Source organism: Rhinopithecus roxellana, chromosome 11, assembly GCF_007565055.1.
Source record: "Rhinopithecus roxellana isolate Shanxi Qingling chromosome 11, ASM756505v1, whole genome shotgun sequence".
NCBI lineage: Eukaryota > Metazoa > Chordata > Mammalia > Primates > Cercopithecidae > Rhinopithecus > Rhinopithecus roxellana.
In genome coordinates this window covers 72,832,560-72,975,326 of record NC_044559.1, presented here as the reverse complement: position 1 = coordinate 72,975,326, position 142,767 = coordinate 72,832,560, and the positions used below count along the sequence as shown (strand labels likewise).

Here is a 142,767-nt window from a genome sequence, read left to right as displayed (position 1 = left end):
CCCCATCTCTATTACAAAAAAATAGAAAGAGAGAGAGAAATGGTACAGCAGGAAATGTGGAATCAGGAGTAATGGGCAGGTGGTAGGCTGCAGTATTTAACAGAATGATCAGGCTGGGCACGGTGGCTCATGTCTGTAGTCCCAGCACTTTGGGGGGCCAAGGCAGGCAGATCATTTGTGGTCAGGAGTTCAAGACCAGCCTGGTCAACGTGGTGAAACCCATATCTACTAGTAATACAAAAATTAGCTGGGTATGGTGGCAGGTGCCTGTAATCCCAGCTGCTTGGGAGACTGAGACAGGAGAAGTGCTGGAACCTGGGAGGTGGAGGTTGCAGTGAGCTGAGATCATGCCACAGCACTCTAGCCTGGGCGACAGAGTGAAACTGTGTCTCAATAATAATGATGATAATAATAATAATAGTAATAGAATGATCAAATACTATTTTTGCATACTATGTATATAATACAAAAGACCCATATATCCTCCACCCAGTTTAACAGAACTGAGGCCCTTATGTAAACTTCTCTGATTACATCTCCTTCCCTATTGTCCTAAATTTGGTATTCATCTTGCCCAAGCATTTTTTTTTTTTTTTTTTTTTTTGAGATGGGATCTTACTCTGTCACCCAGGCTAGAGTGCAGTGGTGTGATCTCCACTCACTGCAACCTCCGCCTGCTGAGTTCAAGGAATTCTCCTGCCTCAGCCTCCCAAGTAGCTGGGATTACAGGTGACTGCCACCACACCTGGCTAATTTTTGTATTTTTAGTAGAGATGGGGTTTCACCATGTTGGCCAGACTGGTCTGGAACTCCTAACCTCAGGTGAGCTCCCTGCCTCAGTTTCCCAAAGTGCTGGGATTACAGGCGTGAGCCACTGTGCCTGGCCAGGCATTTCTTTATATACACATATATATCTTTTTTTTTTTCTGAGACACAGTCTCACTCTGTGGCCCAGTCTGAAGTGCGGTGGCACAATCTCAGCTCACTGCAACCTCTGCCTCCCAGGTTCAAGCGATTCTCGTGTCTCAGCCTCCCAAGTAGCTGGGACTACAGGTGTGTGCCACCGCACCTGGCTAATTTTTGTATTTTTTTGGTACAGACGGGGTTTCACCATGTTTGGCCAGGCTAGTCTCGAACTGTTGACCTCAAGTGATCCACCCGCCTCAGCCTCCCAAAGTGTTGAGATTACAGGTGTGAGCCAACGGGCCTGGCCTTTATATTTGTATCTTTATAAATACATACATATATAATATATATACACACATATATATATATTCCTAAATACTGTTAAACAATACATAGTACTGTTTAACAGTATTTTAACCTTTATACAAAGAGGCGCTGGGCATGGTGGCTCATGCCTGTAATCCCAGCACTTTGGAAGGCCAAAGTGGGTGGATCACCTGAAGTGAGGAGTTCCAGTCCAGCCTGGCTAACATGGTGAAAACCTGTTTCTACTAAAAATACAAAAATTATCCAGGTGTGGTGGTGGGCACCTGTAGTCCTAGCTACTCAGGAAGCTGAGGCAAGAGAATTGCTTGAACCTCGGAGGCAGAGGTTTCAGTGAGCCGAGATCGCACCATTGCCTAGGTAACAGAGCCAGACTCCGTCTCAAAAAAAAAAAAAAAAAAAAAAAGATAAGAGGAATTCTCCTGCAGTCTTGGGCTTTTTTTCCTCCACTCAATATTATACTTATATATTCACCCACATTGATATATGTAATCTCTAGTTAGTCATCCATTCTTCTGTTCATGGACATTGAATTTATTTCTAGCTTTTTGCTATAAATATTTTGTATCTCTCTTCTTTGTATACATGTGCAAGAGTCTCCCCAGAATTGAAATTTCTGGTTCACAGGATATGAGCATTAGACTTTATTAGATACTGATAAATAGTTCTCCAAAATGGTTGTGCCAACTTAACAGTCTTATCAGCAGTGTGTGAATTTCCACTCCTCCACTTCTTTACCGACACTTGATATTATCAGACCTACTTTCCAACCTACTTTTGTAGCTTTAATTCCCACTGCTTTTCTGCATGAATCTTTGATTCCAGCCATATTGTAGTACTTGCTCCCACTTGAACACATTCTATAATTGATTCCCCTTCTCCCTCAAGTATTGATTGAGTAGCCATACACGTCAGAAGCCCTGCTAAGTGCTAGGAAAACAAAGATGAAAGTACACAGTTCCTGCCCTTAAAGGAGTTTATAATTTATTGGAGTGACAGGCAAACAACAGTTATGATATATTAATAACCGTTACAATGAAGGTACTTACCAATTACAGAAAGCAAGAAGGCAGAAGGAGTCTATCTCCATTTGGAACAGCTAAGGAAAAAGGGGAGAGAGTCAGAAAAGACTTCGCAGAGGAGGAAGTTTGACCATGTTTTCCCCCATATGGTTACATCTGCCTGGATGATCCTTTCCTCTCCTCTTGCCCTATTTGTGCCAGCTCAAAGGCTAGCTCCCTACATACTGTCCCAATCACTCCAGGAAAGTACTTTGCACTTTTCTTATATCCTGTCTTATATAATATCCTGGGTATGTATACATGCATATCTTATTCCTCTATCAAATTATAACCTTAATGGAAGATGTTGCCCTCTTGTATGCCTGTATATCTCCCATAAAGGCCAGGCATAGTGGCTCACACCTATAATCCCAGCACTTTGGGAGACTGAGGTGGGAGGATCACTTGAGGCCAGGGTTCAGAGACCAGCCTGGGAAACATAATGAGATACCCATCTCGACAAAAGAATTTTAAAATTAGCTGGATGTGGTGGTGTGTGGCTGTAGTCCTAGCTATTCAGGAGGTTGAGGCAGGAGGATCGCTTGAGCCCAAGGTCTCAAGGGTGCAGTAACCTATGACCACAGTGCTGTACTCCAGCCTGGGCAACAGACCAAGACTCTGTCTCTAAAAATTAAATTAAATTAAATTAAATTAAATTAAATTAAATTAAATTAAAACAAAACAAAACAATAGGCCAGGTGCACTGGCTCATGCCTGTAATCCCAGCACTTGGAGTGCCACTGCACTCCAGCCTGGGCAACAGAGTGAGACTCCATCTCAAAAAACAAAAATAAAAACAATATCTCCCATACAGCTTAGAATACTGATGGCACACAGTGTGTATTCATTCAGTAATTGCTTGTAGAATGAAAGATGAAAACAAAGAAGGGAGGGTTACATCATTTGTTCCCATTCTCCCAGGTGCTTGACCCTTCAAACATTTTAAGCAATTGCTAATTTGGGCTGCTATTTACTATTGCCAATGTAACAGGAAGACTTTAAGAAAACAACTTTTTATAAAGTCGTCTGCCCTATTCATTTGGTACAAGAAAACATGTTATGTAACGTTTAGGAAGAAATAGACACCAGACCCCTCATAGTCCTGTTCTTGGTATAACCCTCAAGCGCTTGCCTTCAATTATCTTTGGCTTCAGAAATCTCTCTTTCTGGCTGGGTGTGGTGGCTCACAGCTATAATCCCAGCACTTTGGGAGGCTGAGGTGGGCAGATCACCTGAGGTCAGGAGTTTGAGACCAGTCCGGCCAACATGGTGAAACCATGTCTCTACTAAAAATACAAAACTTAGTCAGGCATGGTGGCGGGTGCCTGTAATTCCAGCTACTCGGGAGGCTGAGGCTGGAGAATCACTTGAACCTGGGAGGCGGAGCTTGCGGTGAGCTGAGATCACGCCATTGCACTCCAGCCTGGGCAACAAGAGTGAAACTCCGTCTCAAAAAAAAAAAAAAAAAAAAAAAAAAAAAAAAATATTTCTTTCTCCCCAGCCTGGTAATTAAATGAATAATTCAATAAAAGGAAAATATATTGGTCAGGCTTTTTGTGACGTCAGTAAAAGGCATACTTTCCAACCTTTTGTATTCATCCAAACAAAGCTAATGCATTTGTTAAAATCCTACAGGCGGTCGGATCACGAGGTCAGGAGATTGAGACCATCCTGGCTAACATGGTGAAACCCCATCTCTATTAAAAATACAAAAAAAAAAATTATTCGGGCGTGGTGGCAGGCGCCTGTAGTCCCTGCTACTCGCTACTTGGGAAGCTGAGGCAGGAGAATGGCGTGAGCCCGGGAGGCGGAGCTTGCAGTGAGCCGAGATCGCGCCCCTCCACTCCAGCCTGGGTGACAGTGAGCCTCCGTCTCAAAAAAAAAGAAAGAAAAATCCTATACTTATTTTTTTCAGACAGTCTCGCTCTGTCGCCCAGGCTGGAGTGCAGTGGTGCAGCCTCGGCTCACTGCAACCTCGGCCTCCCGGGTTCAAGTGACTCTCATGCCTCAGCCCCCTGAGTAGCTGGGATTAGAGGCGCCTGCCACCATGCCAGGTTTATGTTTGTATTTTTAGTAGAGATGGGATTTCACTATGTTGGCCAGGCTGGTCTCAAACTCCTGACCTCAAGTGATCTGCCTGCCTCAGCCTCTCAAAGTGTTGGGATTACAGACATGAGCCACCACGCCAGGTCTAAAAATTCTATATTTGTAATCTATGTGACCACAACTGATTTAAATCCAGATGAAGATAAGGTATCAAAATCAACCTCAGGCAGGCTGGGCTGTGCCACAATTTTAACACTAACTGATGAAGGTGGGACGCTTCTCCCGCTCAGCTGAGCATCCTTTCTCCCAAACTCAGAATACTAAAATCCTGGAATCTTAGAACTGGAAGTGACCCTTGTCTTTGTGACTGTCCCCCAGCTCTGCTACCCATGAATTTTGCCTCCAAAATTGTCCCTTTTATATGAGGTAGGACTCTGCACAGCCAGAATTTTTTGTGTTACCTCTTTGTAATCAGAGAGGGCACAACTGGCTGAGATTGTTGTCAGTATGAGGGCGTGGCTGGAAAAAAATGCCCTCTGTGACCAGTAGTTCTTTCTTCACTGTACGCAGCTTTCATACTGTTTCTCATGAATAAAACATATTCACATGACATTTAGTACTTTTCCTTCGTTATTCAGTTTATGCAGATAGCCATTTCCTTTGAATTGTAAGAGAAGTGTCAACTCTGTGTGGTAAATGATTGAGAAAAAAAGAGTCACGAAGAAGCTACAGAACTTGCTTAAGAGCACGTGGTGGGACCCTCTTAGAAATGGGAAGAAAAGACAGGGAAGAAAAGGCCTGAGGTCAGAAGTTCGAGACCAGCCTGGACAACATGCTGAAACCCTGTCTCTACTAAGAATACAAACAAAATTTTTTTGCTGGGTGTGGTGGCATGCGCCTGTAACCTCAGCTACTCGGGAGGCTGAGGTAGGAGAATCACTTGAACCCAGGAGGAGTTAGGAGAATCACTTGAACCCAGGAGGCAGAGGTTACTGTGAGATCGTGCCATTGCACCCCAGCTTGGGCGATGAGTAAACTCCATCTCAAAAAAACAAAACAAACAAAAAAGAAATGGGAAGAAAGCAAAAGTTCTGGCCGGGCATGGTGGGTCACACCTATAATACCAGCACTTTGAAGGACTGAGGCAGGAGGATCACCTGAACACAGGAATTCAAGACCAGCCTGGGCAACATAGAGAGACCCCATCTCTAAATACATACAACTTTTTTTTTTTTTTGAGACAGAGTCTTGCTTTTGTTGCCCAGGATGGAATGCAGTGGTGTGATCTCGGCTCACTGCAACCTCTGCCTCCCAGGTTCAAGCGATTCTCCTGTCTCAACCTCTTGAGTAGCTAGGACTACAGGCACACACCACCACGCCCAGCTATTTTTTGTATTTTTAGTAGAGATGGGGTTTCACCATGTTGGCCAGGATGGTCTCAATCTCTTGATCTCATGATCCTCCCACCTCGGCCTCCCAAACTGCTGGGATTACAGGTGTGAGCCACCACACTCAGCCCACAAAACAGTTTTTAAAAACAAAAGCAAGAAAGAAAAAAGCAAAAGTCCTGGACTCTGGGTCTATAAACTAATCTGCTTTCTTTCTAAAAAGTCTGTTTACTTTCCAAGACAGAAGAAAGTCCCAGTAGCTTTCTTTTTCTGGAGCAAATAAATGGAAGATGGAAGGAGGGAAGATAGGAGAAAAAGAAAGAAGGGAGGAAAGGAGAGACAGAATCAGATTATTTTCAATTCAGATTTTTCACAAAAATACAAATTTTGGCCAAATTTTGAAAATATCAAGCATCTGCCGAGAGTGGTGGCTCACGCCTGTAACCCTAGCCCTTTGGGAGGCTGAGGTGGTTTGATCACCTGAGGTCAGAAGTTCAAGACTAGCCTGGGCAAGATGGTGAAACCCCATCTCTACTAAAAATACAAAACTTAGCTGGGCTGTGGTGGCAGGCACCTGTAATCCCAGCTATTCAGGAGGCTGAGGTAGGCGAATTGCTTGACTCAGGAGGCAGAGGTTGCAGTGAGCCGAGATCATATGACTGCACTCCAGCCTGGGTGACAGAGGGAGATCCTGTCTCAAAAAAAAAATAAAAAAATAAAAAAAATAATTAAAAAAATGGCCGGGCGCGGTGGCTCAAGCCTGTAATCCCAGCACTTTGGGAGGCCGAGACAGGCGGATCACGAGGTCAGGAGATCGAGACCATCCTGGCTAACACGGTGAAACCCCGTCTCTACTAAAAAATACAAAAAAAAAAAAAAAAAAAAAAAAAAAAAAAAAAAAAAAAAACTAGCCGGGCGAGGTGGCGGGCGCTTGTAGTCCCAGCTACTTGGGAGGCTGAGGCAGGATAATGGCGTAAACCCGGAAGGCGGAGCTTGCAGTGAGCTGAGATCCGGCCACTGCACTCCAGCCTGGCCGACAGAGCGAGACTCTGTCTCAAAAAAAAAAAAAAAAAAGAAAAGAAAAAAGAAAATATGAAGCATCAGTAAATTAAACATGATCCCTTTGTTTTTGTAGACCAAAGTGAATCACTTGGTAAATCACGCAGCAGTTCTGTTCAATCTGGACAGAGCTGAGATAATGATATGCCCATCCTTAAATGTGAAAGAGAGTGACGTCTCATTTAACCAGGTGGTGCCATCTCCAATCATTGACCTCTAAATTGACTCTTTGGCACATACTGGTTGTTCCCATGGCCGAATTATTCTTGTGCCAGCTTGGCTTATGCAATGCTTATGAGAAGTATAAAAAATATTGTAAAGGTGGGGCACAGTGACTCACTCCTGTAATCCCAGCACTTTGGGAGACTGGGTGGATCACTTGAGGTCAGGAGTTCGAGACCAGCCTGACCAACATGGTGAAACCCCAGCTCTACTGAAACTACAAAAAATTAGCTGGGTGTGGTGGTGGGTGCCTGTAATCTCAGCTACTCGGGAGGCTGAGGCAGGAGAATTGCTTGAACCTGGGAGGTGGAGGTTGCAGTGAGGTGAGATCATGCCACCTCACTCCCGTCTGGGCAACAGAGCGAGACTGCATCTCAAAAAAAAAAAAAGAAAAAAGTAGTGAAAGGCACAGACAGGTCAAGTGGGCTTTTAAAATTACACTTTCCTAATGTTTCTTTTCATGATGATAAGGTAGAAAACAAAGGTCACCATGAGGATTTTCAAACTACTATGTGTAGGACCACAAAAGAACAAAGATGTGTTTAAATATTTAAAATTTTCAAATCGAGCTAACAAACAGTTAAATAAAATAAGAGAAAGATACATTCTTTCCCTTTCCCTTGACACATATGCCTTTGTAACCTAGAAGGCTAGATTCGGGTTTAGAATTCACAAGCTTCTGCCGGGCGCGGTGGCTCACGCCTGTAATCCCAGCCCTTTGGGAGGCCGAGACGGGCGGATCACGAGGTCAGGAGATCAAGACCATCCTGGCTAACACGGTGAAACCCCGTCTCTACTAAAATACAAAAGAAATTAGCCGGGCGTTGTGGCGGGCGCCTGTAGTCCCAGCTACTACTCGGAGGCTGAGGTAGAATGGCGTGAACCCGGGAGGTGGAGCTTGCAGTGAGCCGAGATTGCGCCACTGCACTCCAGCCTGGGAGACAGAGCGAAACTCTGCCTCAAAAAAAAAAAGAAAAAGAAAAAGAATTCTCAAGCTCCTGAGAGTCCCACACCAGAATGTGGTGGTGTGGGATGAGCTGGCCCCAACACCAGCCTCTAGACCCCCCTTCTCTCTCTACCCCAGCTCCGTCCACGCCAGGAGGGTTCTCATGCTCATTCATGTGAACTCTGCAGGTCCCATGTTTTAGTCTCAGTCACACAACAATCAAGCAGCCACCGCTTTGGTCTAGTGAGGTGTGCACAGGGGTGCAGTACATCCTTGGGAGGACAGACCCAGGGAAGAGGTCCACGCAGGCTGTGGAAGTGGGTCTGGGGACATCTAGGCAAGGTATTTTGGGGTTCCAAGTCCCTAGTCTTTTCTTTTTTTTTTCTTTATTTTTTGTGACGGAGTCTTGCTTTGTCACCCAGGCTGGATGGAGTGCAGTGGCGCAATTTCGTCTCACTGCAACCTCCACCTCCCAGGTTCAAGCAACTCTCCTGCCTCAGCCTCCCAAGTAGCTGAGATTACAGGCCTGTGCCACAACGCCCGGCTAATTTTTGTATTTTTAGTAGAGACAGGGGTTCAGCATGTTGGCCAGGCTGGTCTCGAACCGCTGACATCAGGTGATCCATCCACCTCGGCCTCCCAAAGGGCTGGGATTATAGATGTGAGCCACCACACCTGGCCTCTATTTGTTAATTTTTAATATCAATTGTAGATGTTATCTTCTTCATATAGACAAGCTCAAACTTTAGAAAAGTTGCGGCCAGGCGCGGTGACTCAAGCCTGTAATCCCAGCACTTTGGGAGGCCAAGACGGGCAGATCACGAGGTCAGGAGATCGAGACCATCCTGGCTAACACAGTGAAACCCCGTCTCTACTAAAAAATACAAAAAAAAACTAGCCGGGCGAGGTGGCAGGCGCCTGTAGTCCCAGTTACTCGGGAGGCTGAGGCAGGAGAATGGTGTAAACCCGGGAGGCGGAGCTTGCAGTGAGCAGAGATCCGGCCACTGCACTCCAGCCTGGGCGACAGAGTGAAACTCCGTCTCAAAAAAAAAAAAAAAAAAAGAAAGAAAAGTTGCAAGTACAGTTCAAATAACCTTTTCTTTTTCTGAACCATTTGAAAGCAAGTTGCCAGTTTAGCCCATCATGTTTGTATTCTTTCTTTCTTTATTATTAATATTTGTTTTTCTCAAAAAGAGAAACTCACACCTTTGCATTCTTTGCCTGGCTAGTTTCTGCCTTTTGTTTAAAAATTATGGGTAGGACAGATACCGTGACTCACACCTATAATCCCAGCACTTTGGGAGGCTGAGGTGGCCAGATCACTTGAGCCCATGAGTTCAAGACCAGCCTGGGCAACATGGCGAAACCCCATCTCTACAAAAAAATACAAAAATCAGCTGGACATGGTGGCACATTCCTGTAGTCCCAGCTACTTGGGAGGCTGAAGTGATAGGATGATTTGAGCCCAAGTGGCAGAGGTTGCAGGAAGCCAAGATCACGCCACTGCACTCCAGCCTGGGCAACACTCAAAAAAATGCAAGAAAAGAAGGAAAGAAGGAGAAAAAGAAAGAGAGAGAGAGAGAAAGGGAGAGAGAGAAAGAAAGAAAGAAGAAAGAGAAAGAAAGAAAGAAAGAAAGAAAGAAAGAAAGAAAGAAAGAAAGAAAGAAAGAAAGAAAGAAAGGAAGGAAGGAAGGAAGGAAGGAAGGAAGGAAGGAAGGAAGGAAGGAAGGAAGGAAGGGAAGGAAGAAGGAAGGAAGAGAAAGAAGGAAAGAAAAGTCCAGGCGCAGTGGCGCATGCCTGTAATCCTAGCATTCTGGGAGGCAGAAATGGGTAGATCACTTGAGCTCTGGAATTTGAGACCAGCCTTGGCAACATGGTGAAATTCCCATCTCCACACGCACACACACACAATTTAAAAAGAAAAATTACAGGTAGAGTTAGTGCCTATATAGCATGACTGAAGGCTACTTCGAGGTTCCAAATACCTGCTGGAAAAAAACAATTCCCCTACACAACTTGGGAAGTAAAACAAACCCAAAACCCCACAGTGGTATAGCTTTCAGTAAGTATTTAAGTACACACATGGAGCTGGGATGGAGGCATGAGCCCGTATTTCCAGATACTCGGGAGGCTGAGTGGGGAAGATATCTTGAGTCCAGGAGTTCAAGTCCAGCCTGGGCAACAAAGTGGGAGACCCCAGCTCTGGAAAAAAAAAAAAAAAAAAGCACATTTATTACCTGAAAGACAGTAGGCTTTTAAGATAGAATCCTTGGGTGGGCGTGGTGGCTCACGCCTGGAATCCCAGCACTTTGGGAGGCTGAGGCGGGTGGATCACCTGAGGTCAGGAGTTCGAAACTAACCTGACCAACATGAAGAAACCCTGTCTCTACTAAAAATACAAAAATGAGCTGGGTGTGGTAGCGCATGCCTGTAATCCCAGCTACTCAGGAGGCTGAGGCAGGAGAATCACTTGAACCCGGGAGGCGGAGGTTGCGGTGAGCTGAGATCACGCCATTGCACTCCAACCTGGGCAATAAGAGCGAAACTCTGTCTCAAAAAAAAAAAAAAAAAAGATAGAATCCTTTAAATATCTCCTGGCCAGGTGCGGTGGCTCATGCCTGTAATCCCAGCACTTTGGGAGACCAAGGTGGGCAGATCATCTGAGGAGTTCAAGATCAGCCTGGCCAACGTGAAGAAACCCTGTCTCTACTAAAAATACAAAAATTAGACGAGCATGATGGTGTGTGCCTGTAATTCCAGTTACTCAGGAGGCTGAGGCAGGAGAATTGCTTGAACCCTTTTGCAGTGAGCCAAGATCATGCCACTGCACTCCAGCCTGGGGCGACAGAGCAATACCGTACCTAAAAAAAAAAAAATCTATTGAGAAGGCTGAAGGCTGGAATCCTAGCACTTTGGGAGACTGAGGTGGGAAGAACGTTTGACCCCTGGAGTTCAAGACCAGCCTAGGTAATGTGGCCAGACCTCATCTCAATCAGCAAGGAAGGAAGGAAAGAAGAAAGGATGGGAGGGAGGGAGAGAGAGAGAGACAAAGAAAGAAAGAAGAAAGAAAGAAAGAAAGAAGAGAGAGAGAGAAAGAAAGAGAAAGAAAGAAAGAATCTATTGAGGCAGGACCTGGTGGCTCATGCCTGTAATCTCAGCACTTTGTGAAGCTGAAGCAGGAGGATTGCTTGAGGCCAGGTGTTCAAGACCAGCCAGGGCAACATAGCGAGACCTTGTCTCTATAAAACAAAAAATAAAAAAAATTAGCTATGTGTGCTGCTGCATGCCTGTAGCCCCAGCTACTTGGGAGGCAGGAGCATAACTTAAGCCCAGGAGTTCGAGGTTGCAGTGAGCTGTGAATATGCCATTGCACTCCAGCCTGGGTGATGGGGAGACTCTGTCTCAAAAGAAAAGAAAAGAAAAGAAAAGAAAAGAAAAGAAAAGAAAAGAAATATCTATTGAATGCCTGCCTTGGGCCAGGGACTGCTAGGGAGATGGCAGTGAACTACACAATCTTGGTACCTGTCCTCACAGAGCACCACAGTACCAATATGATGAATGTTACAAAAGCAGAAACCACAGGGGCTAGGAGAGGGTATAATATGGGAAGCTGACCTGGTAAACTTTTTGGAGACTTGAAGAAAATAGGAATTAGCTAAGTGAACAGTCAGTGAGAGAAGAGACAGGAGGCAGCAGAGTGCTCTAGGCAGAGGGAAAAGTATATAGTGAGGCCCTAAAACTAGAGAATCATAGAAATAGAACTAGGAGGTTGGCTAGAGGTAAGGCAAAGATAAAAGCAAGGAGGGGCCAGGACATAGAAGGCCTCGCAAGCCATGGTAAGATCTGTAGACTTGATCCCAAGGGCAACAGAAAACCAATGAAGTGTTTCAAGCAGGAAGGTGACATGCAGAATTGCATTTTTTTTTTTTTTTTTTTTTTTTTTTGAGACGGAGTCTTGCTCTGTCACCCGGGCTGGAGTGCAGTGGCCGGATCTCAGCTCACCGCAAGCTCCGCCTCCCGGATTTATGCCATTCTCCTGCCTCAGCCTCCCGAGTAGCTGGGAGTATAGGTGCCCGCCACATCGCCCGGCTAGTTTTTTGTATTTTTTAGTAGAGACGGGGTTTCACCGTGTTAGCCAGGATGGTCTCGATCTCCTGACCTCGTGATCCGCCCGTCTCGGCCTCCCAAAGTGCTGGGATTACAGGCTTGAGCCACCGCGCCCGGCCTAGGAGAATCACTTTAACCTGGGAGGCAGAGGTTGCAGTGAGCCAAGATCATGCCATTGCACTCCAGCCTGGGGCAATAAGAGTGAAACTCTGTCTCAAAAAATAAAATACAATAAAATAAAAACTCTGTGTTAAGGCTGGGCACATGGGTTCATGCCTATAATCCCAGCACACTGGGAGGCTGAGGTGGGCAGATCACTTGAGATCAGGAGTTTGAGACCAGCCTGGTCAACATGGTAAAACCCCCATCTCTACTAAAAAACAAACAACAACTAGCCAGGCTGTGGTGGTGGTTGCCTGTAATTCCAGCTACTCAGGAGGCTGAGGGAGGAGAATTTCTTGAACCTAGGAGGTGGAGGTTGCAGTGAGCCAAAACTATGCCACTGCACTCCAGCTTGGGCGACAGAGTGACACTCCATCTCAAAAAACAAAACAAAACAAAACTATGTGTTGGTTGGGCATGGTGGCTCACGCCTGTAATCCCAGCATTTTGGGAGGCCAGGGAGGGAGGATCGCTTGAGCCCAGGAGTTTGAGACCAGCCTGGGCAACATAGTGAGACCCCACGTGTACAGAAAAATAAAATAAAATTGGTTAAGCGTGGTGGTGCATGTCTGTAGTCCAAGCTACTAGGGAGGTTGAGGTGGGAGGATGGCTTGAGCCTGGGAGGTGGAGGCTGCACTGAGTCATGATCACACCAGACTCTGTCTCAAACAAAACAAAACTGTCGGTTACATTGTATTTTTGGTTCTTAGCAACTGAGTTTATGATGATATCACTCACTAAGTTTGGGACATGGAGAATGAAGAATAAGTTTGGGGGATGAGTTTAGTTTTGTTTAGTTTTGTTTTGACAGAGTTTTACTCTGTTGCCCAGGCTGGAGTGCAGTGGTGTCTTGGCTCACTGCAATCTCTGACTCCCAGGTTCAGCTGCTTGCCTCAGTCTTCCTAGTAGCTGGGATGATAGGTGTGCACCACCACACACGGCTAATTGTTTTTTTTTTTTTTTTTTTTTTGAGACCGAGTCTCGCTCTGTCACCCAGGCTGGAGTGCAGTGGCATGATCTTGGCTTACTGGAGCCTCTGCCTCTTAGGTTCAAGCTTTTTTTTTTTTTTTTTTTTTTTTTTAGACAGAGTTTTGCTCTTGTTGCCCAGGCTGGAGCACAATGGCGCCATCTCGGCTCACGGCAACCTCCGCCTCCTGGGTTCAAGCAATTCTCGTGCTTCAGCCTCCCGAGTAGCTGGGATTACAGGCGCCCACCACCATGCCTGGCTAAGTTTTTGTATTTTTAGTAGAGACGGGGTTTCACCATGGCCAGGCTGGTCTTGAACTTCTAACCTCAGGTGATCCGCCCACCTTGTCCTTCCAGAGTGCTGGGATTACAGGCATGAGCCACTGCGACCATCCGGGTTCAAGCTTTTTTCCAGCTCTTCTCCTGCCTTGGCCTCCCAAGTAGCTGGGATTATAGGCATGTACTACCACGCCCGGCTAATTTTTGTATTTTAGTAGAGGCGGGGTTTCACCATGTTGGCCACGCTGGTCTCGAACTCCTGACCTCAGCTGATCCGCCCACCTCAGCCTCCCAAAGTGCTGGGATTACAGGTGGAGGATTACAGGAGCCACCGCGCCCAGCCTGACTTTAGTTTTGACCATGCTGAACTGGCGGTGTCTGTGAGACATCCAAGTAGAAATGTCATGGAAGTAATTGGAAATATAAATCGAAGCCTCAGGAGAGATAAGCTGGGCAAGTACGAGAGTGGTGTGTACATAGAAGACAACCGAAGCCAGGGTGTATATGAGATAGCCTAATTAGAGACAGAATAAGAAGAGACCCTAGGAGGGCACGCTAGTATTTCCAACAAAGGAAATTTAAAAGGGGTGGCCAGAGTGTTCTGAGTTGCAGGAAAACCAGGAGAAAAAGGAATCATGAACTTTAGGGGAAGAATAAGAAGAAGAAAGAGTCAACAGTGTCCAATGCTTCTGAGATCCCAAACAATAGTGGTCGCTGATAACCAGTTTCAGTATAGCCATGGGCAAAAGGCAAAATTAAGGTGAAAGTGGAAAGGAAATAAATGGATTTAACAAATGTAATTAGCTCATTAATTAATTTAGCAGATTCACCAATTGTCAACTTTGCAGTCTTTATTCAGAGATGATAAAATGAAGAATATGGATTTTTTTTTTTTTTTTTTTGGAAGAGAGAGACTGGAGTGTGACGGTGGCCAAACCTTTGAGGAAAAGATAGCATGGAGGCTCAGGGCCAAGGAGGAGGTTTTGAGGGTGAATGCCGGAAGTGGGAGGTGATAGGGTAGGTAACTGATTACTTCATCATTTTGCCTTAGGCTACCTTTAATCCTCACCTTCAAAGAAGGTCAAAGGATTTACTGTCAGGGTTTAGTTAACCAAAGGAACTCCACTAGAACTCCATAGATATTGTCAGGACCTTACCCAAACAGGAAGATAAAGCTCTGTTAAGAAATTTTTTAACTTCTCTAAGCTTCTCAACTTCTTCTCTGCAAAGAAGCAATTCAATGGAGTGAGCAAAGAATGTTTAAAAAGCAATAAAACCTCTCTTAACTGCGAAATTGGGATTAATAGTTAACCTTTTTTAAAAAAAAAATTAGAGATGTGATTTGTTGTGTATCATAATTCTTTTTTTTTTTTTTTTTTTTGAGATGGAATCTGGCTTTGTTGCCCAGACTGGAGTGCAACGGTGTGATCTCAGCTCAGTGCAACATCCACCTCCCAGGTTCAAGTGATTCTCCTGCCTCAGCCTTCCGAGTAGCTGGGATTACAGGTGTGCGCCACCACGCTCGGCCAATTTTTGTATTTTTAGTAGAAATGGGATTTCACCATGTTGACCAGGCTAGTCTCGAACTCCTGACCTCAAGTGATCCGCCCACCTCAGCCTCCCAAAGTGCTGAGATTACAGGCATGAGCCACTGCGCCCGACTGTGTATCAAAATTCTTATCCCTTATCTGGTTATAGGGATATTGGAAGAACTAAAAATAAAAAAACCATTGGTGTGAAACGCTTTAAACTTTAAAATCAGTGATAAAAATACAAGGTGACACTTCCTTTCCTAGGAGTTAATAAGTTAAACATTAACCTAAAGTGTCATTTACCACTGGAGGTTTGTTTGTACATTTAGCCCATTGTTAACTACACTATCTTTGGAAAATGCAATGAAAGTACAGATTCTGTCCCTGCTTTCAACATTTTTAAAATTAAATGATCAGGAAAAGTTGGCATGAAAAATGCCTTTCCAAGGCTTTGGTGTAGAAAACCAGACCCTCACAACATCTCTGACTTTTGTGGTCTCAAATTGACCTTGAATCCTAAAAGTTCTGCAGTCAGGAGCCTGCACACACCATGTACTTTGCCTGCCTAGCCAGTGCTCAGATCCTTTGCTTCCCAAAGGCCTTAACTTCCTAGTCTAAGGAGTTGGGAAGCAGTTTCCTACCTTCACTCTCCATGTCCAAGCATGTTCACCACCTAGTGATCACTCCTATGACATACCTTCTGGTTCAGAAGAGGTTAAAGTTGATTTGAAAAGAAATCTGAGCTCAAGAGTAGAAAGCCGAATTTCTACCCAGAAAACAGTATCTCCAAGGTACATGTAAGACTCTTTTTTTGTTTTGTTTTGAGATGGAGTTTTGCTCTTGTTGCCCAGGCTGCAGTATAGTGGCGCAACCTTGGCTCACTGCAACCTCCGCTTCCCCGGTTCAAGCGATTCTCCTGCCTCAGTCTCCGGAGTAGCTGGGATTACAAGCACCCGCCACCAGGCCCAGCTAACTCTTTGTATTTTTAGTAGAGACAGGGTTTCACCATGTTGGCCAGGCTTGTCTCAAACTCCTGACCTCAGGTGATCCACCTGCCTCGGCCTCCCAAAATGCTGAGGTTACAGGCATGAGCTGCCGCACTCAGCCTAGACTCTTCTTAATAGGTGTGTTAGTTCAGAAATAAGGTAAGATTAAGAAATAAAGAGATTATACTGGGCGCGGTGGCTCACGCCTGTAATCTCAGCAATTTGGGAGGCCGAGGTGGGCAGATCACGAGGTCAGGAGTTCGAGACCATCCTGGCTAACACGGTGAAACCCCGTCTCTACTAAAAATACAAAAAATTAGCTGGGCATGGTGGCAGGTGCCTGTAGTCCCAACTGCTCTGGAGGCTGAGGCAGGAGAATGGCGTGAACCCTGGAGGCAGAGCTTGCAGTGAGCTGAGATCGCGCCACTGCACTCCAGCCTGGGACACAGTGAGACTCGGTCTCATAAAAAAAGGAAATAAAGAGATGATAGGAAAGTTGTCCTTTCAATAAACTTTGGGAAGTACAAACATGTGTGTGTGTGTTTCTTACAAAGCTCTGTTCCCAGTGGAAATTTGTGATAATGAAGATTAAAGGACTTAGAGGCAAACTCAAATATACCCAAGACTGGAGCTCCAAAAAGATGAGTCTTCATTTCCCTTAATCTTTGTTGTTGTTGTTGTTTTGTTTTGAGACGGAGTCTGGCTCTGTTGCCCAGGCTGGAATGCAATGGCATCATCTCAGCTCACTGCAACCTCCGCCTCCTAATTCTCCCACCTCAGCCTCCCAAGTAGCTGGGATTACAGGCACCCGCCATCACACCTGGCTAATTTTTGTAGAGATGGGGTTTTACCATGTTGGCCAGGCTGGTCTTGAACTCCTGACCTCAGGTGATCCACCCACCTCGGCCTCCCAAAGTGCTGGGATTACAGATGTGATCCACTGTGCCCAGACTCATTTCCCTTAGTCTTGTAAGGTATTTTTTTTTTTTTTTTTTTTTTTGAGATGGAGTCTGGGTCTGTCTCCCAGGCTGGAGTGCAGTGGCCGGATCTCAACTCACTGCAAGCTCCGCCTCCCGGGTTTGGGTTTCACCATGTTAGCCAGGATGGTCTTGATCTCCCAACCTCGTGATCTGCCCGTCTCGGCCTCCCAAAGTGCTGGGATTACAGGCTTGAGCCACCGCGCCCGGCCTCATTTCCCTTAGTCTTTACCCATCTTTTCTGTAGTTACTTTTTCTGGACACCATGAACTCATTTCCATCTATCATTGTAATCTAGAAGAGGGCGCTTAAGTCTGTCTCTAAAATTCATTCATTCAAGTACTTACTAAATTCCTTTTCTTTTCTCACACTGTGACAACAACTTTAATACAAATATAAATTAGACACTATCCTTGACTTCAAAGGACTTATGATTTTGTGGCAATTCAAGAAAAAAGGAAAAAGAAATTTCCAGCCATAAAAAAGAATGAAATCAGACTGGGCATGGTGGCTCATGCCTGTAATCCCAGCACTTTGAGAGGCCTAGGTGTGTGGATTGCTTGAGTTCAGGAGTTCGAGACCAGCCAGGGCAAAATGGCAAAATCCCGTCTCTACTAAAAATACAAAAAAAATTAACCGGGAATGGTGGCTTATGCCTGTGGTTCCAGCTACTCAGGAGACTGAGGTGGGAGTATCATGTGAGCCTGGGAGGTCAAGGCTGCAGTGAGCTGGGATCACATCATTGCACTCCAACCTGGGCAACCGAAGTGAGACCCTGTTTCAAAAAAAAGAAAAAGAAAGAATTAAAGAAAAAGGAGGGCCGGGCATGGCGGCTCACGCCTGTAATCCCAGATCTTTGGGAGGCTGAGGCAAGTGGATCACTTGAGGTCAGGAGTTTGAGCCCAGCCTGGCTAACATGGTGAAACTCCATTTCTACTAAAATTACAAAAATTAGCCAGGCACTAGTGGTGGATGCCTGTAATCCCAGCTACTCGAGAGCCTGAGGCAGGAGAATCACTTGAGCCTGGGAGGCAGAGGTTGTGGTGAGCCGAGATGGTGCCACTGTACTTCAATCTGGGTGACAGAGTGACACCCTGTCTCAGAAAAAAAAAAAAAGTAATAATGTTTTCTGCAGTAACATAGATGCAGTTGGAGGCCATTATTCTGTGGGGAAAAGAAAGAGATCAGACTGTAACTGTGTCTATATAGAAAGAAGTAGACATAAGAGATTCCATTTTGTTCTGTATTTGAGATACTGTTCATCTGTGACCCTACCCCCAACCCTGTCCTTGCAAGAGACAGGTGCTGTGGTGACTCAAGGTTTAACGGATTTTGGGCTGTGCAGGGTGTGCTTTGTTAAACAAGTGCCTGAAGGCAGCTTGCTGGTTAAGTCATCACCATTCTCTTAATCTCAAGTACCCAGGGACACATACCCTGCAGAAGGTCGCAGGGACCTCTGCCTAGGAAAGCTAGGTATTGTCCAAGGTTTCTCCCCATGTGACAGTCTGAAATATGGCCTGGTGGGAAGGGAAAGACCTAATCGTCCCCCAGCCTGACACCCGTGAAGGTTCTGTGCTGAGGAGGACTAGTATAAGAGGAAAGAAGGCCTCTTGCAGTTGAGATAGAGAAAAGCATCTGTCTCCTGCCTGTCCCTGGGCAATGGAACATCTCAGTGTAAAACCCGATTGTATGTTCTGTTTACTGAGAAAGGAGAAAACCGCCTTAGGGCTGACAGTGGGACGTGCTAGCAGCAATGCTGCTCTTTATGCACTAAAAAGGTTTACAGAGATGTTTGCATATGCATATCAAGGCACAGCACTTTTCCTTAAACTTATTCATGTCACAGAGATCTTTATTCGTATATCTTACTGCTGACCTTCTTCCTACATGATCCTATTGTCCTGCCACTTCCCTTTTTCTAAGATGGTAAAGATAATGATCAATAAATACTAAGGGAACTCAGAGACCGCTGCCAGCATGGGTCCTCTGTATGCTGAGCGCCGGTCCCCTGGGCCCACTTTTTCTTTCTCTATACTTTGTCTCTGTGTCTCATTTTCTTTTCTCAAGTCTCTCATTCCACCTAACGAGAAACCACAGGTGTGGAGGGGCAGGCCACCCCTTCATTGTTCTAAGCAAATTAATGCAGGAACAGAAAACCAGATACCACATATTCTCATTTAGAAACGGGAGCCAAATATTGGGTAACATATGAACATAAAGACGAGAACAGTAGACACTGGGGACTACTAGAGGAGGGAGGGAAAGAGGTGGGAAATGACTGAAAATTACCTATTGGGTACTATGCTCACTATCAGGGTGGCAAGATCATTCATGCCCCAAACCTCAGTGCCACACAATATATACAGGTACAAGCCACCATATGTACCTCTGGATTCAAAAATAAAAGTTGAGACTTCAGAAAAGTTTGAGGACACAAAATCAATGGACAAAAATCAACAGCATTTCTATACACCAATAAGGTTCAAGCTGAGAGCCAAATCAAGAATGCAATCCCATTTACAATAGCCACACACACATACAAAACCCCAAGAATACATCTAACCAAGGAGGTGAAAGATTTGTAAGATCTTTCAAGAAGATCTACAAAAGAAGAAGAACTACAAAACACTGCTAAAAGAAATCAAAGTTGATATAAACAAATGAAAAGACATTCTATGCTCATGAACTGGAAGAATCAATATTGTTAAAATGGCCATACTGTCCAAAGCAATCTATTGATTCAATACTATTCCTATCAAACTACCAATGTTATTTTTTCACAGAATTAGAAAAAGCTATTCTAAAATTCATATGGAACCAAAAAAGACCTCAAATAGCCAAAGCAATCCCATGCAAAAAGAACAAAGCTGGAAAATCATATTACCTGACTTCAAACTATACTATAATACTACAGTAACCAAAACAGCACGATACTGGTACAAAAATAGACACATAGACCAATGGAACTGAATAGAGAACCCAGAAATCAAGCCAGGCATCTACAGTGATTTGATCTTCAACAAAGTTGACAAAAATAAGCAATAAGGAAATGACTCCCTATTCAACAAATGGTGCTGGGATAGCTGGCTAGCCATATGCAGAAGAATGAAACTGGACCCCTACCTGTCTCCATAAACAAAAATTAACTCAAGATGGATTAGTTAGGATTCAATTAGGTCAAGTGGGACCTAACTAAACTAAAGAGCTTCTTTTCTGCACAGCAAAAGAACCTACCAACAGAGTAACAGATGATCTACAGAATGGGAGAAAATATTCACAAACTACGTATCCAACAAAGGTACAATATCCAGAATCTATAAGGAACTTACTTAAATGATTAAATAAGTGAAACCCAAATAACTCAATTAAAAAATGGGAAAAGACATGAACAGACATTTCTCAAGACATACAAGTGGCTAACAAACATGAAAAAAATGCTCCATATCACTAATTGTCAGAGAAATGCAAATGAACCACAATGAGATACCATCTCATGCCAACTATAATGGCTATTATTAAAGAGTCAAAAAATAACAGACGCTGGCGAGGTTTCAGGGAAAAGGGAACATTTATACACTGTTGGTGGGAATGTAAATTAGTTCAGCCACTGTGGAAAGCAATTTGGAGATTTCTCAAAGAACTGAAAACAGAACTACCAATCAACCCAGCAATCCATTACTGAGTATATATCCAAAAGAAAACAAGTCATCCCACCAAAAAGACACAGCACAATAGCAAAGACATGGAATCAATCTAGGTACCTATCAATGGTTGATTGGATAAAGAAAATGTGGTACATATACACCATGGAAAAAAGAACTAAATTATGTCCTTTGCAGCAACATGGATGCAGTTGTGATGGGTGGGCATTATCTTAAGTGAATTGACACAGGAACAGAACACCAAATACCATATGCTCACTTATAAGTGGGTACATATGGACATAAAAATGTCAATCATAGAAACTGGGGACTACTAAGCAGGGAGGGAGAGAAGCAAAGGTTGAAAAAGTAACTGTTGGGTATGATGTTCAGTACCTGGGTGATGGGATCATTTGTGCCCCAGACCTCAGCACCACAAAATATACTCAGGTAACAAATCTGTACATGTACTCTCCGAATCTAAAATATAAGTTGAAAAATAAAAATTGGAATTACATTAAAAAAATCAATATGCTAGATGTGGTGTCTCACACCTATAATTCCAGCACTTTGGGAGGCTGAGGCAGGAGGATTGCTTAAGCCCAGCAGTTCAAGACTAGCCTCAGCAAATTGCAAAACCCTCCCTCTACAAAAAATGCAGAAAATTAGCTGGATGTGGTGGCACATGCCTACAGTCCCAGCTACTTGGGAGGCTGAGGTGGGAGGATCATTTGAGTCCAGGAAGTGGAGGTTGCAGCAAGCCAAGACTGGGCCACTGCACTCCTGCCTGGGCAACAAGAGTGAGACTCTGTCTCAAAAGATAAATAAATAAATAAATAAATAAAGAGAAAAATAACAAATAAAACAATACACTTAAAAAAAAAAAAAAGAAAAAGAAAAAAGAAATTCAAGGAATTCTGGAGACCTAAAGCATTTTCTGGAATATAAAGGGAAAAACAGATGGGTCCATTTTAATAGATAAATACCACTTTTTTAAATTTAAAACTTTTTTTAATTTAAAAAAAATTTAAATAAAGACAGGGTCTTGCTATGTTGCCCAGGCTGGTCACAGACTCCAGGGCTCAAGTGATCCTCCTGCCTTGGCCTCCCAAGACACAATTTTTAAAAATTTATTTATTTATTTTCATGCATTGTAAGATAAATACCATCTTCTGATTTGCTATTATTTGAACCATGACTCTGAGTCCAAATACTCCTGTGTGGGCATATAACCTTACATTCATACACTGTTAAATTTTAAACTGGTTCATTTTTCTTTTCTTTTCTTTTCTTTTTTTTTTTTTTTGAGACAGTCTTGCTCTATTGCCTAGACTGCAGTGCAGTGGCGTGATCTCGGCTCACTACAACCTCTACCTCCCAGGTTCAAGTGATTCTCCTGTCTCAGCCTCCCCAGTACCTGAGATTTTAGGCACCTACCACCATGTCCGGCTAATTTTTTATTTATTTATTTTTTTTAGTAGAGACAGGATTTCACCATGTTGGCCAGGTTGGTCTCGAACTCCTGACCTCAAGTGATCCACCCGCCTCAGCCTCCCAAAGTGCTGGAATTACAGGCATGAGGCACCGTGCCCGACCCTAAAGTGGTTCTTAAGTAAAGGGCTTTTGCATTTCATTCATCCTTGGGTTTGTTTTTGAGGTATTTCTTCATACGGAAGGACTTAGCAGATGATTTGGCAGACTCGTCAATTTTGAGTCAAAGCACATATGTGATAAGAAGCATAGGGTGTAGGGTCCAAGACTATTTTGTTCTCCCTAGTTTTGATGGCCTTGTTTGCCTTATTTAAATAGACGTGCTTGATTATTATTTAGATTTTCTTTTTTTTTTTTTTTTAGACAGACTCTCACTCTGTTGCCAGGCTGGAGTGCAGTGGTGTGATCTCGGCTCACTGCAACCTCTGCCTCCTGGATTCAAGCAATTCTCCTGCCTCAGCCTCCTGAGTAGCTGGGATTACAGGTGCACACCACCACACCTGGCTAATTTTTGTATTTTTAGTAGAGATGGGGTTTCACCATGTTGGTCAGGCTGGTCTCAAACTCCTGATCTCATGATCTGCCCGCCTCATCCTCCCAAAGTGCTGAGATTACAGGTGTAAACCACCACACCCAGCCTAGAATTTATATGTTAAAATGGCTTTGCAAAGCTGAGTTTTGACATTTTCTATTTTGATGACTCATTTGACTATCCAAATAATATTTTATTTTATTTTATTTTATTTTATTTTTTTTTTTTTTGAGACGGAGTCTGGCTCTGTCACCCAGGCTGGAGTGCTGTGGCCGGATCTCAGCTCACTTCAAGCTCCGCCTCCCGGCTTCACGCCATTCTCCTGTCTCAGCCTCCCGAGTAGCTGGGACTACAGGCGCCGCCACGTCGCCCGGCTAGTTTTTTGTAGTTTTTAGTAGAGATGGGGTTTCACCGTGTTAGCCAGGATGGTCTCGATCTCCTGACCTCGTGATCCGCCCGTCTCGGCCTCCCAAAGTGCTGGGATTACAGGCTTGAGCCACCGCGCCCGGCCCCAAATAATATTTTAAAAGTTTAATAGTATCTGAGCTTCTAACTTTCAACGGTCGGTGTTTGAAACTGAGGAACACAGAGAACAGCCCAAGAAAACCAAAAACAAAAGCTCATAATGTTTTACCACAACAATTATTTAATATTTCTTCTTCATTTTCTCATTGTATACTCAAAGTTTTGACTATAATGATTCTAGCCTGTAATCTGTGTACTACAAATCCTAATGACTGTTAAGCAGATTAATATAAAGCTGTGTTCAACCTATGAACTCAAAATCAAGTTATCTTGTGTGTAATAGATATTCAATCTTAATTTCATTCTTTCATTCAACATACATTTATTGAGGACTTTCTTTTTTTTTTTTTTTTTGAGACGGAGTCTCGCTCTGTCGCCCAAACTGGAGTGCAGTGGCCGGTATTGAGGGCTTTCTAAGGGGCAGGCACTATTCTAGATGTTGAGACTACATCAGTGAACAAAACAGACAGAAATCCTTGCTTCAGCAGAGCTGATATTTTAGTGGAGCTTATGTTCATTTAACCAAAAATTTCAAATAATCAGTTTTGAAAATGAACTCCACTTGTCCAGGGAGAGAAATGACAAGAACTCCAAATCATTTGAAAGTTGCAGCACGGTGTAAAAGGCCACAGGATTTGTAATCAGGAGACATTGATTGTAGCCCCAGTTGTATTAATCCTTCTTGTTATTTTCTTATTCTTAGTTTTCTCATCTGTTAAACAACGACATTGAATTTCATAATCTCAAAAGTCCCTATGGATTAAATGATTGAACAGTTTATTATTCTATGATATGTAACAGGCATTTACTAAACTAACATAAATTTACATACATCAAAATGCACAGATTACAGGAATTTATTTTTTTAAAGTAAAGACCTGTCTAATGAGTCATCCTACACTCGTATACCTTCTGTGGCTATAGTACTTTATAGAATTATATATTATGTTCAGAGTAATGGTCCTGAGGCATTACAGGGTGCTGAATCAGTTAAGAGAAGATTTAATTATGTTCATTAGACTACTTATTAAAGCACGAAAATGGACTGAGGCAATTTAGAGAGATTTCAAACAAAAAGTGTCTTCTCATTAACCCATAGTTAATCAGAAGCTCAATTAACCAGTATGCTCTGTTCCAAGATTTTAGTTTTTAGACTTCTTTTTCTTTACAACGATGACAATATTGCTGATCTAAATCCCAGCCATTTCACATGTATACTGCTGTCATCAATGGATTATTATCCCTCAAACAATATGAAATGCTTCTACCAAAACAATCGCTTCAGAGATAGAAAAACAATCGTTTAAATACGAAACAGACTTGAGTGAGCTAATATTGTGATTTTTGCTTTAAAACACTCCAGATGTATTCTATTGAATATATGTGCAATTAAAAAGCAAATTAAAAATAAGAAATAGCCAGACATGGTTGCTCACATCTGTAATTCCAGTACTTCGGGAGGCCGAGGTAGGGGAATAGCTTGAGTCCAGGAGTTTGAGATCAGCCTGGGCAACATAGTGAGATATCATCTTTACAAAAAATAAACAAAATTAGTCGAGCGTAGTGGTGAGTGTCTGTAGTCCCAGCTACTTGGGAGGCTGAGATGGAAGGATCACTTGAATCCAGGACATGGAGGCTGCAGTGAGCAGAGATTGCACCACTGCACTCCTGCCTGGGTGACAGAGTGAGACTGTGTCTCAAAAAATAAAATAAAGTAAAATAAAATAAACAAAACATAGCAGAAAGTCCTCTTTTATTCACTGTACCTGATAATCTAAAGCTAAAGAAAATTCCTTGAGATTTTAGTGGATACATAAACTGCTTCAACTCTACAGAGCAATAAAGGAAGATTTAAGAGGGTTTGGTTGGCCGGGCGCGGTGGCTCAAGCCTGTAATCCCAGCACTTTCGGAGGCTGAGATGGGCGGATCACGAGGTCAGGAGATCGAGACCATCCTGGCTAACATGGTGAAACCCCGTCTCTCCGAAAAAATACAAAAAAAACTAGCCAGGTGAGGTGGCGGACACCTGTAGTCCCAGCTACTTGGGAGGCTGAGGCAGGAGAATGGCGTAAACCCGGGAGGTGGAGCTTGCAGTGAGCTGAGATCCAGCCACTGCACTCCAGTCTGGGTGACAGAGCGAGACTCTGTCTCAAAAAATAAATAAATAAATAAATAAATAAATAAATAAATAAATAAATAAATGGGTTTGGTTATGCAATATTTGATTGTCTCATTCAGGGAGAGTTTTAAGCTTGGCCTGTATACTAAATCTGTGTATTCATTCATTCATTTGAAACTTATTCCAGCATTACAATGTTCTTTCACAGAACACCTCACATTCCATTCATTTTCCTTAAATTGGTAAGGAAATATTATTTTATTTTATTTTAATTTTTTGAGACAGAGTCTCGCCCTGTCACCCAGGCTGGAGTGCAGTGGCGCGAGCTTGGCTCACTGACCTCTGCCTCCCGGGTTCAAGCAATTCTCCTGCCTCAGCCTCCCGAGTAGCTGGGACTACAGGTGCCCGCCACCATGCCCAGCTGATTTTGTATTTTTAGTAGAGACGGGGGTTTCACCATATTGGCCAGGCTGGTCTCGAACTTCCGACTTTGTGATCTGCCCGCCTTGGCCTCCCAAAGTGCTGGGATTACAGGAGTGAGCCACCACGCCCGGCCTATTTATCTATTTTTGAGACAGTCTGGCTTTGTCACCCAGGCTGGAGTGCAGTGGCACAATCTCAGCTCACCTCCTGGGCTCAAATGAATCTCCTGACTCAGCCTCCTGAGTAGCTGGGACTACAGATGTGAGCCACCACACCCGGATAATTCTTTTTTTTTTTTTTTTTTGGTATTATTAGTAGAGATGGGGTTTCACCATGTTGATCAGGCTGGTCTTGAACTCCTGACCTCAGGTGATCCACCTGTCTCAGTCTCCCAAGGTGGAAATCTTATTTCTTTGACCATGAACATCTCCTCAGAAGTTATCATTGTCCACAATAGCATTTCCATTTTGTGAAAAAGCTAGAACCCCAATATCCTCCTTTCATGGCACCTTGGATTAGAGTTTCTCTTTTATTTGTCTTTTACTGGTTACCTCCTTTCATTGGTCATTTAAGTCAATCTTTTAGAAACATTATGTTTTATTCCTTTCTCTCTGCTGGTTCTCCTTTACTCTCTCTCTCTCTCTCTCTTTCGTTTATTTATTAATTATTATTTTAAAGAGACAGGGGTCTCCCTATGTTGCCCAGGCTGGTCTGGAACTCCTAGACTCAAGCAGTCCCCCTACCTTGGCTTCCCAAAGTACTGGGATTATAGGTGTGAGCCACCGCACCGGGCCGCTTCTCATTCTTTTAAAACACCTTTCCTCATTATTCAAACTAACAACATAAACATTTGCATTGAGAACATAGCACACACCCAACAATGTGTGTGGTGAGTGTTCAAGGGACAGGAGTGATCTGGGCTTTGAGCTTGCAGTCAAAGAGCTCACAGTCTAGTTAGGGAGACAGCAAACATATCAGAAAAAACAAGACAAGGAGAACATTAACAGTAAACCACAGGATCCTGGCTGCCAGTGTAACTCTAGAGTTCAGAAAACCAAGCAGCTAGAAGAGTCAAAGTAGAGAAACAGGCAGGGCGCAGTGGCTCAAGCCTGTAATCCCAACAATTTGGGAGGCCGAAGGGGGCGGATTATTTAAGGTCAGGAGTTCGAGACCAGCCTGGCCAACATGCTGAAACCCCCGTCTCTACTAAAAGATACAAAAATTAGCCAGGTGTGGTGGCAGGCACCTGTAATCTCAGCTACTTGGAAGGCTGAGACAGGAGAATCACTTGAACCCGGGAGTCGGAGGTTGCTGTGAGCTAAGATCGCATCATTGCACTCCAGCCTGGGTGGCAAGAGTGAAGTTCTGTCTCAAAAAAATTAGATAAATAAATAAATAAATAAATAAATAAGAAAGAAAAGAAAGCCACACGATCATCTGCCAGGAAATCTTATGCAGATCTACCAAGGTGTACATTCTTATTTCATCTGGGGCCTGAGGGCAGCTATTAATATGAAGGGAGAGCAACCAGACGACCAGACAGATTGGTGAAATTATGTAAATATATCTTTTTTTTTCTAGCCATATTAATTTGGCTGGATCACCAAACATGCCATTGAAAAAGATGTGTCCAGGTACAAATATCAGAAAAGCCTGTGTGTGAATGCTTGTGTGTGTGTGTGTGTGTGTGTGTGTGTGTGTGTGTGTGTGACAGAGACAGAGAGAGACTTCACCAGGTGGGGACAAATCCAAAGGTGCATACTCAGAACACCACTACAGCGATCCAACATAAACCGATGTGTCATTGGGTATAAATATCCTTATTTAAGAGATCAGATCTGTTGATTAATGCTAGACTCATGGGTACCATATAAAACAGAACACTTTCCAAGAGGTATCTGACAGTGCCTTGTATCCCAGATAGATCTGTGCTTATCAAAAGTCACACAGTGATTTGGAGACCACCATAGTTTTACTCTGACCAAGACTGTCATACAGCTTGGCTTCTAAGCTCAGCAGGAGGCTTATTCATGTCCAGGCACTTAGTCGGTTTATTCTAGTTTCATGAAGTGGAGGTTTTTGATTTCTGATGTGGTACAGATGGTCCACCCCGTGCTTCTCCAGTGATGTTTTCTGAGATCATCCAGGTTTTACCAGGTTTTATGGGGCGAGGACCCTTCCTCACTTAAAAAGTAAGGAAGTCGTGCCTCCTGTAGGACAAATCGTTAACTGCAGGCTCGGTGATCTGCGAAAACAGTGTTCCGTGCCTTTTGGAGCACTACATTGTTTATGTCCACAATGTGGCGCTGCTGTTCTGTGTCATTTTAGGGCCAGTTTAGGGTAGGAAAGAAGGTGACAGGAAGAATTAGAAGGTATAGGGGAGGGCGCCATGGAAGTAGGGAAAGGAGATGTTAGGAAGAAAGCTAGTGGGCTACTTCTGCCAGATAGGGGTTCCCTAGCACCCCAAATCTGTCCACCACTGCAATTAGGAAAGTTATCTCCTAGTCCAAGGAATTAATCCAGTAGTTCCCAAATCTGGCTGACGGGCAGAATCGCCAGGAGAACATTTTTAAAGATACAGATTCCCAGATTTTATCCCAAGAAACTCATAAATTCATAAATTTTGAGAGGAGCCCAGGAGCCTAGTCATCTGTCTTTTTAAAGAGCTTTTTCAGAAGATTATTGGTGTGTTGTTTATCTAAGATTTAGAAGGGAAAAAATATTTTAAGGGGAACCAGTCCTAGTCCTCTCAGGACTCTGTGAATCCAACTTTTTTTTTTTTTTTTTTTTTTTTTTGAGACAGAGTCTCGTTCTGTCACCCAAGCTGGAGTGCAGTGGTGCGATCTCGGCTCACTGCAACCTCCGGCCTCATGGGTTCAAGCGATTCTCCTGCTTTAGCTTCCCGAGTAGCTGGGATTACAGGTGCCCACCACCACGCCCAGCTAATTTTTTTGTATTTTTAGTAGAGACGGGTTTCATCATGTTGGCCAGGCTGGTCTCAAACTCCTGACCTCAGGGGATCCACCCACCTTGGCCTCCCAAAGTGCTAGGATTACAAGCGTGAGCCACCACTTACAACTTCTATTTTTTGATTTAATAAAAACAAATTACTGAGAATCTATCGATTCAATTAGTTCTCTAGGAAATAAGAGCACTATTTAGGGAGGAGGCCCATCTATATCCATCAGGAAGGTACCTCCTAAATGAACCTCTGTTCAATGTTTTCTCCAGCCTATTTTGGGCAAAGACTTTGTGACCCAACAGATTCATAAGTCCCTAGTACTGGACCCCACTGTCTCCCTTCTATGCACCGAGGGTCTCAGTGGGGAAAAAGGGGGGCTGGCTATCTTTGGCATCATTCAGAACTCGGTTTGAATCCTAACTCAACAGCTCATTCACGACTGGACATTGTAAGTTACCTAACCTTTCTGAACCTTTATTTATAATAGGGGACAATCATAGCTCCCTCTGAAGGCCGATATAAGACTCAAATGAGATAATATAAAGTCCTTAGCACCCTGCCTGGTGTGCGGTGTTCAATAAATGTTAGGTATTAATAGTAGTGGTATTAGCCTTATCACTTTTTCTGCTGCATTGATCTCTAGGACTTCTCTCCCATGCCTTTTGAATCTGATGGCTCTCTTTTTTTTTTTTTTTTTTTTTTTTTTGAGACGGAGTCTCGCTCTGTCGCCCAGGCTGGAGTGCAGTGGCCGGATCTCAGCTCACTGCAAGCTCCGCCTCCCGGGTTTACGCCATTCTCCTGCCTCAGCCTCCTGAGTAGCTGGGACTACAGGCACCAGCCACCTCGCCCGGCTAGCTTTTTTGTATTTTTTAGTAGAGACGGGGTTTCACCGGGTTAGCCAGGATGGTCTCGAACTCCTGACCTCGTGATCCGCCCGTCTCGGCCTCCCAAAGTGCTGGGATTACAGGCTTGGATCTGATGGCTCTCTATGGACATGTTCTTTTTTTTTTTTTTGAGACGGAGTCTCGCTCTGTCGCCCGGGGCTGGAGTGCAAGCTCCGCCTCCCGGGTTCACGCCATTCTCCTGGCTCAGCCTCCGGAGTAGCTGGGACTACAGGCACCCACCACCTCGCCCAGCTAGTTTTTTTTATTTTTTAGTAGAGACGGGGTTTCACCGTGTTAGCCAGGATGGTCTCGATCTCCTGACCTCGTGATCTGCCCGTCTCGGCCTCCCAAAGTGCTGGGATTACAGACTTGAGCCACCGCTCCCGGCCTGGACATGTTCTTTTCACGTCCTAATGCCCTGCTTTGAGGAGAGTTGCTTGGCCTTGTCTGTAATAACCTATAAAGAAAGGAAAGTAAGGCCGGGCGCGGTGGCTCAAGCCTGTAATCCCAGCACTTTGGGAGGCCGAGACGGGCGGATCACGAGGTCAGGAGATCGAGACCATCCTGGCTAACACGGTGAAACCCCGTCTCTACTAAAAAAAAAATACAAAAAAACTAGCCGGGCGAGGTAGTGGGCGCCTGTAGTCTCAGCTACTTGGGAGGCTGAGGCAGGAGAATGGCGTGAACCCGGGAGGCGGAGCTTGCAGTGAGCTGAGATCCGGCCACTGCACTCCAGCCCGGGCGACAGAGTGAGACTCCGTCTCAAAAAAAAAAAAAAAAAAAAGAAAGGAAAGTAAAGAAAATGTCCTTGCCTCCCCAGAATCGTAGCAGGAAGATAAAATGAATATATTGATCAATCTTGCATTCCCTTTCCCCACTCCTCTCTCTATAATATTAGAATGATATTGTTGGGGCCGGACACGGTGGCTCACGCCTGTAAGCCCAGCACTTTGGGAGGCCGAGGAGGGTGGATCACCTGAGGCCAGGAGTTCAAGACCAGCCTGGCCAATGTGGTAAAACCCTGTCTCTATGAAAAATAGAAAAATTAGCCAGGCATGGTGGCAGGCTCCTGTAATCCCAGCTACTTGGGAGCCTGAGGCAGGAGAATCACTTAAACCTGGGAGGCAGAGGTTGTAGTGAGCCAAGATCATTCTACTGCACTCCAGTCTGGGTGACAGAGTGAGACTCTGTCTCAAAAAAAAAGGAAAAGAAAAAAGATAGGGATATGGATGCAGCCGGAAACCATCATTCTCAGCAAACTATCGCAAGAACAGAAAACCAAACACAGCATGTTCTCACGCATAGGTGGGAATTGAACAATGAGATTACTTGGACTCGGGAAGGGGAACATCACACACCGGGGCCTATTATGGGGAGGGGGGAGAGGGGAGGGATGGTATTGGGAGCTATACCTGATGTAAATGAGGAGTTGATGGGTGCTGAAGAGTTGATGGGTGCAGCACACCAACATGGCACAAGTATACATATGTAACAAACCTGCACGTTGTGCACATGTACCCTAGAACTTAAAGTATAAGAAAAAAAGAAAAAGAAAAAAGAAAAAAGATATCATCGGAGCTTAACCTTAGCAGTTTTCAAAATTCCATCATCAGGAGCACATATGAAAGTATAGTTTCCTGAGTGACTACAAAATTCTGATTCGGTAAACCTGTGTGGAGCCCAGGAGTCTGTACTTTAACCCGCTCCCCCGGCACCCTCACCCCGCTAGATTACACATTGAGAAACATGGCCTTAAAAATTCCCTAGTTCCAGCTGGGCGCAGAGCTCACACCTGTAATCCCAGCACCTTGGGAGGCTGAGGCAGGCGGATCAGTTGAACCCAGGAGTTAGACACCAGCCTGGACAACATGGTGAAACCAAATCTCTACAAAAGTACAAAAATAAAAATAAAGCGGCCGGGCGCGGTGGCTCAAGCCTGTAATCCCAGCACTTTGGGAGGCCGAGACGGGCGGATCACGAGGTCAGGAGATCGAGACCATCCTGGCTAACACGGTGAAACCCCGTCTCTACTAAAAAAATACAAAAAACTAGCCGGGCGAGGTGGCAGGCGCCTGTAGTCCCAGCTACTCGGGAGGCTGAGGCAGGAGAATGGCGTGAACCCGGGAGGCGGAGCTTGCAGTGAGCTGAGATCCGGCCACTGCACTCCAGCCTGGGCGACAGAGCGAGACTCCGTCTCAAAAAAAAAAAAAAAATAAAAAAAAAAAATAAAAAATTAGCTGGCCGTGGTGGTACATGCCTGTAACTCCAGTTACTTAGGTGGCTCAGGCAGGAGGATTGCTTGAGCCCAGGAGGTCGAGGCTGCAGTAAGCCGTGATTGCTCCGCTGCACTCCAACCTGGGCAACAGTGTGAGACTCTGTCTCACAAAAATTAAAAAATAAAAAATTGCCTAGTCCCAAGGTATCAAACTTAAAAGCTTTCAGAGGCCAAGCAGATAATGCACATATGTGAAGAGGCAGGGTATAAGGAAAAGAGGAGAAGAACTTACCAAATAGAATGGGAAAGTGCATCCCAAGAAATGATGATTCATAAATTTTGAGAGGAGCCCAGACATCTGTTCTTTTTAAAAAGTTCTCCGGGCCGAGCACGGTGGCTCACACCTATAATCCTAGCACTTTGAGAGGCTGAGGTGGGTGGATCACCTGAGGTCAGGGGTTCGAGGCCAGCCTGGCCAACATGATGAAACCCCGTCTGTACTAAAAATACAAAACTTAGTTGGGCATGGTGGCAGGCGCCTGTAGTCCCAGCTACTTGCTCAATGTTACTTAAGTAGCAATAGAGCTATGCTCAGAGCCTCACTCCAAGGAACCCCTGGCTCCCAGGCCATGTTACAGCCTCAGGAATAGAAGCTTTACCCCTTTGGGCTCAAGGATAAATTGTATTTGTTGAGAAAATTGTTTCAAAATGCATTTTAATTTAATTCCAAAAAGTAAAGAAGATAAACAGTAAAGAGAATTGTGCTCTTACTTCCTAGAGAACTCACTGAAATAGATTATCAGAAAGTTTGTTGTTACTGAATTGAGAAATAGAAACTGTGTTCATGGAGTCCTTGCACGGCTGAATCTCCTTAAAATAGTTTTCCCTTCTTAATCTTGAATAAACAAGGTACCAATAATCTTCTGGAGAGCTTTTTATTAATTTATTTTTATTTTACTTTTTGAGACGGAGTTTTGCTCTTATTGCCCAGGCTGGAGTGCAATGGCGCGATCTCGGCTCACCACAACCTCCACCTCCTGGGTTCAAGCGATTCTCCTGCCTCAGCCTCCTGAGTGGCTGGGATTACAGGCATGTGCCACTACGCCCAGCTAATTTTGTATTTTTAGTAGAGACAGGGTTTCGCCATGTTGGCCAGGCTGGTCTCGAACTCCTGACTTCAGGTGATCCGCCCACCTCGGCCTCCCAAAGTGCTGGGATTACAGGTGTGAGCCACTGCGCCCGGCCGGCCAGAATTTTCTTAAAGCAAAGCAGCCTAGAGTTCATTGAGGAGGTCTTCGCTTAGTGGTCCTGAGTTCCATGACCTTTCCAACTATAGACAAATACCATCAATTATTTTGTGATGGCTCTTTACACTATTCAAATGTTTATTTTTCAGCCAGGCATGGTGGCTCATGCCTGTAATCCCAGCATTTTGGGGGGCCAAAGTGGGAAGATCACTTGAGGCCAGGAGTTTAAGACCAATCTGATTAACATAGTGAGATCACCATCTCTAAAATTGTTTTTAAAAAATTAATAAATAAGCGTTTATTTAATTTATTTATTTATTTATTTTGAGACGGAGTTTCACTCCTGTTGAGCAGGCTGGAGTGCAATGGCACGATCTTGGCTCACTGCAACCTCCGCTTTTGAAGTTTAAGCAATTCTCCTGCCTCAGCCTCCCAAGTAGCTGGGATTACAGGCGTGCACCACCACGCCCTGCTAATTTTGCATTTTTCAGTAGAGACAGGGTTTCTCCGTGTTGGTCAGGCTGATCTCAAACTCCCGACCTCAGGTGATGTGCCTGCCTCTGCCCCACAAAGAGCTGGGATTATAGGCGTTGAGCCACTGCACCCAGTCATAAATGTTTGTTTTCAAAGCAACTAGAAGCAGTTTGTTTCCTTCCTGAGATAATTATCTACTTGGTAATTGTAATAAATAATAGCAACTATCAGACTATATTAGTCCTTAAAGATAGTGCCCAATATATTGTTGTATGTTGGAAAATATATACGTGGAAAAAGAAAACTGCAAGAAAATGCAGATAGCAAAGTGATAGAAAAGTACATAAACAGCAAAAGAATAGAAAAGTATTTGGAAGGAAATATAGTGTCAGGCCTCTGAGCCCAAGCTAAGCCGTCATATCCCCAGCGACCTGCGCGTACACATCCAGATGGCCTGAAGTAACTGAAGATCCACAGAAGTGAAAATAGCCAGTTCCTGCCTTAACTGAAGACATTCCACCATTGTGATTTGTTCCTGCCCCACCCTAACCGATTGATGTACTTTGTAATCTCTCCCACCCTTAAGAAGTTTCTTTGTAATTCTCCCCACCCTTGAGAATGTACTTGGTGAGCTCCACCCCCTGCCCCCAAAACATTGCTCTTAACTTCACCGCCTATCCCAAAACCTTTAAGAACCAATGATAATCCCACCACCCTTTGCTGACTCCTTTTTGGGACTCAGCCCACCTGCGCCCAGGTGAAATAAACAGCCATGTTGCTCACACAAAGCCTGTTTGGTGATCTCTTCATACAAACACGTGAAACAGATACTCAACTCTTTTTTTTTGAGACGGAGTCCCACTCTGTCACCAGGCTGGAGTACAGTGGCACCATCTTGGCTCACTGCAACCTTCACCTCCCGGGTTCAAGCAATTGTCTTGCCTCAGCCTCTCGAGTAGCTGGGACTACATGTGCGCGCCACCGCGCTCAGCTAATTGTATTTTTAGTAGAGACGGGGTTTTACCACGTTGGCTAGGTTGGTGTTGAACTCCTGACCTCAGGTGATCTGCCTGCCCCAGCCTTCTAAAGTGCTGGGATTACAGGCGTGAGCCACTGTGCTGGGCTGAAATATACTTAACTCTTAACAGTAAATACCTCTGGAGAATGGAACTGGGAGGAGGACAGCATTCCATTTTTATTTTACATGCCTCTGATTTCTTTTTTTAAAAACAACTAGAATATATTATTTTTTCTCTTCTCCCCACCAAATCAAATACAGATAATTAGACAGATGGCAATGATGAAGGCACAGTTATTTAATCTCTCCAAATTCCCACATCAAAAGTGGGAGAGCAACTAGATAACAAATCCAAAAATCCCTGGACCACATTTTGCAAAACTAGGTGACAAGGTATCCCTAGGAATCCCATATACAAGCAGGTGAGGGAAACTCAATACCCACAAGTTCTGTACCATTTCAGCATCTGCATGGGAAAAGCAAAGGAAGCAACAGGACAGCTGACAGACACCCAACTGGAGAACTCCAAAAGAGCCAACAGGGAAGTGAGGTGGGTCAATCTGAAAACAAGAGGTAGAACTGGAGGAGTTTGACCTAATCCTATTAGTGGGTGAGTGCGTGTGCGGCCCATGAGTCTGGCTAGAGCAATCCAGCTCCTAGAAACCCATGAAACTGACCAACCAGGGCCCCATTTCAGGACATGGCCACACACTGAAGAAAAACGTCTAGATGTAGAGTCAAAATTAAGCAGGACTGGGATAAAGAAAAGGCCAATAAACTAAGTGTTCAGATAAGGTGGAGGAGGAAAGGAACAATGTCAGAAAGTCACAGAAAGCAAGCCATTATATTTTTATTTTTATTTTTATTTTATTTTTATTTTTATTTTTTTTTTTGAGACGGAGTCTCGCTCTGTCACCCAGACTGGAGTGCAGTGGCCAGATCTCAGCTCACTGCAACCTCCGCCTCCCGGGTTCACGCCATTCTCCTGCCTCAGCCTCCCGAGTAGCTGGGACTACAGGCGCCGCCACCTCGCCCGGCTAGTTTTTTGTATTTTTTTAGTAGAGATGGGGTTTCACCGTGTTAGCCAGGATGGTCTCGATCTCCTGACCTCGTGATCCACCCATCTCGGCCTCCCAAAGTGCTGGGATTACAGGCTTGAGCCACCGCGCCCGGCCATGATTGAGATTTTATGGGTCCTGAAGCTTATACAATTTGAGGAACCCTCTTTAAGAAAAAGAATACAGCCGGGCGCGGTGGCTCAAGCCTGTAATCCCAGCACTTTGGGAGGCCGAGACGGGCGGATCACAAGGTCAGGAGATCGAGGCCATCCTGGCTAACACGGTGAAACCCCGTCTCTACTAAAAAAATACAAAAAAACTAGCCGGGTGATGTGGCGGGTGCCTGTAGTCCCAGTTACTCGGGAGGCTGAGGCAGGAGAATGGCGTAAACCCGGGAGGCGGAGCTTGCAGTGAACTGAGATCCGGCCACTGCACTCCAGCCCGGGCTACAGAGCGAGACTCCGTCTCAAAAAAAAGAAGAAAAAGAATACAAAAATATCTTTAATTCCTAGCTGGGTTTTATTGGGCTCCCCTATATCAGATACATAACGGTCCACTGGAAAGTCATGATTACAGCTATCAGAACACTCAGGGATATAATAATGTGTCAAAGTTTATGTAAAGCAGGAAGAGTCTGCAGTTATACTCTCTCACAGTAGCAATTAGAAGCAACTAATAAAGAGAACTAAGAAGAAAACAGTGATTGGCACCCCACCATGCCAGTCTTCCCAGCTTCATCTCCAGATCTCTTTACCTGCCTCACTGCTGCAATCTCCATCTTCACCCCTTAACTGCACCCCTCCCTTCCTCTGCGCTCTCACTGTACAGCCAATTGCCTGTTTACTCAACTGAATCACCTTGAGGATAAGAATTGTGTCCTATTGACTCTTATCTCCAGAGCCTAACAGTTTCTGAGCATGCAACAGGTGCTCAATAACTACTCACAGAATGGAGTGAGATCTTCTGGTGCCTCAGCTTACAGTTGCTGTGCTTCCAGCATAGCTTTTCTGGAGTGTGCTATACTTCAGGAAAAGAAAATGTCCTTTCTTTTAAAAATTCTTTTTTAGTTTTTATTTTTTTGTAGAGACGACGCCTTACTATGTTTCCCAGGCTGGTCTGAAACTCCTGGGCTCAAGCGACACTCCCACCTCAGCAGTGCTGGGATTCCAGGCCTAAGCCACCATGCCCAGCCAAAAACGTCCTTTTTCGTCTCTTGTTTTTGTTTTTGTTTTTGTTTTTGTTTTTTGAGACCGAGTCTCGCTCTGTCACCCAGGCTGGAGTGCAGTGGTGTGATCTCAGCTCGCTGCAACCTCTGCCTCCTGGGTTCAAGCAATTCTCCTGTCTCAGCCTCCTGAGAAGCTGAGATTACAGGCGCCCACCACCATGCCCTGCTAATTTTTGTATTTTTAGTAGAGATAGGGTTTCACCATATTGGTCAGGCTGGGCTCGAACTCCTGACCTCAGGTGATCCACCTGCCTTGGCCTCCCGAAGTGCTGGGATTACAGGCATGAGCCACTGCGCCTGGCCAGGAGAATATTTTATATTCATAATAGTATCTAATAAGTGTTTGCTCAACCCAAGATTTAATATAAGAAAAAAACCCAATGACTTAAAATTCCTCAAAATTATGAGGTTTTGCTCTTTGAAGGATGTTAAGAAAAGAAAAAAGACAAGCAACAGACTGGGAGAATACAGAAATAACTCAATACCCACAAGTAGTGTACCATTTCAGCATCTGCATGGGAAAAATCAAAGGAAGCAACAGGACAGCTGACAGACCCCTAAAGGGGTCTTGTATCTGATAAAGGACCTGTATCCAGTATATAGAGAGAGCTCTCAAAATTCAGTAATAATGAAACAAACAACCCAATTTTTAAAATGGGGAAACTATTTGAATGGAAAACTCACCCAAGAAGATACATGGATAGCAGGCCGGGCGCGGTGGCTCAAGGCTGTAATCCCAGCACTTTGGGAGGCCGAGGCGGGTGGATCACAAGGTCAGGAGATTGAGACCATCCTGGCTAACATGGTGAAACCTCGTCTCTACTAAAAACACACAAAAAAACTAGCTGGGCAACACAGTAAGACTCTGTCTCTAAAACACAGAAAAGAAGAAAGTGGTGATGGGTGCCTGTAGTCCCAACTACTCAGGAGGCTGAGGCAGGAGAATGGTGTGAACCCGGGAGGTGGAGCTTGCAGTGAGCTGAGATCGCACCACTGCACTCCAGCCTGGGCAACAGAGAGAGACTCTGTCAAAGAAAAAAAAAAAAAGAAGAAGAAGAAGATATATGAATAGCAAATAAGCACAGAAAAAGATGTTCGACCTCATTAGCCAGTAGAGAAACGCAAATTAAAACCTCAGTGATACTACTACACACTTACTACAAGAACCATAATCCAGATGAGTGTGTTGGCAAGAATGGGAAGCAACCAGAACTTTCTTCTTTTCTGTTTTTTTAGAGACAGAGTCTTACTATGTTGCCCAGGCTGTTTCAAACTCCTGGGCTCAGGTGGACTCGGTGGCTCACACCTGTAACCCCAGCGCTTTGGGAGGTTGAGGCGGGTGAATAATCTGAGGTCAGGAGGTAGAAACCAGCCTGGCCAACAAGGTGAAACCCCATTTCTATTAACATTACAGAAAATTACCTGGGTGCGGTGGTACACGCCGTAGTCCCAGCTACTTGGGAGGTTGAGGCAAGAGAATCACTTGAGCCAGGAGGTGGAGGTTGCAGTGAGCTGAGATCACACCACTGCCTTCCAGCCTAGTCGGCAGAGAGAGACTCCATCTAAAAAACAAAACAAAACAAAACAAAAACTCCTGGGCTTAAGCAATCCTCCTGCCTTGGCCTCCCAAAGTGCTGGGATTATAGGTGTGAGCCACTGCACCTTGCTGCAACTAGAACTTTCATACATTGCTGGTAGAAATGTAAAATGGTACAATCAGTTTGGAAAAGTTTGGCAGCTTCTTAAAATGTTAAGCATACACCTACTATGCTCCCAGCCATTCCATTTCTAAGTATTTATCCCAAATAAATGAAGACGTAGATCCATTAAACACTTGTACTAAATGTCCACAGCAGTTTTATTTGATTTATTTTCATTATTTTTAAATTTTTAAAATAGAGATGGGGGTCTCACTATAATCCCTGCTCTTTGGGAGGCTAAGGCGGGCAGATAAGCTGAGATCAGGAGATGAGACCACCCTGGCGAATATGGTGAAATCCCGTCTCTACTAAAAATACAAAAATTAGCTGGGCATGGTGGCGCATGCCTGTAATCCCAGCTGCTCTGGAGGCTGGGGTAGAAGGATCACTTGAACCCTGGAGGAGGAGGTTGCAGTGAGCCGAGATTGTGCCATTGCACTCCAGCCTGGATGAGAGTGAGACTCCATCTCAAAAAATAAAATGAGGCCGGGCGCGGTGGCTCAAGCCTGTAATCCCAGCACTTTGGGAGGCCGAGACGGGCGGATCACGAGGTCAGGAGATCGAGACCATCCTGGCTAACACGGTGAAACCCCATCTCTACTAAAAATACAAAAAATTTGCCGGGTGAGGTGGTGGGCGCCTGTAGTCCCAGCTACTCGGGAGGCTGAGGCAGGAGAATGGCGTAAACCCGGGAGGCGGAGCTTGCAGTGAGCTGAGATCCGGCCACTGCACTCCAGTCCGGGCGACAGAGCGAGACTCCGCCTCAAAAAAATAATAATAATAAAATAAAATGAAATGAAATAAAATAAAATTGTAGAAAATGCAATGAAATCTTTCCCCTGGACTACCACACTAGCTTCCTAAATGGTTCTCTCTCCTTCTTTTCTTTTTTTTTTTTTTCTGAAATGGAGTCTCACTCTGTCACCCAGGCTAGAGTGCAGTAGGGAGGCCTCAGCTCACTACAACCTCTGTCTCCTGGGTTCAGGCGATTCTCCTGCCTCAGCTTCCCAAGCATCTGGGATTACAGGCATGCACCACCACACCCAGCTAATTTTTGTACTTATATTAGAGATGGGGTTTCACCACGTTGGCCACGCTGTTCTTGAACTCCTGACCTCAAGTGATCCACCAGCCTTGGCCTCCCAAAGTGCTGAGATTACAGGTGTGAGCCACTGTGCCTGGCCTCTCTGTTTCTTTTCTATCACTCCTCTAATCCACTCTTCATGCAGCATTTTTTTTTCTAAAATATAAAGCATATCATGATGCGATGTTCTTCTGCTTAAAACCCTCCTGTGGTTTCCAATTGCTCTTAGAATACAATACAAATATCTGGTAGAGCCCAGGCATGGTGGCTCACGTCTGTAATCCCAGCACTTTGGGAGGCCGAGGCAGGCAGATCATCTGAGGTCAAGAGTTCGAGACCAGCCTGGCCAACATGGTGAAACCCCATCTCTATGAAAAAAAAAAGTATAGGCCAGGTGTAGTGGGTCACACCTGTAATCCCGGCACTTTGGGAGGCCGAGGTGGGCGGAGCAGGAGGTCAGGAGATCAAGACCATCCTGGCCAACATGGTGAAACCCCATCTCTACTAAAATACACACACAAAAAAATTAGCTGGGTGTGGCGGCACATGCCTGTAATCCTAGCTACTCAGGAGACTGAGGCAGGAGAATCGCTTGAACCTGGGAGGCGGAGGTTGCAGTGAGCCGAGATTGCACCACTGCACTGCAGCCTGGGCTACACAGCGAGACTCTGTCTCAAAAAAAAAAAAAAAAAAAAAAAAAAAAAAAAATTAGCTGGGCGTGGTGGCAGGCACCTGTAATCCCAGCTACTTGGGAGGCCAATGCAGGAGAATCACTTGAACCCGGGAGGCAGAGGTTACAGTGTACCGAGATCATGCCACTGCACTACAGCCTCAGTGTCAGAGCGAGACTCTATCTCAACAAGTAAATAAATCAACCAACCAACAAACAAACATCTGGTAGGCACTTCCTGATCTAGCTTATTCTACCTCTCTGACTTTATCTCCAGCTACCCTCCACTCTTTGCTTACCATCTTCAGCCATACAAATATTTTGGCTCCAAAAACCTGCCTAACTTGTTCCTGCCTCTAGACCTTTGTGTTTACTGTTCTTTCACTCGCAATGTTCTTCCTTGGATCTATACCTAATGCACCTTCCTATCTTTCAGGCCTCCCCTCATATATCACCTCCTCAGAAATGACTTCTGTGACAGCATCTGAAGTAAGCCTGTAGTCAGGCCCTATTTATTATAATTTCATAGCATATATTATCTGAAGTTATTTTGCCATTTGTTCATTATCTGTCTCCATCTCCCAACCACCACCTTCAAGACAACAAGAATTAGTTTCTTTCTTCTTCACAGCTGTATCTTTAGTGCATAGAGCAGTGTCTAGCACATCACAGGCACTCACATGTTTGTTGAATGAATGAATGGGTGACCTTCAAGCAGTCTGGAAAGAGAGCAGCCAGTTCTCTCCTTAAATGTTTTCAGAGAAGATTCCACCATTTTTCTGACAATAAAAATGAAGCCCAGCGTCTAATAACATTTAGTTGTCAGAATGGTCCTCCTAATATCCAACCTAATCCTTCCCAAAGCAATTTCTGTCCTGTCTCTTCTCATTTGTCTGGTGCTCAGTGGAATAACTAAATTGCCTTACTATGGTCAATAATAAATGTACTAGGCCTTCTCAACAATAATTCTACTTCTCATGATATCTCACATTGCTGTTGTCTCTGGTCCTTGTCAAAGTTCTCAGTCTCAAGTTTCATTTGTGAAGCCCAGTATTCAACCCAAATATTACTGCTTGAAATAGCCTACATAAGAAAAACTCAACGTGTAAGTACCTACTTAAAAAGAGCAGTCCTACGTCACCTACCTGTTATTAAATTTCTTTATCTGGCCAGGCACAGTGGCTCATGCCTTTAATCCCAGCACTTTGGGAGGCTGAGGCAGGAGAATTGCTTGAACCCAGGAGGCAGAGGTTGCAGTGAGCCGAGATCTCACCACTGCACTCCAGCCTGGGTGGCAGAGCGAGACTCCATCTCAAACATAAAAAACAAAAACAAAAACAAACTATTTATCTATAGATTCTACATCATGTGTTTTCACAATGGCCTTTTGTGAAAATGCTTGGACCTTCTCAAGAACCTGTAGGTTCAAATGAGAAGTTTTGAAACATCTTAAAGGTTGTAGCTCCTAGAAAAGCTACCCAACATTGCTGGCCCACCTGTGGTTTGGCCACTCCACGCAAAGCAGGGTACAGGTACAGGGTCTGAAATTCCAGTGACCCAGAAGAAGGTTGAATGAGTAACCATTAAAAGCATACTTTGTTTTTTTTTTTTTTTTGAGACGGAGTCTCACCCTTCACCCAGGCTGGAGTGCAGTGGCATGATCTTGGCTTACTGCAATCTCCACCTCCCAGGTTCAAGTGATTCTCGTGTCTCAGCCTCCCAAGTAGCTGGGATTACAGGTGCACACCACCACACCGGGCTAATTTTTGTAATTTTAGTAGAGATAGGATTTTACTGGGTTGGCCAGGTTGGTCTTGAACTCCTGGCTTCAATCGATCCATCCACCTCAGCCTCCCAAAGTGCTGGCATTATAGACGTGAGCCACCGCACCTGGTCAAAAGCGTACTTTAGTGAGAAGCTATTAAGACTAAAAAAGTGGGCTTTGGGCCAGCTGCAGTGGCTTATGCCCGTAATCCAACCACTTTAGGAGGCCAAAGGGGAGATCACTAGAACCCAGGAGTTTGAGACCAGGCTCAGCAACACAGAGAGCCCTGCCACCATGGTCTCTACCTAAAAACTACAAAAATTAGTGGGGTGTGTGGTGTATGCCTGTAATCCCAGCTACTTGGGAGGCTGAGGTGGGAAGATTGCTTGAGATCTGGAGGTCGAGGCTGTAGTGAGCCAAGGTTGCACCACTGCACCCCAGCCTGCGCAACAGAAGAAAAGGAAAGAAAAGAAAAAAAGAAAAGTGGGCTTTAGGGGTAAATCTTAAAGTTTAGGTGGGGAAAAAGTAAATAGAACTGGGGATCCCATAGACTGCACTAGCCAAAGTTATGATGAGACCTCAGTTTTGTTGAACAGTATAGCACGGTGGTTAGAATAAGCTCTGGAGTCAGACACACCTAGGTTCAAATCCTGCCTCTGCCACTTACCTACTGTGTAAATCTGGGCACCTTACCTTGCTTCTCTAAACCTTGGTTGCTTCACTCATAAATGAGGGCAATGATATCGCATCCCTCTAAGAGTCGTGAGATTAAACGACTTCATTCATGTAAACCCCTTTTTAGGGTTGTGGGAATTGCTCAATGCATTTATTTGAGTTACTACTATGAATTCTTTTTTTTTTTTTTTTTTGAGATGGAGTTTCACTCTTATTCTCTTGTTGCCCAGGCTGGAGTGCAATGGCGCACTCTCGGCTCACTGCAACCTCTGCCTCTCAGGTTCAAGCAATTCTCCTGCCTTAGCCTCCCAAGTAGCTGGGATTACAGGCATGTGCCACCACACCCGGCTAATTTTGTATTTTTTCAGTAGAGATGGGGTGTATTATAAACGACTATAAGCCAGCGTGTATGAAAACTTTTATCAAATGAACCACCTTCCAGGAAGAAACATTTACCAAGACTGACTCAAGAAGAAAGAAAAACCCTGAATAATCCTATAACGAGGCATTAAAGCAATAGCTAAAAATCAAGTCCAGGTGATTCCACCAGTGAGTTCTTGCATACATTCAAGGGCCAAATGATTCAATTTATGCAAATCAATTCAGAGTACAGAAAAGGATAAATCACTCCCAATGAATTTTGTGAAACTAGCAGAATTCTTATAAAACTTGACAAAAACTTTATGAACAAAGAAAATTATAGGTTATAGTCACTCAGTAATATAGGTGCAAAATCCTAATAAAGTGTTAGAAAACTAAATTTAATAATGTTCAAAACTGACAATACTTTATGACCAAGTTGGGTTTATCTTAGGAATTCAAGCTTGGTTTAGCACTGGAAAATTCACCAATATAATTCAAAATATTTGTATATTAATGAAAGACAATATGTTTATTTACTACATGGATACAATGCATATGATAAAATTCAACATCAATTCATTGTTTAAAAAATAATTAATTAATTAATTTTAGTTTTTTCTTTTTTTTTTTTTTTTTTTTGAGGCGGAGTCTTGCTCTGTCGCCCGGACTGGAGTGCAGTGGCCGGATCTCAGCTCACTGCAAGCTCCACTTCCCGGGTTTACGCCATTCTCCTGCCTCAGCCTCCCGAGTAGCTGGGACTACAGGCGCCCGCCACCTCGCCCAGCTAGTTTTTGTATTTTTAGTAGAGACGGGGTTTCACCGTGTTAGCCAGGGTGGTCTCGATCTCTTGACCTCATGATCTGCCCGCCTCGGCCTCCCAAAGTGCTGAGATTACAGGCATTAGACACTGCACCCGGCCAATTTTAGCTTTTTCTAAAGAGAGGGTCTTACTCTAAAGAGAGGGCTGGTCTCAAATTCCTGGCTTCAAGTGATCCTCCCACCTTGACTTCCCAAAGTGAATTCATTATTTTAAAAATCTTTTAAAAAACTAGACATAGATGTGAACTTCCTCAATCTGATAAAACCTCTACAAAGCTCTTTGTATTAGTTATCCATTGAAGCATAACAAATGACCCCAAAATTTGATAGCTTAACACACTTAAACACATTTATGATCTCACACAGTTTCTATGGGTGAGAAATTCGGGCAGCTTAGCTGAGTGCTTCCAGTTTAGTATTTCCCATGATGTTGCAGTCCAGAACATTGGCCAATACTGCAGTCATCTGAAGGTTTGACTGGGGCTGGAGGATCCTCTTTCAAGGTGGCTGACTCAGAGCTGGCAAATTGATGTTGGTTGCCAGCAGGAGGCCTCCTTGCTGCGGTGACCCTTCTGTAGAGCTGCTTGAGTGTCCTCCACACAGCAGCTGGCTTCCCCAGAGCAGGCAAACCAAGAGAGAGCAAGATGGAAACAATATCTTTTATAACCTAGCCTGAGAAGTCACACACGACCATTTCTGCAATATCCTATTACACAGGTCAGCCCTCTTCAGATATGGGATGTGAATATCATTAGACAAAGATCATTTGGAGCCATATAGAGACTGGCTATCACAATTTCATGTCGTATATCTTCTTTCATGGTGAAACGCTAACATTATTCCATTTCATAAATAAGACAAAAGTTGCCACTATCATCATTTCTATTCTATTGAACTAGAGGTTTTAGTTGACACAGTAAAATTGAACAACAAATAAAAGGAAGAGACAGTCACTATTTTCAGATCCCATATGTCAATATAAAAAATGCAAAAGAATATCCCACAAAATGTTAGAATTAAAGTGAGTAATGTTTCTGAATACAAAGTGAATTTTAAAAAATAAATTGTGCTAGCAACAATTGGAAAGTACAATTTCAGGACCAGGCTCATCACCCTCCCACCTTTTGGAGTCTTCAGTGTCTATTATTCCACTCTGTGTGTCTATGTGCACTCACTGTTAGCTCTCACTAATAAGTGAAAACATGCTGTTTTCTGCTTTCTGCTTCAGAGTCATTTCAATAAGGATAATGGCCTCTAAAATATCATATTTAATGATGAAATATTAGAAGCATTTCCACCAAAATAGTATAAGATCAGGAGGCCCATTACTATCACCAATATTATATTCAAGTTTAGTCAATGCAACAAAAGAAGAAAAAGAATACAGAAATATAAATATTGAAAAGGAAAGGCAATTTGGTAATATTTATTAACATTTTAAGTATATATATTCACTAGTTTTAGGTGGCCAAGTGAACACATACAGTTTTCCCTCTCACTACTGGAACCCCACCCTATTATAATGATGACAAATAACATATAAATAAATAAAACTTACAGTGGTCAAAAAAATGAAGGGGCCCATCAGCAAATGAAGATTTCAACCAACTTTTTGAAGTTAGAGATAAAGAAAGGGTAATGAAGCCAGGAAGAAGCAGCTACTGCCTAGGGTTTGTGTGGAGGGGGTGGCAGCCAAGGGCACTGGGTAGTCCACAGGATCCAGGAGGAGCTTTTAGCTGGAGGCCCCAGATACAACAGAGGGAGCAAATGAGATGTGGGGGTTATTGATTAAAAGTCTGTACATAGAACAGCCGGCCCATCAATGTCACTCCCCCTTCATCAGTCAAGCACCTGCCCCTCCAGTAAATAATTGATGAGTTCCCCTCAAAATAACTCAAATGGCTCAATAAGAAAGGGTTCAATACATAGAATGCAGGCTCTGGCATCACAGAACTTTCCATCATCTGTTGTGTGCGATTTGACCACCCAGATAAAAGGTTCCAAAGTGATAAAATCTGAGATTATACAACATCTGAATGTGAGTACAAGGTTTGCTGCAGGATTTTGGGGGGTATTTTGGTGGTGGTGGTGGTTGTTGTTGTTGTTGTTGTTGTTTTGCGATAGGGTCTCACCCTGTCTCCCAGGCTGGAGTACAGTGGTGTAATCTTGGCTCACTGCAGCCTTGACTTCCCAGGCTCCAGAAAACCTCCCACTTCAGCCTCCCAAGTAGCTGGGACTATAGGCGTGAGTCACCATGCCAGACTAACTTTTGTATTTTTGGTAGACACAGAGTTTTGCCCTATTGATTAGGCTGGTCTCAAACTCCTGAACTCAAGTTTTCCACCCGCCTTGGCCTCCCAGTGCCGGGATTACAGGCATGAGCCACTATGCCCGGCCTGTTGGAGTTTTTAGAGTGAAATGTTTAAAGGTATATGTCGTATATGTTATGGTTGAGTTATGTCCTCCCAAAAGATATACTGAAGCCCCAAGCTCTAGTACCTCAGCATGTGACTTTATTTGGAAATAGAGTTGTTGTGGCAGATGTAACTAGTCAATTTAACATGAGGTCAAGCCGGGCGCGGTGGCTCAAGCCTGTAATCCCAGCACTTTGGGAGGCCGAGACGGGCGGATCACGAGGTCAGGAGATTGAGACCATCCTGGCTAACACGGTGAAACCCCGTCTCTACTAAAAAAATACAAAAAACTAGCCAGGTGAGGTGGTGGGCGCCTGTAGTCCCAGCTACTCAGGAGGCTGAGGCAGGAGAATGGTGTAAACCCGGGAGGCGGAGCTTGCAGTGAGCTGAGATCCGGCCACTGCACTCCAGCCTGGGCAACACAGCGAGACTCCGTCTCAAAAAAAAAAAAAAAAATCAAAAAAAAAATCAAAAAAAAAAAAACAAAAAAAACATGAGGTCATGCTGGAGTAGTGTGGGCTCTTAATCCAACACAAATGGTGTCCTTCTAAGAAGAAAAGAGGCCAGGGCAGTGGCTCACACCTGTAATCCCAATACTTTGGGGGGCCAAGATGGGACGATCGCTTGAGGCCAGGAGTTTGAGACCACCCTGGGCAACATAGTGAGAGCTTGTCTGTAAAAAAATATAAGAATTAGCCAGGTGTGGTGGCATGCACCTGTAGTCCCAGCTACTCAGGAGGCTGTGGCAGGAGGATCACTTGTTCCTAGGAGTTTGGGGCTGCAGTGAGCTATGACTGCACCACTGCACTCCAGCCTAGGGGACAAGCGAGACCCTCTCTCTAAAAATAAATAAATAAAAATTTTAACAATGAGGAGGAAGAAGAAGATGGAATAAGGAAGAAGAAAGGAAGAAGAAGGAGAGGAAAGAAGAAGACAACCACAAAGGAGGAGGAGAGAAAGAAGGAGAGAACACCGTGTGATGACAGAGGCTGAGAGTACAGTGATGTGTCCACAAGCCAAGAAATGCTGTGGATCACCAGCAACACCAGACGCTAAGAGAAAGTCTTGGAACAGATTCTTTCTCTGAGCCTCCAAAGATGAACCAATCCTGCTAACATCTTAATTTTGAACTTCTGCTCTCTAAACTCTGAGAGAATACATTTTGGTTGTTTTAAGCTTCCCATTTTGTAATGCTTCATAATACGGCGGCAGCCCTAGGAAACGAGTACATCTTCCACATTAGTTTTCTATATCAAGTTGTTTTTTCTCAGGCATAGTGTATTTCTTCCAATCTTGGCATCCTTGAAAAGCCAGTGGAAATGGAATAGCAAAGTAAAAAGGAATGGGTTAACCAGGACCTCTCAGTCACTGATTACTACCTGCCTAGATTTTATTTTTATTTATTTACTTTTTTGAGGCAGAGTCTCACTGTATCACCCAGGCTGGAGTGCAGTGGCACAATCTTGACTCACTGCAACCTCTGCCTTTTGGGCTCAAGCAATTGTCATGCCTCAGCTTCCCAAGTAGCTAGGATGACAGGAGTTACAGGAGTGAGCCACCACACCTGGCTAATTTTTGTATTTTTTTAGTAGAGATGGGGTTTCACCTTGTTGGCCAGGCTGGTCTCAAACTCTTTTTTTTGTTTTTGTTTTTGTTTTTTTTTGAGACGGAGTCTCGCTCTGTCGCCTGGGCTGGAGTGCAGTGGCGTGATCCCAGCTCACTGCAAGCTCCGCCTCCCGGGTTTACGCCATTCTCCTGCCTCAGCCTCCCGAGTAGCTGGGACTAACAGGCGCCCGCCACCTCGCCCGGCTAGTTTTTTGTATTTTTTTGTAGAGACGGGGTTTCACCGTGTTAGCCAGGATGGTCTTGATCTCCTGACCTCGTGATCCCCCCCGTCTCGGCCTCCCAAAGTGCTGGGATTACAGGCTTGAGCCACCGCGCCCGGCCTCAAACTCCTGATCTCAGGTGATCCACCCACCACGGCCTCCCAAAGTGCTGAGATTACAGATGTGACCCACCACGCCCAGCCCCTGCCTAGACTTTCCTTACAACAAAAGATACTTCTGAGTAGAGGTCAGTTACCATGAAAGGGGATCGTTGCCACAAGTTATGTTATTCAACATTAAACTGTCTCAGCCAGGTGTTACTTACTGAAGTTGATGCAGTCCTTTTTGGTTGTGCAAAGACACACTTGGCTTCTATCTACTGCTCTAGGGCTTCTAGATTCTCTAAATCTTTTTCTCCTTGTCATCTATTTTAGAGCGCATTTTGCTATCTCATGCTTCTCCTTTCTGCTCTCACTATTCTTCTTTTGAAAAAAAAAAAAAAAGTGGAATATTCAGGAAACAGTGAGAAGCCCAACTTAACAGAGATACTATTTTCCTCTCTGTCATTCTCTCTCTCGTCCAAATTTCCAGGGAAGGAAACCTGATTTGCTCAGCTGGGGAGTGTACCCACTTAGTTACCCACTTAGTTACCCACTTAGTTACATCATTTGTGGTCAGGGCTGAGGTCATGTGGTACAAAATCACTGCCAGAGGCCCCCCACTGGAGGTAAGATAGCCCATAAACGTGATTATGAGCTGGGCAGACACTCCAAAAGCACTCTGCTATTAGTTGTAATAATTCAGTAAATAACTTTGTGTACAATCTTTATAAACATCATATGATTACTTCCTTAAAATAAATTCCTAAAGGTGGAATTATTGGGCCAAAGTGTATTAATATGATTAAAGTTTTAAATTCATGTTATCAAAGTCATCTCAAAAGCATTGGATTAATTCACACTCCTACTAGCAGTATATAAAATGGCCATTTGACAAAACAATATTGGATCTTATTTTTTAAAATCTTTGCCAATTTGATGAGTTAGGTGATGTCTCGTTATTTTAATCCTCCTTTTATAATCAGTAAAGGTAAATATTTTCTTTTTTTTTTTTAGAGACAATGCCTCACTCTGTCACCTAGGCTGGAGTGCAGTGGCACAATTTTGTCTCACTGCAACTTCCACCCTCTGGGGTTCAAGTGATTCTCCTGCCTCAGTTTCCCGAGTAGCTGGAATTACAGGCAGCCACCACCACGCCCAGCTAAGTTTTTGTATATTTTAGTAGAAACAGGGTTTTTCCATGTTGGCCAGGCTGGCCTCAAACTCCCGATCTCATGTGATCCTCCCACCTCGGCCTCCCAAAGAGCTGGGATTACAGGCGTCAGCCACCACTCCCGGCCAAGGTAAATATTTTCATCTGCTTCTCGGGTATTTTTTATTTCTGGCTTTTAAAGAGCCTATCCATATGAATTTGCCATTTTAAAATTGGACATTTTTCATTCTAATGGTTTGTTATAGCTCTTTATATATTACAAATATTTACCTTTTTTGTTGTTGCTGTTGTTTTGTTTTTTTATTTTTGAGACGGAGTCTTGCTCTGTCGCCCAGGCTGGAGTGCGGTGGCGCCATCTCGGCTCACTGCAAGCTCCGCCTCCCGGATTCTCGCCATTCTCCTGCCTCAGCCTCCCGAGTAGCTGGGACTACAGGCGCTCGCCACCTCGCCCGGCTAGTTTTTGTATTTTTAGTAGAGACAGGGTTTCACCGTGTTAGCCAGGAAGGTCTCGATCTCCTGACCTCGTGATCCACCCGTCTCGGCCTCCCAAAGTGCAGCGATTACAGGCGTGAGCCACCGCGCCCGGCAGTTTTGTTTTGTTTTTTTTGAGACGGAGTCTCACTCTATCACCCAGGCTGCAGTGCAGTGGCGCGATCTCGGCTCACTGCAAGCTCTGCCGCCTGGGTTCACGCAATTCTCCTGCCTCAGCCTCCTGAGTAGCTGGGATTACAGGCGCCTGCCACCATGCCCAACTAATTTTCTTTTTTTTTTTTTTTTTTTTTTTTTTGAGACGGAGTCTCCCTCTGTCGCCCAGGCTGGAGTGCAGTGGCCGGATCTCACTCAGCTCACTGCAAGCTCCGCCTCCCGGGTTCACGCCATTCTCCTGCCTCAGCCTCCCGAGTAGCTGGGACTACAGGCGCCCGCCAGGTCGCCCGGCTAGTTTTTTGTATTTTTAGTAGAGACGGGGTTTCACCATGTTAGCCAGGATGGTCTTGATCTCCTGACCTCGTGATCCGCCCGTCTCGGCCTCCCAAAGTGCTGGGATTACAGGCTTGAGCCACCGCGCCCGGCCCCAACTAATTTTCGTATTTTTACTAAAGACGAGGTTTCACTATGTTGGTAATCCACCCGCCTCGGCCTCCCAAAGTGCTGAGATTGCAGGCGTGAGCCACCGTGCCCCGCCCAAAAATATTTACTTTTAACACACATATTAAAGATATTCCTATTTCCATTAGTCTATTTTGTTTATAGAAAGGTTTTTTTAATGCCCAGTTAAATTTAAAATGACACATTTACCTAAATGTTAATTGTCCTCAAATCAACTTTAATAACCCATTTAAAAAATACTCTAGAGAATAATAGATTAAATATTAGCAAATGAATCCTGAATACTTAGTATGAAGCGTCAAGCAAATCTTCTCCTTCTCCTTCTCCTTCTCCTCCTCCTCCTTCTTTTTTTTTTTTTTATGGGGAGACTTGCTCTGTCCCCCAGGCTAGAGTGCAATAGCACGATCTCGGCTCACTGCAACCTCCGCCTCCCAGGTTCAAGCGATTCTCCTGCCTCAGTCTCCTGATTAGCTGGGATTACAGGCACCTGCCACCATACCTGGCTAATTTTTGTACTTTTAGTAGAGACAGGGTTTCACCATGTTGGTCAGGCTGGTCTCGAACTTCTGACTTCAGGTGAGCCAACTGTCTCGGCCTCCTAAAGTGCTGGGATTACAGGCGTGAGCCACTATGCCCGACCTGCCTTTCTTCTCCCTCCATGTTCCACATGCTCCAGCCACAATGGGCTAATAATAGTTCTCCAATATACCCTGTTGCTTCACACTTTGTAATACCTTTTGTTATTCCCTCTATATGAAACTCCCTTCCTTTTTTTCACTACTGATGAACCTTATTTCACTTTTTTTAGACTTAACCAAGTCTCTGCATCTTCTAGGAAGTCTCTCTGCCTCTCCCCCTGTTCCTTCGGGTACACCGCCTCCATGCTCCCAAGGCACACCATGCATATCTCTCCCTTGGCAATTTTGAATGTTTACTAGTCTGTTCTTCCAGGAAACTATCAATGTGGTGGCAGCCTCCTCTATTACTATGATTCAGAGTCTTACACAGGGCCTGATACATCATAGGCTATTACATTTTTGCCAATAGACACATTCATGCATCCATGTTTTCTTAGGGAAAAGTACAACAAAGCAAATGTGCCACTATCAAAGTTTTAAATAGAGAATTAAGTGTCAGGGCATAAATAATAATAACTTAAAACAGTACTATCACTAAGGGTACTCAGTATATTGCTTTTCTGCCCTCTGCCTTAATTTTCACATTTTTATGTCTGAAAGAATAACACTAAGCAAACACCTTTGGAAGATGAACTAGGATAGATGAATATTAAGAAATTTGGTTGTAAGGCCAGGTGCAGTGGCTCATGCCTGTAATCCCAGAGCTTTGGGAGGGTGAGGCGGGTGGATCACCTGAGGTCAGGAGTTCGAGACCAGCCTGGCCAACATGGTGAAACCCCGTCTCTACTAAACATACAAAAATTAGCTGGGTGTGGTGGCAAGTGCCTGTAATCTCAGCTACTTGGGAGGCTGAGGCAGAAGAATCACTGGAACCCAAGAGGCAGAAGTTGCAGTGAGCTGAGATGCCACTGCACTCCAGCTCAGGTGACAACAGGGAGACTCCGTCTCAAAAAAAAAAAAAAAAAAAAAAAAGAAAGAAATTTAGTTGTAAAATGCTTCAATATACTAGTTTCTGGTATAAAATCCCAGGAGAGAGGCGGAGACTGCAGTGAGCCGAGATCGCGCCACTGCACTCCAGTCTGGGCGACAGAGCTAGACTCCATCTCAAAAAAATAAAATAAAATAAAATCTCAGGAGAGGCTGGTCACGGTGGCTCTTGCCTGTAATCCCAGCACTTTAGGAGGCTGAGGCAGGCGGATTACCTGAGGTCAGGAGTTCAAGACCAACCTAGCCAACGTGGTGAAACCCCATCTCTACTAAAACTACAAAAATTTGCTGGGCGTGGTAGTGGGCGTCTGTAATCCCAGCTACTTGGGAGGCTGATGCAGGGAGAATTGCTTGAACCCAGGAGGTTGCAGCGAGCTGAGATGGTGCCACTGCACTCCAGCCTGGGTGACAAAGCAAGACTCTCTCAAAAAAGAAAAAAAAAAATCCCAAGAGATCTAAGAATATCTGATCTTTAATTATTTATAATAGTAAATCAAATAATGTAATATAGTTACATTTTAGAGGAAAAATGCAAATGTAGTTCATTTTTACATGGGGCCCCTGATTTGAGGGCACCAAGAGAAAATTCCAGACTTAGGATCTGAAAATAATGAAAGGGTTATAAAGTTGAAAACAAAACCTTGTGGAACTCATAAATTTATTTATAATTCATTGTACCTCAACCATTGAGATAAAGACTCTATTCTCCTGCATCAAGGTGATTAAAATAGCAATACTTAAATCCAAATTGAAATAAATTAAAACGTTGCCTTTTTTTGTTCCCTTCTTTTCACAGGTGTTGAAAAAGTTGCCTTTTAAACACTGGAAGAATAAAAAAAAAAAAAAAAAAAGAAATAAAAACTGTCAGTTCCTTTATTAAACAGAAAGCTGCCCAAATATTGAGCAAAATAAGATTACTTGTACACCTGACAATTCATACTATCCTGATCTTTAAAAAACTGAGAGTAAGAGAGATATGTTTTTTGAGACCGAGTCTCGCTCTGTTGCCCAGGCTAGAGTGCAGTGGTGCGATCTTGGCTCACTGCAACCTCTGCCTCCCAGGTTCAAGTGATTCTCCTGCCTCAGCCTCCTGAATAGCTGGGACTACAGGTGCACGCCACCATGTCCAGCTAATTTTTGTATTTTTAGTAGAGACAAGGTTTCACCATGTTGGTCAGGCTGGTCTCGAACTCCTGACCTTGTGATCGCCTGCCTTGGCCTCCCAAAGTGCTGGGATTACAGGCGTGAGCCACTGCGCCCGGCCAAGAGATCTTTAGATCCTAACGTAGAAAGCTGTGTATTACTAAATGAGAAAAGCAATTTGCAAAATATAATTTATGTAATCTCATTTTTGTGGAAAACGTTTATATACACATTTACATATGCATATAAAACCTCTTGAAAGACCATCTAAAACTTAACTGCTGTTATCCTAGAGGGGAGAAGGCAGATCATCAAAGGGGATTTGCACTCTTTTTTTTTTTTTTTTTTTGAGACAGAGTCTCGCTCTGTCGCCCAGGCTGGAGTGCAGTGGCCGGATCTCAGCTCACTGCAAGCTCTGCCTCCCGGGTTTATGCCATTTTCCTGCCTCAGCCTCCCGAGTAGCTGGGACTACAGGCACCCACCACCTCGCCCAGCTAGTTTTTTTTTGTATTTTTTTAGTAGAGACGGGGTTTCACCGTGTTAGCCAGGATGGTCTCAATCTCCTGACCTCGTGATCCGCCCGTCTCGGCCTCCCAAAGTGCTAGGATTACAGGCTTGAGCCACCGCGCCCGGTCAGGATTTGCACTCTTTATCTCTGTCATGTTTAAGTTTTTATTATAAGAATGTATTGATTTAAAAAAAAAAAAAGAATGTATTGATTTTGTGCAAAACAATAAAAGCAGGCCAAGCATGGTGGCTCATGCCTGTAATCCCAACACATTGGAAGACCAAGGCAGGATGATCTCGCCAAGCCAAGAGTATGAGACCAGCCTGGACAGCATAGCGAGACCCTGTCTCTAAAAATAAATGAATAAATGAATAAATAAATAAATAAATACACAAACAATAAAAGTCTTAACTTTTTCCTTTGTGGAAGAAATTCTGAGGGGATGGGACAGTGTCTCAATGAACTTGTTTTAAATTAGCTCTCCCTTTTCACACAAAAACTGCCCAAATCTGCTCTACCTCCCAATGAATTTTTGCATCCCCTAGGAGTTCTCTAGTCAAGTAAATGGCAAAAACTGTGGTCAGGGAAGAATTCAAGGCTGAAATCCAGGAGTCATTGCTCCTTATCTTCCTAGGACCTGACTCTTGGCCTGAAATAGACTCTGCTGCTCCCTTTCTGAAAGAAGAAAGAGAAGGACCTAAAGTTGTTTGTGTAGGAGCCACAACTGACCAAGCTCATCTCACAATAAGATTTGGAGTCCCAAATAAAGACTTGGTCTAGAAGATTCCATGTGGACAACAAAATTACACAGTAAAGATACTGAGGTGAAGATCCCCTAAGTCATCTGGCCTGGGTAATAGAGAAAGTGAATTTGTGTATTAATTCTCTATTTTCTGGTTCAGTCTAGCCAGAGAGGGTTTTGGAACAAGAGGAGTGAGAATAAAAGAAGAGAATAAAGACCATTGTCTCAGGGAGACCTTAAGAAAGGTAATGTGGATGCTAAAATAGAAGGTGTGAAAATAGAAAGAATGAAGAAGACCTAGTATTCAATAGCACAACAGGGTGACTATTGTCAATAATAATTTCATTGTACATGGTAACTAAGAGTATAATTAGATTGTTTGTAACACAAAGGATTAATGCTTGAGGTGATGGATACCCATTTTACCCTGATGTGATTATCATGCATTCATTGTCTGCCTGAATCAAAATATCTCATGAACATGTACTCCAAAAATATATATATACCTATTATGTACCCACAAAAGTCAATTGACATTTTTTTAAAAGACAGGGCTATATGGCCACATAGATATCAGTCTGTAGCCTTTTGAGGATCCCCAGCGCTGTTGGCCACCCTCCTCTCTAGAGAACAGAAGGAGCAGAGTCCCAGAGAAGTGTGAGCAAGGGCTTGGGTCGCCTCCTGGCTCCACCACCCGAGTTTAAGAAAGTAGGGATTTTGAGGTCACGTTTGTGTGCCTATTGAAATCTCTTCCCTTCTTCGAAACTCAAATTCTACCTTCTTCAGAAAACCTCCCCTAAATAAGCCTACACTATTATAGGCAGTTTGTAGCTATTTAATACTTTATTAAACTGCATTATTTTATTGTCACTTTACTAGGCTGTAAATGTCGTTAGGGCAGAAATTATGTCTTGATTTTTAAAAATTTCCACAATGCCTAGGGTGGTGTCGAGAATAAAATAGGTATTCGGTAAGTAATTGTGTGATGAAAAAGTTGAAAGGAAGAAACAACCATCAGGTTTCCTCAAGTTTCTAGCCTTTCTAACTTAGAGAGAAAATACACTAGATGGTAGGCCTGCATCCCCACATTCTCAAATCAGAGGGCGGAGGTTCACCTGCACCTCGTGTATCTTTTTCTGGGGGGAAAAAAAAAAGCTATCCTGAATGCAAACTCAGTCTCAAAGTGCTACAAAGGACAACCAGTAAAGCACAGTCCCTTCTGGATCCCTTCTGGGGACCGGGCTCTGTGTGTGTGTGTGTTGTGTGTGTATGTGTGCGTGTCTGTGTGTAAGTGTGCATAGGTGGGGAAAGGTTGTGGTGTGATGGGAGGGGATAGGCAAGAGGGAGGAAAGAGACTCCACGCAGTGATTATGTGGAGAGGATTTGCTATGTCTCTTCCCCCCGCTTCTTTCTTTGTCCTCTTTCTCCTGGTCCCCTTCTTCTGCATTTGTCTGGGAGGATCCTGGAGTGTTCTTTTGATCGACTCAATCTTTCTCTGGCACTTGAGTTCTGATTGGCTGAAGGACTTGGAGGGGAAAAAAAACTTTAATTAAGTAGATAATCTCATCTTTGGACGTTTGGCAGCTCCATTTCACCTCCCCTTAACTCTGTTTGGGATCGCTTACACACCAAGGAAGTTGGGCTTTGAGAATTCCATCCCACTGCCACCGAGGAGAATATTTCTCCACCTTGCTTACCCATCTCCCAGTTTTTTGGAATTTTCTCTAGCTGTTACTCCAGAGGATTATGTTTCTTTCAAAGCCTTCTGTGTACATCTCTCTTTTCACCTGTGTCCTCCAACTCAGCCACAGCTGGTAAGTAACCTGGACTCTTACCTGGAGCTGGGAATAGGTAAGTGTATGTAATATGTTGGGTAAAGCTCATTTCATTTCCAGAAATGTAGGAAGCCTTGAGATCTCTCCTAGAAAAAACTGTTCTGTGGGGTAGGGCTCTTCCTAAATTTATGGCTGATTTTAGTGAAACTTTAGGACCCCTACCAATAAAGGACTAAATGATGGGAAGGGGGGGTTCCTATTTTTATAAATTGCTATTCCACAAATATTCCCCCAAAGTGATTTGAGGGAAAATGGACAGCAGCCCTTTTCACGAAATCCTGATGTCAGCATTGTAGAGAGGAGGAAGGTAGTTCAAAGCAAGTTCTACCGTGTGTTGAATCCGATCTTGAGGTAAAGTCTGGAGACAAAATTCAATGGGATCTTACTTTGCACTTTCTGACTTTATTTTTTTCAGGATATTCTAAGTAATTGCTCAAATTGTCATTTCCTAGACATAAAAAATTTTATTTGAACCACTAAGCGGGCATTGGGTTAACAAACATGTTTGAAACCAGATATTTTAGAAATCTAAAGGTCTTGAGAAATCTATTTAATTTGTTCAATTTACAAAAATTTCTAAATGGTTCAGAAAATCAGATAATGTATATGAAAGTGCTTTGTAAATTATAAACACAATTGCTAAAGAATATCATCTCCATTCTCATTTAGCTCTTGGAAACCACATAAACTATCTATACATGCAACTGTTCATAAGCGAATACACCAGTACACAATAACATACAGAATGCAGGTTGCTAGGGTGTTCGGAGTTTCTCTCCAGTTCAGATATGAGCTCAGTCTCTCTCTTCATCAGTTCTCATTTTGACCATCTATTTAACAAAGATATAAATCCAATTGCTACATAAACTGTTGAGGAAGCAAGAAAAGAAATTTCTTTGCTGAGATAAGCTTCCTTTGAGAATCGAAAACATTTTTATCGTAAATGAGTGTAGCTGTCTTTATGGGAGTGTTGATAAGAAGTATGCCAACTTCATAAAACTATTTGCAAGTTAATACAATAATCTGCAACATTTCTGATTATAAGCAGAACCACCAATTAGTCCATTTTTAATTGGCGTTTTAATTAAATATTTCAACGTTCAACAAAAAAGTCTCTCTTCTCTCCCCCTCATGAGAACAAAAAGACAAAAGGGAGAGGAGACTATTTCAGAGCACTTCTACTGATGTTCATGGTATTCTTCAGCTGATTCAGTATCAGCAAAAGAGAAACACGAGATTCCTTTCCCTAGTCACCAGGGCGGTGTGAAGAATTGTTCTATAAAAAATACCTTTACTGTGTGTTCCCTTCCCTGCTGGAGGGGGTCATGTTCATTTCATTCTGATACTGACACAGCCACACTGAAAGGTGGCTGGGTTGCTTGTCTGTCCAAATTCAAGTGTCTGGATTCAAAAAGAAAAAAGGAAAAAGAGATGTGAAAGAAAGTTCTAATTTAAAAAAAAAAAAAAAAAAAAACAGGGTTTAAGAACCCCTTCTCGCCTTGCCTGACTTTGAGGAGAAAATGTACAAATCTCCTTTATAATACAATTAGATTTTACTTGCTTTTTCCTATAAGCCCCAATTTAAATTAAACATTTGTACTTCACCAAGAATCTGTTTGTGTTGGGATTTGAAAAGTGATTTTTAAATTTAACATTAAATCTTGATTATGCTTCTAATGAAACTATCAGGGTTTTGCGTAAGGTCATCTTCCCCTTTATGCCACGCAGAGAAATTTGACCAATCATAGCCTTTGAAATGTTTCTCTTAATACTTCATTATCAACCTTTTATGTAAGAACCTCAAAAGCATTTAACAAATAGAGAACCACAATTTCTGCTTGGCTGTTCAATTGTAGGCCTGCTTGAAATTACTGCCTAAAAGAGTCCATCAACAGAAATTCCTGGGCTTGAAAAGGAGAGAATAATGATGGCATTCACCTATAATATGCAGTTTTACTAGGTAAATCAGTCCAAGATGATATCTTTGAAAAGTATTTGCCACAATTTTTTATAATTGGGACACTTTCAAGGAGAACTGTCTTTTAGTAACTTGAGAAAATTCTTTTCTTTGAATTTGTTTGTCTTAATCCTTATGGCTCCAAAGAAAGAGACTGAGAATGCATGATAAACCAAGCAGATGATGATGATTATAATGGTGGCCAGAGATGAACCAATTTGATTTTCCTTCCAATGCACTTACTCATCTGGAATGAGCAGGCCTAGAAAGTGTTTTACCTTAACTGATTGGCCCCATTTTACTCCAAATGCTTTGTCATAATGACAGTGAGTCTTACCCAGTTCTGTTCATTTCTCACTCTCTCCCCACCTAACTCAGTCACCAAATCAGAAGGATGTCCCGGGACACAGAAGTAAACTATAGCTCTGCTCCCATTCTTCAACAGAAGTCACCACCTCTACTTCTTTCCAAAGGTCTGCAGCAGGAATTTAAACAGGGTCCATTTCTCTTCTGCAGTAGGGCAAGAATTTATCTAAAATCTTTGGATTTTAAGGCAGCTTTTGAAAAACATCATCTTTTGGTCCTCTCCATGCATGTTTTAGAGTAACCTTTCTATGGCTCTTGAAATCTCATCTGATGATGACATGTGGGACTCCTGATTGGCAAAGGAATCAGTTATTGGAGGAGGGTCTTTGAATCCATATTCTCACCAAGCATTGCATAAAGCTGAAACTACTGATCTCCACACTATGTGCTACTACTTTTAGGCGTATATTATGAACAATAAAATACAAACTCATTTAAAAATTACTGAATTCATACTGAGGTTCTGTCATAAGATTTTGCCATGTTGAGTTTTTCCCACTAACAGATTAAAAAAAACCATATATGATCAAGTGCGGATCCACTAAAACTGTCACGATAGGGGAGGATTCTCATCCTCAAAGAGGCTGGGAATATCCAAAGTTAGAGAAATAAAAAGTAAGGTGTGAGGAACTGCTCTGGAATCTGAAAAAAAAAAAAAAAAAAAAAAAAAGCCAGTATAAAAGAGTCACTTAATAGCATCCTTGGTTCATTCAAAAAAAAAAAAAAAAAAAAAGTGCCTGATCCATTAACAAAAAAAGCTGGGATTTGTGGAGCAGCTCTGAGGTGGGCTAGATCAGCAGCTGCACTATAGGAAGGCCTGAGGGCTCTGAGACATAACCACAGAGGTTTAATTCCCAGGTTTTTCATTGAAGGCCTCCACAATTTGAGCCCCATGTGTTTCCTTCCAGAATCTCTATTTCTCTTGTCATGAAAGACAATCACTATTATTATTATAATCATTAATAACAACAAAGGCTGTGAGGATCCTGGGAAAGGACACTTCATTACAGCTCTTGTTATGAGACCAGTTTGTGTGAGTGACAAGAAGGATGCTCTAAGATGCATCTTCGTTTTAGTTTTAGTTTTTGGTGGATGACAATATGACACAAAGAAGGATCTCCTTTGTGTGCTACTACATAGTGACAAATGGGGCATTAAAAAAGGACCAGAAGAAAAGGAGTTTTAATCCAAACCCCCTCCTTCCATGGAAATATATTCCTTTTTTTTTTTTCCTTTTTCCCAGCTGGGAAAATTGGTTTAATGCTGCTCTATGTTGGGTGATACTATTATCTCTTGGGACTATTAATAAAATTCCTTTTTTTCTGGGCTCCAATGATGCTTGTCTATTTTCATTAGAAAAGTGGGGGAGAATTCATATGCTTTAGAGAACAAGGTCAATATAATTTTTCTTAGGATAAATCTTTATTTTTCAGAAAGTGGGTTTTTTTTTTTTTTTTACTCAGTAAAAGATCAGCCTGGGTTAACAGCTGGGGGAAATCCTGAGCTTGGGTCACATAAATACCATTCCCCACTGCCTCCCACTTGAAATATACCTGCACTCCCAGGACCTCTCAACGCAAACTACCATCCGCTGTGGACAGACGCTTCAGTCTCATTATAAGCCAAACTTTTATGGTTTGTTTTTCTCAATCTTTATTGTAAGCCCCTGTTATTGATCATTTCATTTCTCTGTATGCTTCTTAGGTTAGAGTTTTCTCCACGCCAAGAGAAAATCAGATCATAAGGGGATCATTTAAATTCACCATCATCTGACCAGTCCAAACTCGCTTTTTAAAAATAGGTTGTTTTCGCAACTTCAGCATCCTATGGTACCAGCACATTATGGGGCTATATTCTAGTAGTCCCAATAAGTCCCTATAAGGGGGCCAATAGGTCAGTCTTTCTATGCAGCTCCATAGATGAAATTCTTACACTCTCCAGGCCAAACTGACACCATCCTACATTAGGAGGAATTTTCCCCTTCATTCAAAATGGCAATTGCCTTTTGCTGCTCTAAATCTCAGTCCTTTTTCTGTAGTCAGGTTCTCTAGGTTTATCGTACCACACTTCGAAGGTTCCATTCCTTACCAATATCCAGGACGCTAAGCAGTGAATCAATAGATTGTCCACATTATCCTGTCTGGTATTTCCTCACCTTAATCCAAGGCATCTGGTGCAGCCCAGATTCCATAGATTATTGCTTTTCTTTTTTTTTTTTTTTTCTTTGAGACAGAGTCTTGCTCTGTTGCCCGGGCTGGAGTGCAGTGGCCGGATCTCAGCTCACTGCAAGCTCCGCCTCCCGGGTTCACGCCATTCTCCTGCCTCAGCCTCCTGAGTAGCTGGGACTACAGGCGCCCGCCACCTCGCCCGGCTAGTTTTTTGTATTTTTTTAGTAGAGACGGGGTTTCACCGGGTTAGCCAGGATGGTCTCGATCTCCTGACCTCATGATCCGCCCGCCTCGGCCTCCCAAAGTACTGGGATTACAGGCTTGAGCCACCACACCCGGCCGATTATTGCTTTTCAGAATAATTGGGTTTGTTTTAACATTTTCACATTAAGGGAAAAATATGTTTTTACAAAGGTTGAGAACAGCATGTATAACAAACCCCAATAACTCAGCTTCAACCATTATCAATCTCTGACCGATCACGTTTTGCCTATACTTTCTGTAGCATTTTTAACTGCATATTCTCTTAGTCTAAATCTTCCAAGTACCACCATGGTTCAAAATAGGAAAAAGAGGGATAGCAAAAGGATTATGTGTCCTCTGTCTGAGAGACCCAGGCCAGTAATTAGAATGAAGTTTGGGGAACATTGTACATTTCTCCCATTGCCCTTGGGAGAAGATCAAGAACACAAATTGGCAAAAGGGAATAAGTCATTCAAATACATGTTTGAGTTTATTTCTATTGGAGCTGTGGTTGATTAGCAAAGGCAGTAGAACTTGATGGTTAGATCAGATTGAGGAGAGAACATTTTACCATCTATTTGGATTTAATTCCATTAAGCAGTAAAAGTGGCACTAAAGTGCCAAAGCCTGTCAATTTTCCAACCTTAAACTGTTCACCTGGTTGTTTTACAGGATAATTCTTAGAGTTACCATGTACACCTACCTTCTTGATACTGATATAAACTGATATTGTTTCCATCGATGCAACTGAGAACACAAATGTTTTCTAAAGTCTATACTGCAGGGACCAAGGCAACAAGATCAGAAAACAAAACGGAATTATCCGCCTCCATAATGACTGCGGAAAAAGTTCCCGTGATCCCAGGCTTTCTGGGAATGGTGGCTTGAGCTGTTCCTTAGCAGCTCTCACTTAGAGACCAAGGAAAGGAGCCTGAGTATAGCTTATCCCTGCCACAGTCCTCATTTAGATGCTAAGTGCTGAAGTGCTTTTCTGTAGCTTAGCGTCTCTCAGCAGCGCTTACTACAATACATAAAGAAGGAAGGAAATGAGGACAGGGAAGATAGCCTATCACTCTATAAAATAAACTGGAATGCAAATGACATATCAGTTGCAGAGAAAAAGATGATCCCCTGAACATTTGTGCTTCACTTGTGAAGGAATCCATCTGAGCTTCTTTTGCAAAGATACATGGTATAGAGTTGTCCTGTGGGCTATGACATGGCCTTTGCCAACAATCATTTGGCAAGGGCTGGATTTGCAATAATGTGGGATTTTAATATACATTTTAATGTAAGGACTACTGCTAAGACTGTCACACCTGTTTAACTTTAAAAAAATATTTTTTTGTCAATTGGCTTACAAGACTGGTTTTCTCTTTTCATATTTTAGGGCACTGCATTATTATATAAAAAATTCACATTTATAAAGAACATTTTTAGAATGCTTTACAGGGCTGAACTCCCTTTGAAGAAAGAAATGGACTTTAATTTGGTGAAATAATTATGGGAATATGACCAAAAGCTATGCATTCCTGAATTTTTCTTTCTATACTCATCTTGAAAAATACCTTCCTTTGGCCCCAATCTCCACTGCAATCATTTCTCCTTTCTCTTCTTTCTTTCAATGCCGTCCTCCTCCAACGAGTCAGCACTAGCTGCTTTCTTGTCATAACTCTTCACTCTCTGCAATCTGGCTTGTGTTCTATTGCCATACTTAAATAGATCCCTCCACTGATACCAGCTTTGTTCCCTCTTGACGTATTTTTAAGTAGGAGGAAATCTGATTTTGAAAGTCTGAATACTTCTCTTCCCTTTAAGACTTCAGATACCTTGTAACTTCTCCCTCCTAATCCCTTCCCCTAGTTAAATAGGAAAGCCTGATTTCAATACTTTGGAATGGGTAAGAATTAGTCATGCTTTTCACCCTTGAAAAATACTTGCATTTTAAACTTAACTCTCTCAAATTGTACAGTGAATAGTTCCGATTTCAAATACCCTCAGGTATTATCAGATAAGAGTAGTGAAGAAAATTTGGGGACCAATGGGATATTATTTCACAGTTATTAGTAAGACCTACTTTCTATGTAACTGTGTGTGGGGGCACATGTGTGAACATACCTTTGTGTCTGCTCGTGCCCGTGTGTTCTACAGGTCAGACATGTGGATGCTGTGGAACAGAGACAGCCACAAGGAAACTCACTCAGAAGAGCTATCTTTGGGCTCTCCACAGCCCAAGGCATCTTGAGAGTTCTATGGAGTGAAAAGCTGCTGTCAGAACTCATTCTAAGAGAAAGCTGCATCACTGGAGCACCTGCCAGCTATAGCCCCAGGCAGCTTCCCTACTCCATACCCTCCCCTTAGCCTTTAATCCTTTGCCCTATATGCCTTCTGTGCTAAATCTTCAGATAGAGAAGATCTACAATTCACATTCATTCACTACCACTTCTCCTTTCCCCTGGGCCAGCACTCCAATTTCGGTAATCAGACGTCTCTCTCCTAAAGTAGACCAAATTGAGCCTCATGACTCAGAGACACTTTTTTAAAGACAGGATCTCACTCTGTCGGCCAGGCTGGAGTGCACAATCCTGGCTCACTGCAGCCTCGACCTCCCTAGCTCAAGTGATCCTCTCACTTCAGCCTCCCAAGTAGCTGCGACTGTAGGTGTGTGCTACCATACCCGTCTAAATTTTGTATATTTTGTAGAGACAGGGTCTCACTGCCTTTTAAAAATATCATCGTTATATCCTCTTTTCTGAGCTCCATCCCATTTCTCCATCTTTATTATGATTTTTATTTTTATTTTTTGTAGAGACAGAGTCTCACTATGTTGCCCAGGCTGGTTTCAAACTCCTGAGCTCAAGCAATTGGCCCACTTTGGCGCCCTAAAATGCTGAGATTACAGGCGTGAGCCACCATGCCCAGCTGATGACTCAGAGATATTTTATGGACATTAAGAGATGGGATTAAATGTTGGGGAGAAGTCAGAAATATTACGTAAGGATTTGTGGGGAAAGTGATGAGAGGCAGAACAAAACAAGATCACGGGGCACTAAGATGAAAGTCCTGGGTGGTAAGAGGAAAACATCAAATTCTGCTGATTCATATTCAGAACATTTGTTTTTTATTTTTTATTTTATTTTATTTTTTGAGACAGAGTCTTACTCTGTCACCTAGGCTGGAGTGCAGTGGTGCGATCTCAGCTGACTGCAACTTCTGCCTCCCAAGTTCAAGCAATTCTCCTGCCTCAGCCTCCCAAGTAGCTGGGACTACAAGTACAAACCACCATGCCCAGCTAATTTTTGTATTTTTGGTAGAGATGGGGTTTCACTGTGTTAGCCAGGATGGTCTCGAACTCCCAACCTCAGGTGATCGGCCCGCCTCAGTCTCCCAAAGTGCTGGGATTACAGGCGTGAGCCACCACGCCCGGACTATGTTTTGTTTAGATACGCAAATAATTACCATCACGTTATAATTGCCCACAGTAGTCAGTACAATAACATGCTGTATAGGTTTGTAGCCTAAGAGCAATAGGCTCTACCATAAAGCATGGGTGTGTAGTAGGCTATCCATCTAGGTGTGTGTGAGTACATTCTATGATGTCTGCACAGTGACAAAATCACCTAACAACACATTTCTCAAGACATATCCCTGTCATGAAGCCATACGCTGTATCCCCTCCCCACCTCTGCCTACAGTGTCCTTTAGTATTTGTTTCTCCCTACTCTTTTATACACAGAACCCAGTGTGAGCAACAAGAACAGTGCCTAGAAAATGTGCCCAGGGGATGTTGTGCTACCCAGATAAAGCAGGGCCTGTGCCCTGGCAGATGTGGTTCTTTTGTGGACATAGAAGCAGTAGGCTGGTGCAATGAAAGGATAAAAAATTAGCAGAGACGATGTGATAGTTAACTGAGTGTATTCATGAGTGTGTGCAAAACATCGCTTAGGCCTCTCAGAAATATTTACCAAGAATTTTTCAGGAATTAGGAGTCCTGGATTAGCCAGTGGGAATAAGAGCAAGACTATTGGCAGACTATTTTCCAAAGTGTCTGCACCATTTTACAATATCACCAGCAATGTATGATTTCTCCACATCCTCACCAACAGTTGTCTTTTTTATTTTAGCTATATTTGTGGGTGCAAATCCTCGTCATGTTTTTAATTCATATTTCCCTGATGACTAGTGATATTGTGCATCTTTTCATGTGCATATTGGCTATTTGTATATTTTCTCTGGAGAAATGTCTATTCAAGTCCCTTGCTGATTTTTAAAAAATTTTATTGATTGATTGATTGATTGATTGATTTTTTGGGATGGAGTCTTGCTCTGTTGCCCAGGCTGGAGTGCAGTGGCACATTCTTGGCTCATTGCAACCTCCGCCTCTCGGGTTCAGTCGATTCTCCTGCCAGCTTCCCGAATAGCGGGGGACTACAGGCGTACACCACCACACCTGGCTGATTTTTGTACTTTTTGGTGGAGACAGGGTTTCACCATGTTACCCAGGCTGGTCTCAAACTCCTGACCTTAAGTGATCTGCCTGCCTCAGCCTCCCAGAGTGCTGGTATTACAGGCATTAGCCACTGCGTTGCCAATATTTTCTCCCATTCTGTGAGCTGTCTTTTTGCTTTCTTGATGGTGTTTTTAGAAGTGCAAATGTTTTTAATGTTGAAGAAGTTCAATTTATCTGTGCTTTATTTTGTCACTTGTGCTTTTGGTATCATAGCTATAACACCACTGCCAAACCCCAGGTCACAAAAATTTACATGCATCCTTTGTTCTAAGAGTTTTACAGTTTTTGCAGTTACACTTAAGTGTAGGATACATTTTGAGTTAATTAAAGGGTATGGGGAGTTGCAATGTTAAATAAATACATGTCGTGCAATAACAATCCAACTTAATCATTTTGTATGCGTATATCCAGTTGTCCCAGAGCCATTGGCTGCAAATACTAAGAATAGGTGAGATTTAGCAGAACAGCTGAACAAAGGTACAGAGGCATGAATGCATGGAGGCCCAGGAATAGCAACTGGTTCAGCCTGAATAGAGGATTGGACAAGTAGGGATTTTTTTTTTTTTTTTTGAGACGGAGTCTGGCTCTGTCGTCCAGGCTGGAGTGCAGTGGCCGGATCTCAGCTCACTGCAAGCTCTGCCTCTGGGGTTTATGCCATTCTCCTGCTCAGCCTCCCAAGTAGCTGGGACTACAGGCGCCCGCCACCTCGCCCGGCTAGTTTTTTGTATTTTTCAGTAGAGATGGGGTTTCACCATGTTAGCCAGGATGGTCTCGATCTCCTGACCTCGTGATCCGCCCATCTCGGCCTCCCAAAGTGCTGGGATTACAGGCTTGAGCCACCGCGCCCGGCCCAAGTAGGGATATTTAATGGGAAATGAGACTGGAAAGGTTATGTAGTCAGATTATGGAGGGTCTTGAGTACCAAAAGTTGGAGAACTGTGGAAGATTCTTGAGCAGAAGAATGACATCAGAATCAGTCTTTCAGAAGATTGGTCTAGCTGAAGAGTATACCTGGATTGGAATGGGGGTAAACAATGTAAGCAGAGAAGTCAGAACTTCTATGGTGGTCTAGGTGGGAGATTACAGCTAAGACTGTGACAGTAAGAGTAGAAAAGAGGGAGCTGATAAGCAAAAAGTATGAGAGGCACAATACACATAAGTCCTGGTAACCGATTGGGTGATGAAAGCAAATTGGTAGAGACTTGGCAAAATGGTGGTTCCATTAATAATGATAATAATAATAAAAGTCAGGAGAAGTAGCTAGTTTGGTAGGAAAGATGAGTTAACTTTTAGATAAACCATCTTCACAATTTGAAATATTCCCAGTAGAGAAATCTAACTTTCACGTGGAAATGCAGCTCTGGATCTCAAGAAAGCAGTCAGGGCTGAAATTAAGGCTTTGGGAGACATCACTTAATCATGATTGTTAGAACCATGCACGTAAATGAGGAAGTCCCCCTCTCTCTCTCTAGATAGCAGCTCCTTTAGAGTTTTCTCAGACGATATTTCTTCCTACTACCACCCCTAAATGTGGGTTCCTGCATTCGTTCATTCAACAAACATTAATACATTTAATAAACATTATTAAATGCCTATTATTGCCAGACATTGTTCAAGGCACTAGTAATATTTGATGAACAAAATAGACCAATCAACAAACAAAAAAAACTTGCCTTAATAAAGCTTACAGCCTAGTGGGAGGAGGCAAACAGTAAATAAATATATATGTAAAGCATATAGTGTTCATAAGCAGAGAAAGGGGATGGGGGAGATGGAGTTGCGATTTTAAACAGGATGATGAAGGAAAGCCTCAGGGAGGACACATGTGATTAAAGGGCTGATGTAGGTGAAGGAATAAACTATGTAGATATCTGAGTACAAAGCATTCCAGGATTCCAGGAACAGAGAACACGCAATGACCCCGAGGCTGGAGAGTGCCTGGTGGGTGAGAGAAACAACAAGGAGACCAGCACAGCTGGCGAAGAGTAGTGAGGGGAAAGCAGGAGATCAGGTCAGAGGCATAAATGGAGGCCAGATTGTGTAGGGGCTTATACACCATGGTAAGAATTTGACTTCTGCTTGGTGTGAGATAGGAAATTATTAGAGGATTTTGAGCAGAAGGTGGCAACATTTGATCTGTCTTTTAAAGGTATCAATCTTTAAACAGACCACTCATTTTGAAAACAGAATTTGGGAGAATAAAGGCAGAAGAAGGGAGGTCAATCAGATGGCTTTTACTGTAATCCAGAGAAGAGATGACAGCTTGAGCCAGGGTGGTAACAGCGAAGGTGTTGAGAACTGGTTAGATGCTGGATATATTTTGAGCTGGAGCTAGCAGGATTTGAGAACAGACTGAAACAGGATGTGAGAGAAAGAAAGGAGTCAAAGATGACTCTTGGCTGGGCACGGTGGCTCATGCCTGTAATCCCAGCACTTTGGGAGGCTGAAGTGGGCAGATTGCTTGAGGTCAGGAGTTCGAGACCAGCCTGGCCAACGTGGCCAAACCCCATCTCTACTAAAAATACAAAAATTAGCTGGACATGGTTGCGCATGCCTGTAATCCCAGCTTCTTGGGAGGCTGAGGCACAAGAATTGCTTGAACCCGAGAGGCAGAGTTTGTAATGAGCCAAGATGGCACCACTGCACTCTAGCCTGTGCGACAGGGCAAGATTCTGTCTCAAAAAAAAACAGAAAAGAAAAAAAAAAAAGAAAAGTGACTCATTATGATTTTTGTCTGAGTAACTAGGAGGAACCGTCCTTTACTTAGATGGAGAAGACTACAGAAGGAGTAGGCTTGGGTGGTGGCAGCGAGGATCAGGAGTTCAGTTTTGGACATGTTAAGTTTGAGATGCATATTTAACACTGAAGGAGAGATGCCAAGAATACAGTTGGATACACAAGCCTAGAGTTCAAGCAAATGTCTGAGAAGAGTTGGGAGGGTTCAGGAAGGCATGAACCCTTTGAATGGTCTTGAATCTGGGTAATAGTGTCAGCAACTGTACAACCTCATGGGAAATGGGAAGCTTGTACCTTCATCTGGGAGTATACTGGTTTTACGATGTTCTGTCTACATAGCAGCCTCCATTTGTTAAACAAAATTTATATCTTAAAACAAATTTACATCTTCAATGCTTGTTAGCATCTTTCCTTCAATCACATAACTGTCCCTAGGTGGCACCCATACAAACACTTAAATTCCTTCCTTTCTGGTTCTCTTTGCATCTTCTCACAACACACACTCACTATGTTTTCTGAAATCTATATTTTACTTCCAAAAGGAAACCATGCCATTGTTTCATTGACTAAGAACAAGATCCTCCTCCTTTGGTACTCACTACAGGACAGTCTTTTCTTTTTTTTTTTTTGAGATGGAGTCTCGCTCTGTCGCCCAGGCTGGAGTGCAGTGGTGCAATCTCGGCTCACTGTAACCTCCACCTCCCGGGTTCAAGTGATTCTCCTTCATCAGCCTCCTGAGTAGCTGGGATTACAGGCATGCGTCACTACGCCCGGCTAATTTTTGTACTTTTAGTAGAGATGGGGTTTCACCATGTTGGTCAGGCTGGTCTCAAACTCTTGACCTCAAGATCTGCCTGCCTTGGCCTCCCAAAGTGCTGGGATTACAGGCATGAACCACTGTGCCCAGCCAAGTCTTTTCTTAATATAGGATATTTTGGATATGAATAAGCCAGCCATAAGGTTCAAATATGTCTGCAAATAACTTAGAGGTTAACAACACAAGTCGGCCCGGCGCAGTGGCTCGCGCCTGTAATCCCAGCACTTTGGGATGCGAGGCGGGCAGATCACCTGAGGTTGGGAGTTCGAGACCAGCCTGGCCAACATGGTGAAACCCCGTCTCTATAAAATTACAAAATTAGCCAGGCATGATGGCACATGCCTGTAATCCCAGCTACTTGGGAGGCCGAGACAGAAGAATCACTTGAACTTGGGAGGCGGAGGCTGCAGTGAGCCGAGATCGTGCCACTGCACTCCGGTCTGGGCAAGACAGAACAAGACTCCATCTCAAAAAACAAACAAACAAAAAACACAAGTCCCAGGAGGTGGAGTCTGCAGTGAGCTGACATCGCACCACTGCACTCCAGCCTAGGCAAGATAGAGCGAGACTCTGTCTCAGAAAAACAAAACAAAGCAAAACAAAACAAAAACACCTATCACTTTAAAGGAATGTTGTCCAAATAAGGCCTATAGTGTTGTTCCATGACAGGTACTCAATTAAGTCTCATTCATTGATCAGTTGGGCTAGACCAGGACATCATACAAATCCTTGCATATTGTAGAATCTTCCAGGAAATAATTCTCTAGAATCTCTGTCTATCACTCCCTGTAGTTCTGATTTAGACTCCTTTCACAGGAAGACTCTTCACCCTGGCTATGGCAAAGCTTTTTGTCACTCAATTTGCTTTGCTGTTTTGTTTTCTTTCCTGGTAATTTCTATCTTAAGGAAAATGGGAACTAGCTATGTCAGGCTTGGTAATGTCCAAATCTTTGAACATTATTCTTAACATAAAAAGTGCCTTTCTGAGTCAGAACAAGCTCAGGCCCCTTTCCCCAAGGCAAAGCGGCTTGACTGACTCCTCTGACATGTCTTTAAGGATCAGAAATTCATCTCCAAACCTATAACGGCTTTGGAAATTGTGAATTCATTTAAGTCATTCTGAATTATATTTTGTGTTTTGCTGGTATTACTACACCTGACCGACCAGTGCTTCTTTTCAGTTGACTTAAGGTTGCCTACCAAGCTTTAAAAAGTAGGCCTTAGTGGCCAGGCGTGGTGGCTCACGCCTGTAATCCCAGCACTTTGGGAGGCCGAGGATCACGAGGTCAGGAGATCAAGATCATCCTGGCTAACACAGTGAAACCCTGTCTCTACCAAAATACAAAAAAAAAAAAAAAAAAAAAAAAAAAAATTAGCCTGGCGTGGTGGCGGGTGCCTATAGTCCCAGCTACTTGGGAGGCTGAGGCAGGAGAATGGCGTGAACCCGGGAGGCAGAGCTTGCAGTGAGCCGAGATCACGCCACTGCACTGCAGCCTAAGCGACAGAGTGAGACTCTGTCAGAAAAAAAAAAAAAAAAAAAAAAAAAAGCCTTAGTTTTGCTAGACTTCATAGTAATTTTGATTTTCTAAAATTCTATTACAACTCATTTAGAATCTTTTTCATCTTCTCATATGGCAGCCTCTTAGTTTGTTAATACTGGTTTTCAAAAACTACTCACATTTTTGGTGTTATATGTGTTTTGTATGAAGAGAGTCAGTCAAGCTCTTTTGGCCTGACAAGAGACTAAACTTTCTTGGTCTATTTCATTTCCAATCCCCTTTCTGGTGATGTTCAGCATCTTATTGACCTTCAGAATTGCAGGGGTACACCAGATTTCATGGAACAATACATAATAATTCCCATATTACTTCCTCACATTATAATGGAAAAAGAAAGATAATAGATTCTGATTTTCAAATGCCTATACTGAAGTCATTCTCCAAGTCTCTAGCCCCGCAGATCATGTGTGTATGTACATATATATTTAACTTTTTATTTTTAGATATAGATTTGCAAGACATGTACAGGGAAGAAATGTACAGGGAAGTCCCATGTACGCTTGCCCCAACCTCCCCCAGTGTGAACACCTTACAATGTTAGTACAGTATCCACGAAGCTTATTCAGACTTCACCATTTTTACACGCACTTGTTTGTACATGTACTCATGTGTGTGGCTTTATGCAATTTTGGCATGTGTAGCCTTGTATAACCATAGTCAAGACATTTGGCCATCCCCCCAAGACTTTCTCATGTTACTCTTTATAGCCACATCCATCCCCCATCCCAAATCCTTGGCAACCACTAATCTGTCCTCCAGCTCTATAATTATATAATGTATATTATTTCACTATTGTTATGTAAATAGAATCATGCAGTACGTATCCTTCTGAGATTGACTTTAATCATCCGTAACTTCCTTCAGGTTCATCCAAGTTGTTGCATGTATCAACAGACCAGTCCCTTTTATTGTTAATATTCCATGGTATGAATGTAGCACAGTTTTCTAAACCATTCACCCTTTGAAGGACATTGGGTAGTTTCCAATTTTTGACTATTATGAATAAAGTGGCTATGAGCATCTAGGTACAACTTTCTGAGTGAAAATAAGTCTTCATTTCTCTGGGATAAATGCCCAAGAGTGCAATTGCTAAGTCATATGGCAAGTTCATTTTTAGTTTAGTTTTAGTTTTTTTTTTTGTTTTTTTGTTTTTTGGAGACAGAATCTCACTGTCACCCAGACTGGAGTGCAGCGGTGCAATCTCAGCTCATTGCAGCCTCTGCCTCCAGTGTTCAAGTGATTCTTGTGCCTCAGCCACCTGAGTAGCTGGGATGATAAGCACATACCACCATGCCTAGCTATTTTTTTTTTTTTTAAGTAGAGACTGGATTTCACCATGATGCCTAGGCTGGTCTTGAACTCCTGGATTCAGGTGATCCACCCACCTCAGCCTCCCAAAGTGGTAGGATTATGGGCGTGAGCCCCTGCACTTAGCCCATTTTTAGTTTTAAAAGGGGCAGCCAAGCCATTTTCCCAAGTCAGATTACTTATTTTTAGAGTTTAATTACAACTCAATCCCTAGAGATTCCACTGTTTACCTCTTCCTAATTAGAGAAGTATCCTTCTAACATCCCATAGAGTCAGATGAACTTGGATTCAAATCCTGCTTTACTCACTTATTAGCTGGGTGAGCCTGAACACATGTTTAACTTTTCTGGAGTCTCAGATTTCCTATTTGCAAAATAGAGATAATAATGCCTGAGACAGTAAGGATTTAACAAGATCAACATGTAAAATACTGAGAGTAGAGCATAAGGAATATAGTCAGGAGTTAATGCTAGCTGTCTCCCCACTTCATGGCAGAATAATCAGCAACCATTACTATCAAGTTTATGGTACTAGAAATTTTACCTGGCTTTAACAATGCAAGGAAATTATACTAATTTTATTAATGTTCTTTTCTACTGTGTGTGTGTGTGTGTTTAAATGGAATTTCGCTCTGTTGCCCAGGCTGGAGTGCAGTGGCATGATCTCGGCTCACTGCAACCTCCACCTCCCAGGTTCAAGTGATTCTCATGCCTCAGCCTCCTGAGTAGCTGGGACTACAGGTGTCCACCACCGTGCCCCGCTAATTTTTGTATTTTTAGCAGAGACGGGGTTTTGCCATGTTTGGTCAGGCTGGTCTCGAATTCCCAACCTCAAGTGATCCGCCTGCTTCAGCCTCCCAAAGTGCTGGGAATACAGGCATGAGCCACCCCACCTGGCTGTAAATTATCTTTAGTAGGTTTGTTATGCACAGTGTTTCCTGGGTAAAACTAGTTGCCCTTTCTTCCTATTAATTACATGTGCTGAAGTAATTCTTACCACTCTTGGAAGCAGAAACAAGTTGGTGTCTCTGCATTATATTCTGTTTTTGTTTTTTCTCTTATAGGTCAGTGAACAATTTCCTGATGACTGGTCCAAAGGTAAGAACAAATTCCTTTAATTGATATGGATTTCACTAATCTTAGCCTGTTGACTAAAGATGATAAATGCAGATTTTTCATTATATCCACATCTTTTGTTATGCTGTATATATTACAGATAGAAAGACTGAGACCCAGAGGGTGTTAGGGACACATCTAAAACCACATAGCAAGCTATTGTCAGAGCCAAGATAAGAACTCAGGAGCACTAATTCTGAATTTATGGCTAGAATTTCCAGAGCCATAAAAGTCAACAGCCTTTTATAGGTGTCAGGCTGCAAAGTCACACATCCTTCTCAGTGCCCCATGGTGGGATGCAGTTTCCCATGTTTAAAATGCTGGAATTGTACTACATGATCTTTACATTCATGGGCATTTTCAGTTCCAAAATGTTATTTTCTAAGATGGTCATGTGATGAGAACTGCTTAAATTTCATGAATTGTGTGATTTGGACTCATTTTGGAGAGGTAGGATAGTTTAATGAATAAAGGTGAATAAAGGATGACAGGGACTAGAGTCTGATAAAACTGGTTTCATTTCTAGTTCTGCCATTTGCTAGCTCTGCGACTTTGGGAAAATCACTTTAGCTCATTCCCTGAGCCTCGGTTTCCTAATCTATAAAATAGTGCCTATTTCACAGGTTATCTGTGATGTCAAATGAGACAGCATATTTAAAGTGCTTACTCCATCATTATTTTGGAGGGATGGGAGAGTGAGCAGGAAGGGAGGTGTTTGGTCAGTTTAGGGTAAATTCCTCCTAAGTTCAGTCTGAGTTTTTACCCCTATGTCCCTACAGGCTTACCTGATTTACTCCAGCAGTGTGGCAGCTGGTGCCCAGAGTGGTATTGAAGAATGCAAGTATCAGTTTGCCTGGGACCGCTGGAACTGCCCTGAGAGAGCTCTGCAGCTGTCCAGCCATGGTGGGCTTCGCAGTGGTAAGAAAAGCCTCAGCCACAGCTCCCTGGAACCCCTGGTCACAGGTTAGAGCCCCAGGGATAGTCCCTTGTCTCCTCGACACACTTATTCCTCACCTGCTCTCTTCTCTTAGGTCATATCCCTCTCCAGGATCTTCTCTTTTCCTTTTCTACTTCCTTTTTCCCACCTATAGAGTTTTTTCTTTCTTTCTCAACACTCTCATTGCTCAACAAATGGATATTGCCTTACTCCCAATCCCATACCATCCTTGGCCTCCCAGTTGGCTAAAGGTCTCCTCACAATGTAAGTAATATCAGGAAGTAGGCAGAGGTTACAATTCCTCATACTCCTTAGCCCCTTCCTTAGCAGAGAGGTACTGGGCAAGTGGAGAGTGACTTGGAGACTGGGCAAGTGGAGAGTGACAGATTCCCAGGGAGAAGATAAGATAAAGAGTGGCCATGCCAGTCAATGAAAGAGCTGCCAATCAGAGGTTCTTTTCAAGACTAACTGCACATGACTCTTAGGCCCCAGTGTTCCAGGAGGAAGTGGGGATGGGTTCTTTACAACCTAGCCTTCAGATTCATCTCCCTCCCCATTTCTTCCTCAGGCTCTTTCCAACCTAAATCATTTACAATCATGTGTGTCAACAGTACCCTCGTCACCTGGTCATAAAATGTGTGACCTGAAATGACAGTAGGTGAGAAGAGTAGGGCTAATGCCAGGGATGGAGCAGACCATGGAAGAGGGTAAGATACACTATAAAGATGGGAAGGCCAGGCACAGTGGCTCAAGTTTGTAATCCCAAGCTCTTCGGGAGGACACGGTAGGAAGACTGAGCCCAGAGTTCCAGACAAGCCTGGGCAACATAGTGAGACCCTCTCTCTGCAAAAAATAAAAGTTAAAAAATAATAATAAAGATAGGGAAATAGGATGGAGCTAGGGAAAGAGGATATAATGATGGTTATTAAAGAAAGGTAGCATGTCTGGTATTTCTTTAAGCTGCAACCCCTCCCTCTAACTCTGGATTTTTGGTTCCTGCTAGCTAATCGGGAGACAGCATTTGTGCATGCCATCAGTTCTGCTGGAGTCATGTACACCCTGACTAGAAACTGCAGCCTTGGAGATTTTGATAACTGTGGCTGTGATGACTCCCGCAATGGGCAACTGGGTGAGTAGTAATGTGGGGATGGGTACCATAGGCCAGCTCAATTCACATAAAGAATGAAAAACCTAGTGAGGGTGAAGAAGAGCTGTATTTTTCTAAATATGAAGAAAATCATGCGGAAGATGGGTGAACGAGTTTGATCCCAAGCGCTACAATGACAAGCCAGGCTAAATGTAGCTTAGGACCTTCTTGTCTCATTGAGTAGTTTCCTTAATTTAAACATAATAATAAAGAAGCAACACTCTGGGGATTCCTCTGTTGCTTCTCTCAAACACAAGGGGAACTTCCTTCCGTGTTGCCTATCCCCGTCTACTTTCCACTCTTTACCTCCAGTGCCGTCTCCAATCCTGTGCCCTCCTGACCAATTTCCAACATCATTGTTCCATATTTCAATTGTACCCCTCTTTCCCACCCAATGCTTGAGCTTTCCTCATCTTTTTGGCACCGTTTTGTCCCTTCTGGACCTCAATCACCAGCAGGGCACGTGCACCCTCTGCCCATGGGAAGAGGCACTGTTGGCAGAGGAGTGTCCTGGCGCCTTGCAAAGAATCCACTCCGCAACTACTTACGTCATTGAACCCTGAGCAGGGGATTGGCTAAACCTGGAAGTGGGCGTGTAAAGGTGGCAAAAACAAATATAGACGGCAACTGATCTGGATACAGGGTACTCGCCCAACCTTAATCCTCTCCTATCCTGGACCCCCCCACCCCGAACCCAGTTAGAAACAGCAGCCCAGGAGGCTCTGCGCCCGCTTGCTCAATGACCTGTCCTCCCCCCGCACTTTTCCAGGGGGCCAAGGCTGGCTGTGGGGAGGCTGCAGCGACAATGTGGGCTTCGGAGAGGCGATTTCCAAGCAGTTTGTCGATGCCCTGGAAACAGGACAGGATGCACGGGCAGCCATGAACCTGCACAACAACGAGGCTGGCCGCAAGGTGAGTCCCGCAGCCCTCGGGAATAGGCAGCTGCTGGCTCCATCCACTGCGAGCTCCAGGTGTGGACAACTCTTCAGTTCATTTAAAAGACTGGCAAAATAAGGTACCAAGTGGGCTGGCCCAGTAGACTAACTAGACTCCTCGCAACTCCCGCAGGGGCAGTTAAACTCGCCACGCGCTTAATCTCGGGTCTCTCACTCTTAGCTCTCTCCCCAGGCGGTGAAGGGCACCATGAAACGTACGTGCAAGTGCCACGGCGTGTCTGGCAGCTGCACCACGCAGACCTGTTGGCTGCAGCTGCCCGAGTTCCGCGAGGTGGGCGCGCACCTGAAGGAGAAGTACCACGCAGCACTCAAGGTAGACCTGCTGCAGGGTGCTGGCAACAGCGCTGCCGGCCGCGGCGCCATCGCCGACACCTTTCGCTCCATCTCCACCCGGGAGCTGGTGCACCTGGAGGACTCCCCGGACTACTGCCTGGAGAACAAAACGCTAGGACTGCTGGGCACCGAAGGCCGAGAGTGCCTGAGGCGCGGGCGGGCCCTGGGTCGCTGGGAACGCCGCAGCTGCCGCCGGCTCTGCGGGGACTGCGGGCTGGCGGTGGAGGAGCGCCGGGCCGAGACCGTGTCCAGCTGCAACTGCAAGTTCCACTGGTGCTGCGCAGTCCGCTGCGAGCAGTGCCGCCGGCGGGTCACCAAGTACTTCTGCAGCCGCGCAGAGCGGCCGCGGGGGGGCGCTGCGCACAAACCCGGGAGAAAACCCTAAGCGTTTCCTCTGCCCCCTCCTTTTCCCACCGGTTCTTGGCTTCTTTTAGAGACCCCAGTAACTGTGGAACCTAGGTAAAGGGGAACCCGCTCCAGACCTAGGGATCCTGAGAAGGAGAGACTGCAATGTCTCCGAAGTTTGCCACTTTCCGGCCTGTTTCCCCAATTCCTCTGTGCTCTCCTAGGGCTGTTTGAAGCCTCCTCGCAGCCACACCTAGGTCTGACTGAGAACTCAGGCTTTGAGCTACTGATCTTCCTTGGATTAGGATGAGAACAGGTGTTCCTCCTCCCCTTTCCTAGTAGCCTTAATGTCTGACCTAGCCTATCAAGCCTTAGGCGCTGGAAGAACCCTTCTCAGACACGCAGGGCCCAGGTAAAGCCAAAGCTTTGCCCTTTTGCCCACTGCTGCCCCTCTCTTCTGCACAGCTCCTCCCCTGCTACCTGCTGACCTAGACTCCCCAGGAATCTTGAATGCTTTCTCTCTTCTCCCTTTCCTTTCTTTCCCAGAAAAACTAAGGAAACTGGCCCCGGCAAAGCATGTCTTTGGGGTTGGTTCCTAGAGGCAAAAGTTGAAGATGCAGGAAGAGGGAGCTCCTCTGGAGTGCTGATTTGAACACCAAGGGTGCTACTCATCCTTATGGTATCATGTCATGATAGATTTTACTAGTGGGGCAATGACCTTCCTAGACAATCACCCAAGGGACTCCAGATACACACCCCAAAGGTCTAGGAAATACGTTAAGGGCTGATTACAGTCATTTCCTACCCTTTAAAGGTACCTTCTACCTTCTCCTGACCTACTTCCTCCTAGCAACCAACTTTACCTCTTCTTCTTCCCCAAAGGATCTTTGTTCCTCTGAGCCAAGACTGAGGTAAATAAAGCCACTTTCCTGTTCAGATCCTGGTCTGCACCTCTAGGGCAGGTCATAAGAAGGAGAAACTGAGACCCTTCCTTATCACTAACCTGGTTCTCAAACAGGCAGGATTCACAGCACTGGATATCTTCCTTCCATGAGTAAACTTCCTGCAATGAAACTGTTGCTAATAGGAAGTTCAGCACCTTGAACCTTAATTTATTGCAGTCATTGTGATATGTGCTCTTTTTCTAGGTACTGCACTTATTCTTGAGGATATTGGGGTGGGGTGTGGTAACAGATACAACCTGTGGGCTCTCTCCTCCCTCCCCTCTTGGCAGGATACCATCCTCCCTAGAGCCTCCCTTCCCTGGTGGCCCAACCAGTTATCTGGATTGAGGCTAAGCTGCCAAGGATTAGTAAATCATCTATATAAATCTTCTAATACATTCACTCAATAGCCATGAGCTTGCTGCTTGTGGTACTTGAGTATTCTGGTTTTATTCTCAGAGAGGAGCACAGCAGGGACTTGTTTATGAAACAGAGCAAGACCTTGGGTAGGGAAGAACCAATCCCTGACAGACCCTCTGTAGCCCAAGGAGCTCCCCAGCCAGCTTCCTTGCCCTAGGACAGTCCCAGGTCTGGGGCTGGGCAGCTCTTCTAGAGCAGAACTGGTCAGATGTTAGATGACCTCAACCTTCCTCTCCCAGAGTAGGAGAAAGCAGTGTGACTGGCTCCAAGCAACAAAAGCCAAGACTCTAGGGGCTCATCTGTAAGAGTCAAGGGTTCCCATAATCCAAATTAAGGCAATAGCCAGGTCAGATCCCAAACCCCTGGCCTCACCCACATACCTTCTGGTCTTACCAACACTTACTGAGGAGAGAGTTTCCCCTTCCTGACCGGGGATACACTTCCTTTCAGGGGTTCCTAGTGCTTCATTTCCAGCTCTATCAGCAAAAGGCCCTTCACACCTTCCCTCCACTTTTATCTGAGCCTCCCAACTCACCTTTTCTCCTTAATCAAGAAGCAGCATATACTAACCTACCTGTCCCACTTTGCAGAATTACTTGATAATGTACACAAAGAAAGTTTGGCAAGGCACCTAGAAAATTTAAAAGTACAATGTTGTAAAGTAAAGCTGCATTCTCCAGGAAGTCTCTTAGCATAAAAGCAGGAGAACTATTGTGCTTCATATTTGATAACTCCAGGTCAGCACTCTAAATATGTCATGCTGCCAGAACATTATTTCATAGGTTATTGTTTTATATCCCCAAATGGATACCAGATTCATTCCAGTTCTATCAAGAAAACATGACTGAGCTGCCTTGGATCTGTATGCTTTTCCCTTCCTTTTGCAATATCCACTTGTTCATTTGTTCATTCAACAAACACCACAGTGGAGACAGTGGTGAACAACCACTGCCATTGCTGCATCATGGAGTTTAAGTTCTCATCTTATACTCAATCGCCAGGGCCGTGGTCCCTTTACAAAGTAGACAACTCCAGAAATGGTGGTTGGGAAGACATCTTTGAGGTCAGCTAGTCAAACCTTTTGTTTTACAGATTTAAACTGATGCTGAGAAAGATGACTGGCTTCTTCCCCCAACTAGTAAGTTACTGTGGGATGAGTGCAGAGCACAGGCCCCTTCCCACCTCTCGTGTGCTCTTCAGGAGCCCATCTGTCTCAGTCAGAAGACAGAAAGAGAGGGAGGTCCTGAGAAGTGACAAGGAAATTGGTTGGGGTGGGCAAAACACTGTCTCCTTCCTGTCCCTGGCCTGTGAGCCTACACACAGGCAGAGCTTTTTCTTTTTGAAAAGAATCGCAGTCTCAACTGGCCTTAGCAGCAGGTTAGGGCAAAGACAGAGACCGGGTCGTCTTCGGCGCTGGTGGTGCTGGCGGTGGTGGGAGGGGAGGGCAGGCCAGGGCACTCGCCTATTGTAGGTCTGGATTGGATGCTTCCACTCATTCATTTCCTTTTAATTAACCCGCATTCCTGGAGGAGAAATATTTATGTTGGCTCCCATAGAGGCAATCCTCAGACTGGAAAGAAGGGGGAAGAAAGCCTGTCTTAGCAAAACAATATATCTAAAGAGCTCAAGAAGAGAAAATAGGAGAACAAAATGCCATTAAAATAGCCTTCTACCCCCACTGGAGTCAATGAAAACTTCATTTCACATGCTAATCCGCCACTCCGCCCCCTTGTCTTCTCACAACACCTTTTCCGAAAGTGTTTGGGAAAAGTCTTCGCAGTCAGTACACAGCTCCCTGCAGTTCAGACTTCTCCTTGTGTTAGTTCAGGGCCCCAAGTGGGGCTCTCGCTCCAGCAGCGGCTTTTTTCTCCCCCACTTTAATTTAAACAAAGACTTCGGAGTTCATCAACCTCCCACTGAAATTCACAGCTGCTGAACAAACTAATCCCCTCTCCCGGCCTTTCTTCCCTTCAATGGGCTCTTGGCTTCAAAGACACTTTGGGAAAGGACTTTGCTGGGGCTCACACTGCTTCATCAATAGAAGTTAGTGCAAGTATTATCTGAAGAGCAAGTGGCTTTACAAACAAATACTGCCTAACAATCCCTCCCTCCCAAACACACACACATCTAGCCCACAGACATGATGGGATCTACAACAGGATTAGGGCTAGTATCCCCTGGCTTCACACCCAGTCCCTTTGTATAGCTGAGCTCAGCCCTGAAGTGGGGTGCGGAAAACCCTGGAACTGAACACCAGGCACGGATGAAGAGAGACAACCCCCCTGCCCCCAACACACCCAGCAGAGTGACCACAAATGCTGCAAGGAGAGAACCTAATTCAGTGGAGCTGGACACCTTCCTTTAACTTTCTTGATTTATCTCTCCCTAAGCCTCTCCCCTGCCTTACTAGGGTGCAGGAAGCAAGAATAAAGAGGACTAGGAAGGTAATGGCAAAATAGAACCCAGAGGAGACAATGACTGGGAGATGACAGAGGAAACCAAATCGAAGCAGCTTTATTGCACCATTAAGTACATCACTGCATCAAACACAGTGCCACAAATGCAAATCCAAACGCAGTGCCACAAATGCAAATCCAGTCCGAGAAGGTAGCCCTGGGACATGTGGTGGCTGCAAGGTAGAAGGGCCCCCAACCCTTGAGGAGCAGTGCTGGAAGAGAATACAGAACTGGGCTTTATCCTCACAGAAGGAATGGCCTTGGGCTAAGGCTCCAACATAGGTGGAGTCAAGGGGAGTTCCCCATAGGCTGTGGTTCCCCTGCTCCTATCTCACAGCCTAAGATAGCTTCCAGCAAAAGGCAGTTCACCCCTTTCACCTTCCATCCAACCTAGCCCACCCTTAATAATGCTGGCACATGAGAAATTCCATTTTAACAGCGCCAAAGTTTCCTCTCTTGGTTCTCCTCAGCACCCATCCCTCACGTCCATGACTTGTTCAAAGGGTGAACAGCAGTCAGCTCTACCCCATACCCTGGGCTACAGAGAAATACAGACCTGGAAATACTAAGTCAGAGGCAGGGAAAGGTAAGGGCAGGCTCATAAACCACAGACGGGAGAAACAAAAGACCCACATGATGGGTCACAGCAGAGGTAGACTTAAAAGTAACAATCCTGTTCACCCTCTCAGAAGCCATGTAAACAGAAGATCCCTGGGGGAGAAGATATTCGGCCCCAGGTCCTTACAGAGTGCAGTATTAGGGAGAGTGAAGAACTGACTCTATGCCCTGCCTCCAGGCCTGAGAGTGTCTTGGACAGATCCTAGAAGGCCAGGCATAAAGGAGTAAAAAGCAGGCACTCAGCTGGTTTGGAGTCAAGCCTACAGCATCACATACCTGGCGGCAAGGAAAAGAGTCGGGAAAAACAAACAGAATCTGTTGCAAAAGTCCCCTCTTCTGCAGGGAGGAGTTAAGTAACAGCAGAAGTGGCCTCCTAGCAAGAGAGGCTGCCTGGTTTAGACCAGCAGCTTATGAGCAATGATGAGGACTGCCTTCAAGATAGGCATGAAGCTGGACACTTCGCTGAAGCTGCTGCAGCCCGCCACCTGGGCATGCACTGCGAGGCCCTGCTCAAAGCTTCCTGCATCCACGCATCGGGCAACCTCATGGAGCCCGGCCACGACATGAGGTGAGAGCTGTGGAGGGAATGACCCTTAGGTTAGCGAGCCCAACCCAGTCCCTACCCTGGCAGCATGGAAGGGATAAGGGAAGACTTAAGTTCTGGGCCCAGTCCAGGCAAGATGCACATATTTTGTGGGGAACCCAGGTCAGTGAGACCTATGGGAAGAAAAGACACTGGGCTTCCTTTGGCCATGGTCATGGTGGAAGGGTAGGAGGCAGTGGGAGCACAGGTAGGTGTACTTACTGTCCCCTCACAGAGCTTCTCATATAGACACTCCAGACGCTGGGCTGCCTCTTCCAGCTTCCTTTTTGTCTTCTGCAGGGAAAGAAGTGGATTCCAACCCCCGCCCCTAAGGCTAACACCACACAGGGCCATAAAGAATCATAGCATATTAGGCCAGGCGCGGTGGCTCATGCCTGTAATGCCAGCCCCTTGGGAGGCCGAGGTGGGCGGATCACAAGGTCAGGAGATTGAGACCATCCTGGCTAACATGGTGAAACCCCATCTCCATTAAAAATACAAAAAATTAGCCAGGTGTGGTGGCAGGTGCCTGTAATCCCAGCTACTCAGGAGGCTGAGCCAGGAGAATGGCGTGAATCCGGGAGGCGGAGCTTGCAGTGAGCCGAGATCGCACCACTGCACTCCAGCCTGGGCAATAGAGTGAGACTCCATCTCAAAAAAAAAAAAAAAGAATCACAGCATATTACAGCTAGAATGGCTTCATTTCACAGAGGAGGGAATGAAGGCCCAAGAAGGGTAAGCAACTTGCTCAAGCCGACACAGCCAGCAAGGGAATGGCAGACTTCCTTACTCCTGGCTCCACCCTCCTTCCAGTACCTCTGCTGTCTTTAGGTCTCAATGCTGCTGGGTCCTACTGTCAAGGAGCTAGACTTCAGACCAGACTCGAAGTCTCTCCCCAGCTCCACACAGACATTAATTAAGTACAAGATAGAGACAGCATGTTCAGGGCAGTGAGAAGAGAGTCACACAAGGAACTGGTCCACAGCTGAGGGGTCCTGGAACCAGCAAAGGGTGCAAGGAAGGCACTGTGGAGAAGGTTCAGACTCACTAAGTCAGTTGCAGACAGGGAGCAGCGTTGGAGAAGTGCCTCAAAGCTGCTCTTCAAGGACTGATGCTCTGGGGGCAGCTCCTTCCTTTCCATCTTCTCAGGTGGCAGGTGCTGAAGCTGCTGATAAAGAAGCAGGGAGAAAGGCCAGAGGGGCAATCTGTCCTTCTCATGGCTTCCCTAAGGACTAGTCCCCAGCGACTCACAGTCATACTGTTCCCATCAGAGCAGAGGTGGGGAGATGAGCAGCCTCCCTTTCTCTGCAGTAAGGACACCTGGTACCTGTCCCCAGTCTCCCTCAGCTCAGAGACGGTCTCTGCCTTGAGGAATGAGGCCCATCTACCATGACTTGCACCCAAGGAGGGCTGGAAGGTTTCCCAAGGGAGGGGAATACATTGTTCCTGTTACCTGCAAGCTGAGTTCTCCTGGAGCTCCTGGGGGAGCATGACTCACACCGGAGACAGGGGGCTGTGAGGGAAGAATCCCTTGAAGCTCAGGGGTGAGGCTCATAACTGGAGCAGTAATTGGTGCTGGGGGCATAAATGCCTCTGGCAGCTAAAGAGATAGAAGGAAAGACACATGAGTCTGAGCTGAGAGACTCTATGGCTCTGGTTTTGGGGAGTGGCAGGAATGATAGTGAACAAGGAGGCAGAGGAGTGAGTATGGGAAACTGGGAAGTGACGAGACTGGTGTATGTGAGTAAGAGGGAAAGAGAAAGAGGAGGGTCCTGAGGAAAGAAGAGTAAGTGGGGGGAGGGCGGGGACAGTCTGAGAAGGGGAAGGACTGACTGAATCCTCTAAGGAATTAGAACATGGTCACTGGTGAATGTGCGAGGGAGTGGGTGGGGACAGATGCATTGACCTTGTTCCTCTGGAGGTTTCCCCTGGGGGCTGGAGCTTCTTTCCAGGAATCTTGAGGTCCTATAGGATAAAAAGATAGAGGTTTTTAGGGGCATAGTGAAAAACACTGGAAATTTTTGATCTGAAGGCTGGAAGCATTCTTTGAGTTGGAATCCACCATACCTCCCTCTGCAGACCATCTACACTCCTGGCCACCCTCCACCCCACAGGGCCCTAGCCTCTGACTTGAGGAAAGACTCCCAAAGTAGTTGGAGGGGTAGGGGAGGCAATAACCCAGAAGAGGGATCCATGGAGGGAAGACTGACCTGGGTGAGGAGTCAAGATGCCAGTGGTTGGGAGGACACTAGAGCATGGGGCACCTGGGCCCCCTGGAAGGTATGGCACAGGGAAGCTCACAGGAGGGGCTGGGGCATGGGAGACCATGTGGCCGGGACCTGGTGGTCTCAGAGGAAGCAGAGGGAACAGTCTAGGAGTCTCAGGCAGGGAGGTAGAGCCAGGTTGCGTGATGTCTGGGCATGCCATGAGTAGAGGGGAACCAGGAAGAGGCCATGTCCCAGGGAATCCCACTGGGTTAGGAGCTTGCACCCTTTGCCCTCCTAATAGCTGTGGCTGAGATGAAGCTGAGGTAGAACAGAAATAGGTCATTTGTCACTAAACTTCAAGTCAGGAGCATCTCAGAGCATATCAAGGAGAAACAGGATAGCAATAAAAAATTAATAATAATAAATGATTAATACACGTATATGGAAATCTATAATTTACAAAATATTTTTAACTGTATTCCTTATTTGACCTTCAAAACAATCCCATAGGGTTGAGATAAGCAACACAACACTTTGGTATATTGCCAAAGGTACGAAGCCAGTGATAGCATTAGGAATTCAGACTTCAACTTCCAAGCTCCCCTCACTAGACAGATATACAGCTTCCCAAATCCATGCTGGCCATGCCAGTTGCCTTCCTGAGACCTCTGTGCTCTGCCCAAACAGATCTTCAGTGACTCACTCACCAGGCCTTACCCCAGGGCCCAAAGGCAAAGGCTGGATGGCCTGGGACCCAGGTGCCCTGTAGTCACTTAAATTCTGCATCCTGGGGCCCTGATAAGGGCTAGGATGGGAAGGTGCCAAGGGCATCGCTGGTGATGACTGAGGGGTGAAAACTCTTGGCCTTGGAGATGGAGTTGGAACCTATGAAGAGAAAAAAACATCAGCTCTTGGAAAGGAAAGAGAAAGGTAAATAATAGAAAACAGAAAAATAATAGGGAAAATTAATGAAACAAAAACTAGTTTTTTGAGGAAAAAATTCAATAAAATTGATAAACATCTAAAAACTGATAAAGATAAAAAGAGAGAAGATATAAATCATCATCAGAGATGAAACAGGGAATATTACAACAGACCCTGAAGCCATTAGAAAGATAAACGAGGCCGGGCGCGGTGGCTCAAGCCTGTAATCCCAGCACTTTGGGAGGCCGAGACGGGCGGATCACGAGGTCAGGAGATCGAAACCATCCTGGCTAACATGGTGAAACCCCGTCTCTACTAAAAAAATACAAAAAAAAACTAGCCGGGCGAGGTGGCGGGCGCCTGTAGTCCCAGCTACTCGGGAGGCTGAGGCAGGAGAATGGCGTAAACCCGGGAGGCGGAGCTTGCAGTGAGCTGAGATTCGGCCACTGCACTCCAGCCTGGGCGACAGAGCGAGACTCCGTCTCAAAAAAAAAAAAGAAAGAAAGAAAGATAAATGAATGCTACAGATAACTTTACATTCATAAATATCTGACAACTTATCAGAAATGGACCGATTCCTCAAGAACCACAAACTACCAAAACTCAGTCACAATGAAAAGAAGATCTGGATAGTCCTATAACTATTAAAGAAATTGGATTTGTAATTTATTTATTTATTTATTTTTGAGACGGAGTCTCGCTCTGTCCCCCAGGCTGGAGTGCAGTGGTGCCATCTCGGCTTGCTGCAAGCTCCGCCCCCCGGGTTCATGCCATTCTTCTGCCTCAGCCTCCTGAGTAGCTGGGACCACAGGCGCCTGCCACTACGCCCGGCTAGTTTTTGTATTTTTTAGTAGAGACGGGGTTTCACGGTGTTAGCCAGGATTGTCTCGATTTCCTGACCTCGTGATCCGCCCGCCTCGGCCTCCCAAAGTGCTGGGATTACAGGCTTGAGCCACCGCGCCCGGCGGGATTTGTAATTTAAAAGCTCCCAGAAAAGAAATCTCCAGGCCTAGATGGTTTCACTGGAGAATTTCACCAAACAGTCAAAGAATTAATACAAAGTTTACGTAATCTCTTCCAGAAGATAGAAGGAACACTTCCTAACTAATTTCATAAGGCCAGTATTACCCTGATGCCAACACCAGAAAAAGATAGCAGAAAATAAAACTATACATCAATATTTCTCATGAACTTAGACACAAAAATCCTCAATAAAATTTTAGCAAAATCAAACAATGTATATAAAAAATAATATTCCACAAGAAAGTGGGATTGATTCCAGGTCATGCAAAGCTGATCCAATATATTTAAAAACCAATCAATTTAATCCCCTATACCAACAAACTAAAGAATGAAAATAATATGATCACAGAAATGATGCAGAAAAAACATCTGACAAAATTCGACACCGATTCATGATCTAGTTCACAAGGTGTTATGATCTGAATGAATATGTTCCCCGAAGTCATGTGTTGAAAACTGAATCCTCAATGCAACAGTGTTGGGAGGTGGGACTTTTTGGAAGTGTTTAGGTCATGAGGGCTCTGCCCTCATTAATGGATTAATGCCACCAAAAAAGGACTTGCAGGAGTAGGTTTGCTTTCTCTTGCACATCTGCTGCCTGCCACGTGAGGACACAGCAGCAACGCACCATCTTGGAACTGAGAGTGGAACCATACCTGCTGGTGCCTTGATCTTGGACTCCAGAACCATAAGAAATAAATTTCTGTTCTTTATAAATTTCCCAGTCTGTGGTATTCTGTTATAGTGGCACAAAATGGACTAAGACACAAGGAATAGAGGGAAATGTCCTTAGTCTCATAAAGAGCATCTACGAAAAACCTAAAGCTAACATACTTAATGCTGAAATATTGAATGTTTTTCCTCTAAGACTGGAAACAAGGCAAGAACATTCATGTTAACTATTTATTTATTTATTTTTTTGAAATGGAGTTTTGCTCTTGTTGCCCAGGCTGGAGTGCAACTACACAATCTCAGCTCACTGCTCCACCTCCCGGGTTCAAGCGACTCTCCAGCCTTGCCTCCTGAGTAGCTGGGATTATGGGCATGCACCACCATGCCTGGTTAATTTTATATTTTAGTAGAGATGGGCTCTCACCATGTTGGCCAGGCTGGTCTCAACTCCTGACCTCAGGTGATCCACCCGCCTCAGCTTCCCAAAGTGCTGGGATTACAGGTGTGAGCACCGCGCCTGGCTCATTTTCACTATTCTTATTTAACAGAGACTGGAAGTCCTAGTCACTACAATAAGGCATGAGAAAGAAATTAAATGCATATAGATTGAAAAGAAAGAAAACTATCTATTTGCAGATTTGCAGACAGCATGACTGTCTAATAGAAAACCCCATGGAATCCACAAAAAACTTCTGCAACTATTCAGGAAGGTCACAGGGTATAACCAGATCAACACATAAAAATCAACTGCATTTCTATATACTCAATGAACAAGTGGAAACCAATAAATTAGATTTTAAACTGCTGAAGAGAAAATTAAATACTTAGTAAGCATGAGCGGACAGGTGATAATAAAAAAATTAAATACTTAAGTATGAATTGGACAAAATATGTACAGGATTGGTGATAAAAATTGTAAAACACTGATAGAGCATTGGAGAAACATGCCACGTTCATGGACTGAAAGACTGAACCTAGTAAAGATGTCAATTAGGAACTTGTATTTGAATACTCATGGCAGCTTTACTCATAATACCCCCAAATTGGAAACTACCCAAATGTCCTTCAAAGTTTGAATGGCTAAAAAAATTAAAACCGAGGCCAGGTGCGGTGGCTCACGCCTATAATCCCAGCACTTTGGGAGGCCAAGGTGGGCGGATCACGAGGTCAGGAGATCGAGACCATCCTGGCTAACACGGTGAAACCCCGTCACCACTAAAAATACAAAACATTCTCTGGGCGTGGTGGCAGGCGCCTGTAGTCCCAGCTACTCAGGAGGCTGAGGCAGGAGAATGGCGTGAACCCGGAAGGCGGAGCTTGCAGTGAGCCGAGATCACGCCACTGCACTCCAACCTGGGCAACAGAGCGAGATTCCATCTCAAAAAAAAAAAAAAAATTAAAACCATGGTACATTCACGCCATGGAATACTACTCTGCAATAAGAATGAGTGAACTACTGGTACACAGAACAACTTGAATGAATCTCAAAGAAGTTATGCTAAGGGAAAAAAGCCAATCTCCAAAGGATACATACTGCATGATTCTATTTATGTAACAATCGTTAAATAACAATTATAGAGCTGGAGAGCATATTGGTGAAGCCAAGGATGAGGGACCTGGGATAAGTGCAACTATAAAAGAGGTAACACAAGAGATGGCTGGGTGTGGTGGCTCATGCCTGTAATCCCAGCACTCAGGAGATTGAGACTATCCTGGCTAACATGGTGAAACCTCAACTCTACTAAAAACACAAAAAATTAGCCAGGCGTGGTGGTGGGCGCCTGTAGTCCCAGCTACTCGGGAGGCTGAGGCAGGAGAATGGTGTGAACCCGGGAGGCAGAGCTTGCAGTGAGCCAAGATCATGCCACTACACTCCAGCCTGGGCGACAGAGCAAGACTCTGTCTCAGAAAAAAAAAAAAAAGGTAACACAAGAGAGTTTTATGGTGATGGTAAAATTGAGTATCTTGATTTTGGTGGTGGTTACACACTACAATGTGACAAAACTGCATAAACACACACATAACAATATGTAAAACTGACTGAAATCTGAATCCATGGATTGTACTAATGGTAATTCCTTGGTTTTGATACTGTACTGTGGTCGTGTGAGATGCTGACATGGGGCGGGGTGTTGTTGGGATGCAGGAGACATCCCAGTACATTTCTTTGCCACCTCCTGTGAATCTATAGTTATTTTTAAATGAAAAGAGATGGGGAGAGGGAGAGAGAGAGGAGAGGAGGGGAAGGGGAAAAGGGGAGACAAGTGAGGAAAGAAAGGGACGGAGGAAAGGGAGGGAAAAAAGAAAAGGAATTAGGGTGGGGATTGAAGGTGGGACAAGATGAGCCATCAGAGCTTCCGCCAGATAACTCTGTATCCAAATCTCTCTGGATTCTGTTCCCCGGCTCCTCTAGTAAGCTTCTGGGCTCACATCTTAACAGTACCCAATCCCCCCAGGCACTTTGGCCAGAACCTCTTTCCTCTCCCTCAGTTCCCCAACCACACACACACCTCTCCAAACTATCAGCAATTCTGTCAATTCTATCTACTAAGTACTAAGTATTTCAAATCCAACCTCACTGGCCAGCTTTAGTTATTTCATGTCTTCATCATCCCTTACTATAGCCTAATTCCCTCCAGCCTGGCCCTTCCTAACATATAGCTAATTATGTCACTCCTCTTCCTAAAACTGTTCAATAGCTCCTCCCTGTCAAGTTTAAGCTCTTTAGCACAGAATGCTAGGTCCTTAGTGATCTAACTCCTACCTGTTGTTCCAGCTTCATCTAACTTCACAGCCATAAACACCTGTGTTGCAGCCCCAATTAAATATTAGTAATCCTCAAAAGGCCTCAGCTTACTCCTGCTTCAGTGCCTTTGTACATGCTATTCTCTGTGCCTGAAACAGTCTTCACTTGCTCATTCCTTTGCCTAAAAACTTTTAATCTTTGAGACTCTGATCAAACCTCAGATTCGTTCTGAAACACTCCCTGGACTGCCCCCGCAACCCCACCATACAGAGTAAACTGCTTTCATCTGTGTGATCTTATGGTCCCTTGCCATACCCCAATCACGGTATTTATGAATTTTACTGTAGCTAATTTTTTTTTTTTTTTTTTTTTTTTTTTGAGACAGAGTCTCGCTCTGTCGCCCAGGCTGGAGTGCAGTGGTACGATCTGGGCTCACTTCAACCTCCGCCTCCCGGGTTCAAGCAATACTCCTGCCTCAGTCTCCCAAGTAGCTGGGACGACAAGCGCGTGCCACCACACCCAGCTCATTTTTTTTGTATTTTCAGTAGAGATGGGGTTTTACCATGTTGGCCAGGATGGTCTTGAACTCCAGACCTCGTGATCGGCCCACTCTGGCCTCCTAAAGTTGGGATTAGAGGCGTGAGCCACCGTGCCAGGCCTACTGTAGCTATTTTTTACATATCTATCTTTCCACTAGACTATGAGCTACTTGAGGGCAAGTATCACAATTTTTGCACCTTTATGTCCTAACAGCCTAGTAGTTCAATAAACAGTCATTTATTATAAAAAGAACTGAATCTATGTTCTACGGAAATTGGGAATTTTCATCAGTTTTGTTCACAATATATTCCAAGTGCCCAGAACCACGCTTGGCACATAAATATTGTTGAATGAACAAATGAATTAACAAGTAAGGTCTTACCTGGTGAGAAGGCTGGGATCCCAATCTGTAAGATGTCTCTTTAGAGTGCGGGATAGCTCCCACAACAATCCGGGGGTAGGGGAAAGGGGGAGACTGTTGGCCCAAGACAGCAGAACCTTGAGCACGAAAAAGCCGATCTCTTAGCTGCTGAACTGGTGGCTATAAGTTTTAATGAGGAACAGTTGTGTCAAGAAATTAACACAATCAAGGCCCCCGGTAGCAGTCAAATTTCAGCTGACCCCCTATACCAAGCTTGTCCAACCTGTCTTATTTTGTTGTTGTTGTTCTGTTTTGTTTTGTTTTAGGTTTTTAGCAGCCTGAAGTCATGGTTTTTGGTTTCTGACTCTAGTGATAAGTGGAAAACAGGGATGAGGAAGGGGCTTTACTGGCCCAACCAGAAACAGAAACTAAGCACCCACGACTGTATTCTGACCCTTGGACACCCCTGCTCTATACTCTAGACCCCTTAGAAATGACTCAGGGTTCCCGAATCCCTACCAAACACTTGCATGCCTCCCTCCTTGCTATTCTTTCTGCTTAGAATGCTCTATATCTGCTGGTAAGCTACTTCTCTTTGAAGGTCCAGCTCAGCTGTTTTAACCATTGGGAAGCCTTCCTTGACTTCTCCAGGCAAAAATCAGTCCCTTCCCTGGACTCCCACAGTGCTCAGTATAAGCTTCTGTTATGGCGCTATAAGTCATCAATATCTGATCTTCCCCCAGTAGATTGTGAGGTGCTTAAGGGATTCCATCTTATCTATCCTAGAAGCTTCAGCATTAGCATAGTGTCTGGAACACAGAAGTGCTCAATGTTAGATGACTGAATGAAAAGGTTTGCTCTCTCCACATGGCCCCACTTACCTGAGCACAGTCACTGGGTAGAAAGCTCATGGCAGTGGCCAGGCTGCCCTGGGCTGCCAGGAGGTTGGCATACTGAGTGACTCTATAGGTTGTGGCAGGGCCTGGGCTCACCCCATGAGGACCCCACAGTAGCTCCAAGCTCCTGTTAAGAACCATCACCTTCTCCATCAGGTCCTGTAAAGACAAGGATGAGGGTGGTAAGCCTTCATTGAAGCATATCCTGCTCTCTAAGTCCAGGTAGCTCATTCAGGGATCTCCTGCTATGGATAGAGATGAGGGCACCTGGCCACACCTAGGTGAAGGCAGCAGATGATGACATGTAAGAACCGTGACAGAGAAGGGTCACTTGGCCTCACCTCCCAAGCTGTTAGGATTGGATTTAACTGGACCCATGTGGTCTTAGATTCTGGTACATCTCTACCTCTTCCTTTTGCTTTTTTACCCTTTCTGCTTATACGTCACCAACCACAGACTCTGTTATACTAACTGTTTCATGTGCGACTTTTATCTCTCCATGAGTCTGTGACCCCCACTTTTTGTGGTCACTTACAGAACACCTGGCAGTTTAGATCCACAGAATTTTCTACAGTAGCTAACAGAAGGGCCAAGTCACAATTACTCAAATACTGAATACATCTGTAAAATCAAACCTGAAATAGGAAAAAAATTATAAAGACTAACACTGAAGCAGCTGCTGCTTAGTCTCCTCTGAGGGCACAGGAGAAGATCCCAGACATTCAGGACCCTTGCTCCTCCCTAACACCGTGGTTCCAGCCTGTCCCAGAGGATCCACCTCTGCTAGCTCTGCACATCTCCACCACTAGCCTCCTAAGGGCCTGGTATGGAGTGGCCAGTACCCTGAAGAGAAGGGGTACCTGCAGAGCCATGGGGGACAAAGCCTGGTGGCATTTTGCCCAGCACTCCACCAGCCGCTCCACACTCCCTGAGCACACATAACAGAGTCTGGCTTCAGAGGTTAGTGTCCTGCCGCCCTCCTGTTCCATGCGAGTTCCCAGCATGTCTGCAGAGAGAGGGAAATTTCATTAATGGCAGAGCTGGCCTGTGTGCCTCTCCTTCTCCTGTTTGGAAACAGGGAGAGGACCATGAGCCTGGGACAAGTAGCTGCAGTGGCTTTAAGACAACACTGAGACTCATCTTGCTGTACAGAGAAGGGGAAAGTTCTCACATCATGGTGTGACAAGACAAAGTAAACCAGGACAACAAAGGATCCCCTCTGAAAGTAGGGGCATGCGCTGTGGTCCCTGCCTCCTGGCTGAGCCAGATTCTAGCCCTGACAACACTGCCTGGCCTCCCAGAGCTCAGCTGCTCCTCCACCTCCCTCCTGCATGCATCCTTTGACTCCATGCTGGAGTCACACCACTTCATCCTGAAGCCTGGGACCACACCTACCACAGAGCTCAGGGAATTTCTCTGTGCTTGAGTATGTCAGTAGCAAAGCCAGTGCCTCTCTCCAGTTCTTCAGGCTACAGGTACACACCACATCCTTCCAATTCTTTTGCACAACACAGGCTAGAAGCTGTAATAGGCAGAGAGGGAAAGAGGCCATCAAGCACCCATCCAGCATAGACAGCAGGAGTCCTGCACAGACCTCCTGTTAGAGCACTGAGTAGGGGCGAGGGTGAGGTGGGGGTGGTAGAGTAGAGAGAGGCAGGCAGATACTCAAACACGGGTCCCAAGGTGTGGGTATCCACCTCACAAGGTCCAAGTAATCCCCTCCCTTCCTCTCCTGCACAATGGGCAGTTACCGAGGAGATTTTCGTTTTCTTCATGGCCAAGTAGCGCTCCTGTGTTTGCTTCAGCAGATCTGCACCCCCGGCCTGGGCCAGGATAATGGCATCAGCAAAGCGCTCCTCCTTCAGACACAGCTCCACAGCCGGACCCAGTTCCCCAAGCAGGAGAGCCTGGCTTAGGAGTCCATCAACATCTGCAGGCAGAAGCATCCCCTCTGCATTAGTTGCTCTCAAACCCTAGCTTCCTGCCACCTGCAGGGCCCACAGCACACTCTCTATATCTCTATATCACTCAGCATGCTTGGCTCCAAACTAAACCCTCAAGCTTCATTCCTTGGCAATAAAATGTATTTTGGTGCCCAGGTCTAAAGACAGGGCCCAAGACAAGGGAGGGAACTGATGCGGCAGTAGCACAGTGTGAAGTGTGCTTGATCACAGTGCGCAGGGCCACAGTCCTTTCAGCAAGGATAGAAGAAAATCTGTTGGTAGAAGGCCTTCCATAGGAAGGACCTATCCATGAAAATCTACAGCCAGAGAGAGCTCTAACTGGTAGGCGACTCACTCAGCATTTGAGATGGTAGGAGGAAGACATGAGGCAGGGGACAAGAAGGGACTCTCTCAAGTCCAAAACCTCCGGGCCCACCTAGTCCTAAGCAGAGACTCTCTCCCTCAGGGTCAGGGTACCTTTTGTGATGGGGATCTCCCAAGGGGTCATATTCTGAGGTAGCAGCTCATCAAAGAAGGCTGAGGAAGCAGAGGCTTCCTCTGTGGTGTGTTTGGAGGCCTGTATGAGGAAGGACAGAGGTGACTACTTAGGGATGAACCCAGAAGACAGACAGAGAGCTGGCTTAGTAGCTCTGAGAGTTCTACTATTTGGTCATTAACGGGTAAAACTAAAAATATAGCCAGATAAGGTTTGGGAAAGGCCATAGTTCACGGTTAAGACACAGCTCTCCACTTCCAGCCCAAAAGCTTAGGGACTCTGTGTCTCACTCTGGTTCTAAGAGAGTGAGGAGTCTGAAGACTTGTACAAATGCTAAGCACTTACAGAGAGCAATGAAAAGGGCCAGGCAGGGAAAGACACTCAAAAGGCAGGTTTCCTGTGTTACCCTAGGTCAGGCTGACTGGGCTCCTACCACACCTGACTGCAGAAGGCCTGCTGTCTGTCACTGTTGAGGTCATTTCCTTTGGGCTGAGGACCCTCACCTAGCCCCACGTCACTCTTCAACCATATGGCCACCTGCATGGAGAGACCTATGAAAACTGCCCTTTCCAGTGAAAGATCAAATAAGCATTATCCTCTTTTCCTGCCACCATACCCCCAACCAGACTCTCTAAGATCCCTGATCTATTTTTTCTGAGAAAAAAACAAACTCCAGGATGTAAAATGCTCACATATGCAATAAGGCCAGGAAGAGGTATTCTGAGATGGTTTAGTCTGGCAACATTCTCTTCTTCTCTTCAACAAGTACATGTTTCTGATGTGAAAAGCAGCTTACCTTCTTCTGAAGCTCATCTTTACTGTATCCTAAAAGCTTTAGGAATTTCATTCTGGAGTCTTGCTCTAAGGTCACCTAAGAAACCATAGAACACAGAAAAGATTCCATTAAATGAATACAAATGACGCTCTTCCTACATGAAGCTGGGCATCTGTGCCAGTATACCTCCAAATACAGTTCTTTGTACTACTAGAAGTGCCCTCAGCAGTCCAATGCCATCTTTCCTTTTTCCCCCCGGATCTAACTTACTGATGGGCTATGGGCAGCGTTAACATAGCCCCCTGCCCCTTGCGCATGAGAATTTGACCTTTCATTGTCTTCCTAGCGCTATTACCCTGGTAGTCTGGTGAGAGTAAAATATCAGCTGTTCCTAGGCAATATGCCTGTTATTGGTAACTTGCATCTGGACTAGAACTATGTAATCTAGAAATAATTAATGTGGACAACATGCTATGCATTTCCCTGATTGCAGTGGCTCCTGTAACTGGACAGATTCCTTGCAGGGACTCTGGAAGCTATGCTTTTAGAATTGGTACAAGAGATGTTGGCTCTTGTGGGCAAGAAGCTTCTAAGTCAGGGCAACTTACGTACCTGCCTGATGTATATTTTCACTCCTTGCACCTGAGCTGTCTCTCGGGGGCTGAAGAAGAGAACTCTGAATTACTGCATGACTGCTGAAAGGACTCCCACAGAAGACATCTGCCTGATGCTACCCTGCTGCAGTCCCCATCCCATATCCTTCCAAGGAGACTGCTGCCAAGTGTAGCCTGCAGTAGTCTTGTGAGTCTAAATATTTCTTTGAGAAGACCTCTGGTAGAAGTTGCACGGATAGGCCGGGCTCGGTGGCTCAAGCCTGTAATCCCAGCACTTTGGGAGGCCAAGACGGGCAGATCACGAAGTCAGGAGATCGACACCATCCTGGCTAACATGGTGAAACCCCGTCTCTACTAAAAAATACAAAAAACTAGCCGGGCGAGGTGGCGGGCGCCTGTGGTCCCAGCTACTCCGGAGGCTGAGGCAGGAGAATGGCGTAAACCCGGGAGGCGGAGCTTGCAGTGAACTGAGATCAGGCCACTGCACTCCAGCCCGGGCGACAGAGCAAGACTCCGACTCAAAAAAAAAAAAAAAAAAAAAAAAAAGAAGTTGCACGGATAAAGTAAACCAAGTCAGCTTCCCATTCAATGTCCCAAATACCAAGGAGCAAGCCTTTCTGAAGCCCCCGTAATCTTGGTTAGCTATCCCAGGCCCTTAATTTATTCCACACAGAACCATGATTTCTAACCATACCTTTCTTATAGTCTCTCTGGGCACCCTTCTCCTTCCATGCCCTTCCTTGGAAATGTTCACCACACCCAACCAGGAACCATCAGGATGGACAGCTCTTGGGTAGCTTTTAAACCAGAATGCATGGCCAGGAGCAGTGGCTCACACCTATAATCCCAGCACTTTGGGAGGCTGAGGTGGGTGGATCACCTGAGTTAAGGAGTTCGAGACTACCTGGCCAACATGGTGAAACCCCGTCTCTACTAAAAATACAAAAATTAGCAGGGCATTGTGGCAGGTGCCTGTAATCCCAGCTATTTGGGAGGCTGAGGCAGGAGAATTGCTTGAACCCAGGAGGCAGAGGTTGCAGTAAGCCAAGATCGTACCATTGCACTCCAGCCTGAATGATAAGAGTGAAACTCTGTCTCAAAAAAACAAAAACAAAAACACCCAGAATGCCTTGTCTTATAGGTCCCTCTGTCCTATAGGTACCACTCTCTCCTTTGTTTAGCAGAATAAAGGCTGAACTCCTGACCACTCCCTCTCTTTCCCATCTCACCATTCCTGGAACTTATATCCTGCTTACGATAAAAGACTTATTCTTTTCTTCCCACATCATTCTCTAGCTTCACTATATAGTCAAGATCTTTCTCAAATACTCTTTCTCTTTCCTAACTTCCTGATGTCCACCTTCATACAGTTCTGCTATGCCTAAAGCTCAAATTTCAAGTCCCTCTCAGATGCCCTGGTACAAGCCCAATCCTTTTTGCTTTCTTCTATACAATTCCAAAAATTTGCACAATCATCCCACTGACTGACCAGTCAGTTACTTCCGTTTCTTCCTTCAGATCTCTCACTCGCTCATTTCCTTTGATAGGTATAGTGCTCTTCCTGGTGTCGTAGGAAACTTTAAATTAAATGAGAACTGGAACTGAACCCACACCTCCAGCGTAGAGTGGCACCTGAACCCTAGGACCCACTCCAGGGACTTGCCTTGGGTTACTTGAAACCAACTCAAAGCCTTCTTATGACAACATGTCCTTCTAACTAATCTTCCTTTTTCTTCTTTTTCTCTTTCTTCCCTTTTTTCTTCCTTCCCATTACCTTACCTGCCCTTTGGCATGATACCATGAAAGTCTTTGCCTTGGCTCTGATAAAGTACCTAGGACATCAGCAATAGTAGCAACAAAGGAAAACATCTCGTGTATTCCCCATCTTTCCTAGCCACTTCCCAAATGGCTTTTGAGCCTCCGGTAAAGAGTGAAGGTTTTGTGTCCCAATGGTAGGTACAGTGTGAGGAAAAAACTAATGGGAGTTAAGGCCTCTGTAATCAGTGTGCTTGTGCCTCTCCTGCAGTTGACACAGGTTGGAGTTCCAGGCTTTGGGGAGACACTTCTGAGCAGCTAGTCTTCAGGCTTCCTACCTTCAGGAACTGCCACAGCATCTTCTCACTTTGCAGTAAAGCTTGCTGGCTCTTGTTCTGACAGTAATTCAGTAGATTTCCTGATCGCAGGGCCTCCTGCAGCTCAGTTGATCGCATCAGGAATTCAGATTCTGTGGTGACTTGACTGATGAAGACTAGGCGGGGGCAAGGCTGTGGCACCAGCCTTGTGCTGGGGAGGCCAAAAGTAACCAGCTTTCCTCCAAACTGGTGAGGAAAAGCAAGAAGGGTAAAGGTTATACCTTCAAGCCAAAAAGTAACACTAAGTCAGGTTCACAGAGAAGGCTATCTAATGGCTGACCCTAGGCTAGAAAATCAATAAAATAAGAGAGTTCCTGGCGGGGGTAGAATAGGATCAGTAATTTAATATTGAATGTGTCTCCCTACCAAAACCACTTCTGTACTCTTAGGACCACCTGCTTCAAACTTCACCACACAGTACTCACCTTCTGCTAACCTGTCCTGGTACCACCATTATCCCAGTCACCTGGCCTAATTACCTCAGCATTAGCAAAATCTTCATACCCCCTACACCCAAGCAACGACAAGGTCTTACCTCTTCTTGTTCACTGTCTTTCATGCAAGTGCCCTCCATCCTATTCCCAGTGCTAGTACACCCAGATTACTAAAAGCCTTCTGTTCTTTTCCCTCCTCTAATTAAGCCTTAGACTATCCCCTATTGCTTGTACCACCCTGCTGCTTCAGGAGCTTGTGTGGTTTCACAAGGCCACAGGAAAGAGCTTAAGCTCCCTTGCCTGCAGTGCACAAACCTCTGCAAAATCAGGGCCAGACCTATCTTTCCCAGCATCTCTCTCCCTGCTTGTTTATTACAATTGCTCCACATCCCTAAAATGCCTGATGCGTTCCTGCTTCTGTGCCTTTACCCACAACATCCCCACCTAGAGTATCCTTCTCACCAAATTATATGCCTTATATAAAGCATCTGGCACAAACAGGACCTAAACCATGTGGAGAACAATCCAGACTTGCCAGGCCATACCCCAGACAATACAATCAGAAACTCTGGGGGTGGGACTAGGCATCAGTAATTTTTGAATTATTCAAGTTATTCCAATGTGTATCCAAGGTTGACAACTTTTTTTTTTTTTTTGAGATGGAGTTTCGCTCTTGATGCCTAGGCTGGAGTGCAATGGTGCAATCTCGGCTCACCGCAACCTCCGCCTCCCGGATTCACTCGACTCTCCTGCCTCAGCCTCCCAAGCAGCTGGGATTATAGGCATGTGCCACCACGTCCGGCTACTTTTGTATTTTTAGTAGAGACGGGGTTTCTCCATGTTGGTCAGGCTGGTCTCAAACTCCCAACCTCAGGTGATCCACCCGCCTCAGCCTCCTAAAGTGCTGGGATTACAAGAGTAAGCCACGGCGCCTGGTCGATAACTTTTTTTTTTTTTTTAACTTTTACTTTGGGTTAAAAAAAAAATTTCAATCCAATGCAGTAAATGTGCATGTTTCTTACATGGTAAACTTGTGTCATGGGGGTTTGTTGTACAGATTATCTGGGGTTGTTAACTATTGCTTTACTCCCTAACTATTCACCATTTCTTTTCCCAATATCCACCTCCTAATGAACTCCCCCAGTCAGAATTCTTACTTACCTTGACTTCTGCAGCACAAAATCTACACCACAGATTAGTGCTAAGCAAAACCATTTTAACTTTTGATTTGTATAGTACTTGCTCGTTTTACAAAGTGTGTACATATATTCTTATTTGTGGTTCATGTTAATTTTCTGGGCAGGCATCACTAGCCCTGTTTTACCGATAAGAACAGTTAAGTCCTGAGAGGTTAAATGAATTGTTCAAGGTTACCTAGCTAATAAATGACAGAGCTATGATAAGAATTCAGGCCTCTTGACCTCAGAATTCTTTACCTCGCCACTTCTTTTTCTTTTTAAGCTCACAGCCTATTGAATGTGTTAGTCTTGCCTCCCCAATAAAACTGTTGGCTTTGAAAACAAGAACTTCTACTTTTATACATCTGTTTTCAATTCAAACCTAATATTTAAACACTGTCCCAAGTGCTTCAGGGCCTTGCCATTCAAAGTGCTAGTCCTCAGACCAGCTGCAAGGGCATCAACTGGGAGCTTACTGAAAAATCACAATCTTGGGCCTTACTCCCGACTCAATGAACCAGTTTCTGAATTTTAATAAGATCCCCAAGTGATGTGGATGCACATTAAGAGTTTGTGAAGCACCGCTTTGGGGATATAAAAATCAGCAAGACATAGTCGCTATCCTTAAGGAGTCTATTACTTAGTAGGGTAATATACATATATGTATATAAATAACTTTAGTATAGTTAGGATGTATCATTACCAAAGTATAAGTCTGTGGGATTATAGAGAGAGGTTAATTTTGACTTGGGTTACAGACATGCATCAAGGAGGAGACAGTATTTAAGAGAGAGGCCTTGAAAGGCTGTGGTAGCATTCAATGGGCCCAGGAGAGAAGCTGAAGGTTAGGATACAAGCAGAGGCAGGAAGAGTTGAGGAGTTATTTACAAAACAGAAAGGAATCATATGTAACTGGAGCATAGAGAACATACGAGAATGAGATGGAAATGGAAAGGTAAGTGGAGCCCTGTGCACATTTAGCCTTGTCTATAAAGCAATGGGAGGCTCAAAGGTTTTGAACAGACAAATGACAGAATAAAATCTGTTTTTTCTTTCCTTCTTTGTAGTTCCTTACTACCAGTCCAGATATGTAAGGGTTAGAGAAAACTGAGATGGAATCTCAGGCTATTTCTCCACAGCCGAGAGTTCTAAGGCAGTCAACTCCTTTTAGACAGGACTGGCAGAAGATACAGAATAGGTGAAGTGAAGAGAGGGAAACTATAGTAACTTTCTCCTTGAGAGGTAAAGTGGGATCCATTCTGAGACAGAGGCAGTGGGAATACGTCTCCTACAAAACTTAGCTCCATGCTGGGCACATGGTAGGCTACACACACACACACACACACACACACCCCTATACATCCATTACACTTACAGCAAATGAAACACCTGTTGGTTTTCTAATCCATTTGGGGGGTTTTTTCAGGGGAGGTATCAGTGATGCTTGTGTCACTTGCTCTGGCACCTGCAGTGGTGGGAGAGGCTGGCCTTTGCTGAAGGAAGAGGAGATCTGGGGGGAAAAGACACCTGCATCACCATCCTAAAGTGGCAGTTTAGTCAGGACCTCCACCTACAAACTCCATTTTGAGAGGAATCCTTGAGACACCCAATTTGACCTAGAAAGGTCAGACTCCCATATTCCAGAGGATGGGGAAGTGAGTGGGAGCGAGGGTGGGACTCCCATGCAAGTAGGCTCTTGGAAAGACTACTACATTCAAAGTCTACAATGGAGTGTGGCACAAAATGGATCTATAGGAGAGAGAAAGATAAAGAGTCATACTCTTGAAATAACTGTCCCAGCAAAGGGGTCCCACTGTCCCTGAAATATTACAGGGCCCACCCAATAACAAGAGTCAAGGTGAAGGCCTTCTTCACATTGTGGCAGAAAATGACATCTTTTCCGGAAGATGGGCACCAGAGCAAAGGTGCAGCCCTCCCAAACCCTGGGCCCTGTTCTCCCAATCTCCAATAGTCCCTACTTCTAAGGCCATATGTCTCTCTCCCACAAATAGAGACAGCCCCTTCCCTCCAGCATTTTCTCCCAAGCCCTTCAAACCTTGTCAGCCAGTCTCATGTGCTGGACTTCCCAGCTCCTACCCATCACAGAGTACAAACTGATCCAGCCGTCAAAGGAGGCAGCAGAGAACACTGAAGGGTCCCGAGGGCACCACTGCACTTCAAAGCACCAACTGCTCTGTGTTGGTAGCTTATATACCACCTAATATTAGGGAACACACACCATTAGGGACAGTCCATGACACCCAAAACACATGGCTGCAGCTGAGATTCTTCTACCCTCTCTCTCCCATCCCAGCATACCCACAGAAGGGCCAGCCTACCTCACTGCTCTCCAGGTTCCAGCACAAGATCTGGCTGTCCTTAGCACTAGTGAGCAGCAGTTCAGCATCAGCCTGGCTCCATGACACTGACAAGATCCCCCTAAAAAGGTAGGGAAAGAGGAACTAGCATTTGTTGAATGCCTACTATGGGTAGGGTGCCTTATATGTCTTTGATACATTTTATAGGGCATATCAGACCATCCATGCCCTATAACATGCATGGTCTGATATTATCTTACAAATTAAGAAAATGAGGTTTTGAAAAATTAAGTAACTTTCCAACAGTTACAGAGTCAGAACGCAAACCAAACCTCAGAGCCTGTGCACTATGCACTGCACTACTCTGCCTCTCTTAGATCACTGCAGGATGGCCTGCTTCTTTTCACTAAGTAGAGAGTAGAGATTATGAACCAGTATGAATCACACAAATACTCATCCCTATGGGTGCTTTTAGCCCAGGAGGTAGTAAAGACCTAACCATCAAAAGTCCCCAAGGAGGCCAGGCACAGTGGCTCATGCCTGTAATCCCAACACTTTGGGAGGCTGAGGGGGGAGGATCACTTGAGCCCAGGAAATTGGGGTCACAGCAAGCCTTGATCACGCCACTGCACACCAGCCTGGGTGATAGAGCAAGAACTGGTCTAAAAAAATAAAAGTCCCCAAGGATATATAAAGGCAGCATGGTCCTTTGGTTAGAAAGCACAGATGGTGGGGCCGGGCGCGGTGGCTCACGCCTGTAATCCCAGCACTTCAGGAGGCCGAGGCGGCCGGATCACAAGGTCAGGAGTTCGAGACCACTGTGGCTAACAGAGTGAAACCCCGTCGCTAATAAAAATACAAAAAAAATTAGCCGGGTGTGGTGGCGGGTGCCTGTAGTCCCAGCTACTCGGGAGGCTGAGGCAGGAGAATGGCGTGAACCTGTGAGCAGAGGTTGCAGTTAGCTGAGATCACGCCACTGCACTCCAGCCTTGGGGACAGAGCAAGACTCTGTCTCAAAAAAAAAAGAAAAGAAAAGAAAGAACAGATTGTGGAGTCCTGTTCACAGGATAGGAGTCAAGTTGTTTTTATGAAGAAATCCTGGAGGAGGAAAGCTCATCACCTAAGGAAATGACGTTAGCCTCATACCAGAGCCTGGAGACTAAACACTGGTTCCAGTATTTCTCATGACCCCATTTCCATCTTTGGAATTTAGATGGAATCTCAGCCTCCTCTCCATAACCTCAGGGCCTAAGGGCCTCCTCTTAGTTAGGGCTGGAGTTAGTATTGGGTGACTATATGTTCACCGGAATGCCTTTAAAGCCAGGAAGGATGTTTAGTAGCTAAAGTGAGGGATATATTGCCTCCTACCCAGGCCAGTTATGTCCACCATCCCCCCCAAGGATATGGATGACGTTTGAGATGCTACCTGCTGTGGCTCTCCAGCACCTTCAGGGGCGAGGAGGCAAAGCGCAAGTCCCACAGCTGAATCACGGGAAGACGATCATCCTCTGAGCACAGCACTAACTGGGTGGCTATGTCAGGATGCCAGGCCAGGCCTGAGCAGTGCATCTGCGAACAAAGCATATCCCAATGGGTGCTGTAACCTGACTCTTTTGCCCAGTTGAAATGGGACCACTCTGAGAGCAAGTTTTGTGTCTCTTTTGTGACTGGGAACACCACAGGCATCAGAGAGTGATGGCCAGGAATAAGTAAGGAATGGTAGAAGCTTCCAGATCAGTTCTGTTTAGCCTCCCTGTTTTCACTCTCAATAGGAAATGTGCTAAGTGGCTGACTCCACATGTCTGACAGCTGAAAGCACGACTCTGGCCTGGGGCAGAGCAGCTCTAACTGCTAGGCAGGAGAAAGAAGCCAGAGCCCAAGCCTGTGTTCTGGCCTCCACTACTCACCCTGTTGCTGTGATCACTGACTTTGATGATAGGTTCATTCTTCCTGAGATCCCACACAACTGCCTTGCCACTGGGGTGAGCAGAAGACAGAATGTGTTGGGCTTGCCGGTTCCAAGACAGTGCCTTGATGTCCTCTGGGGGCTGCTAAGGCAGGATGGGTCAGAAAGATGACAACTTGTCACCCCCTGGACAAAGTGACATCTGCTGTTCCACTGCTCCCAGCCACCCACAGCAAGTCCAAGAACAGACATGGGGCTACCCAAACTAAGACAGTGTTGGGAAGCTGGGAGTTCAATTTTCCAGGGAGGATCCTTTAGGGTATCAGTGTAGAAGCAGAAGGGATGGAAGGCACATCTAAGTTTTACTCCTACCCAAGGTTTTACTAAGAGGATAGAGTCAAGATTTTAAAAAACAGCCCTCTTGTCTAGGACAAAAAGAGCGGTAGAGAAGGAGGAAGATGAGGGAGAGAGGAAAACATAGATATCCAAGACCACCAGAGAGAGTGAGGCCGAGAGAAAAACCATAAGATGTTATCAAATTGAAACAACTTACCTCACGATACTGTAAGCACAAGACAGAGAAAAGGCCAGGAAGCAAAAAGATGGGTCCAGTTACAGATTGACAGACAGGCTCTCCAAGACACAAGACCAGACCCCCGACTGCATGGGAGAGCCACATACAGGGAGAATAAAGCTGACCCTCCCCATAAAAAGGACAATGGTATGTCTGGGGTCCTACTCTTGCTCCCTCTTTGCTGGGCCCAATGCCCTACCCAACTCTGCGAAAGCTGACAGCACTCCCATCCCTTCTTGTGGTGTCTTTTGCTCTCTCCACCTTTCACCTGCCTCCCAGAAACTCCTAGAACAAGTAATGAGCACAAATCAACCACCCCATATACACCCTCTACCCACCGGCCATCCTAGCTTTTAGCTGGCTGGTAGCATGTTAGTCTATGGAGCTTTATTGCCCTCCAGTGGTAAAGCTTGAAATCTCGTGTGCTCCAACTGGCTCCAGAACACAAGACTTTACCTAGGAAAATCAGCTGCACACTCTAAGCAGCAGCCAGGGTTGGGTGGTGGGGGTGCTGCTCACCTGTGACTTGGATCCCAGGGTCATTGGCACATTCAAGTTATTCAGATCCCAAATGAAGACTTCAGAATCACTGGCCCCTGAAGCCAGGAGGTTGCCCTGTATGAATAAAAGGTGTTTGGAGACACACCGCCCTAGGAAGAAGTAGAGCAAGAAAGGAGGAAAGAAGCCCAAATTTGGGGCTATCAAAAGCCTCCCCTGAAACAGCCTGGAAAGGGATCAGAGTTACAGACCAGAGGCCACAAGTGAATGCTTCCACTCAGATCTGTTGCTCCCTGGCTTGGACATGTTTGACTAACTGAAATGTAGTACCTGTAGTACCTGGAAAGGATTAAAGTCGAGGGCTCTGACAGCCCCCGTGTGCTTCTGTTTCTGGGCAATCACAGGCTCCTTCCCCGAAGACAGGATGTGGGTCACATTGTATAGAATAAGCATGCCATTGTCCCCGCCGCCTGCAATAACCCCGGAGCTTTCCAGAAGCCCATTGCCAAAGCTCCCCCAGATCAGCTTGTGAAACCTATAAAGAGGAGGAACTGGCATCAGTACAAACTTAGGTTCATGTCAGTAAGCACAGGATGGGCATCTGTCAGCTTCTGCCATTATGCAGGCAGCCCCACCCCTAGCTGGAACTTGCCTGTCTCCTTCATTTCCCAGACAGAAGGGAGGTGTCCTCCACCCAGTCCTGCCCTTTCTCTGAAAAAATGTTTCATCTATGTTACACTAGAAGCCAGAAAGCCACTGCCTCTGAGTTGTGTGGAGGTGTAAATATATACATATATGTACACATATATATGTACATTTTTAAGTTAACATTGGGGTTATATAGGCCCTGTGATATATACTTCAAATAGATTACTTCACATAATCCTCACAACTCATATAGTCAGGTAATAATAGCAACCACTTACACTGATTGAATACTTCCTATGTATCAGATACTGTTTTAAGCACTTTAGATGTATTAGCTGACTGAATATTTAACAACCTCATGAAGTATTACTATTATTTCCATTTTCAATTGAGAAAACTGAAGCACAAAAAAGTTATAAAATTTCTGTACACAGAGCTAGTAATTTTATCCCCATTTTAGGATAAATGCTAGGAAGTAGCAGGGTCAAGGTTCAAAGTCAGGCCCATCTTATTCCAGAGCCTGAGCTCTTAACATCATAAAACACTGTCTCCTATTGAGAGAAAGATCCAAACTCTTCCGTAACTATTAGAAGCAGGCTCCCTAGACCAACAATTCACTCTCAAACTGGAAATGAGAAAAGACCCAACGGCCTCCCCACCCCATGCCTCTCCCATGTGGCTGGCCTACTGGAGTGGCAATGTGGCTGCAAAGGGCCAGCCCTGAAGACAGAGGCATGAAAGGATACACTCCCATTCAGGAAATACTTTTCTGGCTTTCTGAGGATGTTCTAACAAAATAATGCCAATGTCTTGCCCCAGAGAAAAAGATCCCTTTGGATCCCTGGACCCCTTCTAGAAAGTTTGGGTCCTCTGCAAAGCCCCTACGGAAGGCATGTGAAATCCCTGAAGCCTCATAGGTGGTCTGTCTCTCACTTCATAGCTGCTAGCTAGGGACATTTCCACAGCCCTTTGGAGAAGCCAGATATCAAGCCAAATGAGGTCACAAGATCTCCAACTGCAAAGAAATATTCCCTGAGAACAGTCAGCAAAGCAACTGAGTGGGTGACAGGCGGAACTTGTTAGGCCAGTCACTGGAGCAGAGCCAACTGGTCAGAAGCAAAGTGTGGAGCACCAGCTCAGACCAGGTCAGCATCTGAAGCAAAACAGCAGAGCCGACACAATGCTAGCTAAGAGGCTACTGCCAGAAAGGCTGTTTTCTAAGGTTGCAGTGATCTTAATATAGCAGAAGGATGTTTTTCCATATAGGTTCAAGAGACTGCCATGTCACCCAGGGACTGGAGCTCAGCAGGGGTAGAGGACATGTCAACTGAGTAGCTAGAGAAGCCCACAGTAGGTCACACAGGAACCAGCAGAGGGTATGTCCAGTGAAAAACCCACATGGAGATACAGAGGGTGCAGCGACCTCAGCACGGTCAGAACACATGACATACAGAGCAGAGTAAAAGGCACCTGAGACCTCAAGGGGGAGTCACCAAAGGGTTGGAGAAGAGGGTAGTTACTTCAGAGTGGCAGTTACTTCAGTTTGTCACACACAGGGTGTGACAAAATGATTTTCTTTCTGTATGCATGTGGAAAGCACATTTCTGTGGTTAAACACCCCACTAGTGAGGGTAAAGTTGGCGCCTGAATAGGGTGTGATAGAGAGCAACCTGGGCGAATGGGCTTGACACCTAGGTGGAGTTACGTGAGGAAGGCGACTTGATGGTTCAGGGTGCTCAGGGAGTGTCCATCATCTCTACTCTGCAAATGAAAACGGAGCAAGAGATGGGTGGGTGTATACTATTCCGCAACTTTCTGGTAAGTTTGGATTTTTTAAAAACAAAAAGTTAAAAAACAAAACGGTGGTCTAGCTGGGCACAGTGGCTCACATCTATAATCCCAGCTACTCAGGAGGCTGGGGCAGGAGGATCACTTGTGCCCAGGAGATGGAAGCTAGCCTGGTCAATATAGCGAGACCCTATGTCTATTTTTTTAAAAAAAGAAAGAAATATCTGCTGTATAAATTGTTTCCATGATTTATTCATTCCTTCGGTTTTGATTCTTTCATTTTCTTATTAAGTTTCTTTAAAATAAAAAATCCCAGCTTCATGTTAGTGAACTAAAGCGAAAAGAGTTTGTCCACATTCAAGCCAAAATAACGTGGGAAACTCAAGCCTCCCTAGAAGTCAAACAGAGTGGTTAAGGCAGTACTCCAAGCTGGAGAATGAATGGAGCATTGGTTGTTTGAGAGGCAAGCTACTTCTCTGAATGCCTATTATACAGCAAACTACTACACATCTACTATGAATTCTCAATTTACAGTGTAAAAAAAAAGTTCAGAGAAGTTAGATAAAGTGTCCAAGAGGACAGCAAGTAGCAGAGCTGGGATATAAACTCAGGTCTCTCCAACAACTAACCCATGCTCTACAATCTTAATGCCTCTAGAAAGAAAGCAAGTCTTGAGAACAGGAAAACTGAGAGAAGTACACAAATGATTTTTTTTCCTGCTTGACATTGTCCCTTACAGAAGGCCCTCAAAGAGAGGACACAGTGTTCCCCAAGTAGCTAGAATTGAGATAAAGGTAGAATGACAGAAGATAGATCCTCTACTTTCTCCATGTTACTTGACGATGGTTCTTCCAGAGGTTATGGGGGCCACTCCAGAGAGCTAGAAACTCAGTGTATAGAGAGGGTAAGGTACAGCAGACCACACACTGGCCTCTCACCTCATTTACCCACAGCAGCTATGTCCTCAGTCAATGATATAAAACAGTGTGATATTCTCCCAGAAAACTTTCTTTTTGAGTGAAGTTCATCTAACAAACCAAACACTGTTTGCTTCACTGCACATGCTAATCCATATTGATTCTGATTGCATCCAGAGGCATTTATCCATGCACTCTCTTCAGTCTATTTATAACTGAGGCTGTCCCATACCAGTGTTTCAGAACATTTTTCTTTCAGTCAAATATTTCTAGGTAGATAATATTTCTCTGATGCATCATAGATTGAGGATAAGGGGATCTTCAGGATCCAAATTTGGTTGAGGCATGGGTTTGGAGAAAAGGGCAGCCAGAGAATGGGGAAGATTTTGAAAGGTATATGTTTAGTTGATAACAAAGAGATACAGGAAGAGGTTTAAAAATGGAAAAAGGAGGAAGACTACTAGAAAATAAAAGGGAATAAGAGACTGAACATGAAACTTGAATTCAGATCTCAGCTAGTTTCTTAGAAGTCATCTTGTACAATCTCTTCTTTATACATAAGAGAAGGAACCTGAGATAACTGACTTGATTTGCCCAAGTCACACAGCTCTATTAGCATTACGGCCAATGCTACAGCCCCACACAACTGTGCCTTATGCCACACCATAGAGAAGAAGACACAGAAAAAAAGAGAGAGGAAGACACAAAGCAAAGGATGAGCGGCCCTCTATCTTCCCTGTTCATCCTGGTCAATAGTTTATGATACTGACTGTTGAGCATGTGACCTAACCTAGACTGGAACAGAATGAAGTGGGTGTCTTAGATCCTGGGGTGTCTAAGATGATTTCTTCAGAAAGGCCCCAGCAGGGCTGTGTCAAAGGTAATCCCTTTGGGATTTAGGTCTTTGGGAATGTGATTCAATCTTCCAACACAGTTATAGAGGTGGGAAAAGAAAGCAGAGATAAAATATTATCAATAGGGTTAACTGTACTATTTATTCTGGTTACTGGCCCCAAATCCTTACAGAGTGGAGCAGGAGTATGAGGTAAAGTTCATGACTCCCAAATTCAAACTAACAGCTTGAAAAACTCATAAGACACTAAGACTAACTGAAGACTAACTGTAACTGAAGTGCTGGATTTGAATGCTGTCTGGTAACCCAGAAGTTTCTTCTTCTTTTATTTTTTGAGGCAGGGTCTTGCTCTGTCGCCCAGGCTGGAGTGCAGTGGTACTCAGCTCACTGTAACCTCTGACTCCCACATGCAAGCGATTCTGGTGCCTCAGCCTCCCGAGTAGCTGGGATTACAGGTGTGCGCCACCACGCCCAGCTGATTTTTGTATTTTTAGTAGAGAGGGGGTTTCACCATGTTGGCCAGGCTGGTCTTGAACTCCTGGCCTCAAGCAATCCGCCCATCTCAGCTTCCCAAAGTGCTGGGATTACAGGTGTGAGCCACCGCACCTGGCTGGTAACCCAAAAGTTTATAATATCACTCATTCGTATAACAAATATTTATTAAACACAAATATTTATTAAATATAATGCCAGGCACTGCTCTAAGTGCTGGAGATAGACCAATGAGTAAAACATTAAAATCTCGGCTGGGCATGGTGGTTCACGCCTGTAATCCCAGCACTTTGGGAGGCTGAGGTGGTTGGATCACCTGAGGTCAGGAGTTCAAGACCAGCCTGGCTAACATGGTGAAACCCCATCTCTACTAATAATACAAAAATTAGCTGGGCATGGTGGTGCGCACCTGTAATCCCAGGTACTCGGGAGGCTGAGGCAGGAGAATTGCTTGAACGCAGGAGGTGGAGGTTGCAGGGAGCCAAGATCGAGCCACTGCACTCCAGCCTGGGTGACAGAGTAAAACTCTGTCTCCAGAAAAAAACAAAACAAAACAAAAAACCATTAAAATCTCTGCCCACATGGATCTCAAAATTCAGTTTCTAAGATTATACTGCCTCTTTCTTAAGAACCCTTGACCCTAAGGAGCTACTACTATGCTGAAGCTGTTGCTTTGCTTGTTGAGGATTAGGACCCTTGCCTAGTGCCCCCTCACCCTTTTTCCTTTTCCTATTAGCTCTCTCAGGTTGAACCCTTTTTTTAAGCTCCAGCATATAAACATCTTGAATTAGCTCACCCCTTTGAGGGGCCCCTTCTGAAATGCTTGGTTAGGGCCTAAGAGTATCTAATCATCACCAGTAAATCCTCAAGTGCCTGCTCTTCAAAGGACACAGGTACTGGAAATACAAAGAGATGTTTAAAAAAAACCCTGCAAAATAAGAGATGCTGTCATAAAGTGATGCAGGAGCTCAAGAAAGGGCAAACAACAACTAACTTTTCCTTATGAGGTTAAACTACGAAAAGAAAGAGGGTACTTCTGTCTAAATATTTTAACTAATCTCTTAGCGGGACCAAGAAACGCACAAGTAGTTCATCAATCATCAGATGGAATGTTGCCTTCTACCCAGTAACTTCGAATATAAAAAAAATTAATAGAAATGACACTTTATTGATAGTATTAAAAAAATTAGCCAGGTGTGGTGGCGCACACCTGCAGTCCCAGCTACTCAGGAGGCTGAGGCGGGAGATTCGCTTGAACCTGGGAGACAGAGGTTGCAGTGATCCGAGATTGCGCCACTGCACTCCAGACTGGGCAAGAAAGTGAGACTCCGTCTCAAAAAATAAATAAATGAAAAATAGTAGAGCCAGCAGGCTCAGTGGCTCACACCTATAGTCCCAGCACTTTGGGAGGCTGAGCGGGCTGATCGCTTGGGCTCAGGAGTTCAAGACCAGCCTGGGCAACATGGCAAAACCCCATCTCTTCTAAAAATATAAAAAATTAGCTGGGTGTGGTGGCATATGCCTGCAGTCCCAGCTACTCAGGGTGCTGAGGCGGGAGGATTGCTTGAGCCCAGGAGGTGGAGGTTGCAGTGAGCCCTGATTGCGCCACTGCAATCCAGCCTGGGTGACAGAGTGAGATCCTGTTCCAAACAAAAACAAAAACAAAAACAGTATAGTAATATATGTATACATTTATATTGAATATATACCTTGAGTATAATGAATATTCATTTTTTCTGATGATATAAAAATTTGGAGGCCATCGCTTCAGACTGTAAGCCCCACCTTTATAAGATCTTTAGAAGAAGGGCAGAATAATGGAAAGAAGGTAGGCTTTGGACTCAAATAGGCCTTGACTTAAATCCTAGCTTCTCAGAGTTTCAGTTCCCTTCTATGTAAAATGGAAATATGGTACTTATCACTTATTATGAGGAATAAATACAATGTACAGAGCCCCTAGCACAGGGTCTGGCATGTATACATGTGCTCAATGAATGATAGTACCTAGCACTGGAAGCCTGCAAGAGCCATGAAATCCATGAGAACCAATCAGTGTCTAAAAGCAATGAGGAGAGGATCATTCGTTCTCTTCCTTGTTGGCAGAGAGGGTGATATTGTGTAAGTTGTTATCTTCACAAGAGCCAAGGGAGGAAGGACCCAATATCTCTGGGTCCAAAGACAGGCCAGGTACACGTGGGTCCAGGCTTGTCTGAGGCATCTCTATCACATGCATTCGGCCTGACACTGCTATTGCTGCTGACCAGAAAGGTGGGGGTGGTTGTTTTTTAAATCCTTTTGCAAAATAAGCCCAGAGTTAACTTCTCTCCAACCTGGCAAAGCTCGTTCTTCCCTCACTTGGCTCCTCAGGAGCCCTGAGAAACACACACTGCTCCCAGGATTCTTCATCAGTATCTTTGTCAGGATCTACCCTGCATGGGTCAGACAATACCTGCTGGAGGCAGAAAGGACTCCTTTGTGTTTCAAGTCCAGAGAAGGGTCCCTGAAATCAACCTCAAATATTTCCAATGTGCCATTTGTGCTGAAGGAGGAATCTAGCTGTTGGGCAGATGTTCCTAGGCACAAGAAAAGGCAGCGTATAAGCAACAATATATGCATGGATTTCAGGTATAAGAGGGTTAAGGAGTGAAGAGGAGAAGGAATAGAAGAGGGCTGGGTATACCCTTTCTCAAAGGTAACTCCACAAAAGCAAGAAAACATTGGCCAGACACGGTGGCTCACACCTGTAATCCCAGCACTTTGGGACACCGAGGTGGGCGGATCACAAGGTCAGGAGACTGAGACCATCCTGGCTAACACGGTGAAACTCTGTTTCTACTAAAAATACAAAAAAAATTAGCCGGGCGCGGTAGCGGGCACCTGTAGTCCCAGCAACTTGAGAGGCTGAGGCAGGAGAATGGCGTGAACCCAGGAGGTGGAGTTTGCAGTGAGCCAAGATCGCGCCACTGCACTCCAGCCTGGGTGACAGAGTGAGACTCTGTCTCAAAAAAAAAAAAAAAAAAAAAGAAAACATGATGTACCTAACCTTGAGCCATAGTCCTAGGCAGCCCTCAGGTACCCAAAACACCTAATATCCCATTGCTTATGCTGTGAGTCACCCTATCTTTCTATGATCTGAGAGCTTTCTCTGATGCAAAATAAATAATTCTAGATACTAAGTTTCCCCTCAACCTAGGTACTCCCAGTGAATCCTAATCCACAGTGTCACCATACCTGTGGCCAGATACAAAGGGTATTGGCTGGCTGGGCTCCATGCCTGGACAGCTGGCCGCTCAAGTTCCTTCAGCTTCATGGTCTATCCTGTAGGTGGCAGAAAACTGACATGGCCCTCAGCCCACTGAAAATAGAAACCAGCAAACTTAGCCAGATCCAGGGAGCATCTGTGGACAAGAGTTCTTGTTTGTCTTTCTACACCACAAGATAGGACATTTCAGGGCAACACAGAGTGACAAATACATGACCACTTGCAGATCTAAAGATAGTTTATTCACCCAATTACTGAAATATAATGCTTTAAACCTCAAAAGATACTCAACCACAATGGCTACCATAGGTCCAGTGGTGATAACCATCAAACCAGACAATCTCTCAGTGATTTTTGTCCATTTCCTTGGCTTTAAGTAGCATCCATATGCTGATGATCCCCAAATTTATATCACTATCACAAATCTCTCCTCCAAGCTCCAAGTTCTTACATGCAATTTCTTCTTCTTCTTTTTTTTTTTAGACAGAGTCTTGCTCTGTTGTCCAGGCTGGAGTGCAGTGCCACGATCTCAGGTCACTGCAACCTCTGTCTCCCGGGTTCAAGTGATTCTCCTGCCTCAGCCTCCCAAGTGGCTGGGATTACAGGCATGTGCCACTATGCCTGGCTAATTTTTGTATTTTTAGTAGAGACATGGTTTTACCATGGTGGCCAGGCTGGTCTCGAACTTCTGACCTCAAGTGATCAGCCGCTTATATGCAATTTCTAATCAAATATTTCACTTGGATATAGTAGATACCTAATGGGGGCGGGGAACTCCCATTTTAGTCTATCTAAAATGGAATTCTCTATTCTACCATCTCTTCTGGGTTTTTTAATTTGTTTTTTCAGAAAGAAGCAAAGTCACAATCTCTTCTGTTCTTCCTCCAGTTTTCTTCATCTTGGTAAATGGTTCCGCTATCCACCCAATTGCTCAACCCAGAAGCCTGAAAATCCCTCTTGATCCCTCCTTCTCCCTCATTCTCTTCTAATCCATCATTTAGTCTCCCTGATTTTACCTCCAAAGTATATCTTAATCTGTCTACTTTTCTCTATTTTCGCTGCCAACAGCCTTTTTGATATCATCTCTCACCTGGAGTACTGCAACAGTCTCCCAACTAGCTATCTCCCTTTCTACTCAAGCCATTACACAATTTGTTCTTTACACAGCAGCAGGAGTGAACTTCTAAAATAAAACATAGGATTTTGGCATTCCATGCTTAAAATCTTTCAACAATTTCTATCACACACAGAATAAAATTCAAATTTCTTTGAGCCCTGCCCAAAGGCTCCAGCCTACCACTTCCACTTCATCTTTTGATACTTTTCTCCTTATTAATTGTGCTTGAGCCATACTAGCCTTTAATTTCCTGACATTTTCCTTCCTTAGAGCCTTTGCAAATGCTGTTCCGTATACTCTGAATGCTCTTCCCTTCACTTTCCACATGACTGGCTCCTTATCATATCTTTCTGGGCTCAGCTTCTCACTTCCCCAAATAAGTGAACTATCCAATCACAAAAAGTCTCAATTTTTTTCTTCCTAGCAATTTATAATGACATATTTATTTACATTGACATTGTCGGTCTCTTCCACTAATACACAAGCTCCACGAGACCTGGCACTGTGTCACTTTTGTTCACCATGTTGTAACTAGTTTCCAAACGAACATCTGGCACATGGTAAAAGATCGAATGTGGACATCCATTTTAACTCTGTGATTTCTGATCTAATTCCATTGTATATTCAAGGTCCTATCCCAACAGGCTAGCAAAGAGGTAGAAAGGATTTTTAAAAAATACACTGAACTTGAGGAGAAAGCTTGGGCCTACTGTGACCTGCTTGAGTAAGCTACAGTCAGATCAGTCTCACCTACAAAAACAGGAGATAGTATTACTAAATCTCTAACGTACTTTCCAGCGTGAAGAAAGTTTAAGCCTGCCCATTACGCCAAGATTTCCAAGGGACTTTTAAACACTTGTGGCTACTATCAGATATCCTGTGACCAGCTCAACACTCTAAGTCACCAGTGCCACCTGCTGGTCACAGCCATCTTAATGTTTCTGGGAAAAGATCCCCTAATAACAAAAATAGGAGCTGCGATAAGCAGCTGTGCATATCTCATTTAATTCTCTCAGTGGTCCTATTAGGTAAGTACTCAGATTACCCCATTTTCCAGAGACGACAACTGGCTAGGTCGGGATGTGAACCCCCATCAGCATCAAGAGCCCGTATTTCTAACCATTGTGCTAGTCGCAGCTAAACTCTAGAAAGTGTTTTAATCGCGGACAGTCTAGGAACTGGGAAAAATGGGCTCTTAGTTCATATTGTTCAGAGGCATCTATTCACAAAAAAGGGCCCCTACTGGGGTCAGATTGGCCATGGGGGCGTGAGGCGGAGATGACCAATGAAATGCTGGACAGACCTGCCGGCCAGGAGGGCACCAGCTACCCTTGGCAGCCCAGTCCTTAGGGAGGACGATCAGCACAGCTTCTTTCCCGCAGTAGCCGAAGAGCGGCGCGCCAGGGTCAGCAATGACAGGCCTTCCCGCCTAGCCCAAACGCAGCGACACCGGGCAGGCTCGGCCGGTCCAGGTCAGGACCAAGGCGGATGGGAAGGCGCGAGGCAGCGCTGAACAGCGAGACCCTCGTCAGGCTGGGGGCCCCCGTGCGGCAGGGACAATAGAGCCGGATCTAATTCAAAGGTAGGCGTAGTGGAGGCCCCCGGGGCCCGGACCCGCGGGCAGGGCTGGCGCGGGCCGGGAGTCTCCGCAGCAAGCGGGCTCCTCTCGGCGCTCTGCTGAGAAAGGAACAGTGCTCCGGGTCCCCAGCGCAATCTCTGCTCCCAGGGACCCCAGACCAGCAGGGCGAACCAACCTGTGCGTCGGACCCCGGGCAAGGGTCAACCGCGACGGTCGGAGCCGGTCCTCTGGCAGCGCTCTCGCGGGGAGCCGGGCGCTGTGGACGGCGGCTGCGGAGGGCCAAAAGCGGCGCGGACCCGGCAGGGTACCGCGCAAACACTCTCCGGGGGCGCCGAGCCCGAGACCCAGACAGACCCACGGAGAACGTTTACAAACAAGATTATAGGTTTTAACCGGACCTCCCTCTCCTACCCTGTGATTACGCAGTGGGTCAGATCTGGACCAGTAAGTTCTGGTCTATTCAGTTTGAGCCAGGCTCCAGGGCCAGTCTCTGAAAACGGAAAATACTCACTCATTATCTATGTATTGAAGGGGGACAAGACCCGACCCTAGCCCCAGGAGCCCTCAGTGGAATCCCATTTAGTTGAAAACGTAAAAAGCAATCGAGGCTGTAAATGGCAGTGGGTGTTGCACTGCAACCCAGCAGAAACTGGCCCAAAAATTTGGTTGAATTAAGGGCTGTGAGTGGAGGGTGAGACTACAGGGCCAGGGGCTTCCTGAAATATTTCAGGAACATAGGAGGGGTGTTATCCTCTGGAGCTGCAAGAACACAGGTGATACTCCAGCAAGGAGGAAGACGCCAAACCGGCTAATAGGCACCCTGGAATTTTCCATACCGTGAATGCAGGCGGGGATTGGATGCGGATTGTGGTGTTCCAATTCAATTCTGCAGATCAGAGTTACTGAAAATTACAGGGAGGGATGCAATAAGATAAAGATTATGTTTTGAGGCTAGCAATATGGAACCCCTTAGAGAGAGCAGAGCTGGAGGCAGGGACTCAAATTAGGAAACTAATAGAACAATCCACGTACTAGGTGATGAAAGCCTGGATTAACATAGTAGTGATGATTGTAAAGGAAAGCTGGACAGGCTTTCCTGGCTGATAAAGTCTTTAGAGCCTGGGAGACTACAAAAACTATGGCGGTCTTTTAATAGAGCTAGAGAACTTCAGGTGACGAGGGGGCCGTGAAAAGATCTTTTTAAATTTTTTAAAAATTTTTATTTATTTATTTATTTGAGACAGATTATCACTCTATAGCCCTGGCTGGAGTGCAGTGGCACGATCTCGGCTCACTCCAACCTCCGCCTCCCAGGTTCAAGTGATTCTCCTACCTCAGACTCCCGAGTAGCTGGGACTACAGGCGCACACCATAACGCCTGGCTAATTTTTTGTATTTTTAGTAGAGACGGGGTTTCACCGTGTTAGCCAGGATGGTCTCGATCTCCTGACCTTGTGATACACCCACCTCGGCCTCCCCAAGTGCTGGGATTACAGGCGTGAACCACCACACCCAGCCAATCATGTATTTCTTATGTTGAAGAAATTGTGCCGCTTCCAAATAAAAATGTTCTCACACCTGTAATCCCAGCACTTTGGGAGGCCAAGGTGGGCATATCACCTAAGGTCAGGAGTTTGAGACCAGTCTGGTCAACATGGTGAAACTCCGTCGCTACCAAAAATATAAAAATTAGCCAGGCATGGTGGTGCTCGCCTGTAGTCCCAGCTACTTGGGAGGCTGAGGCATGAGAATAGCTTGAACCCGGGAGGCAGAGTTTGCAGTGAGCTGAGATCGTGCCACTGTGCCTCAACCTGGGTGACAGAGACTCCATCTCCAAAAAAAAAGTTCTGTAAGCAGCTTTAGATCTTAGAAACTTCTGCTTAATGCATGAATTATCTGCATTCCTGCTCGATACACCTCCAAAGATTGGGGCCAGTTATCACGATGGGGCCCAACTCGTGACACAACTCCAGTTCCCTTTCATGTGGATTTGGCAATTTTGAAGTCAGACACAAGGTAATTCAGTACATTATCTGTGCCTAGCCCATGCTTCCTACCAAGTACTCAAGTATTTCCTGAACTTCTTAGCTGGCACAACAGGGAATGAAGCCCGAAGAAAAGTAAACAGGGTTGAAAACTAAACCTAAGAGGAGGAGGCAGAAGAGTTGCTGATGGAATACTCCTGAAGAAATTTGAACCAGAAGCTTAAGCTTTAGGAGTATTCCTACTTCAAAATTGCCAAATCCACATGAAAGGGAACTGGAGTTGTGTCACGAGTTGGGCCCCATCGTGATAACTGGCCCCAATCTTTGGAGGTGTATCGGGCAGGAATGCAGATAATTCATGCATTAAGCAGAAGTTTCTAAGATCTAAAGCTGCTTACAGAACTTTTTTTTTGGAGATGGAGTCTCTGTCACCCAGGTTGAGGCACAGTGGCACGATCTCAGCTCACTGCAAACTCTGCCTCCCGGGTTCAAGCTATTCTCATGCCTCAGCCTCCCAAGTAGCTGGGACTACAGGCGAGCACCACCATGCCTGGCTAATTTTTATATTTTTGGTAGCGACGGAGTTTCACCATGTTGACCAGACTGGTCTCAAACTCCTGACCTTAGGTGATATGCCCACCTTGGTCTCCCAAAGTGCTGGGACATGATTAAACAAAATTAAAAGTGCACTTTCTCAACTCACACCTCTTAAGAATTCTTGCTGGGAGCGGTGGCTCATGCCTGTAATCCTAACACTTTGGGAGGCTGAGGTGGGCAGATCATCTGAGGTCAGGAGTTCAAGACCAGCCTGGCCAATATGGTCAAACTACGTCGCTACCAAAAAATACAAAAAAAAATTAGCTGGGCATGGTGGCGTGCACCTGTAATCCCAGCTATTTGGGAGGCTGAGGCACAAGAATCACTTGAACCTGGGAGGCAGAGGTTGCAGTGAGCTAAGATCATGCCACTGCACTCCAGCCTGGGTGACAGAGTGAGACCATGTCTCAAAAAAAAAAAAAAAAATTATTTTTAGCTTGGCATAGTGGTCCACACCCATAATCCCAACACTTTGGGAGGCCAAGGCAGGTGGATTGCTTGAGCCCAGAAGTTTAAGACCAGCCTGGGCAACATGGTGAAACCCTGTCTCTACAAAAAAATACAAAAATTAGCCAAGTGTGGTGGTGCATGCCTGTGGTCCCAGCTGCTTGGGAGGCTACAATGAGAGGACCGCTTGGGCCTGGGAGGTAGAGGCTGCAGTGAGCTGTAATCACACCACTACACTGCAGCCTGGGCAACAGAGTGAGACCCTGTCTCAATAGTAATAATGATAAAGAATTATTTTTGCTTTGTATTATAACTGCTGGTCTCCTATGTAATATTTGAAGGCGATTACTTTGTCTTGCTCAGTTTTATATCTCCAGGGCTTATCAGTGTTTGATATATATTAGACACACAGGTGTTTGTTAAGGAAATGATTATCAAATGCTATAGAGAATGGAGACACATACAAAGCCAGTGGGGACCTTTAAAGAATAGCATTCCACAAGTATCCATTCCCTGACCTCACAAAAGGTCTCTCACTGCCTGCACAGCTAGGACTCCACATCTAATTTGAATGAACTTGCTTCTTTTGGTCACATTAAATGCATGCTTTTTTATGGGACAGGTTTTCTGGCATATACTGTAACTTAAGAAAATGTCCCCAAAGGAATACGGGTTGGTTCACTTAAAAATGGATGCATGAGGGCTGGGTACAGAGATTCCTGCCTGTATTCCCAGTGCTTTAGGAAGGTGAGGCAGGAGGACTGCTTGAGGCCAGGAGTTTGAGCCAGCCTGGGAAACATAGCAAAATCCCATCTCAACAAAAAATAAGAAACTTAGGAGTCATACGTACCAGTAATCCTAGCTACTAGGGAGGCTGAGCAAGGAGGATCCCTTAAGCCCAGGGGTTTGAGGTTACAGGGAGCTATGATTGTGCTACTGCACTTCAACCTGGGGAATGGAAGAAGATCCTATCTCTAAATAACACAAAAAACAGATGAATGAGATAGACTCTGAAAAACACAGTTTTTCTCTAAGGCTGTTATAGGAGTATGGATGAGTCATTAAAAGTAATCAAAGCTGTGAACATGTTCAGTAGTAACTTACTGACTGTCCTCTAATTCATAAACACAGGTAATGTCAACTTATTAAGAAGCTATGATTCTGAAGCTGCTTTGGAATAAGGAATATTCTTCTTAAAACGGAAATAAGATCAGAGGCAGTCACAGCCTTAGGCAGACAGGACAAAAACACTTATCAGTCCTGTAATACACTTGAAACATGTGAGAGCACAATTTTTTCCAACTAACCACTATTATTAAGATTTTTTTTTTTAACTGGCTCTGCCGCCCAGGCTGGAGTGCAGTGGCACCATCTCACCACAACCTCCACTTCCTGGGTTCAAGCGATTCTCCTGCCTCAGCCTCTGGAGTAGCTGGGATTACAAGCATGCACCACCAAGCTCAGCTAGTGTTTTGTATTCTTAGTAGAGATGGGGTTTTGCTATGTTAGTCAGGCTGGTCTTCAACTCCTGGCCTCAAGTGTTTCACCCGCCTCGGACTCCCAAAGTGCTGGGATTACAGGCTGAGCCACCACGCCATGCCAAGGTTTTTTTCGAGACAGGGTCTTGCTCTGTTGCCCAGGCTGGAGCAGTGTTGCAAATATGGCTCACTGCACCCTCCTGGGCTCAAATGATCCTCCTACCTCATCCTCCTGCACAGCTGGGACCACAGGCACACACTGCTGTGCCCAGCGAATTTTTTGAAAATTTTTTTTTGCAGAGATGGGGTCTCGTCATGTTGCCCAGGCTAATCTCAAAGTCCTGAGCTTCAAGCAATCCTTCCGCCTCAGCCTCCCAAAGTGTTGGGATAATAGGCATGAGCTACCAGACCTAGACTAGAAAGGTTTTTTATGGGAAATAAATCTTGTTTCAACTTGGGAAGTTAGGAACATTTCTTCCTTGACCCTATAAATGGGAAAAGGAGCGAACCTTAACACCTCCACATGGCTAAAACCCTTAAGTACCTTCACAACCCAAGTGAAATTAACAAATTAATATTTTGTGCCTAAGCCCCCATCCACCCCACCCTCCTATCCTTTAAATTTCAGAATAAGAAAACAGGGAAGAGGGCAGACATCAAGCAGAAAAAAAGGGAAAAGGATGAGGTTCCTCAGGGCAGTGACTATTCCTGGGAAAATGAGGCACAAATACTACAGCACTGAGTTTTATTAGGGATTTCATTAAGATTAAATTTCTAGGAACAAGGGAGTCCTAGTTAAGAGGACACAAAAGCCCACGAAGCCTCCTCAGATCTCATAGTGAACCACCGGCTCAGGTTCTTTGGAGGGATCGCCGCCTTGTTCCAGGTACAGATTATTGTAAGGATACTGCTTTGGTCCCTAAGGAAAAAACACAGGTCAGCAAGAACATACATTCAGTCAATACCCGGCTACACCCCACTGAGTTAACAATCATGCATGGTAAATGGGTACGCAGTAGCCTCTGGTCAGACCCAGCTGGGCTAGGACGGCAGGAACAGCAATCCTCTTCCTCACTCAGCCCAAGGCAGAGAGAAAGCCTAAATTGTAAGAGAAGTGGTGCCTACACTGAGGGAGAAGGAGAAAGGGGGAGGGAAGGGAATAGGGAAAGGAGGGGAAGGGAGGAAGAGAGGGAGGGAAGTAAAGAAATAGAAAAGAGAGAGAGTGTCAGAGTCAGAGGCAACGGTTTCTAAATGAGACGATGCATCCATCCATCCCACTCTCTCTCGGGGTCGAGACAGACTCAATCTCCTTTAAGTCACTCAGCCTCTAATGGTCCCACCACTAAAGTGGCCCAGCAAATGAGGCGTGCAGGAGCAGTGGTGGGGGAAAGCACAGAGGAGACAAGGCTGGGACGTGCTTTAGGGGCTGCTGGCTTTACCAACAAACAGCTGTCAAAGAACACAGCTCAAGGGGAGGAGAAAAGGGTGATATGCTTACAGAACTGAAAAATGGAAGAGCCACACTGTGTTTCTTGCTCTCCTGAAGTGAAGTTAGTGCTCACCCTAGCCCTACGTGCATTCTCCAGCATGGAGCCCCTGGGGCTTGGTAGGAAGGCTTGTGTCAGTGCACACAGACATACCAGCTACCTTCAGGACACTGATTGTCTCTGCAGAGGTAGCACTGGGCAGCCAACTACAAACACAGCAGCCTCCCTGCTTTCAGTTTCTCTCCTTCCAATACATCCTGGAGACTACTCCCAGATTAATCATCCTAAGAACTCAGCATTCATTATGTCACTCTTCTGTTCGAAAACCCAAAATGGTTCCCTACCACCTAAAGGCAGACCAAGTCATCACTGTATCCCCAACCGCTAGCACAGTCTGCACCTGGTACATAGTAGAGGCTCAATAAATATTTATTGAATTAATACTTTATTACACCATCAAGTCCAAATCCCTTAGCAATGACATAAAAGCTGCCCAACCTAACTGATCAACTTACCTCACAATACTTTTTAACACAGTGATTTCCAAATCTAGGTGCACATCAGAATTACCTGGGAGCTTATTAAAAATATGGCTTTTAGAACCCTACTGCGATGCTACTGAATTAGGACCACCAAGAAGCAGGGCCTGGGAATCTGGATTTTTAGCAAGTCTCCAGGAAACCAATGCAGCTGGTTATTTAGGAACCATTTTATACATCTATTCTATTCTAGCTAACTCACTCACCCTCCTTTTCCTTCATTGTTTTCTTTTTCTTTTTTTTGAGACAGTCTTTCTCTCTTGCCCAGGCTGGAGGGCAGTAGTGTGATTTCAGCTTACTGCAACCTCCGCCTCCCAAGTTCAAAGGATTCCTGTGCCCCAGCCTCCCAAGTAGCTGGGATTACAGGCGTGCACCACCATGCCTGGCTAATTTTTTGGTACATTTTGTAGAGACAGGGTTTCACCATGTTGCCCAGGCTGGTCTTGAACTCCTGAGCTCAAGCAATCTGCCTGCTTCAGCCTCCCAATGTGCTGAGATTACATGCACAAGTCACCATGCCTGGCCTCCTTCATTGTTTTCTCTTGCCCTAAATGTTTTCTCCAACTTTCCACCACCCAAAGCCTTTGTGTGTGTGTGTGTCTGTGTGTGTGTGTGTGTTAGCATCTAGGTAGCCCTTCTCCTTGACAGTAACTCATATACTATCACATACATTCACTATACACATATATACACATGAATTGTACAGAATTCCCACATACCTGTTCAAATGTTGCTCATGTAACTTATCTAAATTTTCTTTTTCTTTTTTTTTTTTTTGAGACGGAGTCTCGCTCTGTCGCCCAGGCTGGAGTGCAGTGGCCAGATCTCAGCTCACTGCAAGCTCTGTCTCCCGGGTTCACGCCATTCTCCTGCCTCAGCCTCCCGAGTAGCTGGGACTACAGGTGCCCGCCACTACGCCCGGCTAGTTTTTTGTATTTTTTTAGTAGAGACGGGGTTTCACTGTGTTAGCCAGGATGGTCTCGATCTCCTGACCTCATGATCCGCCTGTCTCGGCCTCCCACAGTGCTGGGATTACAGGCTTGAGCCACCGCGCCCGGCCCTAAATTTTCTTAACTAAACTTCCTTAAAGCTAGATAATTCATTTTCTACATCCTTTACATTCTCCAAAATGTAAGTCTATGCCTGTAGTAGACACTTAATTGCTTCCAGTATACTACAGGAAGTGCTCTGCACATGTCCAACAAAGGGTAAGATTTTAGCTCAAGATTCCTTAACTCTACTGTAAGATCACTTAATGAAATACTGTTGATAAATATAATCCCCAAATGGCAACTCTGGAGACTAGCTGGTTTCCACACACTCATTGCTCATCTAGTCTTCAAGTGTATCTACTCACTGAGACTAGTCCAAGAAGTAGGGGTGGAGAAGTGCTCTGGTACTTGTGGCAGGCCAATGGGTCAAGGCCCTCCTATCTTCCTATCTCCTCAGACTCCACGAAGCCAAGCTTGGTATTGGTTGGATTCCTACCCCAGAGACTTCACTCCCTCAGGAAATGGGGATAAGCAAACATGCCTAAGGGAGGACTTCTCGGATACTCACCACAGGCTGGTAGACAGGGTACACGTCCCCCACCCAGAACATGAATGTCATGAAAGCCAGGAAACCGAAGAGCTGCATACACATGACATTCCAAGAAACAGGTGTGGGGGATGTATCCACACGGTTCCTGGTGTACATGTCTAGGTGCCAGTGCATCTGAGACAGAAAGACAAATAGCTGTCACATACTACTCTTCCTGCAAAATGCAGGCAAGTCCCCAGTGATCAGAGCCTGATACAAGGTTAGACAGAAGCATTCTACTGCCCTGGGGCAACATGCTGAGAACCAGGTCTGAGGACACTGCCCTATAGGATTGGATGCTGGCCTCTGTCTAGGTTCTTCTAGGTTCTGCTGAATAGGGACAGCTCAATCATGGAAGTGCACAACTTTCACAGTACAGAGTTTCATGATTCCCAGATGTCCCATTCAGTGTGCCACATGCAACCTCCGATCTCACATCACTGAACCTTGCTTCCTTGAGCAGAAAAGTTTAGTGTTACTTGGTCAAAGAAGTGCCATCTGAGCTAAAGAATCTCCAAGAAGACAAAGGGAGAAGGAAGGTCAAATGAGATATGGTTCTCTCACCGGTTCACCCCAGTTCAACCTCAGGTCCGGCTGGTCCCAGCTATACCATGGATCCCTCTCATGCTGTGAACGGTCAGGGAGCTTCGGGTAGTCGCCATACCTGAGAGACAGCAGGAACTTCTGGAAGGGGCTGTGAGCAGCCTCAGACAATTCAGAGTCTCCTCATCTTATAGATGAGAAACCAAGTGACAGAGATAACTGCCTCACCTAAGGACAAAGGAACTAAATCTCAAGGCAAGAGCTCGAGTTCTAGTCACTAAGCACAGAACTAACCATAGAAGTCCAAATTGTATTTAAAAGTTCATGGCAAACTCTGAAATATTTTAATGTATATAAGCTTTCCCAGGGCCAGGTGTGGTGGCTCATGCCTGTAATCCCAGCACTTTGGGAGGCCGAGGTGGGCAGATCACCTAAGGTCAGGAATTCAAGACCAGACTGGTCAACATGGCAAAACCTCATCTTTACTAAAAATACAAAAATTAGCTGGGTATGGTGGCAGATGCCCATAATCTCAGCTACTCAGGAGGCTGAGGCAGGAGAATCACTTGAACCCGAGAGGTGGAGGTTGCAGTGAGCTGAGATCGTGCCACTGCCCTCTAGCCTAGGCAACAAGAGTGAAACTCTCTCAAAAAAACAAAACAAAACAAAACAAAAAACCAGCTTCCCCAAACTTCTTTCAATAAAAAGAAAAAAAGTCACACAATCATGTAGTATTATAGATGAAAGGGAATTTAGCAATCAATTACAGTCACCTGCCACATAACATTTCGGTCAATGACGGACCACATATACAAAGGGGGTCCTGTAAATTTATAATAAAGCTGCCCTATAAATGTGTACCATTTTTTATCTTCTTTTCTTTTTTGAGATGGAGTCTTGCTCTTGTCGCCCAGGCTGGAGTACAATGGCACAATCTCAGCTCACTGCAACCTCCACCTACCGGGTTCAAGCAATTCTCCTGCCTCAGCCTCCCAAGTAGCTGGGATTACAGGTGCCCACCACCATGCCCAGCTAATTTTTGTATTTTTAGTAAAGACAGGGTTTCGCCATGTTGGCCAGGCTGGTCTTGATCTCCTGATCTCGCGATCCGCCTGCCTTGGCCTCCCAGAGTGCTGGGATTACAGGTGTGAGTCACTGTGCCCGGCCCATTTTTTATCTTGTATAGCATATTTTTATGCCCCTTTTCTATGTTTAGATACACAAATACCATTGTGTTACAACTGCCCACAGTATTTAGTACAACAACATGCTGTACAGGTTTGTGGCCTAAGAGCAATAGGCCATACCATAAAGCTGTGGTGTGTAGCAGGCTATACCATCTAGGTTTCTGTAAGTACACTCTCTGATGTTCATACAATGAGGAGATCACCTAACAACACATTTCTCAGAATGTATCCCTGTTGTTAAATGACACATGACTGTACTCTGATTTTCATTAGACAGAAAATGAAAAAGTTTAGAGTCTGAATCCAAAGTCACCCAGCTAATTGGAATAAAAACAAAAAGGGTACAAATTAGAAAACCATTCTTCTCATAATAACTGTGTTCTTGACCATCCAGCTGGCAGTCATCTCCATGTCTCAAACACCTCGTGAGACCTCTTGCTAAGCTGGGTTTTCCCCCAACAAATCCAGGTTCATCTGACACTGACTTCGAACAAGGCTGCTCTTGTCCACAACATAAAAAACAAAACAGGAAATGATGACAACTAGGCATATGCTACAGAAAATGAGTGTAGAGTAAGAAGAATAGAAGTTGCTGAAACCAAGATTGAAAGAGTGATGTTAGGACAGGAAATAAAGGTGATGATAATCACTTCAGATAATTTACCACTGGAATGTTATGTGGGTACAGATACGGAAGAGTGTGGAAGGGATAGGATAACATCAACTGGAGTAAGGGGGCTGGCTGTTTAATCTGCTTAATAGTTGCTACGATTTCCACAGCACTAACAGAAAAAAAAATTTTTTTTTTTAAAGAGACATACACACAAATATACAGTACTCGTTTACAAATAAGGTTCTCATGATAGGAGTCCAGCTCCAGCCTGGTCACATGCCTGGATGACAGCACCTGAGCCCAGCAGATGCTCAATCTAAATGAAACTCGACGCTCTGGATAGAGCCAAGGAAGGTTCCTGCTATTCGGGGGTCCTCGAGGGAGCCATTAAAACCTCGGCTTCCTCATTTGAGGAAACAGCTTGAGCCAAGGAGAAAATTGAAGTCCTCTCAGCTGCAGCTGCTCACCCACCCCCTCCCACCTCCCTCCACAGGGAAAAGCACCCACTCCATTGACTCTGAGGGGTCACGAGAAGGTTCGGGAGAAAGGGTCACAGTCAAGCCACCCAACCCAGCCGGCCTTCTCCCATCACTACTTGGGTGCGAGCAGACCCTCTCTGTCTCACCCCATGCCCTCATCCGGGTAAGGCTCGTAGTCTTCCACACGCATATTATATTTCTTGGCGGCGGCGGCCCGTTCTTCTGGGGTCCTAGGATAGGGCCCCGGAAACATGTCCTTGGTCATGCGGGAGGCTAGAGCGCAGAACAGAACAGGTCAGAAGCGAGCCCGCTCTCCGGCCGCTCCGAAGGCTTCAAGTCACAGGGGCTGCAGAGATCCGAGATCGGGACTTCACAGGATCAGCGCGACCCTCCACCCCATTTTCTGGATATCAACACCACCTCTGTTCCCTACCCGGAGGCTGCCGCCGCGGCATCCACGATCCCCACCTCCCGATACACCAAACCTCAGGCACCCCCTTCCCACAATGAGGTCTCTCCCGTTCTCGCAGACCTGTCCGTGCGCCCAGCGGCACCACGTTCCGGGATGCCCTTTGCAGCCACTGAACTCCCAGGACCCCGGCCCTGGCCACCGCCATCTTCACCTTCTTCACGTTTCCCTTCTGCACATGCGCAAAGACCTATCACGGCGGCTGAGCCGGGCCAAACGTGACGGAGGAAGCCGGGAGTGAAGAAAAGTCGAAGGGTTCAACACGGGCGGGGTTTAAATACGGAGTTGGGAAGCCAAGGGTTGGATAGAGGCTGGGAGGGATAACCGGGAAGAAGAGAAAACCAGGCAGGTCTCTGACATTTCAGAATGTTGTGTCCTTTTTCTCCCTGAGCTGACTTAGACCCATCCAGGGATGATGGGAACTCGGAACCTGAGCAACTCAGGTAGACAGCTTAACCACCTCCTGCAGGAGCTGTACTAGTGAAATGAGCCTGTCTGACTCTCTTCTCTGGCTGCTTGCTTTCCTGTCCTTCACGGGCACTTCCTCCCATCCCCAAACATGATCATTCTTCAAATTCACCTGTTGGTCTTGCTTGTTCTGTTCTCCAAATGGGTTGATCTTCACTTTTCAGGTGACCACTGTTTTGTAACAGAACCTATTATTATAAACATTCTCAAGTATATATCAGAGCAATAAAAATGCATATAGGCTGGGAGCCGTGGCTCACATCTGTAATCCCAACACTTTGGGAGGTCTAGGTTGGAAAATGGCCTGAGACCAGGAGTTTGAGACCAGCCTGGGTGACATAGTGAGACCTCATCCCTTTTTTTTTTTTTAAAGTTATAAAAATAAAAAGTAAACAAATCCTGATATATACTATTTAATATATAAATTTTGGGAAGGACTACACAGCAACTTGCTGTCTTGTAAATGCGCATCATTAGTTGATGTTCAAAATAATTGGACAACATCTGCATTCAACCAATAGCAAACCCTGATCCGATTTAGGTCAAGAAACAGAGTTGATCTAATTTATTTTTATTAATATATTATTTACATACCATAAATTCATCCTTTTAGGCTGGGTGCAGTGGCTCACGCCTGTAATCCCAGCACTTTGGGAGGCCAAGGTGGGAAGATCACTCGAGGTCAGGAGTTCAAGACCAACCTGGCCAACACGACAAAAACCCATCTCTAGTAAAACTACAAAAATAGCCGGGCATGGTGGTGCACGCTTGTAATCCCAGCTAATCGGGAGGCTGAGGCAGGAGAATCACTTGAGCACGAGAGACAGAGGTTGCAATGAGCCGAGATCACGCTACTGCACTCCGGCCTGGGCAACAGGGTGAGACTCTATCTCGAAAACAAAAAACAAACAAACAAAAACAAAAAACAAAACAAAAAAACCCTTTTAAAGTGTACGATAAAGTTATTTTTAGTACATTTACAAAGTTGTGCAATCATCACTATCTAAAACATTTTTATCGCTTCCGAAAAAACCCATACACATTAGCACGTTGCCTCTATTTCTACCTGCTGGCAACCACTAACTCACTTTCTGTTTCTATGGATTTGCTTATTCAGAATAGTTTATATAAATGGATCATTTTATATGTGGCCTTTTGTGTCCATTTTCTTTCACTTAGGATAATGTTTTCAAAGTTTGTCTGTGTTGTAGCACATACCAGTACTTCATTCCTTTTTGGGCTGTATAATATTCCATCATATGAATGTACAGTACAACATTTTATTTATACATTTATTGGTTAATGGAAATTTGAGTTGTTTCTGCTTGTTTGGCTATTGTGAATAATGCTGCTATGAACATTCTTGTGTAAGTTTTGGTCTGGATGTATGTTTTCTATTCTTTTGGTTATATGCCTAGGAGTAGAATTGCTGGGTCATAGGGTAACTCTATGGTTTAACTTTTGAAGAACTGCCAAATTGTTTTTCAAAGCAGCTGTGACATGTTACATCCCCACTAGCAGTGTGTGAGGGTTCCAGTTTCTCCACATCTTTACCAACACTTATTGTCTTTTTTTAGTATCACCACGCGAGTGCCTGTGAATGGTACTTCATTGCAATTTTCATTTGCAATACCCTGATGACTAATAATGCTAAGCATCTTTCCATGTGCTTATTGGCCATGGTATACCTTCTTCGGCGGAATGTCTGTTCAAAGCCTTTGTTCATTTTTAAATTGGTTTGTCTTTTTATTGTTGAGTTGTCAAGTTTTCTTTATGTATTCTAGATACAATTGTATCTGATCAGATACAATCAGATCAGATACACAATTCATAAATATTTTCTCTGACTCATAGGTTTTATAACTTTCTTACAGTATCATTTGGAACCCTGTGTTCATCATGAAAGGGTGTTGGAGTTTGTCAAAAGCTTTTTCTGTGTCTATTGAGATGATCATGTAGGGTTTTTTTTTTCTTTTACTAATATAGTGTATTATGTTGATTACAAATGATTAATCAATAAAATATTGATTACTACATGGTGTGTTATATTGATCATTTTCAGATGTTGAACTGACCTTGCACTCCTAGAATAAATCCCACTTGGTCATAGTATATAATTCTGTTTTTTTGAGACAGAGTCTCGCTCTGTCGCCCAGGCTGGAGTGCAGTGGTGTGATCTCGGCTCATTGCAAGCTCCACCTCCTGGGTTCATGCCATTCTCCTGCCTCAGCCTCCCAAGTAGCTGGGACTACAGGTGCCCACCACCACGCCCGGCTAATTTTTGTATTTTTAGTAGAGACCGGGTTTCACTGTGTTAGCCAGGATGGTCTCGATCTCCTGACCTCGTGATCCGCCTGCCTGGGCCTCCCAAAGTGCTGGGATTATAGGTGTCAGCCACTGTGCCTGGCCTATAATTCTTTTTATGTGGTGTTAAACTGAGTTTGCTAGTATTCTGTTAGGATTTTTGCATCTATATTCATAAGAAATATTGGTCTATAGTTTTCTTTTTCCTTTTCTTTTCCTTTCTCTTTTTTTTTTTTATTGAGATGGAGTCTCACTCTGTCGCCTGGGCTGGAATGCAGTGGCCCGATCTCGGCTCACTGCAAGCCCTGCCTCCCAGGCCAGGTTCACGCCATTCTCCTGCCTCAGCCCCCTGAGTAGCTGGGACTACAGGTACCCACCACCACGCCTGGCCAATTTTTTTGTATTTTTAGTAGAGACGGGGTTTTACTGTGTTAGCCAGGATGGTCTCGATCTCCTGACCTCATGATCCGCCTGCCTCAGCCTCCCAGAGTACTGAGATTACAGGCATGAGCCACTGCGCCCAGACCAGTGTTAATTAAAAAATATATATTTGGTAGGATTCATCAGTGAATCCACCCGGTTTTGAGCTTTTTTTTTCTTTTTCTTTTTTTTTTTTTTGAGACAGATCTTGCTCTGTTGCCCAGGCTGGAGTGCAGTGGCATGATCTCAGCTCACTGCAACCTCCGCCTCCTGAGTTCAAGTGATTCTTCTGCCTCAGCCTCCCAAGTAGCTGGGACTACAGGCGCACACCACCATGCCTAATTTTTGTATTTTTGGTAGCAATGGGGGTTTTACCATGTTGGCCAGGCTAGTCTCGAACTCCTGACCTCAGGTGATCCCCCCCACCAACTTCGGCCTCCTAAAGTTCTGGGATTACAGACATGAGCCACTGCACCCGGCCTTTTCTTTTCTTTTGAGACAGAGCCTAGCTCTGTCTCAAAAAGCTGGAGTGCAGTGGAGTGCAGTGGTGCGATCTCAGTTGACTGCAACCTCCACCTTCTGGGCTCAAGTGATGCTCCCACTTCAGTTTCCCGAATAGCTGGCACTACAGGTGTGCCACCGTGCCTGCTAATTTTTGGGATTTTTTTGGCCAGGGAGATTTGGTAGAGATGGGGTTTCGCCATGTTGCCCAGTCTGGTTGCGACCTTATGGCCTCAAGTGATTCGCTTGCCTCTGCCTCCCAAAGTGTTGGGATTACAGATGTAAGCCACCATGCCCAGTTTCTGGGCTTTTCTTTGTGGGATGTTTTTGATTCCTAATTCAATCTCTTGTTATAGGTCTATTCACATTTCCTATTTCTTCTTGAATCAGCTATTATAGCTTGTGCCTTTCTAGGAATCTGTTCGTTTCATCTAGGTTCTCTAATTTTTTGACATACAATTGTTCACAGTATGTCCTTATATGCTTTTTTTGGGGGGGGGGGTAAAGTCAGTAGTAATATCCCTGTTTCATTACTGATTTTAGTTCTTTTAATCTTCTTGATCTTAATTTATTTCTTTACTTTTAGTAAGACAGGGTCTTCCTCTGTCATCCACTGGAGTGCAGTGGCATGATCATGGCTCACTGCAGCCTCCACCTCTCAGGCTCAAACAATCCTCCTACCTCAGCCTTCCTAGTAGCTGGGACTACAGGCATGCATCAACACACCGAGCTAATTTTAAAATTTTTTGTAGAGATGAGGTCTTGCTATGTTGCCTGGAACACCCAGGCTCAAGTGATCCTCCTGCCTCAGCCTCAAAAAGTCCTGATATTACAGGCATGTGCCATCATGCCTGCCCTAATTTATTTTTAATTCCCAAGGTTATGAATTAATACATTCTTGTAAAAATTCAAACATTCAAGCTGGGCAACATGGCGAAACCCTGTCTCTACAGAAGAAAAAAAAAATTAGCCAGCCATGGTGGCATGTGCCTTTAGTCCCAGCTACTTGGGAGGCTATGGTAGGAGGATTGCTTGAGCTGAGGAGGCAGACATTGCAGTGAACGAAGATTGCACCACCGCACTCCAGCCTGGGTGACAGAGTGAGTCTCTAGCTAAAAATAAAATAATAATAATAATAATAATAATAATAAAAATTCGAACACTGCAGATAAAATGAAAGCCTTGATTGCCACCTGCAGCTTCAAACCCTTCCACAGAGGTAGCCCTATTATCAGTTTGGTGTAGCATGGTTACTATGTAGCATAATTACATAGTTAAGCTACTGCATTCGTTTCTATTACTGCATAACAAATTACTATAAATTCAACAGCGCAAAACACGAATTTATTTTCTCACATATTCCATGAGTCCAGGTACTGGTTGGCTGAGTCCTCAGCTCCGGGTCTTATCAGGCTGAAATCAAGGTGTTGGCTGGGTTGGCCATCTCATCTGAGACTCTGTGTGTGTACTTTCCCAAGTTCAGTGGTTGGTTGCCAGAATTCAGTTATTTGCGTTTGTAGGATTAAGGTGCCCACTTTCTTGTTGGCTGTCACCCAGGAGCCCTTTTCAGCTCCTGGAATCCACCTGCCATTTCCTGCCATATGGCAGTTTGCTCCTTCAAGGTGAATAGGACAGCTGCGCTGTGGCTTCAAATCTCTTAGATTCTGTCTCTGACCTCTAGCCCTGATTTAAAGAGCTAGTGTGGTAAGATTAAGCCCATCAGGATAAATCACCTCCTTTTTGACTGTCTCAAAGTTAATTGATTAGGGACTTTAATTACATCCTTGTCATATAAGCTAACCTAATTACAGGAGTGATGCTCTATCATATTCACAGTCCTGTTTTCTTTGAAGGGGAGAAATATATACAGGATGTGTACATCATGGGGTACAAATCTTGGTATACATCTTAGAATTGGGCCTCTTACAGCCAACCGTAAGAACTGTCCAAGCAATAGAGGTAGTTAATATGGCCTTTTATAATCAATATAGATTGTTTGAAAATGTGAGATGTCCATGGTTGGCCACTGATAACATAGGTTTCACGGCAAGCATATATTCAAGTAGGAGAGATGGTGATATAGGCAGAAAAATCAAATCATGCTAAACAAAAGAAAACCATCCTTGATTTTGAAAGAATTCAACTTGCTGTATATCTTTTGCCTAAGTCATCAGTCAGCCTTTGCTCTACATCTACCGATGTGATCACTGCTTTTCCTTCTGACTTCTTTAGGTGGGTCAAAAGTTTGCTTTTCTCCCCATTCATGAGTGTAAAGTTTAATGCCTAACTGAACTTGCTTCCTTCTCTGACTCGTGTGTAGACTTGGGTACACTGGGGCAACATTTTTTTGTGTTTTGCTCTACCAGGTCATCCCTATTCCGTGGGACTAGTGTCTAGCCCCATTTCTTCAGCAGCAGAGCCTACGATGTAGAGCTGCATGTTACCATTAGGAGGCGCACCTTCAGGCCTCGGCTCCTCGTTCTTTAGGTCTCTGGACCGCTCTCTCTCGCAGCTCATCTCTATGGTTTCCGTTGTGTGTTTGTCTGTGTGTGTGTGTTTTTTTTCCCGTCCGGAATAGGCGGAGCTTCCGGTTCCGGCGGGGGCCGTCCCTGGCGGCGGAGATGGCGGCGACAGCGGCGGAGGCCGTGGCCTCTGGCTCTGAAGAGCCCCGGGAGGAGGCCGGAGCCCTCGGCCCCGCCTGGGATGAATCCCAGTTGCGCAGTTACAGCTTCCCGACTAGGCCCATCCCGCGTCTGAGTCAGAGCGACCCCCGGGCGGAGGAGCTTATTGAGAATGAGGTGGGGGGCGGGGCCGCGTCTAAAGGGAGAGGAGGAAGGCACCCGGTTGAGAGGTCAGAGGCGAATGGTGAAAGAAATGGGAGACTGGCAGGGCTCTAGACTAGGGCATATGGGAAGATGGAGAGAAAGGCGAGGAGATACGGAATTTGAGGGGTTCGTACTGATTAACGGGAGAAATTATTCTGAAGTTGAGAAGTAGTTGGGATCATGGAGGCGAACCCACCGACTTCTTGGCATTACTTTATTTGATGTTTTTCACCTGTTGTTTTCATGTAGGAGCCTGTGGTTCTGACCGACACAAATCTTGTGTATCCTGCCCTGAAATGGGACCTTGAATACTTGCAAGAGAATATTGGCAATGGAGACTTCTCTGTGTACAGTGCCAGCACCCACAAGTTCTTGTACTATGATGAGAAGAAGATGGCCAATTTCCAGAACTTTAAGCCGAGGTCCAACAGGGAAGAAATGAAATTTCATGAGTTCGTTGAGAAACTGCAGGATATACAGCAGCGAGGAGGGGAAGAGAGGTAAATTCCCAAATCTTAATTTTCTGTTGGATTTAGGGCAGTCATTTTTCTTTCCTATACTTGAAGGTGTGGCAGAATTGGGTCAATTAGAGATTGGCCTCTCCCATCTCTGGATTCCTGTTGAAGTAGTCTGGTCTTCCAGCCTTTAAGGGGTTTGAGTTCTTAGTGGTTCTTGGTGCTACAGCCAGCTAGTTCTGTAGCTTGAGGGATGGGGGAATGATTAAACTTTGGCTTTGAATCTCTGGGTTCCCATCTTCTTCCTCATAAAGTGAGAGTTAGTTGCCTAGAAGGGTCAGGCAGGTGAATGAAAGGAGTAATATTGTCTGTGTGAAATCAGTGATGAAGCTGAAGGTATAAGCCCTGTTCAAAGTGAGAAGCCAAGGCCGGGTGGGGTGGCTCATGCCTGTAATCCCAGCACTTTGGGAGGCGGAGGCAGGATGACTGCTTGAGCCCGGGAGTTCAAGACCAACCTGGGAAATGTGGTGAGAGCTAGTCTCTACAAAATTAAAAACTAAAACAAAAAACCATAGTGAGACGTCATTGCTTGACTTTGCTTGCTTCAGTTTTGGAGTGTAGTTCTAGGGTTGCAAGATATTCCGATTTTCAAGAGAAGTTCAAAATCAGGACTTTTATTTAAAATCTTTTGACTTTAAATGTGAGCAACTAAATCAGATTTAAAAAAAAAAGTTGCAGGGGGCCAAACAAAAATGTTTGTCACTGGATTTTGCTCTGAAAATGCCTGTTTGTAGCTATTGTCCTTAAGTATTGTGATGACCGGGCATAGTTCAACCTGAAAAGTTGTATAGTTTGTTGTGATTTTGGAGTAAAGAAGGTCGGGATTCTCTAGCTTAGGGAAGATCAGATTAAATTTGTTTTTCCTATCACAACAGAAACACAAGACACATAAGAGAGTGATTCTTCCTCTCTGCTTTTATTCCTGCTTATGAGGACAGCCTCTTATGTAGGTCCCAGACAGTATTCAATACCACACTATAACACTGCCTCTGGGGAATTGCTTTCGCTGAGTACTTCATGGTGAATGACCCTCTCGCATTTGGTGTCCAACCCTGGGTTTCCTCTCTAGTCTCTTGCTTCACTCACTCCTGTTCCTGACGCCTTATCAGCAGTCTGTGGCTACGTGAATGGATTTGAAATATCTTTTTTTCTTCTTCTTAACACTTAGCAGTTGTCATAATGATGGGATTTTTGACCAGAAGAGTTTCCAGGATATGAACTGTGATTGATCTGTCCATGATGTCTTAATATATTGGTTCAGCTGAGTTATCTCATGCATTAATTTTCTAAAATTTAATACAGTGTGCATGTGCACACTTCCATACACACACACCCAACTTTGAGAAAAAGATTGATTTAAATGATACTCTTGGAGTGTGTAATTCCATTGAATGAACATATACCCAAGAATAAGTGTAAGATATGTGAATCTTGTGATTCTTCAGTGGCTTGAAGTTTCTTGCCTCCCATAGTGAGAGCATTTTGTGTAAGAATGAGTGTAATCTGTACTTTATGGGTGATTAAAGAGTTTTCAAGGAAAATCTTCAATTGTTTGAAAGTTTTGCCCTATTAGCTGACTTTAGCACCTACCAGCTTCACTGTATGATTGGACAGGTTGTTGTGATTATGGGGTGAAATGTATTAGGATCCTCCGAGCTATTTTGAGCATTTACCATTCTGGTGTAATAATGTTTAGATTCATATTTGGGGAGTATCACTGACTCTTTCAAAGTTACTTGCTTATTTTTTGGGTGAATAGATAATTATCTTTGGGGAGAGTTGCATTGAGTCTTGAGGATTCCATGTTCCTACAAAGGTAGTGTTTCCAACTTATCAAGATTTCCTATTAAGGCTGGGCGTGGTAGCTCACACCTGTAATCTCAGCCCTTTAGGAGGCTGAGGCAGGCAGATCATCTGAGGTCAGGAGTTCGAGACCAGCCTGGCTAACATGGTGAAACCCCGTGTTCACTAAAAATACAAAAATTAGCCGGGCATGGTGGCGCATGCCTGTAGTCTCAGGTACTTGGGAGACTGAGGCAGAAGAATTGCTTGAAGCCAGGAGGCAGAGAGGTTGCAGTGAGCCGAGATTTTGCCACTGCACTCCAGCCTGAGTGACAGAGTGAGACTCCATCTCAAAAAAAAAAAGATTTCTGATTAACATTGCCTTAAACATTTAGATTCTAGGCAGTAAGATGCCTTAAACATTGAGATTCTAGGCAGTGATATGCCTTTGAACCTTTTTTTTTTGAGACAGCGTCTTGCTCTGTCACCCAGGCTGGAGTGCAGTGGCGTGATCTCAGCTTACTGCAACCTTCGCCTCCCAGGCTCAAGCGATCCTACCACGTCAGTCTCTCAAGTAGCAGGGACCACAGGCATGCACTGCCACCACCACGCCCAGCTAATTTTGTGTTTTTTAAAATAAACTATTTATTTAAATAAATAAGGTTTTGCCATGTTGCCCAGGCTGCTCTGGAACTCCTGAGCTCAGGCAGTCCACCTCCCTTGGCCTCCCCAAGTGCTGGGATTATAGGCATGAGAGACCACACCTGGCCCCTTTGAGCCTTTTGAAGTAATGATCTCAGGACCAGGACAGAGATACAGAGATGCTTCTGTCTTTTTTTTAGGTTTTCACACTTATTAAATGTCTCTTGCGGGCTTCTTCAAGTGTGTTTGGGTTTTCATTTCTCTTAAGTAACTTACGCCTTTCCTTAGGTATGTTAGGAGCCTGAGGCCTTTACCTGATAAGCTGTCTCCCTTACTTTAGCTGTAGAGGGCTGCAACAGGATAGGTGGCTGAATCAGTTAAGATAAACTAGGCTTCAAGCCAGAGCTCGGGCTAGAAACAACAGAGGCTTATTTCTCACTTACTACATGTTGATCATGGGTAATGTCATATTGTTCTTTACATCATCTTGTTCTCTCTGGCACCCAGATTGCCCCAGCAGCTACTATCTGGAATTTGGAGTTGCTGTGGCAGAGGGAAAGAGATGTGATAGTGGTGACTGGTTCTTAAATTATAGTTAGAAACAACACAAGTCACTTCTGTGGACATTTCCTTGGCCAGAACAGGTTAAATAAGCAAGGCTGGCTTCAAGGGGATGTGAAAGAAAACTTCCACACTGAGGGAACCAGCTCTTGGTGAACAGTAGTACAATTTACCACAGTGGTCATCAAGGGCCAAAGGAGATGTCTCAGGCTCTGCAAGTCTCTGGTATAAGACTGAGTCATCATTCTAGGGTCTATGGATAGGCTTCTAGGAATCTGAAATTATATGAAAGTTCTGGGTATATGTGCATTTTTGTGGGGAACCTCGATGGATTCTTTCATTTATTTATGTATTTATATTTTTTGAGACGGAGTCTTGCTCTTGTCACCCAGGCTGGAGTGCAATAGCATGATCTCAGCTCACTGCAACCTCTGCCTCCCAGGTTCAAGTGGTTCTCCTGCCTCAGCCTCCTGATTAGCTGGGACTTCTTCTTCAGATTCTTTTTTTTTTTTAAGTTTTATTTTTCATCTCACCCTCCTACTCTTTGGATTCTTAAAGAAGTCATTCTGTGACCCAAAAAAGGTTAAGCATCACTTCTTTTTTTTTTTTTTTTTGAGACGGAGTCTCGCTCTGTCGCCCAGGCTGGAGTGCAGTGGCCGGATCTCAGCTCACTGCAAGCTCCGCCTCCCGGGTTCACGCCATTCTCCTGGCTCAGCCTCCCGAGTAGCTGGGACTACAGGCGCCCGCCAGGTCGCCCGGCTAGTTTTTTGTATTTTTAGTAGAGACGGGGTTTCACCATGTTAGCCAGGATGGTCTCGATCTCCTGACCTCGTGATCCGCCCGTCTCGGCCTCCCAAAGTGCTGGGATTACAGGCTTGAGCCACCGCGCCCAGCCAAGCATCACTTCTTTAAAGAAAAAGTTTGGGGACCAGTTGCAGTGTCTCACACTTGTAATCCCAGCACTTTGGGAAGCAGAAGCAGGAGGATTGCTTGAGCCCAAGAGTTTGAGACCAATCTGGGCAGCATAGTGAGACCTTGTTTCTTAAAATAAAATAAAACAAAACAAAACAATAAACAATAAACTAAAAAGTTTGGCGTTAAACATAACTCAATGAAGGATAAGTAAGAATTCAGTTGTATGAGAATCCATGTTGGCTAAGATTTGCCTGACTATATCTGTTCTCTGTGGGAGATGCTGGTATGGATTTGGGCTTGTATTTTCAGATGTGGAGAGGCCATGCCAGGGGCTGTGTGTGCACTAATAGGACTTTCTTCTTGGGGAACATAGGTTGTATCTGCAGCAAACGCTCAATGACACTGTGGGCAGGAAGATTGTCATGGACTTCTTGGGTTTTAACTGGAACTGGATTAATAAGCAACAGGGAAAGCGTGGCTGGGGGCAGCTTACCTCTAACCTACTACTCATTGGCATGGAAGGTAAGAAGAAATCTTTCAAACGCAGCATGGCTTGGAGTCATATGAACCTGATTTCTAATCTTGTCTCCACCGCTTATTAGCTCCATGACTTTGAACAAGCCACTTCACTTTCTTAAGCCTCAGCCTACTTAGCTCTAAAAGAAACATAATAGGGGCTAGGTGCCGTGGCCCACACCTGTAAACCCAGCACTTTGGGAGGCTGAGGTGGGCGGATGATGAGGTCAGGAGATGGAGACCATCTCAGCCAACATTATGAAACCCCGTCTCTACTAAAATACAAAAAAATAAATAAAAAATTAGCCGGGCATGATGGCATGCACCTGTAGTCCCAGCTACTTGGGAGGCTGAGACAGGGGAATTGCTTGAACCTGGGCAGTAGAGGTTGCAGTGAGCCAAGATCACGCCACTGTACTCCAGCCTGGGGACAGAGCAAGACTCTGTCTCTAATCCCAGCACTTTGGGAGGCTGAGGCAGGAGGATTGCTTGAGGTCAGAAGTTCGAAGCTGCAGTGAACTATGATTGCACCACTACACTGCAGCCTGGGCAATAGAGTGAGGACCTGTCTCTAAGAAAAATAAGTGGAAAGAAATGAAACATGATAATGTCTTGTAAATAGTTGTGAAGATTAAATGAAGTAATGTATGTCGAGTCTTTTTTTTTCTTTTGAGATGGAGTCTCACTCTGTTGCCCAGGCTGGAGCACAATTGTGCGATCTCGGCTCACTGCAACCTCCGCCTCCCGTGTTCAAGTGATTCTCCTGCCTCAGCCTCCCGAGTAGCTGGGACTACAGGCTTGCGCCACCACACCTGGCTTATGTCAAGTCTTTAAACTAGTTTCGTGTATTCTGAAAAGTTTCCTTTTCCCTTCCTTAGCTGTTACGTGAGTGCATATACTGAGATATTAGGGACCTCTCTGAAATACAGACATGTGATGCTTAGTGTCAGGGATACGTTCTGAGAAATGTGTTGTTAGGTGACTTCATCATTGTGCAAACATCATAGAGTATAGTTACACAAACCTAGATTGTGTAGCCTACTGTATGCCTAGGCTATATGGTATAGCCTCTGACTACACCATGTAGTACATGGTGTTAGCGTATTACTGTACTCAATATTATAGGCAGCTGTAACACAATGGTAAGTATTTGGGTATCTAAACATACCTAAATTTAGAAAAGGTATAGTAAAAGTACAGTATCAAATACTGCAGGAAAAAGGTGACAAAAGACAAAATACATATAAAGGATAAAAAATGGTAGTTTGGGAATTTTTTTATTACCAAAAAAAAAAAAAGATAACGGTATACCTGTATAGGGCTGCTCCATTATAATCTTATGGGAACGCTGTTGTAGATGTGATCTGTTGTTGACCAAAATGTCATTATATGGTACATTACTGTACATTTTCTCTACTAGATCTGTCTATGTTCAGAAAAGTTTTATCCCAGTAAAAGAGGGGAAACTTATTTTTTTAATGTAAATTAAATTTTATCTTTTAAATAGATAATACATTCATGGAGTTCAAATTCAAAATGTGTAAATAGGTATATAGTGATAAATATTAATACCTCTTCCACCTCTATCTCTTAGCTTCCCAGTTTCTTCCCTGGAGGTACTGCATATTATTAGTTGCTTGTGTTTTCTGCTAGATAAATTTATGCATACACTAATAAATATGTGAATGTGTTTTTGTTTTTTTTTCCCCTTTTGAATGAAAGGAGAGACCCTTAAACTCCACTCAGGAGAATGAGAGCTTTTTATGAGGCAGGATCATTGTCTCATTCTTATTTTTATTTCTGGCAGTAGCGCGGTGCCATGCCCATGGTAGGTACTTAGTAAATGGAAGCAGAGAAGTTATTTATTGTCATTCACCACTGAGCTCCTCGGTTTCTTCTTGTTTGATTGTCCATTCTTCAGATTTGGATCCTTTGCTCCTGGATTTCCAGCCATGTGGCTTGTGAATTGACACCACCTGCCTCTTTTTTTGTTTTTGTTTTTGTTTTTTATTGAGACACTGTCTCGCTCTGTCACCCAGGCTGGAGTGCAGTGGCGTGATCAGGGCTCACTGCAGCCTTGACCTCCCAGTCTCAAACGATCCTCCCACCTCAGCCTTCCAAGTAGCTGGGACTACAGGCGTAAGCCACCATGCTTGGCTAATTTTTAAAGTATTTTTTCTGGAGAGATGGGGTCACCCTATGTTGCCCAGACTGGTATCGAACTCCTGGCCCCCTCTCACCTTGGCCCCCTAAGTTATCCTCTCACCTTGGTTCCCTAAAGTGTTGGGATTACAGATGTGAGCTATTGTCGCTGGTCTTACCTGCCCCTTTGAAACCAGCTCTTGGTTGACCTTCCGAGAAAGAGCCAGTTCTGGTTTACTTGACTCTTTCTTTCTTTTCTTTTTTTTTTTTTTTTTGAGACAGAGTCTTGCTCTGTCGCCCAGGCTGGAGTGCAGTGGCATGATCTCGGCTCACTGCAACCTCCACCTCCCAGTTCACGCCATTCTTCTGCCTCAGCCTCCCGAGTAGCCGGGACTATAGGCGCCCATCACCACGCCTGGCTAATTTTTTTATATTTTTAGTAGAGACGGGATTTCACCATGTTAGCCAGGATGGTCTCGATCTCCTGATCTCGTGATCCACCCGCCTCGACCTCCCAAAGTGCTGGCATTACAGGCGTAAGCCACCGTGCCCGGCAGTTTACTTGACTCTTATGTCTTTCTGTTGCCTGCGTTTCCTATGGTAGGGTGCATGGAAGTGGATCCCTCAGGTAGAGATGAGAGAGCAAGTCTCCTTTGAGGATGCATGTGGACTTTCATCACTTAAGAAAGCATCTGTCTTGGCATACTCAGACAGAGCTGGGGAATATTTTCTAAATTCCATGCCCTGCAAAAGTGTGTGTGTTCAACTCACGGGCTGTGCAAAGGCCAAACAACAGACATGGTCCTAGTTATAAAGGAGTAGATGGAACATACACTAGGGCACAACCAATTCAAGTTGGCATTTAAAATAATGTGCCATATTTAAATTATACAACACTCTCTTCAGTCGTCTGATATTCTTCCCTCCAACAAAAATCACTTGCACCAGTGAGCCCCAGTGTTGCTCTAAGAAGTGTTGTCTTGGCTGGATGTGGTGGCTCACACCTGTAATCCTAACACTTTGGGAGGCTGAGGCAGACAGGTCCCTTGAGCCTAGAAGTTGGAGACCAGCCTGGACAACATGGTGAAACCCCGTATCTTAAAAAAACAAGTGTTGCATCCCTTAGGTGTATTGAAGTGGGAGGAAAGGTTGAGAGTCTTTAAGTTCCACAGAGCTACCCTAAGTAAATACAGAGCTACATAATCATTAAACTTAGAATGACTAGTTAACTCCTCGTGTATATGTTGTTGATACCAATCATTTCTGTTTTGCTTCCCTTGAATTCTTGCCATAGTCAAGAAGAGTACACGTATACACAGTTGATTACCCTACCTGATTTTTGAGTATCGTTTTGATGTGCTCTTGCTTCCAGTAAGGGCAGCAGCCTTCATTTAGGGAAGTAGACTTAGCTGATAGTGGACCCTTAACCAGTGATATTTGCTAGAGTTACTACCATACATGCTTAACACCTAATTATCTGAGAGTTGTAATTGGAATTTCCCTGATTCTGCCTAAATTTTGATTTGGAACTCTTAGCTGGGCGGGCAGGCTGGATTTCTCTCTAGCACTGCATCCTGTATTCCAGCTCGTGCAATAGAACCACTGCTCTGCATAAGAAAATGCCTTTCTTCTTACAGGAAATGTGACACCTGCTCATTATGATGAGCAGCAGAACTTTTTTGCTCAAATAAAAGGTTACAAACGATGCATCTTATTTCCTCCGGATCAGTTTGAGTGCCTCTACCCATACCCTGTTCATCACCCATGTGACAGACAGAGCCAGGTGAGCTTGTGTGGTCTTGAGAAGGGTATAGAACTCTAGATTCTAGAAATGCCTAGGCTGGAATGTCTTTCTCCTTCCCCGTAGTGATGTGCCAGGTTTGGATTACAGGCTATTCTTGCCTTAACACACCAAGAGGATAATTTCATTGTAGCTCACAAATTCCAGGCTCCCTGGAGTGGCCACCAGATGTTCGTAAGTATAACTAGCCTCACAGAGCTAATTCTCTGGACAGACCCTGTCATTGATGCTGATGGACTCTGGTTACTCTGTTTGATTGGCTTATAAGTTCATGGAACAAAATGTGTATGTCTCCATTGGATTTAATCATTGTTTGCTTTTGTCATGGATGCTATTTCTTTTTGATAAGCATCAAAGGCCGGGCGCGGTGGCTCAAGCCTGTAATCCCAGCACTTTGGGAGGCCGAGACGGGCGAATCACGAGGTCAGGAGATCGAGACCATCCTGGCTAACACGGTGAAACCCCGTCTCTACTAAAAATACAAAAACTAGCTGGCCGAGGTGGCGGGCGCCTGTAGTCCCAGCTACTCGGGAGGCTGAGGCAGGAGAATGGCGTAAACCCGGGAGGCGGAGCTTGCAGTGAGCTGAGATCTGGCCACTGCACTCCAGTCCGGGCGACAGAGCGAGACTCCGCCTCAAAAAAAAAAAAAAAAAAAAAAGATAAGCATCAAAAATCCTTTTTGATAAGGAGAAGGGTGAATAAAACTGAGCTATGTTGTTTAATATATTTCCTGGATCTAACTGGCCAGCCAAAGATACCCTTTCCTTTCTTCAGAAAGCTGTCTAGCTACTTCATGTAGGAGTCTTTGCTGGTTAGAATATGTTCTTGGGAGAAAGTTTCGGAAGGTTTGGGTGGAGGATAATTCCTAATTTGTCATATTCGTGGCTGTGGGTCGTCTGGTCTCAGGAGCACTGAAGCCTAGGCTTCTTTGTCACTTAACATTCAGACATGGACTGTCTTGTATTGTTTTCTCTCAGAGTTTAATGTGCATTATGTCTTCTGCTGGATATAAGTTCTAAAGACTTTTTTTAAGGCATCTTTTTGTGTTTGTTTTTACTGCCAAACTGGCACATCATAGTTTTACTGATAAAGATTTGGTGATTTACATTTTTTTTTCTTTCTCTTGAACCTCTTAGGTGGACTTTGACAATCCCGACTACGAGAGGTTCCCTAATTTCCAAAATGTGGTTGGTTACGAAACAGTGGTTGGCCCTGGTGATGTTCTTTACATCCCAA

The 142,767-nt window shown here is 44.7% G+C and overlaps 4 protein-coding genes across 7 annotated transcripts in view; 2 read left to right on the top strand and 2 right to left on the bottom strand.

Annotated features, from left to right (window-relative positions):
- The first annotated feature begins 56,074 nt into the window (after positions 1-56,074).
- On the top strand, positions 56,075-77,777 carry WNT8B (Wnt family member 8B). The gene is made up of 6 exons (XM_010356095.2): positions 56,075-56,302; positions 73,051-73,084; positions 73,882-74,020; positions 75,043-75,168; positions 75,956-76,098; positions 76,315-77,777. The coding sequence occupies exons 1-6, from the start codon at positions 56,235-56,237 to the stop codon at positions 76,858-76,860; spliced, it is 1,056 nt and encodes a 351-aa protein (XP_010354397.1). The 5' UTR covers positions 56,075-56,234; the 3' UTR covers positions 76,861-77,777.
- Positions 77,778-80,640: 2,863 nt separating this feature from the next.
- Positions 80,641-115,962, bottom strand: SEC31B (SEC31 homolog B, COPII coat complex component). 4 transcript variants are annotated; one of them, XM_030941449.1, is made up of 28 exons: positions 115,571-115,962; positions 114,910-115,224; positions 114,459-114,829; positions 112,008-112,131; positions 111,226-111,349; positions 104,418-104,613; positions 104,100-104,195; positions 103,008-103,151; positions 102,527-102,669; positions 101,122-101,221; positions 100,839-101,000; positions 100,158-100,292; positions 97,132-97,356; positions 94,446-94,520; positions 94,088-94,186; positions 93,631-93,730; positions 92,962-93,140; positions 92,606-92,732; positions 92,071-92,216; positions 91,196-91,369; positions 90,336-90,494; positions 84,756-84,933; positions 84,052-84,366; positions 83,748-83,806; positions 83,295-83,441; positions 82,890-83,006; positions 82,064-82,135; positions 80,643-81,833 (listed from the first exon to the last, which is right to left on the bottom strand). In XM_030941449.1, exons 4-28 carry the CDS (start codon positions 112,084-112,086, stop codon positions 81,654-81,656), a joined length of 3,531 nt encoding a protein of 1,176 aa, XP_030797309.1. In that variant the 5' UTR covers positions 112,087-112,131; positions 114,459-114,829; positions 114,910-115,224; positions 115,571-115,962; the 3' UTR covers positions 80,643-81,653. The 4 variants fall into 4 exon arrangements, with proteins under 4 accessions (XP_030797307.1, XP_030797308.1, XP_030797309.1 ...); XM_030941447.1 differs by having other exon boundaries at positions 80,641-81,833; positions 82,890-83,009; positions 104,409-104,613; positions 114,910-115,962; XM_030941448.1 differs by lacking the exons at positions 114,459-114,829; positions 114,910-115,224; positions 115,571-115,962 and having other exon boundaries at positions 80,641-81,833; positions 82,890-83,009; positions 104,409-104,613; positions 112,008-112,533.
- A 4,009-nt stretch (positions 115,963-119,971) lies between these two features.
- On the bottom strand, positions 119,972-126,354 carry NDUFB8 (NADH:ubiquinone oxidoreductase subunit B8). Its single transcript, XM_010356098.2, has 5 exons — positions 126,203-126,354; positions 125,817-125,943; positions 123,413-123,512; positions 122,828-122,983; positions 119,972-120,160 (listed from the first exon to the last, which is right to left on the bottom strand). Exons 1-5 carry the CDS (start codon positions 126,285-126,287, stop codon positions 120,068-120,070), a joined length of 561 nt encoding a protein of 186 aa, XP_010354400.1. The 5' UTR covers positions 126,288-126,354; the 3' UTR covers positions 119,972-120,067.
- Positions 126,355-132,359: 6,005 nt separating this feature from the next.
- Positions 132,360-142,767, top strand: part of HIF1AN (hypoxia inducible factor 1 subunit alpha inhibitor) — an 18,245-nt gene continuing 7,837 nt past the window's right edge. Inside the window, exons 1-5 of the mRNA XM_010356099.2 lie at positions 132,360-132,630; positions 132,907-133,157; positions 137,446-137,594; positions 141,368-141,513; positions 142,668-142,767. The exon at positions 142,668-142,767 is cut by the window's right edge and continues 7 nt beyond it. Coding sequence (XP_010354401.1) covers positions 132,454-132,630; positions 132,907-133,157; positions 137,446-137,594; positions 141,368-141,513; positions 142,668-142,767 — 823 coding nt within the window. The 5' untranslated portion in view covers positions 132,360-132,453. The remainder of the gene's footprint in view (positions 132,631-132,906; positions 133,158-137,445; positions 137,595-141,367; positions 141,514-142,667) is intronic.

What these genes read in the sequence shown, in the direction of transcription:
- WNT8B (XM_010356095.2), top strand. Translation starts at nt 56,235, where the DNA reads ATGTTTCTTTCAAAGCCTTCTGTGTACATCTCTCTTTTCACCTGTGTC. An exon ending in CTCCAACTCAGCCACAGCTG is followed by an intron (nt 56,303 to 73,050) that starts GTAAGTAACCTG and finishes TTTCTCTTATAG; the next exon opens with GTCAGTGAACAATTTCCTGA. An exon ending in TCCTGATGACTGGTCCAAAG is followed by an intron (nt 73,085 to 73,881) that starts GTAAGAACAAAT and finishes ATGTCCCTACAG; the next exon opens with GCTTACCTGATTTACTCCAG.
- SEC31B (XM_030941447.1), bottom strand. Translation starts at nt 112,086, where the DNA reads ATGAAGCTGAAGGAACTTGAGCGGCCAGCTGTCCAGGCATGGAGCCCA. An exon ending in TCAGTGATCACAGCAACAGG is followed by an intron (nt 102,670 to 103,007) that starts GTGAGTAGTGGA and finishes CTTTGTTCGCAG; the next exon opens with ATGCACTGCTCAGGCCTGGC. An exon ending in GAAATTCCCTGAGCTCTGTG is followed by an intron (nt 92,217 to 92,605) that starts GTAGGTGTGGTC and finishes CTCTCTCTGCAG; the next exon opens with ACATGCTGGGAACTCGCATG.
- NDUFB8 (XM_010356098.2), bottom strand. Translation starts at nt 126,287, where the DNA reads ATGGCGGTGGCCAGGGCCGGGGTCCTGGGAGTTCAGTGGCTGCAAAGG. An exon ending in GCCGCTGGGCGCACGGACAG is followed by an intron (nt 125,944 to 126,202) that starts GTCTGCGAGAAC and finishes TCTGCGCTCTAG; the next exon opens with CCTCCCGCATGACCAAGGAC. An exon ending in GGTTGAACTGGGGTGAACCG is followed by an intron (nt 122,984 to 123,412) that starts GTGAGAGAACCA and finishes TTTCTGTCTCAG; the next exon opens with ATGCACTGGCACCTAGACAT.